The sequence below is a fragment of the Ambystoma mexicanum genome, chromosome 2q (genome assembly GCF_040938575.1).
Source record: "Ambystoma mexicanum isolate Mex_15411 chromosome 2q, UKY_AmexF1_1, whole genome shotgun sequence".
NCBI classification, from domain to species: domain Eukaryota; kingdom Metazoa; phylum Chordata; class Amphibia; order Caudata; family Ambystomatidae; genus Ambystoma; species Ambystoma mexicanum.
Window position 1 is genome coordinate 678,972,072 of NC_090924.1, and position 144,179 is coordinate 679,116,250.

Consider the following 144,179-nt stretch of genomic DNA (forward strand, 5'->3'; position numbering starts at 1 on the left):
ACTACCCTCTGTTTGCTTATACATTGCTTTTGCCTTACAGTGGTCTGGGGTTCTTCCGGTGTTCCCGGTTCCTGACTGACGGCTACAATACCTGTGGCCTCAAAGACTGCACAGGCAGTAGCTTGTTCTTGCCTGTGCGGTACTTGGGGACGGAGGTGCAATAAATCTGCACGACCATCAAGATCAGGACAAAATCAGTAATCTTCAATCTAACTTGACATTGACCACCTTGTTTTTTCTCCCTTGCAGCCTGGTTTTGTGGCAGTGTGTTCTCCTTGCTCTTTTATGTGATCTGCTCCTCTGGCTGTTCTATTCCAAAGTCAGAGGGGTGTATCATAGAAAGAGTTCCCTCGAGTGAGGAGGCCTAGGTTTAGGAATAACCCAGACTCTTCAATCAAATCAGTGCAACCAGGGAGCCATCACTCACCCATCGACTACTTCGGAGAGCCTGGTTCGGTGAGTAACAGAATCAGAAGCCATGGAAGCATCTGAAACTCTGGCCACATTGATGCAGATGGTCACTGACCTCCGGGCAGACATGTCCGCTGCTCATGATGCTCTACGCCACAGGATTGATGCACTACAGGATCTGGCCCAGTCCCGTGCTCAGGGGGGAGAGACGTCTGGGGCTGCTGCTACTGGCTCTGGTTATCTTCTACCAAGACAAGAGCCCACACCAGTCCTTATGTCCAACCAGTTCCCATTGGACCCCCGAACGGTTCACTGGAGACCCCAAACAGTATCGTACTTTTATAAACCAATGCAAACTGCACTTCCTCTGTCACCCTTCCTCCTTTCCGAACTCTACCACAAAGGCAGCCTTTGTTCTGTCTTATTTGGGGGGTACCGTTGCGGCCTGGGCTAATCCCCTACTGGAAACCAACAGTTATTTATTATATGACTGCGATGCCTTGATCAAAGCCATGAACAGGGTCTTTGATACCCGTTTCAAGACCCAGGCAACAGACCTGGAGTTCCTGAACCTCCGTCAGGGGAGTACGCCCTTGTTGACCTACCTGGCCAGGTTTAATCAACTGGCCGCTGAGACAGACTGGCCTGAAGAGAAGAAGGCAGCGGTCTTCTACAAAGGTCTCTCCGAAGACCTTAAGGAAACGTTGGCCACCGCCCCAGTGGTCCCTACAGCGTTCAATGAATTGCTAAATTTCGTCCTGCAAATCGACGCCCACCGTACTGAGAGGAGGGGTAAGAGGAAACCTGTGACACCTGTCACCACTGTGCATGAGCCGGCAGCGACTTCTCTCCCAACGCCAGTACCCATGCAGGTGGGGACCGTCCGTGGTCCTTTGACGCCTGCCCAAAGAGAACATCGCCGTTTGCATAACCATTGCATGTATTGTGGGTCCTCGGAACATCTCCTCCAGGAGTGCCCCAATAAAACAGCACGAAAGGCAAGAAATGCCAAAACCCGGCATTAGAATGAGTCCCAATGCCGGGAATGTCTCTCATGGACTGTTCCCTCTGTTCCCTTCACTCTTCCAGTGGTCTTTTCCGTGTCCTCCACAAGTTCCTTTGCAGCCCTGGCTGTTATCGACCCAGGAGCCACTGGGAATTATATGGACCTCCAGTATGCGCTCTCCTCTGGCATCCCTGTAGTTGCTAAACCCAATCCGGAGGCAGTGAACGCCATGGACGGCACTGCCTTGGTGTCAGGGCTGGTAACCCAGCAAACCACACAGATTCACATGCGCACGGAGGGTGGTCATGCAGAGGTTATCTCCTTTGACCTCATCACCACCCCCCAGATTATGGTTATCCTGGGTCTCCCATGGCTACAGTTCCATAACCCTGCTATAGACTAAGGATCACGATCAGTCCAGTTCCCTTTGCCTGTGTGTAATGACAGGTGTTTTCAGTCCCATGGTGTTACCCACAGAACCCTTTGTCGGGACATGACCACCACAATGTCTCTCATTGGTTCAGTTTCAACCACACCGGTTTCCAACATCCCTGCTGAGTACTCTGCATTCCTAGACTTATTCGACAAAGGCAAAGCAGAATCATTGCCCCTGCATCAGCCTTACGATTGCCCGATTGACTTGGTTCCAGATTCTAAGATCCCTGCTGGTAGAGTGTATTCTCTCACCCTGAAGGTTGATCAGGTCCTCAAGGAATACATTGACAAGGCTCTTGCCATGGGATTCATTCGACCATCTAAATCACCTGCAGCCTCACCTCTCTTTTCCTTACCGAAGAACGAAGAAGGAGGGTGACCTCAGGCACTGTAGGGACTATCGGGCCCTGAACGCCATAACCATAAAAAATCAGTACCCGTTGTTACTCATTTCGGTCCTTCTGGATCATCTGGGCACCTCAGTCGTCTTTACTAAGTTGGACCTTCGGGCACTTACAACTTGGTCCGCATAAGGGAGGGAGATGAATGGAAAACCGCCTTCAAGACCCGCTATGGGTTAAATGAGTATCTCGTCATGCCCTTCAGCCTTTGCATTGCACCTTCAACTTTCCAATCATTCATGAATGATGTATTCAATGATGTACTGGACCAATTCGTGGTCGTCTAACTAGACGACATCTTGATATATTCCTCCTCTCATGAACAACACGTCAACCATGTTCGCTCTGTTCTCCAGAGATTAAGGGACCATAATCTGTATGTAAAAGCTGAGGAGTGTGTCTTTAACGCCACAGAGGTGGAATTCCTGTGGTATAACCTGACTGATCATGGTATCAGAATGAGCTGCTCCAAAGTTAAAGCAGTGCTCAAATTGCATGTGCCCACTAGGATCAAGGCCCTCCAATCATTTCTGGTGTTCTCGAATTTCTACCATCGCTTCATTCACTCATTTTCTCTCATTGCTGCTCCATTGACGGTCCTGACTAGTGCCAAGAAATCATTCTGTTGGAATCCTGAGGCACAGAATGCCTTTGAGTAGCTGAAAGCTGCCTTCTCCACGGTACCGGTCCTGCAGCATGCCAATCCAGAACTGCCTTTCTTTGTGGGGGCAGATGCATCTAGTATAGCGATTGGGCCTATCCTTTCCCAGCCGTGTCCTGACTCCGGCGAAGTGCATTTTATAGCTTTCAATTCCCAGAAACGTGCCCCTTATGAACAGAACTTTACCGTTACTGAAGAGAACTTCTGGCCATCAAGGATGCCTTTACGAAATGGAGGCATCACCTGTTAGGACTTGTCATCCGAATACTGTCTATTCAGACCATCGCAGCCTTCTGGCTTTAAAGTCCATGAAGTGTCTCACAGCCCGGCAAGCTCGCTGGCACCTCCTTTTTTTTCTCAGTTTGATTTCTTGATTACCTACTGCACAGCCCATCTGCACACCTGTGCGGATGCTCTCTCCCGTCTGCACCCTGGGTCCCCTGCTGGTGGTGGGATGTACCTTTGCTTCTGCCCAGTCGAGTTGTTTGTGGCTGTACTCCTCAACCTTAATTGCGGTCGCTTATACGAGATTGCATATCCACCCATCCGGAGGCGATCCTGAGCTTAAACGTGGACATCGTTCAGGAGCTTCCATAAATTCAAGGGAGACTGTACATACCTCCCAGCAAGGCCCGGCGTTGCGCCTTTCATTGGTCTCATGATTATCTCATTGCTTCTCACCCAGGCCGGCAGAAGACTCTGGAGTTGCTAAGCCGCTGGTCCTGGTGGCCTTCTATGTCCCACAATGTCATTGATCATCTCTCCTCATGTGCAGTCTGTGCCCAGTGTAAAACCACACAAACCAAACTCTTGGGTCTTCTGCAACCGCTCCCCGTGCCACACAAGCCCTGGTTCATGATTCCCATGGATTTCATAGTTGAATTGCCACCGGTGCAGGGTTTCAACACAATCTGGGTGGTGGTGGATTACAAAGGCGTTGCTAGGGGGGCCTAAAGGGGATATAGCCCCTTGTCTTTTGGTTGTAGCCCCAGATAGATGAGCTACAACCAAAAGGCTGGCTAGCCCCCAGTCCGGACAGTTCCAACATCAGTGTAGCCCTGTGTCTTTTCCAGACCTAGCAACGCCCATGGTGGATTACCACTCCAAAATGGCCTTGTTTGTTCTTTTTGCTGGTATTCCTTCAGCACCCATCTTGGCTAGTCTTTTCCTTAGAAACATTTTCATGTATTTTGGACTACCATCAGTCATTGTTATTGTCACGCGCGTTCCATCCTGGCGCTTATGGAATGCCTGGAAGTTTCACTGCCATTAAGTTACTCCTGCACGCTGTCCACGTTGCTCTCTGCAATGTTCTAGTCTTTCTTTCGCCTTGGCCGTCTTTCCCCTTCTTAACCACTCCCTTTTCTATCCACACTTTTGCTTTACACGCTTAGTTTATGCTACTCTTACCTCTCGGGCTTTGTTCCTCCTCTTTTGTCATTTCCTTCTGTCTTTCGGTCCTGTATTTCTGCCTTGTTTTACTTACGCCGCTCCAGCCCTTTCTGCGGGTCCTGCCCTGTTCATCTGGGCAGTTTCGGTTGTCTTTCCTTCTTGGTCTTACTCTCCACTCTGTCCTCCTCTTGTATTCATTGCCCCCTTTTTGTGCCTTTGCTTTCTATTTTGCCGGTATTTTTTTTCCTCTTTTATTTCTTGTCCCTTGGGCTTGCCAGTTACTCCTTATGGCTTTGTTTCTCTTTCCTGTTTATTTTCTTTCCTCAGCGCTTCTTACCGCTCCGTCTTGCCTTTCCACAGAGCTTTTCTTTCGCTCCGGGATCGCTGCAGACATCCTCTGTGGCATCTCTCCTGTGCTGCCTGCCCCGTTTGTTTACGAGGCGTCTTGGATCCTCCTCTGCTTACAGACTGCTGTGCAACCTGCCCCAGCTGTTAACGGGGGTCCGCAATCTTCATTACTTACTTTTGGCATCCTATCTTCCTCAGATTTGACATACCTTCCGCCCTTCTCTACAACTATACAAAGTGAACTCATCTGACCTGTTCTCAAACCATTTATCAACACTTGTGAGGACTTCTACAAGGAACATACTCAAGAGGTTTAGGTTTTTTCTGCCGCAGGCTTTTTCCTCTTCTATGGCGTCCTCGGGAGGGGGGTCCTTTGCTTGCCTTCTTTGGTAAGGCGGCATAGTGGCTTCCACCCATGGGAGCTGTACCTCTTCCCGAAAAAGCAGATCGACCAGAGGAAGAAGGGCAAGAAGCACCTTTCATCATCTGAAGACACAGGTGAGGAGGAGGGGGACCTAGAATTAAGCGACGACCAGGAGGAATCCACCAGTTTTGACAGTTATGGACCGGGGCACCCAGTTTACCTCACGCTTTTGGAAGGCCCTGACTTTGACTTTTGCCATCGATGACAGATACTCCACCGCTCACCACCCGCAGATGGATGGTCAGACCGAGAGAGCCAATGCTACACTAGAGCAATACCTACAATGTTTGTGTCTACAATACCAAGATACCTGGTTATCGGTGGTTCAACATTCTGAATTTGCATATAATAATTCAGTACACTCGGCAACTGGCGTCTTGCCAACATTCTGAATTTGCATATAATAATTCAGTACACTCGGCAACCGGCGTCTTGCCCTTCTTTGCTCTGTACGCTCAGCACCCTTGTTATCTGCCTCTGGATCCTACGCTGCCCGCTGATAACCCGGCTGCTCACGCTGCATTCGTGGACATCCATGCACACCTTGTTCGGGCACAAGAAATGGCCAAACACTTTGTGGATGCCCACCGAGCACCAGCACCTGAATACAAGGTGGGGATGCATGTCTGGCTCTCCACCTAGAACCTAGCTATTCTGGGTAAAAAAGCACTCATCCCTCCCTATGTAGGGCTATACAAGATCTCCTCACTCATTAATCCTGTGGCGGTGCTCTTGTCCCTTCCTGCCAACTGGCGCTTGCATCCCGTTTTTTCACTTGTCATTGCTAAAGAGCTGCCACCCTGATACACGCTTTCCTGCCTGTCCTGTTCCTATCATGGTGGAGGACGAGGAGGAGTAGGAGATGGCAGCTATTCTGGATTACCGTTCACGCAACGGTCACCCATTCTACTTTGTGAACTGTCAGGGGTACGACCCTGAGGACAGGACCTGTGAACCTCTTGCTAACATCCATGCCCCAGTTCTCCTGCGCAAATTCCATGCCTCGAGGGGGTGCCGCTGCCTTTGGGGGTGGATACTGTTACGGTTCCACATTACCATGCTTTTGTATGCACTTCATTACCTTACAGGCCAAAATCTGCCTCAAATTGGACCCAGCGCTTGGCTGCCCCGTTCCTTCGTTGTTGGAGATTACCATGGAAACGAGCTGCGGCAAAAGTCTGTGTTAGGAAACCCGTTGCCATGGCGGTCGCACAGACTGAGTCATGTCATCATATTAGCCGGTTGCTGCCGCAGGCTACATAAAAGATCTGCAACTCCGGCGTTCGCTACTTCTGATTGCAGCTACTTCACTCTCCCGGTGTTACTAGCATTTGGTGTTCTTGCATTCCTAACCAACCTCTGCCTGTTATTTGGACTTCCTCTGTCTGCCGAATGGTACTGTTCTGCTCCGCTGTTTCAGACCACTGCACATTACATGGATTCCCATTGCCTCTGGTCCTCGTACCTGTATTGCTCTGCTGTTGCCAACCACTGCCCGTTAAAAGAACTCTGATTCAGTGTGGATCTTGTCAGGGTCTGCTTCGCCTACTACTTACAGCCACAAACTGCCTGCTGTCACGCCAGCATCTTTCCCAGGACTTCTTGCAGACAACTACCATACATTGTTGGATTCCTTGTGCCTGTTGGAATTAGTGCACATTAGAGACGCTCTGCAGCGACCCTCCTATGCACCATCCCGGAACTAGTGCATCCCTTGGGGCGGCCGTGCTCAGAAACTCTTACTAACTTCCCTTGTTATTGTGTTATCCTTTTCGTTGTGTTTCTCATTTGGATTACCTCCTGCTACAGTTCCTCTATAACTGCTCTCACTATCCAACTTCAACCGGTAACAAAGCTAAATTCATCTATGAACCACACTGAAGTAAACCATTTGTATTAGTCAGGTAATACAGACTTTACTGTTTTCTAGGACTCTAGGAATAGGGTTCTTACTTCCACGCCTCCTGGCCTGTTATGGAACAATCTACAGAGCTGTGACAGGTGATTGACTATTACATAGATTAAATCAGTAATCTTCAATCTAACTTGACATTGACCGCCTTGCTTTTTCTTCCTTGCAGCCTGGTTTTGTGGCTGTGTATTCTCCTCGCTCTTTTATGTGTACTGCTCCTCTGGCTATTTTATTCCTAAATCAGAGGGGTGTATCATAGAAAAGAGTTCCCTCGAGTGAGGAGGCCTGGGTTTAGGAATAACCCAGGCTCTTCAATCGAATCGGTGCAACCAGGGATCCATCACTCACCCATCGACTACTTTGGAGAACCTGGTACGGTGAGTAACAGAATCAGAAGCCATGGAAGCATCTGACTGAAACTCTGGCCACATTGATGCAGATGGTCACTGACCTCCGGACAGACATGTCCGCTGCTCATGATGCTCTATGTCACAGGACTGATGTCCTACAGGATCTGGCCCAGTCCCGTGCTCAGTGGGGTGAGATGTCTGCGGCCACTGCCACTGGCTCTGGTTATCCTCTACCAAGACAAGACCCAACACCAGTCCTTATGTCCACCCAGTTCCCTTTGGCTCCCCGAACAGTTCACTGGAGACCCCAAACAGTATTGTGCTTTTATAAACAAATGCAAACTGCACTTCCTCTGTCGCCCTTCCTCCTTTCCGAACTCTACCACGAAAGGCAGCCTTTGTTCTGTCTTATTTGTGGGGTACCGATGTGGCCTCGGCTAATCCTCTACTGGAAACCAACAGTTATGTATTATATGACTGCAATGCCTTGATCACAGTGTTAGGGATTTCAATCAGGCGACACACACCTTGGTCTCCGACCTGTATGTAGCGCACAACTGAAATGCTTATTTTTTTATATTAGGTTCAATATTGAGATGGTACACCACTCATATCACACTCCCTTTTCAAATATGGGCCTCATTACACGGATGACGGTAGGTATTTAACGTTACCGGTAATGGAATACCGGTAACGTTAAATGCCAGTGCAGATTATGACCCGGCTCACCGCCATTAGCGGCACCACTAATAACGGTCAGTCCGCGTATGCGCGACCCGCCAACTCGTAAATAACTACATGCCGCTAATAGCACACCATCACAAGGCTAGTGCACACGGCAATAGCGCCATGGTAAATACCCCAAAACCCCTTACCGGCATGGCGGCAATACCGCCATCACGAACCACCCGTTAAAAGAACTAAGCAGTGTCAACACCTGCCACAGGTGGAGGCAATGGAGACTGTGGCTGCTCAAAGAAGCACACCACACCCCTTCCCACACCCTTTCCCACACCAAGATGGTTCCAATACTGGCAGCATTACATGGCCTGGAGGACCTGATTGCAGCGCTGCTGCTACAACAACAGGCTGCACAGAGGAGAGGCAGGAGGAGGAGGAGGGCCAGACAGGCACAGCAAGCACCACCACGCCACCTAATCATACCACAGAGGCACCCACCAATTCCCCAGATCAGAGCCAGTCCATTTAACCTAACACCTGAGCAGATACACACCCTGTACCGTCTGGACCGGGACACCATCACCAGCATCGTGGACATGATACACAACGACATTGTGAGCCTCATAGATATCCGAACTGCCATCCCCCCTCTACTCAAGGTGGTGACAGTGCTCCACTTCCTGGCCACAGGAACCTACCAGCATACAGTGGGGCAGATGCATGGTACTCCCAACCAGTATTTTCACGCATACTGAACCAGGTACTCAATGCCCTCCTGAAGCATGCACCCGAACACATATCCATGCCACGGACTGCCCAGGAGATTGCAAACACCAAAGTTGACTTCTATTCACTGGCAGGCATCCCAAGTTGTATTGGGGCCATCGACTGTACACATGTGGAATTGGTCGTCCCACATCACAATGAAGTAGTCTACCGAAATAGGAAGCAATTCCCCTCCAACAATGTCCAAATGGTATGCGACGCAAACAAGATAATCACACATTGCTGTGCCCGATTTCCAGGATCTACCCATGATTCCATGGTCCTGCGGAACTCAACTATCCCCCGCTACATGGAGCGACAAATGGGACAACGTTCGTGGCTACTTGGTGAGTTCCATGCTAAGCACATGGCAGTGTGATTGGGGAGGGATAGATAGATACTCCAACTGGGTGTGCATTGGGAAGGGGGTAGATAGATACTCCAAATGGGTGTGCATTGGGGGGGTAGATAGATACTCCAACTGGGTGTGCATTGAGGGGGTAGATAGATACTCCAACTGGGTGTGCATTGGGGGGGTAGATAGATACTCCAACTGGGTGTGCATTGGGGGGGTAGATAGATACTCCAACTGGGTATAGCCTGTAGTCCGTCGCCCAAATGCACGTACAGATGTATGCTAATGGGCATCTGTGAGGGCAGCAACGTACTTGGGATGAACGGACATGCAAGTATATGCCACACGACACAGCTGACAACCCAAATCTGGTGACATCAAACATCAATCCTCATCCACATTGCACGACACTCCACGCCACGAAATACACAAATGTCATCCATGCCGCCAACATAGTCATGCAGCATTCCTACAGCACAACATCAACAATGCATTGTGCCCTTGGATGCATGCAAAGGTATACCCCCTAGCTATGGCAATGCACCACAAACCCATGGCACCACTGAAGCGTTGCCTCTCAGCATGGCAACAGCAATGTCGGAAGGACAGTACACCACCAGTGTGATACCAAATGTGCCTGCCCACAGGGACACCAATGACCTGGCCTCACCCAGGACATGGCAGTCACTGTTGGAGGCATCAATGGGGCATGTCTACTTGCATGCTTGTGCTCACCTCTGCACAAAGCAGTCACACAGACCATATTCATTGATGCAGTTGAATGTGTACATGAATCAAAATGATAGGCCAAAGTATGTGACATGAACAGGCCACACATGTGTCAAAAAGTAACAGGAACCCATTCCTCCCCCCATGTAGGTGATGCCGGCTATCCCCTGAAGAGGTGGCTCCTCACACCTGTACGGAACCCACAGAACAGGCACGAAGAAGAATACAATCATGCACATACCCGTACCCGCCTCGTCATCGAGCAGACTTTTGGACTTCTGAAGTCACGGTTTAGGTGCATTAGCAGGTTTGGTGGCGCCCTCCTGTATGGCCATGAGAAGGTTGCAAAGATCACCACGGCATGTGTGATGCTGCACAATATGTGTACGAGACGGAATGTGCCACTGCCCCCTGACGTTGAAATGGAGGAACCTGATGAGGATGATGACGGGGATGAGGATGGAGGTGAAGGGGATGCAGGTCATGCAAGAGGGGATGGGCAGGAGGGACGTCCTGTGAGACAGCATTTGATCAACCAAATATTCTGAGTAACATGTAGTCATACTGTCACCTGTATATGGCTGGTGATACACTGGTGTCTGTTTGTTAGCTCACAATGGACCTTGGCGTCAATAAATTGATCATACACAATGAAGGAGTCAAGGCCTGTGTTTTGCTCAAACAACAGTGTATTAATGCACAGAAAAAGAAAAATGTGCAAGTCTCCAACCATCCCGCCACCCTTACCCCCCCCACAACTGTCCCATCACACCCTTCCCCCCAACCCCACAACTGTCCCATCACACCCTTACCCCCACCCCCCACAACTGTCCCATCACACCCTTCCCCCCCACAACCGTCCCATCACACCCTTCACCCCACCCCCCACAACTGTCCCATCACACCCTTCCCCCCACCCCCCACAACTGTCCCTCATGAGTCTCCAACAATGTATGTGTCCAGGCATGCACAGAGGTCAATGGACATTCACGCCCTATTGTTCATTGCCAGGGCCAGCATTTGGGGGCTGGCTGGAGATGCGCCTGGTGGTGCGTGTAGAGCGTCTGATTGGGCTTGTCTGCCGCGAACTGGTGGTCGAAGAGGTGGCAGACTGTCCTGGTGGAAATTGGCGCTCCATAGCATCTGCGATGCGTGTTAGCACCTCCCAGACGCGTATCAGCTCCCCACACAGCCTGCCTGTGCACGACTCCATTCCCTCCCTGGAGTGCCTGGATGTCTCCCCGAGGTCAGCCCTGAGACGGGCAACCTCCTCCACATGTTTACCTACAAGGTCTGTGAGAGCCTGCTGGCGCTGGATGACGCTGGCCAGGTCAGGGGAAGTGGCGGCCTGTGGTGGTGTGTCTGCTGCGCATCCTGATGCTGGCTGGTGTGCAGATGCCGCCTCTGGGGAGCTACTGAAGGCCTCCATGGACTCGTGAACGGTGACGTGCGAGCAAGGTGTGTGTAGGGGTGATTGCTCGGGGGTTACAGCAGGGCTTGCGGTGTGCATAGGCAGATCGAGTTCTGTGGGCTCATCCACGTCGGACAATGGGGCAATGGCTGCTGCCTCCCCTGCCGAACTGGCAGCAGCTGAGGGTGGACCCTCGGTGGCGGTGATTTGGGGGGGGGAGTGGACCTCCAGAGGCGGGGCAGTAGGATTTTGCGTGGCACTGGCAGTGGCACGCAGGAGTTGTTTTGGACGCTGCAATAGGGGCCTTGGCCTTTTTCCACCTGAGGTTGTTGGTGCGTCCTCGCTGGGCTGAGGCCTTTTCTTCTTTTGCACAGGGGGTGCCTGGGATGCTCCCTCGCTGTCTGTATGCGACCCTGTCGGGGACAAGAAGGGGGATGTCATTGGTTATGGTCGCATGTACTCAATGCAGGCTACATCATGAATTCATTTGGGGCCGTTTGAACTTCATTGTGGAGGAAGCAGGTGAGGTGTCATTTCAGTGCCTCATCCATGCAGTGTTGTGTGTGGCACTTGGCTCTGTTGATGTATGCATGTGTGTGTGTTGGGGTCTGGCGCTGACATGCGCAGGGTGGGATGCATGTGTGGATGCCGGGCCATCCATGCAGTGATCCAGGGCTGCCATTTGTGGGGACTTGTACATTCACATTGCATGCTTGCATCAGTGCACTTACCTCCATCAGAAGTGTCTGGCACGCCGTGCTCCATCCTCCCGACTCCCTCATAACATTCTACCCCAATGAGGTTTGCACATGTCTCCTCCCACTCCTTCAGCTTGATCGGTGACCCTGATCCTCCAGCGGTGGCAGTCTTGTGGTTCTCGGCCAGGATCATCCTGACCCGGAGTCTCAGGTCGTCCCATCGTTTTCTGCACTCGCGTACAGTGCGCGTGCTGGTGCCTACAGCACTCACTTTTGTTGCCACTTCAGCCCAGATTGCTTTCTTCTTTAGGAGGGTCTCCCGCCGCATGCCATTTGCGAAGACCACTTCTGCATTGTCCGCTAAGGTTTGAGTCAGCATCACTAACTCCTCAGTGGAGAACTTCTCCTTTCGCTGGTGGTCTGTTGTTTTTTTTAGTGCCTTGGGCATGGTAACAGTGTATCAATGGGTCTCAGGCAGCAAGGTAACACGAACAGGTCCAGGGGCAGTGGATGGCAATGGATTGTGTTTTTAAAGATGGCAGCCGTGCTCTTTCCCGTTCCTGTGCGATGATGCTATTTTCGGTTCTGGTATTTAACGGTCACCGCTATTAGCGGTGGCCGCTATTTGCACGATGCGTCAAGGCGGAGTTGCTATCTGCACTGTCGTGGAAGGCGGTAAGTGACTTTTGGGGGAGATTAGCGGCAAGGCTTGAGGGGCATTACCGGCATGGCGCAAAGCTTGTGTCCGTGTACTCGTAATGGTACGCTATTAGCGCACTCCTACGAGGGCGGACACGTTAAGGGCACCATGCCGGTAATTTGCGGATTTTACCGCACAAAGTGTAATGAGGCCCAATGTTTATTTATTTATTTATTTGGAAATTCAAAAGAAATCATACACTTTTTAATATGGAGCAGCACTTACCAATGGGGTGATAATAACAATGAGAATGTGAGCAATATACAGGGTTTAACTTACTATTGCAACATATACACCCTGCAGCAGAGTAGGAACACTTTTGGTTTAGATAAGATAGCACTTATGCTAGAATTTCCCCCTGCAATGTTCCCCCAACCCACACATAATGAATTCTGAGTGAATAAACAGAATCAGCAGGTCAGCAGGTAATCAGGAATGATAAGTAGGAAACAGAATTCAAATCTGACTTTCCCTCCCCAAATAAGAAAAAACCCAGATTTTCAACCCTTTGCATTGTTGTATAATGACACTCGGAAATTGACAAATAAATAATGAATGTGTGTGAAAAACCTTTAAGCAAATATAATTCCTCACTAAAGCCACAATGCAATTACACTAACAATCACAAAGCATGGATAACCAATAACACAGTTCGAAAAATGAATGGAAGATTTCAAACAGCTTACAATCAAAATGGCACGTTGGAAACTTTGCAAATATTTCCATTTTATGTATAAATTTACTAAAATGGTTTGTTTGAAAAACGGGGGAAATATTGTAATGCGGTTTTTGTGTTGGGGTGTAGCTATAGATCACAGGTACACTATGGAAGTGAAAGTAAGTCTCTCGCTGGTAATTTGAATGAGTTATCCAAGATCTAAGAAGGTGTACTTTGACTAAATGAAGTCACGAAAAAGGAAAGAAATCAGTTAGGACAAGAATAATTTTACTCTACACTAGAGTATTCAGGCTAGGCCCCCAAAGAGGGACACAGTAAGCTCTAGGGTTGATTCGCGAGTTCAACCCCCTTGCCTCAGCGCCCAACGTCCGATCACTCGAAATAGGATAAATAGCTTAGGATTTCACAAGACAAAATTACTAAAGAGATGGCGCTAGCACTAGAAATCAAGGGCAAGGTTGCAAGAATTATTGTGACAGTTCGAACAAGGTATCAGGATAAGGATAGGGTGACTTAGAGAGTGGGATGAGGACAAACACAAGATAGGCTATGGTTTTAGATGGGGTGGCAATTGATGCTCACAGTCCACTTTTTAGTTTTTGGATTTTTGACAGTCAACGGTTCTGATCACTACACGACCCAGCACCTGGCAAACAGCTGTGCAGTTCTGGTTACCGGGTAGCACTTCTGAACTGGCAATTCTGGTTACTGGATAATATAGGTCATCAGGGTAGCAGGATTTCAGCAGCATGCAGTGAGTGGCAGCAAGCCAAGCTGGATCAGGATGCCAAAGGTACCACAGTTTTCTCCTTGTCAATGGGAGATTTAATTTTTTTTTTTATATTGGAGGCCTTTCTGGGAATGGGATCAGCACTACTTAGGCTTTGCAGTGGGCCCTGGAGAAGGATAAGCAATGCTTGGCCTTATAGTTGGAGTCTGGATCAGGAAGATGACGGGTACAGGAACGCAGCGCAGGAAATCAGGAAGAGTGTGTCTGGAGTCTTGTCAGGGACCCTTATTTATAGTGCATAATGACATAATTAAAGTATAGGCTGGATTGGGCAGGGGTGCTAGTCTCCGCCTTGCTCTCAACTGGTTGGATTTCCAAGGGAATTATGTCATATTTATGAGGTGAGTTTTACAATGTCCAAAAACTCCCACATTTTCTTTAGTTAAAATACGATTTTGACAAAACAGACATTTATACAATTGCAATCTCTTAGTAAATTATATACACAGGTTACATATTATGTGCAGCACATATCAGTCCAATCCTCAAGTTTTGGAACCTTGTTTCGTCCTTCTGATACATTTTGGTTATTTTTAGCATTAAAGATTCGGCATAAAATTCCCTAACTTGGCGATTCCAAAATGGCGGCTGGTGAAGGAGGACCCGACTGACCGTCTCTCCTCTCAGGGCTGTGACAATAAGCCCATCAACACAGCATATCGGGCGAATCTGAGTTAATCACACCGCAGCTGGCTGGCATATCGTTAACGCCTGAGAGAACGAAGCTTGATGTGCCAGCGGAACTCGGAACCGTAAGGGGGAACCAGACGAGCAGTGGGCTCGCATCGAGGACAGTGTCTGCCTGGGGGAGAGGCCGTTGCAGCGGGTGGCTGAACAGCAGAGTAGAGAGAACGGCTTGGGCAGAGGTGGGACCCCTGGACGGAAACCGGAGGTGCTCGTTGGCGGACTTCCCCCCCGGTGACGGTGGAGCGCCGTTGAGGATGGGCAGGTGCAACTACACCCCCTGAAAGGTTTGCCTAGGGGCCCGGTAGGAGCCGCCGTGAGACCCTGCGGACCTCGACCAACACTGAGGCAGAGTGGGGACGCTGAGACACAGCAGTGGAGCAGCTCATCGGGCTGACCGCCCCTCAGCGGTTTACCCGGGAATGACACGAAAGATCGGTGTGTACCGCCTGGGGACCCGCAACCCCTGGACATCACAGAGACTGTGTGGGGGCACGCTGAGTCGGGCAGCCCCAGGGGGCGAACATCCGTGGAGGACACCATACCAGGGGCGGGGATCCCCAGGCGCAGTCAGCATCGCCAATAAAGACGCGCCCGGGGGACCGGCATCACGGAGGCCAAATTACAGCTCGAACTGGGGATGAAGCACCACACAGTACACTAGCTAGCGGCGAACTGACGACCATCTGCTACGGTGGCCACAGTCAATGGCGAACATTATAAACAAAAGCACCATTCCACAGTAACCAGCCTATGCACCCCCAGGGGACAACTGCGGCTTTGGGCCTGGCCAACCCGCCACGCAGTAGGTGAGAAAGAGCGCATTCAACAAGTCCTAGTGGAGGGAGGATGGCCATAAACACGGCATACTGACTGGCGGCCTCACACCAGTGCCCCATACGAAGTGCAACGCCGAGGACCCCCTCCCTTGCTTATTGATACGGCAGCACTCAATACCTATCATGTAAAAGCGCTGTCTCCGCAGGGCAAATAAACTAGAACTTGAAGACAGAGCAGAAACAGCCCAGTGACTGTTAAGGACAGGTTTTCCCACTGCATAAGCGGCGCCACGCAAGAGCTCCCCGGATGACAATCAGGAACTCTCTTTGGATTCCCTGCGCTGTCCCATAGATCCCTCCAAGACTTAGCCCCATCAGGTCTAGCAAGGTGCATTAATGTCTAAAACACGGGCAAGGTCCACAACACAATCCTCCCCGCAGAGAAATCAGGGAAGGAACCTAAGGCAACTCTGGTGGGCACAAGACGGCCTTATATCCAAGCTGGAAGATTTTCCCCCACTCAGTTCCAGCCCAACACAGGGAAGGATGGAGGGAAGCGTGATGAGCAAGGAGGACATGCAAACTTGCTTTAAAGAACTCCAGTCACAACTACTTAGTTCAGTTCAAGAACAATTTAAAATTCTGAGGGGTGAAATGGTGCAATCAATCCAGGAAATCCGGTAGGATGTAATCAAATTGGGGGAGAGGACACATACTGTGAAAAGAAAGCTCCAGCAAATGGAGGAGGACTCCTTAAAATCTGAAGAAACGTTAGACAGGGTAGCCCAGACAACTATGTACCTTGAACAACAATACGAGGACCTAGAAAACAGGTCAAGGAGATCTAATGTGAGAATCAAAAATCTGTCCGAACCCATAGGTGAGGCAGACCTAAAGGCGATGGTTACGCAACTGTTCATCGAGATCCTGACCGAAGAGGTGGAACCGAGGGTAGGGATTGACTGAATCCATAGAGTGGGACCCAAGAGAGCAGCTGAACCAGGAACGAGACCCAGGGATGTGCTGGTAGCTGTAACCTGCTATGAGCAGAAGGAACAGATACTTAGAAAAGCCGGACAGGCCCCCCCCCCCGATAAGCGTGAATGGCCAGGAAGTGCAACTATACCAGGACTTGGCTCAGTCCACCCTTCTCAAGAGATGGAATATGGGCCCAGTAGTTCGTCACTTGTCTTCAGCCCATGTGAAATATAAATGGACTTTTCCGTTTGGCCTCATGTTCACGTGGGAGGGGGTCCAACATAGGATCACTTCTTGTGAGGAAGGCGAAGAGATACTGGGAATATCGAGTGGAGGAGAAGTCACCCAACCGAGATCCCAGAGGAGGTTCAAGGGGCCGAACCAGCAGGATGGGTGGACGACGGTCCACAAGAAAGGAAGGGATAAGAGGACCTAATGGGCCATGGGGCGCGCCAGGCTATCCTCAAACTCAGAATATGTAAATGAACACTGCTGCAAATGTCAACCGGAGAACAAGGAAGCGGACGATTTGCCCTATCGACCATCCTCAGGCCTGAGAGAGGAAGTGGAAGGAATCAAATGGAATCTCCAGTGGGGTTTAGGACCCGCCACGATGGATTAATGACGTGAAGAGTTTTAAGGGGCGGGAACTGAGGGGGTATACAAGTGTGGGACAGTGGGACGGCTCACTGGCAGGACACTGAGTGCATCAAAAAGAACAGGAAGGTCACAAAGAGCTCACCCATCAATCGTTCGATGGATACAACAAATAGGATCCTGGTGACGGTGCTGTCACAGAATGTTAGGGGCATGAACACTCCCATGAAAAGGGCTAAACTGGACAGGCAAGCCTGGAAGCAGAAAGCAGACATCCTACTGTACCAGGAAACACACATAAAGAGAAGCGAGAAAACTCGTTTTAGGATAAAGGGGCGAAAAATGTCTTCCAGTCAAATGCGGAGGGAAAGAGGGCGGGGGTCCTGGTGGCCATAAGGGACACACTGAATGCACAGATTCGCGTCCATAGAACCAAAAAGGAAGGGAGATATGTCTTCCTGAACATTACAGTGGAGGGGAGACGGGTTACCCTGGCACCTGTCTACGCCCCAAATGTGGGCCAAGAATCATTCCTACAGAACATGTTGGGAGTGCTTGAGAACTTTGCGACAGGAGATATTATATTGGGAGAGATCTGAATCTTGCTTGGAACCCCACCTGGGATAGAACGGGCAGAACTAGCGACGTATCGAAAGCCCCCTCGGAGGTATTGCAGAAAGAATTTGAGTCCCTCTCCCTGCATGACACCCGGCGAGCAAAGAATGGGGAAAGGCAGGGCTTTATGCACTACTCTCATGTACATAATGTGTTATTGAGAATAGACTATATATGGGTCTCCACGGACCTCCTAGAGACAGTCAGGGAGGTGGAGACAGGCCCCATTATCCTCTCGGATTGTGCCCCAATTACACTGTCCATAGCACTCAAAACCAGGGGGGCGGGGAGTATGGACCTGGCGATTCCCCTCAGAACTGTTACAAGATCCAGTGCTGGTTGAGGAAATCCAAGGAAAAATTGATATGTACTTTAATGAAAACTACACGGGGGCGACCCCGCAAGACACTGTTTGGGATGCCTTCAAGGCGGTTCTGCGGGGAGAACTAATAGCCTTAAAGTCTAAGAGAGATAAACAATTGGCGCAATGGGAATGAAACCTCAAGGTTCAATTATGAGACGCACAGAAAGAGGCAGCGGCTAACCCTATTATACCCCTGCCACAACTGTCAGAGGAAGCCCGAGAAGCATTAGATCAAGATATTACACTGGAGGAAGAGCTACAGGCCATCAAACAACTCCCCAAGAACAAGGCACTGGGCCCGGATGGGTACACTGAGGCATTCTACAAGAAATTCCAAAACACACTGGCCCCCAGACTCACGGCGCTGTTTAACACTTTCAAATCCCTGGGAAACATCACGCCGTCAATGAATGAGGCAAAGCTAGTGTCATGATCTCTGCTTCCAAAAGATCAGGACTTGCCCGACTCCCTTGGAAGCAGACCCATAACCCCGGTTCCGAGTGCCAGCCAGTCCCAATTGGGACCTTTTGGACCCTGTCCTGGCGCCATTGGCACCAGGCTCATAAAGATGCCCAGTCCCAGCGCTGGAAGCGCCGAGCTCATAATGCTTGGGTGGACTTTCCTGCAGCAGACCATGCTGCTTACTTACCTGCCAGTTGAACCTCTGATCCTCTTCTGTTTGGGACTACTTTTCCTGTTGGGTGGGGCAGGAGCCACTCCCTAGGTTCAGAACACTGGAACTCTTCTGGAAAGCAGGAACTCTTTTCTTAGGCGTGGCTGTGGAAGGAGACACCTAAGCACTACAGGAGGCTATTTAAACCACACCCGATGGATGAATCTTGCTTTGCGTTATTCTGCATTCTCTGCAGCAGAACGCTCATCGTGTCTTCTGCTTCTGATCCTGGGCCTAAGGGAACAAAGGCTTACCATCCTGGAATCCAGTCTTCAGCAGCACCTGTAAAGACAAAGAAAGAACAGGTTAGCACTCCGGTCTCCAGTGGCAGCGCATCTCTTACCTGGTCCATCGGCTGTCACCAACGCCTCGCGCTGCATTCCGGCATCTGAAAGACAAAAGCTTACCAGCTCTTCGCACGCTCCGGAGGTCTTCGGCGCTGCATCCCGCATCTGAAAGACAAAAGAAGGTGCGTTTAAAGACATTGGGCAACTTTATTACTCACGTGCCATTACTCCTTCCACGCCGAATCCAGTGGGTATTCCAGCACCCTTCAGCTTCTCTAAAGCTCCGAACTTGTACCTGCAAGATAAAAGGGACAGTTAGTGCGCATCGTGAAGCAGGCTACAAGCGCTTACTTACGTGCTTCCAGGCGCTTCTATTCCTCACGCGGGTTCGATCCTCAACTCTCATCAGCCCGCCATCCGCCATCGCCGGAACCCTGCAAAACAAGAGATATCATTACAAAAGACTTTTAAGACATTTGAAGTGCCCAGAACTTACCGTTCGTGCAGTTAACGACGGACAGCAGTCCTCTGAGGTCAAGAGGCCTGCACCCTTATCCAGTGAAGAAACTGGTTACGGCACCCTGCCCCGAGGCAGATGGAGAGCTCGGCGTTCACTTACCTAAGGTGAGGGTGTTAACCTTTGGGGTTCTACAGGAGAAGAGAAAGGGAAGAGGAGAGAGGCACCCAATAACCCCAGTTCATTAATCCCATATTTTCTATCTGCAGACATCTTACTCTTCGAGTCAGACATACAGTGCACAGAGGTCCAGCCCAAAGAGCCAACCGTGTGTTACACATCACCTTTGAAGATACGGCATTCACCCAGTCAAGACCGGCGCCTCTGCGGGAATCAGGTGAGCGTTACAGAACGCAAAGCCCATCGCAAAACTCCCACCCAGGCGCTATGGAAACCTCGGATACCGACCAGCTAGCCCAGTTACTTGGGGAACTAAGAGCAGAAGTGCATGCAGCCCGTTAGGAAACGAATGCTCTAAGAAGGGAACTGATTATTTCCAAGGAGCGAACAGACGATCTCGCTAGACAATTGCTACAGTCACAAGCCGGACAAACTCCGTTACCCGCATCAGGGGCAAATCTTCCTTCAACATCCTCTACGAACCCAGTGCAGATCAACCTACCTGGGAATGTACCTCTGGCTCCGCCCGAACGATTTTCTGGTGACCCAAAGAGGTTTGCAGTATTTATTAATCAGTGCCGGTTGCACTTCTTATGCCGGCCAGCAGCCTTTCCAACTGATCAAGCTAAGGTAGCTTTCGTGCTTTCGTACCTTAGTGGCAATGCGGCAGACTGGTCGATCCCTCTAGTTAATCAAGATGATCCGGTTCTCCATGATTTTCGAGCTTTTCAGCTCAGTATGGAAAAACTGTTTGCAAGACCTTCACAGGGGCAGGCCTTGGATAATGAGCTCCTTTCATTGCGACAGGGTAATCAAGACCTTCTGGCTTATATTGCGTCTTTCAACAGACTGATAGTGGAAACTCGATGGCCTGAGGACAAAAGGATTACGCTGTTTTATAGAGGTCTACGTGGAGAGCTCAAAGATGTGTTAGCCCAAGTAGTGAATCCCCCGCAAGACTGTTCGGACTATATTGACTTAGTCGTTCAAATTGACCACAGACTGCAGAACAGGAAGGCCGATCGTTCCAAGTTTGATGCTCGAGTATTTTCCAAACCACCAACTCCTACCAAAGGAGTAGACTCCGGGGAACCCATGCAAATAGGGGGCCTGAAAGGACCACTAACACAAAAGGAGCGGGAAAGGAGAAAACAGCTGCAATTATGCCTCTATTGCGGAAACTCGGGGCACTTTCTTCGAGACTGTCCGGTGAAACCAGCCAAGAAGGCAGTAGGAGCTGCAGTTACCAGGGTCACAAACTCTGAGCAGGGAAACGACCTCGCCCGACAAGAATAGAGGTCCTCTTGCCGAGCGTTAAAACCAGTTCCGTGACCTCGCATTTCGTGATACCTATGGTCCTCATTAGCCCTGAACATCCGGATCGATTACATGCGATTGAAGCTTACGTCGACAGCGGTGCCATCGGCAATTATGTGGATCATGAAATGGTTTTGAGGATGAATCTGACTCTTTGTCCAAAGGCTGTAAAGGACGTCATTACTACGGTGGATGGTACGGAGATAGCCTCCGGACCAGTAACGCATACCACCCAAGAAGTGACGCTAGTAAGTCAAGATGGACACCATGAGAAGATCGTGTTCGATGTGATCAAGGCCCCCCAGTTCCAGATTATTCTAGGAATTCCTTGGTTAGAGAAGCACAATCCTCAGATCGATTGGCGAGCAAGAACTGTTCAGTTTCCAGAATGTGTCTCTACTTGTCACCCTCGACCTGGTGTTGCACTGGCAGCAATTTCCTCGGAGGCTCCTCAGTTACCTCCTGAATACCTAGAATTCCAAGATGTTTTCCGGAAGGATCAGGCTAACTCTCTACCTCCTCATAGGTCTTATGACTGCCAGATAGACCTGATACCTGGATCTACTCCTCCTTGTAGTAGAATTTATGCCCTCACCGAGCCTGAGAATCTTCACCTCCGACAATACCTGGATCAATACCTAGCGAATGGGTTTATTCGTCCTTCCAAGTCCCCTGCTTCCTCAGCTTTGTTCTTCGTTCCAAAAAAAGAAGGGGACCTTAGAACTTGTATAGATTATCGCGCCCTGAACCAGATCACCGTTAAGAATAGATATCCGTTACCTTTGATCCCTGAACTCCTGGACCAAGTCAGAAAAGCATGCATATATACAAAGCTGGATCTTAGAGGAGCCTACCACTTGGTACGAGTAAAAGAGGGCGATGAATGGAAGACGGCCTTCCGCACCAAGTATGGGCTATTTGAATATCAGGTCATGCCCTTCGGACTTTGCAATGCCCCGGCCGCCTTTCAATATTTTATGAGCGATGTCCTCAGAGAGCTCATAGATGTGTGTGTTGTTGTTTACATTGACGACATCCTCGTTTATTCTTCATCGGAAACTGAACATCGGAAACACGTGAAAATGGTCCTCGAGAGATTGCGTCAACACAAACTTTTCGCTAAGTTGGAAAAATGTGTTTTCAACGTGACTGAAGTTGAATTCTTGGGATTCATATTATCACCGAGCGGAGTGCGTATGGATTCAAAGAAGGTCGATGCAATTCTCAAATGGCCATCGCCATCCTTCGTAAAAGGTGTTCAAAGCATGTTAGGCTTCGCTAACTTTTACCGCAGGTTTATCCCCGAATTCTCTCGAATAGTCCAGCCCATCACCTCCTTGTTAAAGAAAAACAAACGTTTTGAATGGTCTACCGAGGCGGAACAAGCTTTCCAGAATTTGAAGACTAGATTTATCTCTGCACCGATCTTAAAACATCCTCGCCCAGAACTCCCCTACATCATTGAAACTGATGCTTCGAGCCTTGCCATGGGGGCAGTTCTATCACAAAAGGACCCAGTAACCAATCAGTTGCATCCGGTGGCATTTTGGTCCCGCAAATTCTCGCCTCCTGAAACCAATTACACTATTACTGATAAGGAACTTCTAGCTATCAAGTCCGCCTTTAAGGCTTGGCGGCATTATCTTCTGGGGGCCCGACACACCGTTACTGTGATTACAGATCACCGAAACCTGCAATATTTGAAAACCGCAAAAGCTCAATCCTCTAGGCAACTCCGTTGGGCACTATTCTTTGCCGAGTTTGACTTCATAATTACCTATCGACCTGGTACAAAAAACAGTAAAGCTGATGCCCTTTCTCGGATGGGAGTGGAAGAACATTTGATCAATCCTAAACCTGTACCTATCTTTCCCGAACAAAGAATTCTAGGTGTAATTGCCACACAATCCATAGAGGAAGTTAAGGATAAAGCCAGGCTACTGGTAACTCCAGCAGACATACAGAATTGGCATCTGCAGGGAAAGGACTTTACGGTGAAGGACAACCTATTATATTTCCAAGAACTGTTATACCTGCCCAGCACAGATTTACAGAAAAAGGTAATCTCTTGTTATCACGATTCTTTAATGGAAGGACATCCCGGTATGACCAAGACCTCGGAAAAGATCAAGCGCTACTTCTGGTGGCCGTCTTGGAAAAAAGATATCAGAGACTTTATAAAGTCCTGTGGAGTATGCGCCCAAAACAAGAGTCAAAAGGAAAAACCAGCCGGCCTCTTACGCGCTATTGACATCCCGCCTCGCCCTTGGCATACGCTTTCTATGGACTTCATCACCGATCTACCTCCATGCTCCGGATACAATACGATCCTAGTAATCGTGGACCTATTCTCCAAGATGGCGCATTTCATTCCACTCAAAGGCTTACCAACAGCAGCAACTCTGGCCCGAGAATTTCTCGAAAACATCGTCCGACTGCACGGTTTTCCTTCAGTTCTAATTTCGGATCGAGGTAGTCAATTTATTTCTCATTTTTGGCGAAGTTGATGTCGGTCGGCTCAAATTGATGTGAGACTTTCGACCAGCCACCACCCTCAAACCGACGGACAAACCGAGAGGACCAATCAAACTCTGGAACAGTATTTGCGCTGCATGCTACAACAAACTGAAAAAACTTGGAAAGATATCCTTTGGATAGCCGAATATGCCTACAATAACTCTGTCCACTCGGGAACTGGGAAGACCCCGTTTTTTCTTTTATACGGAAGTCACCCTCGAACCTCGGAGTTGGATCCACTCCAAGATCTTGGAACACCAGCAGTAGACCACCTGCATTCTACAATCACCCAAGCCTTTAAGGAAGCCGTTTCTCACCTTCAAAGGGCTAAAGAACAATACAAGAAAGGAGCAGACCAACATCGGAAGGAAGCCCCCCAATATCAAGTAGGAGATCAAGTCTGGTTATCCACCAAATATCTACCTCTAAAAGGACCACGCACATTCAACCCAAGATACCTTGGTCCCTATTCCATCACTACCATAGTAAATCCAGTAGCGGTCAAGTTGGACTTGCCCCCTCACATGAAGATACATCCGGTCTTCCACGTCTCTCTATTAAAACCCGTGCAACCTCAAACCCGACTAACTACATCTCCAAAACCTATTCTAGTTGATGGAGAACTCGAGTTTGAAGTCAAAAGGATCCTGGATTCCAAGATCTCCAAATCTAAACTATTTTACCTGATTGACTGGAAAGGCTACGGTCCCCAAGAAAGATCCTGGGAACCTGCAGAATATGTCCACGCGCCTCATCTAATCAAAAGATTTCATCGAACATTTCCTAACAAGCCCAAACCCCCGGAGAAGCCCGGTTTGGGAGGGGCCTTAAGGGGGGGTGCTGTCATGATCTCTGCTTCCAAAAGATCAGGACTTGCCCGACTCCCTTGGAAGCAGACCCATAACCCCGGTTCCGAGTGCCAGCCAGTCCCAATTGGGACCTTTTGGACCCTGTCCTGGCGCCAGTGGCACCAGGCTCATAAAGATGCCCAGTCCCAGCGCTGGAAGCGCCGGGCTCATAATGCTTGGGTAGACTTATCTGCAGCAGACCATGCTGCTTACTTACCTGCCAGTTGAACCTCTGATCCTCTTCTGTTTGGGACTACTTTTCCTGTTGGGTGGGGCAGGAGCCACTCCCTAGGTTCAGAACACTGGAACTCTTCTGGAAAGCAGGAACTCTTTTCTTAGGCGTGGCTGTGGAAGGAGACACCTAAGCACTACAGGAGGCTATTTAAACCACACCCGATGGATGAATCTTGCTTTGCGTTATTCTGCATTCTCTGCAGCAGAACGCTCATCGTGTCTTCTGCTTCTGATCCTGGGCCTAAGGGAACAAAGGCTTACCATCCTGGAATCCAGTCTTCAGCAGCACCTGTAAAGACAAAGAAAGAACAGGTTAGCACTCCGGTCTTCAGTGGCAGCGCATCTCTTACCTGGTCCATCGGCTGTCACCAACGCCTCGCGCTGCATTCCGGCATCTGAAAGACAAAAGCTTACCAGCTCTTCGCACGCTCCGGAGGTCTTCGGCGCTGCATCCCGCATCTGAAAGACAAAAGAAGGTGCGTTTAAAGACATTGGGCAACTTTATTACTCACGTGCCATTACTCCTTCCACGCCGAATCCAGTGGGTATTCCAGCACCCTTCAGCTTCTCTAAAGCTCCGAACTTGTACCTGCAAGATAAAAGGGACAGTTAGTGCGCATCGTGAAGCAGGCTACAAGCGCTTACTTACGTGCTTCCAGGCGCTTCTATTCCTCACGCGGGTTCGATCCTCAACTCTCATCAGCCCGCCATCCGCCATCGCCGGAACCCTGCAAAACAAGAGATATCATTACAAAAGACTTTTAAGACATTTGAAGTGCCCAGAACTTACCGTTCGTGCAGTTAACGACGGAGAGCAGTCCTCTGAGGTCAAGAGGCCTGCACCCTTATCCAGTGAAGAAACTGGTTACGGCACCCTGCCCCGAGGCAGATGGAGAGCTCGGCGTTCACTTACCTAAGGTGAGGGTGTTAACCTTTGGGGTTCTACAGGAGAAGAGAAAGGGAAGAGGAGAGAGGCACCCAATAACCCCAGTTCATTAATCCCATATTTTCTATCTGCAGACATCTTACTCTTCGAGTCAGACATACAGTGCACAGAGGTCCAGCCCAAAGAGCCAACCGTGTGTTACACATCACCTTTGAAGATACGGCATTCACCCAGTCAAGACCGGCGCCTCTGCGGGAATCAGGTGAGCGTTACAGCTAGTGCTCTTTCTGAAGCCAGACAAAGACCCCACCCTCTCAGACTCTTATAGTCCAATTGCTCTGGTAAACCTGGATGCAAAGCTCTTGTCATGATTCCTGCCCCTCATGTCCCCAGCCCTCCAAGATGTCAGGCTGGAGCCAGACCACGATCACCTACATGGCCCTCAAGGGCCTCTCCATTCCTCCAAAGACCCACCTGGAGTCAGACTTGGCGCTTGTGGCACCAGACTCACTCACTCCCATAGGATAACATTGGGGATTGGACTTGTAGTGCATTGATGGGGACAAGATGGATGCCCCCACATATTTCGGTAGCCAGAACTGCATGTGCAGTCTAGTCTTTTGGGTGTGGTTCAGCCCAGAGGCACCTGGGATACCCAGAGACTATTTAAGCCACACCCAGGCTGAGAAACACGCTTTGCGTTTTCTGCACCTGCAGCATGACACTCACCGTGTTCGGATCGGTCTCGAGTAGGCGTGCATCTTTCTTCTGCGCTCAGCTCCTGCAAGAACAAGAACACCGTTAGGAACAGCATTACCATGCGGCGCTTCTGCCCTTCAGTCATTGCTCCTTCTGTTCTGCGGGCATCTTCGGCGGTGTCATTCCCATCCCGGCACGCCGCTTCCTAAGGAAAAGGGAAAAGAACAGAAAAAAGGCATTAGTAAGCATTCTGCAAATCTTTGCTTATTTTTAAATACTGTACGAGCTTCAAACGCTTACCTGAATCCCAGCCGCCCTGGGGGAACTCTGTCTCCGGAACTTCTCATCCATCTGAAAGAGGGAAAAGACACTGCAGGTTAGCGTGGAAACATCTAGAGGCGCCGCATACCGCGGTTACCCACCGCATTTGTTCTTCATAACCGGCATCCACGCTGAAAACGTCACGGCACCTAAAAGACACAGAAAAAGAACTCAGTTCAATGCAAATACGAAAGGGGTGCATCGCGCATCACGCTCTCACTCACCTTCAGCGCTACTCATCTCAGCAGCACGCTGCCATCCCCGGACGTCGGCCGTCATCTAAGGAAGGAAAGGAACGAAGTTAGAGAACTGTTCAAAAGACTCATTATACTTACCTGTCGGACTCTTGCCAGTGAAGCAACTAGGCAGCAATGAGCCTGCATCAATCAACGCGCCCCTGCACTGAAGGCAGGACGGAGAGTACACTATCCAAGAAAACAAGGTGAGCTGTGGATCAAAAGGAAGGGTTGGACCCCGGAAAAGAAGGGGTTCAAGCACACAGAGACAATGGGGAGTTAAACTCACCCAATCTTGTGTTTCACGTCCAGTCTCCAGTCGAATAGCCTCTAGGGAAGGGTTTGAGGTCGTAAGAGGTCAGAACAGGCTGAGTGACGTCCCCGTGGATACCAGGTGAGCGTTACAGAACGCAAAGCCTCACATCAAAATCCACCTGGGTATCATGGAAACGTCAGAAACTGACCAGTTAGCCCACATGTTGGGGCAGCTATGTTCCGAAGTTGAGGAGAGAGCTGATAGTAGCCAAAGAACGCACTGATGATTTAAGCAGGCAACTTCTCCAGTCACAAGCAGGGCATGCACCATTGCCGGGAAGCGTGCCCTCGATGCCAGCGCCATCACCCAATCCCGTTCAGATAACCCTTCCTGGGGCAGTTCCCTTAGCCCCGCCCGAACGATTTACGGGGGATCCCAAGAGGTTTGCAACGTTCATGAACCAGTGCCGGCTGCACTTCCTTTGTAGGCCAGGGGCCTTTCCGAATGACCAATCACGGGTCGCTTTTGTGCTACCCTACTTGAGTGGTAGCGCCACGGACTGGTCTGAACCCTTTGTGGCCCAAGACGATCCATTGCTGCATGACTTCAGGGGCTTTCAGCAGGAGATGGAAAAGCTGTTCGTCCATCGTACTCATGGGCAGACATCAGACAACGAACTTCTGTCCCTACGCCAAGGGAATCAAGACCTTTTAACATACATAGCCACGTTCAATAGACTCGTAGTTGAAGCAGAATGGCCAGTGGAGAAGAGAACCAAGTTATTTCATTGGGGATTGCAGGGGGAGCTCAAGGATGTTCTCGCACAAGTAGTGAACCCCCCGAAAGACTGCTCAGAATTCATTGACCTTGTTGTTCAACTGGATCATAGGTTGCAGGACCGAAGAGCAGATCGAACCAGACCGGACCCTCGCCCTATGTATGTGCGTTCAAAGGACAATACTGCCCGAACAACGGAAGGTTCAGGAGAACCAATGCAAATCGGGGGGGTCAGATCCCCCTTGACTAAAGCGGAAAGGGATAAAAGGAGACAGCAGCAGTTATGTCTGTACTGCGGAAGGTCAGGCCATTTCCTTAAAGAGTGCCCTGTGAAGCCACCGAGGAGAACGGTAGGGGCCACGGACAAGGAAGATACCATAAAGGAATCGGAAAACTCCCCAGCCCGGCAGGTGTAGGGGTCCACTTGTCGAGCGAAGAAAGTGAAGTACAGACCTCCCATTTTGCACTATCTGTGGTCTTGATCAATCACCAAAAACCCTCTCGGATGCACGCAGTAAGAGCGTACATAGACAGTGGAGCCGCTGGGAATTACATCGACCAGGATCTTGCGGCAAAGATGGGGCTTCCGTTATGCCTTAAATCAACCATTGACACCGTTACCACAGTCGACGTCACGGAAATAGCTTCTGGTCCAGTATCCCAATGCACTGCAGCTTTAACCCTTCTGTGCCAGGATGGACACCAAGAATCTATCGTTTTCGACCTCATTAAGGCACCAGAGTTCCGGTTGATTTTGGGAATGCCATGATTGGTAGCTCACAATCCTCGAATTGATTGCTGAGCAAAAGAATTGGCCTTTCCCGAGACTTGCGCCCACACATTTTATCGCCAAGAGAAACAACCAATAGACACCAGAACCTCCACGCTTGCGACTGTGGCAATTGGCACCCTACCAAGTGAATACCAGGACTTTCAAGATTTCTTTCAGAAAGAACAGGCTAATACCCTGCCACCGCATAGACCATACGATTGCCAAATCGACCTGATACCCGGCGCACAAATCCCTTGTGGATGAATTTACGCACTCACGGAACCCGAAAACCAGCACCTGAAGGCCTATCTTGACCAACGGGTTCATCCGTCCCTCGAAGTCTCCAGCAGCCAGTCCTCTATTCTTTGTACCAAAAAAGGAGGGGGACTTGAGAACGTGCATCGACTATCGCGCACTTATCCAGATTACCATAAAAAATCGCTACCCCCTGCCACTGATCCCTGAATTGCTTGATCAAGTCAAAGATGCCCAAATCTACACAAAACTAGACCTGAGGGGGGCATATCACCTTGTTCGCGTAAAACAGGGGGACGAATGGAAAACCGCTTTTCACACCAAATACGGCTTGTACGAATATCAGGTAATGCCCTTCGGCCGTTGCAACGCGCCTGCTGCATTTCAATACTTCATGAACGATGTCCTACGGGAATTGATTGATGTCTGTGCTCTAGTGTACATCGACGATATCCTAGTATATTCCGCATCAAAGCAGGACCACGTTAAACACGTCCAATCCGTATTGGAGAAACTCTGTCAACACCAGCTCTACACCAAGCTCGAAAAGTGCTCATTCCACATCTCCGAGGTGGAATTCCTGGGGTTTATTCTCAGCCCGAATGGAATCCGAATGGATGTACACAAGGTAGATGCTATCCTGAACTGGCCATCCCCAAATTCATTCAAGGGGGTTCAAAGTATGCTGGGTTTTGCAAACTTCTACCGCCGGTTCATCCCAGGATTTTCGCAAATCGTGCATCCCATCACTAGTAAGGAAAAGCAACAAAAAGTTCCAGTGGACAACAGAAGCCGAGGAGGCTTTCCAGGAACTCAAAGCAAGATTCACATCTGCCCCAATCTTACGCCACCCTCGCCCTGATCTCCCATATCTCGTGGAAACGGACGCCTCAAGCATGGCTATGGGAGCCGTCCTCTCACAAAAGGACCCCAAAATGGGCCAGTTACACCCTGTTGCCTTCTGGTCGTGTAAATTCACACCCCCTGAACTCAATTACGCTATCACAGACAAAGAACTCCTGGCCATTAAGTCAGCCTTTAAGGCATGGCGGCACTACCTCTTGGGCGCCAGTGTCAGCAGAGTCCACTGATAGGGCATCAATATCCCCGCTTCCCTCCTCCACCTCCTCAACTGTTGAATCAGAGTCTTCTTCGATAAGGCTGATAGTTCGGTGTACTCTGTAGTCCTTTTCTTTTTTTCTTTGTTGTGTATGTCTCCCACAAGAAGAAGCCACAGTGAGAGCAATAGAAACGCCCTGACCGTGACCCCCTCCCAGGAGGGACGGGAAAGGTGGAAAAATAGCCAAGTGTAGGCAAAAAATCCCGGTGATTCAAAAAGGCAGGTGGGTATCCTGATGGAGGTTGGACTCGCAGATATCAGCAATGGGATGCGGAGAAGGTATAACAGAAAAAAAAGAACAGTAGGGAAATACAAGAGCTCCTACTCCAGGTAAGCGGATAACTGCAGGCAAACAAGACGGAAAAACAAAAGAAAAAGAAAGGTTATAAAGAGAGAGAGAAAAGGGGCGTTCCGGGAAACAGGACCCGAGTGGACGAGGAGGGGAAAGAAGAAAGAGAGAGGAAAATCTCAGCGGAGCAGAATAACAGCGTATAGCAAACCGCGGTAGCAGAGGAAAACACAGCTGACCGTGAAGGGTTGCAATGCACAGAACAGAGTATAGGACGTAGCTAAGTAACACTACGTTCATTTGAACGGAAAAAGACTGGACCGCTAAGTGGACGTAGCGCGGAAAATGTGACAGGAATTAGGAAGTGTGTAATCGGAATCGGGGCCACAGACGCCAGGTAGGAATGCGCCACATGACAGTATGCCCCCCTCCAAGACACAGACCCCCCGGTTTACCAGGATGTAATCGGTGAAACTTTCTGAGAAGGATCGGGGCATGGATATGTAAACGGAGTTCCCAAGAGACCTCAGTATGGGAAAAACCTTTCCAATGTACCAGGTATTCCAGGCGTCCTTTGCGGTACCTAGAATCCAACAACTGGGAAACCTCGTATTCAGATGAATCGGGGGAGTGAGAAAGAATAAGGAAGGGTCAAGCCTTGTGAGACTGTTCGGCGCTCTTAATAAGTGAAGCATGAAACACTGGGTGAATCAGCCCTTAATGCATTTTAGGTGGAATGCCACTGGATTGATTTTCTCAGTGATAGGATAGGGAACGATGAACCGAGGGGACAGTTTAGATGGTCGAGACCATCTTGGGAGGTATTTAGTGGATAACCACACTTTAGAGCCTACCTTCCAATCAGGTACCACCTGCCGGTGTCGGTCGGCCTGTCTCTTATAGACTTGCAGACTATCTTTCAGGTTTAACTTTGCTTTTTCTTGAGTATCTTTTATCCTGGACAGTGTTTCTGCCACCGCCGGAAGGGTAGGTTGAAAGGGAGAGAGAGGAATGATGGCTCGAAGATGAAAACCATATGAACAGTAGAAGAGAGACATCCCACTTGCTGAATGACTGGCGTTGTTGTATGCGAATTCCGCCGTTGGCAACAGGTTCTCCCAGTTATCTTGTTCCAGGTTCGTGTAGCTGCGTAAGTACTGCTCCAGGGTGGCATTCAAGCGTTCTGTCTGGCCATTTGTGTGGGGATGATATCCAGACGATAAAGCACGCTGGATGTTAAGGGCAGCACAAAGTGATTTCCAAAATTTAGAGACGTATTGACTCCCCCGGTCAGATATGATTTTGTCTGGAAGACCATGGAGTCTAAAAACGTCTTTAATGAAAACCAATGCCATGCCGTCAGCAGTCGGGAGACCTGGGAGTGGAGAAAAATGGGCCATCTTGGTGAGAGAATCAATAGTCACCATTATACATGTGTGTCCCTGTGAGGGTGGTAAGTCCACAATGAAATCTGTGGATATATGACTCCACGGGCGATCAGGGATGGTGTCTTGTTGCAACAATCCAATGGGCCTTTTAGTACTGTTTTTGCTCTGACAACAAACTCTGCAGGTCCTTACGTACCGTTTGACATCCTCAGGCAAACCCTGCCAATAGAAGTCTCTTCTTATCAAGTCCAGGGTACTGGCTTGCCCTCTATGACCTGCTGTCTTGTGATCATGGCACCAAGACAAGATGTTTTTCTGGAGAGTTTTGGATGGAACCCATATTTTTTTACCTTTGAAAAACAGGCCATCCCATTCAGTCATGCCATGAGGCTCTGGTTGAGAGGAAGCGGCTTCTCTGTTCTGCTGAAAAAATTAGGTGATGGTAGCCACTATTCGATTCCTTGGGAACAGTTTTTCAGGGTAGGAAGAGGCTGTCTGGGAGGTAAGGGTCTTTCTGGATAGAGCATCGGCCAAGGTATTCTGACTTCCTGTGATGTAGGTAATACGGAAATCGTATCGTGAGAAAAAATTTGCCCATCTTGCTTGCCTGGAATTTATGCAATCCATAGACTGTAATACTTGTACATTTTTGTTATCAGTTCGAATTATGAAGGGGTGGCAACTCCCCTGTAGCAGATGTCTCCAAACTTCGCAAGCCTTTTTCATGGCTAAGAGTTCTCTTTCGATGATGGAATAGTTCCGCTGACTTGTTGTAAGGGTTTTGGACAGATTGGCTATCAGATGTTCTGTGTTGTCATATTCTTGTAGTAAAACTGCTCCTATAGCCGCAGCTGAAGCATCGGTCTCGAGGATAAAAGGTTTCCTTTGATCTGGCTGGCGTAGGATGGGAGCACTACAGAAACTTTTCTTCAAGAGTTGAAAGCTATCTCGAGCCTGAGGGCTCCAGGCAAAAGGCACTGATGACTTCTTTAGTAAACTGGTGATGGGTAGGACAATGTTGGAAAACCCTTGTACAAATCGCCTAGAAAAATTTGCCAAGCCCAGGAATCACTGTACTTCCTTGACAGATGAAGGAGCTGGCCATTGGAGAATGGCATCGACCTTCTTTTGGTCCATTTGAATCCCTTGAGATGAGAGAATAAATCCCAAGTAGGGTACAGAAGAAGCTCAGAAGACACACTTTTCCCGTTTGACCAATAGCTGATGTCTTTTGAGTCGCTCCAGTACTTCTTTGAGATATATTAGATGTTCTGGCATGGTCTGAGAAAAAACCAGTATATCATCAAGGTAAACGACAACAGACACAAATAACAAATCTGAGAAGATACGGTCGATAAACCTTTGAAAAATGGCGGGTGCGTTCACAAGTCCAAAGGGCATCACGTAGTATTCGTATAGGCCAAAAGGTGTTCTGAACGCAGTTTTCCATTCATCACCGGAACGTACTCGGAGTAAATGATAAGCGTTACACAAATCCAGCTTTGAGAAAACCATTGCCCCTTGTACGGTTTCCAAGATGTCTGGGATGAGCGGCATGGGGTACCTATCCTTAAGAGTTACTTTATTAAGTCCCCTGTAATCAATGCATGGCCGGAGGTCTTTGGAATCCCGTTTGGGGATAAAAAACAAAAGAGCACCTGCCGGGGACTTTGAAGGTCTAATGAGACGGTTACACGTGTTATCATCCAACTATTTCCGTAGTACTTCCTTTTCTGTTTTTGATAATGCAAACATCCTGCCAAAGGGTACTAGAACATTGGGAGCCAAGTCAATGGCACAGTTCTCAGGTCTGTGGGGAGGTAACGCCATGGGAGCAGCTTCTGCAAATACTGATTGATATTCCTCCAAGACTTTGTCAAGAGAGTGTACTCCATTGGTTGCGTGAAGAGTGGTGGGATGGATCTTGACCTCCTGGTAAGGTGTGTCTTGGAAACAATGGGTTTGGCAATAATTGGAATTGAAATGCAAACAGTTTGACTTCCAGTCTACGTTGGGATTGTGTTGACGCAACCAGGAGATACCTAAAATCAGAGGAAAATGAGCCGCCCTGATAATGTCGAATGTGATGACTTCTGAATGCTGAAAAATGGTGAGTGGCAGAGGTTCAGTTGTCTGTACAATGAGCCCAGAACTCAAAGGCGTGCCATCCACTCCCTCTACCTTTTGGCCATGTCTGCGATCAATACGTTTTGCTCCAACTTTGTCCACCCAGAGTGTATCAGCAAAGTTTCCTGCAGCACCACAATCCAAAAGTGCCAAGGTCTCCACTTGATTACCATGAATGGTAACCTTTACTGTTATTACCATAAGACGCGAGTCTTCTGAGGGATCTGAAGAATCAATTGACATAGTCACATAGGGACTGGAAGATTGCCCTCGATAACCCGTCCCTTTTAGGTACGAGGGTTTGCGTTTTCTGCCGGTTTATGACGCAGTTCTGTACAATTATGTACTGAATGACGATCCGAAGCACAATAAGCACATAGGCCTTGTTCCCTTCTCCTTTTCCTTTCTTCAGGGGTCAGGGACCGACGAGTAGCTCCGATTTGCATGGGTTCATCTTGATGTTTGAGTGTAGCTGAAGGAGGTGAGGAGGTTCTTGTAAAGGAGGGGCGTGTCTTGCGTCTCTCCTGCCGCCTTTCTTGCATCCTGAATTCCATCTGAAGCGCAGCAGTCATCAGGTCTTGTAGTGAGGTAGGACGGGGAAAATAAGCCAATTCGTCTTTAAGTTCCTCTCTGAGGCCTCGGCGGAACAATATGAATTGAGATTGCTCCGACCAACCGGTCTCCATTGCCAGTCTTTTGAAGGAGGAAATGTATGACAACACATCGGCTTGGCCATGGCGAATGTCCATCAGGTCTTCCCCGGATGCCATAGATACTTCGAGTTACTCGAAAGTGCGTTTTATTAGATCCACAAAGGTATCGAAATTTTGGAGAACTGGGTCGGTTCCGGTAACAAGAGGGGTGGCCCAAGCAAGGGCATTCCCTGTCATATTAGATATTAGAAACCCGACTTTGGCATGATCGGATGCATAGGTGCAAGTTCTAAATGAAAAATACACCCTGCAAGCATCAAGGAATTCTTTTAGGGTCTTAGGAGACCCATCGTACTTCCCAGAGGACAAAGACATTGGAGGTAGATCTGTTGTGGGTGGTTCGCGTGCCGCCACCATTTGTTTCAAAAGATTATTCTCTGCTTTCATGTTTTGCATTTTGAGAGAAAGACTTTGAACGGCAGTTATTAACTCCTACACTTGCTCAGGAGTAGCCATCCCTGAGGTTTGGTGGCGTTGCAAACTGTCAGCAGACTTCACTGATAGGGCGTCAATATCCCTGCTTCCCTCCTCCACCTCCTCACCTGTTGAATCAGAGTCTTCTTCGATAGGGCTGAGAGTTCAGTGTGCTCTGTAGTCCTTTTCTTTTTTTCTTTGTTGTGTATGTCTCCCACAAGAAGAAGCCACAGTGAGAGCGATAGAAATGCCCTGACCGTGACTCCCTCCCAGGAGGGACCGGAAAGGGGAAAAAAAGCCAAGTGTAGGCAAAAAAAAAAAACAGTGAATCATAAAGGCAAGTGGGTATCCTGATGGATATTGGACTCGCAGATATCAACAATGGGATGCGGAGAAGGTATAACAGAAAAACAGGAAGAGTAGGGAAATACAAGAGCTCCTTCTCCAGGTAAGCGGATAACTGCAGGCAAACAAGACGGAAAAACAAAAAAAAAAGAAAGGTTATAAAGAGAGAGAGAAATGGGGGGTTCCGGGAAACGGCACCCGAGTGGACGAGGAGGGGAAAGAAGAAAGAGAGAGGAAAAGCTCAGCGGAGCAGAATAACAGCGTATAGCAAACCGCGGTAGCAAAGGAAAACACAGCTGACCGTGAAGGGTTGCAACGCACAGAATAGAGGATAGGGCGTAGCTAAGTAACGCTACATTCACTTGAGCGGAAAAAGACTGGACCGCTAAGCGGACGTAGCGTGGAAAACGTGACAGGAATTAGGAAGTGTGTAATCGGAATCGGGCCACGGACGCCAGGTAGGAATGCGCCGCATGACAGCCAGACACACAATCACCGTAATAACTGACCACCGGAACCTCCAGTACCTAAAAACGGCAAAGGCCAAATCCTCACGACAACTACGTTGGGCTCTTTTTTTTGCTGAATATGACTACGTGATTACATTTCGACCAGGGGTGAAAAATGGGAAGGCCGATGCCCTTTCCCGTATGGGGGTGGAAGAGCAAAGGTATCAGACCCCTGACCCAATAGCAATCATCCCGAGTGACAAGCTCCTAAGAATCACAGCAACCATAACTCAGAAAGAATTACATGAAGAAATCCAAAACCTGATGAGTCCGGAGCAATTACAAGCGTGGAGTGCACAAGGAGAACATTACATGATAAAAGATCAGTTGCCGTACTTCAGGAATCGTTTATTCTTGCCAAACCAAGAACTACGAGAACAAGTCATGTCCGGTTATCATGATTCCTTGATCGAGGGCCACCCCGGAATCGTTAACACCCTAGCCAAGGTAAAACAAAATTATTGGTGGCCCACATGGCGTAAAGACATTATCCAATTCATCCTATCTTGTGGAGTGTGTGCTCAAAACAAGTCATCCAAGCAGAAACCGGCTGGGGTATTACAAGCATTGGAAATCCCACCAGCACCCTGGCACACGTTGTGCCTCGATTTTATTACTGACTTACCAACCAGTCAAGGGTTTAACACTATTCTTGTTGTCGTGGACCTATTTTCAAAAATGGCACATTTCATTCCTCTTAAGGGGCTCCCAAATGCTTCCACTCTGGCAAAGGCATTTCTTGAAGGCATCGTACGGCTCCATGGGTTTCCTTCAGTTTTGGTCCCAGACCAAGGTACTCAATTCGTATCTAACTTCTGGAGAAAATGCTGCTCTATGGCCCAGATCGACATCCGGCTATCTACCAGTCCCATCCCCAAACGGATGGTCAAACTGAGAGGACAAATCAGACGCTCGAGCAGTATCTTCGTTGCATGTTACACCAAGCTGAAGGAAGCTGGTTCGACCTATTATGGATAGCTGAATATGCTTAGAATAATTCCCTACACACCAGCACTGGGCAGACACCCTTTTATACCATGTATGGCAGGCACCCACGTACTTCTGAGTTGGATGTTCCTACAACCCTGGAAATGCCAGCAGTCAAAACCTTGCAGACAACCATTTCTGAAACCTTTAAAAGGGCAGCTGAACACCTACTTCAAGCTAAGAATCGTCAAAAGAAGTTTGCTGATCAACACCGAGCAAAGGCCCCCAACTACCAAGTGGGAGACAAAGTCTGGCTGGCGTCTAAACACGTGTCCATTAAAGGAGCCCGAACTTTCCGTCCAAGATACCTGGGTCCATTCACCGTCACCTCCATGATAAATCCTGTGGCGGTCAGACTAGCTTTGCCGTCAAACATGCAAATTCATCCTGTGTTCCACATGTCTCTCCTTAAACCTGTTCAACCTGGGAAACCCGGGTAGCAACGCCACTGCAGCCAGTAGTAGGCGCCGGGGAGCCAGAATTCGAAGTCAAGGACATACTATATTCAAAGTAAGTCAGATCCAAATTATACTACTTAGTAGACTGGAAGGGGTATGGTCCACAAGACAGGACATGGGAGCCTTGTGAGTGTCAGAACACCAACTTCCCCTCCAAGTTCCCGCTTACCAGGCGGACTTTCGAGAGTCAGAATAGCTAGGAACAGCAGCAATCGCTTCCATTCCTTTGAAGGTTTGATTCAAAGGCATTGGAGGTTGCCATGGCGACGTTGGCCGCGAGTACGTCTGCAGTCACGTGTTGCTCCGGTTTCCCGGTCACGTGACTCTCGCGTTGTGGCCACGCATATTTAAGTCCGCCCCGTTTGCCGTTTCTGTGCTTCTGATTGTTTTCCTCGGAATTCTACAGTGGCGCTTGTTATTTGGATCTTGTCCTTTTCTCGACCCCTTGCTTGTCTATTGGAATAGCTCTTGTCTTGCCCAAGGTACTTCTGATCTTGCTACTTCTCGACCTCTTGCCTGTCCATTGGATTCCTCTTGTCTTGCCCACGGTACTGCTTCGACCCGGACTTCTTTTGACTTCGATTCATGTCTCTTGCGTCATTTTGTCTGCTTACCTGGTTTTGAACCGGAACACTTGGATTGTTCTACTTACGTCTCTCAGAAGAAGGATCTCTCACCTTAGGCGTACGCGTGCCGGCGGGAATAGGAAATAAGTGCTGGACTAGAGACTGTCTTTAGCACTTTTGGGACCTCGCTGAACTTCCTAGGCGTACTCGTGCCGGCGGGAATAGGGTTGCACCGGACTCAAGAAACCTTCAGCATCTGTGAGACTGTGTTCTTCTCGGACCTTCCTTTTGGAGCCGTTTGAATCATATTCATCACATCTTCCTCGTTGCAGTCCTTCATACGGATATACACGTAAGAATTTTCATTTAGTGTTCATCTTTCAGTTATTGGCTCTTATGCTTTTCTTTTCCTTATGTACGTTCTTGTATCATTACAGAAACTGTTTAGTTCCATTCTATTGTCGTTTTCCTGTCGGATATGTACTGCATCTTATCCTACTGACGACCAGTGAGCTATCAGTGTGTCCTGTACAAATTGCCACATATCTGGAAGAAACTTGCAGTCACCCAGAGTTCCAGAGTGTCCTGTTCCTTCTTCAAACATCTTTCAACCAATTGAGCGCTCAGACTGTTTTTATGCACAACTGAGTGTTACATTGGGGGGAAGAATATATTACTGCACTACGGGTTCAACAGCTCCTCTTCGATCACCAGGCGCATTATCCTGTTAAGGTTCACTGATCTGACAGAATCAGAAGCCTTAAAATGGACACAGTCACTGATCCTTTGGCTACTTTGGTTCAATTAGTGGCTGATTTACGTGCTGACATGCAAACTGCCCATGATGCTACCCATCGCCGTATCGATGATATTCAAGCGGGATTAAGGGTTAGCACCGTTGAACCTCCATCAATCTCAGTGGCTTCCGGGTCTGGTACGGCCGGTGCTCAGGCCAGGGCAGACCCGGTTCCGGTAGTTATGGCTGCACAGTTTCCGTTGGCTCCTCCTGAACGTTTTTTGGGTGATCCAAAAGCCTTTAGAACGTTTAGCAATCAATGCAGACTACATTTTCTTTGTAGACCAACATCGTTTCCCGATTCAACCACGAAGGCCGCTTTTATATTGTCTAATCTAGGGGGTACTGCCGCAGTCTGGGCTAATCCTCTCTTAGAGCAAGGAAGTCATTTGTTATTTGACTGTGACGCTCTCATAGAGGCGCTTACGAGAGTTTTTGACACCCGATACAAATCTCAGGCCACTGATTTGGAGTTATTACATTTACAGCAAGGCGATTCTTCTCTATTGACGTATCTGGCTAAGTTTAACCAATTGGTTGCTGAAACCAACTGGCCAGACGAAAAGAAGGCAGCCTTGTTTTATAAGGGTTTGTCAGACTCCCTCAAGGATGTCATTGCTACGGTACCTGTGGTCCCTGTCTCCTTTCCTGACTTTTTGGATCTAGTTCTTCAGATCGATGCCCGTAAAGCAGAAAGGAAGGGGGAGAAGAGGATTTTACCCCCGGTCCCTGTCAGCCTGACGAGTTCGATTTCAGGTAATGGGGAACCCATGCAAATAGGGGCGATAAGAGGACCACTGTCTAGCGAAGAAAGAGAGAAGCGCAAAAGGAACAATTTATGCTTTTATTGTGGTTCGTCTGGTCATTTCTTGAGTTTATGTCCCAAGAAACCCGCGAAGTCGGGAAACTCCAAAGCCCGACAATAGAGGGAGCCCCTATGTCGAGCATTGATCTTCCGGGCTCCAAAGTTTCAGTTCCTTTCACCATTCGGGTCATTCTTTCATCTCCGGACGGCGAAACCTGGTCCTCTGAAGCGGTTTTGGATTCTGGGGCTACTGGAAACTATGTTGATCTCCAGTATGTGAAAGACTGGAACATTCCACTGATACCAAAGGAACAACCTGAAGTGGTCAACGCAGTTGATGGTACCACACTGCTCTCAGGGTTGGTAACGGAGTCTACAGTGCCCCTGAACTTACTTATAGACGGCTGTCATAGCGAAGTCATTTCATTTGATGTCATCACTGCACCCCAATTTCGACTAATTCTGGGTCTACCATGGCTTAGGGTCCATAATCCCTTGGTGGATTGGGTTACTGGATCTGTCTCGTTTACCTCGACTTATTGTTCAGGACATTGTGGCCCATTGACCCAAGTGAAAAACAACCCATGTCAAGCCTTATTGGAATCTGTTTCGATGGTGGGTGGTATTGTCAATACTATTTTACCCCCGGAATACAAGGCTTTCGCAGATGTTTTTGACAAGGGTGAGGCAGAAAAGTTACAGCCTCATCGCATTTATGATTGTCCCATAGATCTAAAGGAGGGAGCTAGAATCCCCTCTGGGAGGATATACTCTCTTACTTTGAAGGAGGATGCAGTATTAAAGGAATATTTGGACAAGGCTTTGGCTTCTGGGTTCATTCGCACCTCTCGTTCTCCTGCTGCATCTCCCCTGTTCTTTGTTCCGAAAAAAGAGGGGGACCTGAGACCATGTATAGATTATCGGGACCTGAACGCAGTCACGATACGGAATCAGTACCCCATACCACTGATTTCGGTACTTTTGGACCAGCTAGGCTCTTCAGTAATATACACCAAACTGGACCTCAGAGGTGCGTATAATCTGGTGAGGATAAGAGAGGGAGATGAATGGAAAACGGCATTCAAAACCAGATACGGCCTCTTTCAATATTTGGTCATGCCATTCGGGCTATGTAATGCCCCTGCCATGTTTCAACATTTTATCAATGACGTTTTTCAGGACATGATTGATCGGTTCGTGATCGTCTATTTAGACGATATCTTGATCTATTCACCTTCTCTTGAACTACACATTCAACATGTCACTGAAGTACTACAACGTTTGCGTAAAAATAAACTATACGCAAAACTAGAGAAGTGCATTTTCCATACTACTTCAGTTGAATTCCTGGGTTATGACATCACTAACCAGGGTGTTCAAATGAGCCAAACCAAGGTCAAGGCAGTACTGGAATGGCCAGTCCCAGGCACACTAAAAGCTTTGCAGTCCTTTTTGGGGTTTGCAAACTTTTATCGGCAATTTATCAGGCACTTCTCTAGCATTGTGGCTCCGCTTACTGCTTTAACAAGTAATAAGCATCCGTTTCAATGGAATCCCGAGGCACAAAAATCATTTGAGACTCTCAAAAAGGCCTTTACTTCAGCTCCGGTACTTCAGCATCCTGACGTCAAACAACCGTTTGTTGTAGAGGCTGATGCGTCAGATGTGGCAGTAGGGGCAGTCCTCTCCCAGTTATGTCCCGACACAGGGGTCCTCCATCCTGTTGCTTATCATTCATGTAAGCTTACTCCATATGAGGTAAACTACACCATCACTGAACGTGAATTGTTGTCTGTCCGGGAGGCTTTTACTGTTTGGAGGCATCATCTCTTGGGAGCAGAGACCCCAATTCAAGTATTCACGGATCACAGAAATCTACTGGCCCTTCAGTCATTAAAATGCACTACAGCACGCCATGCACGTTGGCATGAGTTCTTCTCTATGTACAACTTCGTACTGACCTACCGTCCCGGGACGTTACACTCCAAGGCAGACGCCTTATCAAGACTTTATGAAGACCCGGTACCTCGGCCACAGGAAGGTCGACTACTTTTGCCCAACCAGGTTTTTTGTGGCTGCACATTGCAACCATCTTTGAAAACTGCCATTCAGCAGTGGGTCTCAGAAAGACATCCTGAGTTGGAAGATCTTAACCTGGACGTCGTTCAATCCTTACCCTACGTTCAAGGTAAAATTTATATACCAGACTCTCATACCCGCAGAATTGCCATGTCTTGGTGTCATGACTCCATGTTGGCTGCACACCCCGGTCCTCGTAAGACGTTGGAGTTACTCAAACGTTGGTGCTGGTGGCCTTGTATGTCAAAAGACATTGCGTTATACATTGCAAACTGCGCAGTTTGCGCTCAGTGTAAAACCGCCCCGGCCAAACCAATGGGTCTTCTACAACCCCTGCCAGTACCTGCTAAACCCTGGGTTATGCTTTCTATGGACTTCGTAGTGGAACTACCTTCGATTGGTGGATTTGACACTATCTGGGTAGTAGTTGACAGTTTTACAAAGTTGGCCCTTTTTGTGCCTTGTCGGGGTCTTCCATCCGCTACTATCCTGGCAGACCTGTTTTTACGTAATGTCTTCCGGTTCTTTGGTCTTCCGGAGATCATAATATCTGACAGGGGTGCCCAATTCACCTCTCGTTTTTGGAAACATCTTACACAGTCTATGGGCATTGACGACAGATATTCTACGGCCTACCATCCACAAACCGATGGCCAAACCGAGCGACTCAATGCTACCATGGAACAGTACTTGAGATGCCTTATTCTACAACATCAAGAAACCTGGCTCTCCGTACTGCCCATGGCAGAGTTCGCTTACAATAATTCTGCGCATTCTTCTACGGGGGCCTCTCCATTCTATGCCATGTATGGACAACACCCTCGCTCTCTGCCCTTGGATCTATTTACATCCTCGGATTGTCCGGCGGTCCAATCTTGTCTTAGGGACCTGACATCATTACGTAAGAGCGTCATGGAACACTTGACACATGCGCAAGAACAGGCAAAAAAGTATGCCGATCGCCATCGCCAGCCAGCACCGCAGTACACTGCAGGGATGCGTGTTTGGCTCTCTACCAAGAATCTTAGTATTCCAGGTCGCAAGACCCTGTTACCTCGCTTTGTGGGTCCTTATGTTGTCAAGGAGGTAATAAGTCCCCTTGTGGTCAAATTGGAACTGCCCCCTGCTTGGAAGATACATCCCGTGTTCCACGTGTCTTTGGTCAAGCCGTGTTCTGAGCAGGTGAGGCTACCTGCACGTCCCCCCCCCTGTTGGTGCAAGGGGTGGAGGAATATGAGGTTAATGCTATATTGGATACCAAGCTGTCTCGTGGTGTACGTTTGTTTTTGGTGGATTGGAAGGGGTACGGTCCGGAGGATCGCACCTGGGAACCTGAGTCCAACATCCATGCCCCCATGCTGTTATCCCGGTTTCTAGCATCTCGAGGTCTGGGGGGACCTTTGGGGGAGGATACTGTCAGAACACCAACTTCTCCTGCAAGTTCCCACTTACCAGGCGGACTTTCGAGAGTCAGAATAGCTAGGAACAGCAGCAATCGCTTCCATTCCTTTGAAGGTTTGATTCAAAGGCATTGGAGGTTGCCATGGCGACGTTGGCCGCGAGTACGTCTGCAGTCACGTGTTGCTCCGGTTTCCCGGTCACGTGACTCTCGCGTTGTGGCCACGCATATTTAAGTCCGCCCCGTTTGCCGTTTCGGTGCTTCTGATTGTTTTCCTCGGAATTCTACAGTGGCGCTTGTTATTTGGATCTTGTCCTTTTCTCGACCCCTTGCCTGTCTATTGGAATAGCTCTTGTCTTGCCCAAGGTACTTCTGATCTTGCTACTTCTCGACCTCTTGCCTGTCCATTGGATTCCTCTTGTCTTGCCCACGGTACTGCTTCGACCCGGACATGTTTTGACTTCGATTCATGTCTCTTGCGTCATTTTGTCTGCTTACCTGGTTTTGAACCGGAACACTTGGATTGTTCTACTTACGTCTCTCAGAAGAAGGATCTCTCACCTTAGGCGTACGCGTGCCGGCGGGAATAGGAAATAAGTGCTGGACTAGAGACTGCCTTTAGCACTTTTGGGACCTCGCTGAACTTCCTAGGCGTACTCGTGCCGGCGGGAATAGGGTTGCACCGGACTCAAGAAACCTTCAGCATCTGTGAGACTGTGTTCTTCTCGGACCTTCCTTTTGGAGCCGTTTGAATCATATTCATCACATCTTCCTCGTTGCAGTCCTTCATACGGATATACACGTAAGAATTTTCATTTAGTGTTCATCTTTCAGTTATTGGCTCTTATGCTTTTCTTTTCCTTATGTACGTTCTTGTATCATTACAGAAACTGTTTAGTTCCATTCTATTGTCGTTTTCCTGTCGGATATGTACTGCATCTTATCCTACTGACGACCAGTGAGCTATCAGTGTGTCCTGTACAAATTGCCACATATCTGGAAGAAACTTGCAGTCACCCAGAGTTCCAGAGTGTCCTGTTCCTTCTTCAAACATCTTTCAACCAATTGAGCGCTCAGACTGTTTTTATGCACAACTGAGTGTTACATTGGTGGGAAGAATATGTTACTGCACTACGGGTTCAACAGCTCCTCTTCGATCACCAGGCGCTTTATCCTGTTAAGGTTCACTGATCTGACAGTGAGTACATCCATGCACCTCGCTTGCTTAGACAATTTCATCAAAACCATCCAACCAAACCAGGACCAGACATAAGAGCCACCTTGAGAGGGGCCTTGGGGGGGGAGTGCTGTCATGATTCCTGCCCCTCATGTCCCCAGCCCTCAAAGATGTCAGGCTGGAACCAGGTCACGATCACCTACATGGCCCTCAAGGGCTTCTCCATCCCTCCAAAGACCCACTTGGAGTCAGACTTGGCGCTTGTGGCACCAGACTCACTCACTCCCATAGGATAACATTGGGGATTGGACTTGTAGTGCATTGATGGGGACAAGATGGATGCCCCCACATATTTCGGTAGCCAGAACTGCATGTGCGGTCTAGTCTTTTGGGTGTGGTTCAGCCCAGAGGCACCTGGGATACCCAGAGACTATTTAAGCCACACCCAGGCTGAGAAACACGCTTTGCGTTTTCTGCACCTGCAGCGTGACACTCACCGTGTTCGGATCGGTCTCCAGTAGGCCTGCATCTTTCTTCTGTGCTCATCTCCTGCAAGAACAAGAACACCGTTAGGAAAAGCCTACCTTGCGGCGCTTCTGCCCATCAATCATCGCTCCTTCTGTTCTGCGGGCATCTTCGGCGGTGTCATTCCCATCCCGGCACGCCGCTTCCTAAGGAAAAGGGAAAAGAACAGAAAAAAGGCATTAGTAAGCATTCTGCAAATCTTCGCTTATTTTTAAATACTGTACGAGCTTCAAACGCTTACCTGAATCCCAGCCGCCCTGGGGGAACTCTGTCTCCGGAACTTCTCATCCATCTGAAAGAGGGAAAAGACACTCCAGGTTAGCGTGGAAACATCTAGAGGCGTTGCATACCGCGGTTACCCACCGCATTTGTTCTTCATAACCGGCATCCACGCTGAAAACGTCACGGCACCTAAAAGACACAGAAAAAGAACTCAGTTCACTGCAAATCCGAAAGGGGTGCATCGCGCATCACGCTCTCACTCACCTTCAGCGCTACTCATTTTAGCAGCACGCTGCCATCCCCGGACGCCGGCCATCATCTAAGGAAGGAAAGGAACGAAGTTAGAGAACTGTTCCAAAGACTCATTATACTTACCTGTCGGACTCTTGCCAGTGAAGCAACTAGGCAGCAATGAGCCCGCATCAATCAACACGCCCCTGATCTGAAGGCAGGACGGAGAGCACACTATCCAAGAAAACAAGGTGAGCTGTGGATCAAAGGGAAGGGTTGGAACCCGGAAAAGAAGGGGTTCAAGCACACAGAGACAATGGGGAGTTAAACTCTACCAATCTTGTGTTTCATGTCCAGTCTCCAGTCGAATAGCCTCTAGGGAAGGGTTTCAGGTCGTAAGAGGTCAGAACAGGCTGAGTGACGTCCCCGTGGATACCAGGTGACCGTTACAGAATACAAAGCCTCACATCAAAATCCACCTGGGTGTCATGGAAACGTCAGAAACTGACCAGTTAGCCCACATGTTGGGGCCGCTACGTTCCGAAATTGAGGAGAGAGCTGATAGTAGCCAAAGAACGCACTGATGATTTAAGCCGGCAACTTCTCCAGTCACAAGCAGGGCATGCACCATTGCCGGGAAGCGTGCCCTCGATGCCAGCGCCATCAGCCAATCCCGTTCAGATAACCCTTCCTGGGGCAGTTCCCTTAGCCCCGCCCGAACGATTTACGGGGGATCCCAAGAGGTTTGCAACGTTCATGAACCAGTGCCGCCTGCACTTCCTTTGTAGGCCAGGGGCCTTTCCGAATGACCAATCACGGGTCGCTTTTGTGCTACCCTACCTGAGTGGTAGCGCCACGGACTGGTCGGTACCCTTTGTGGTGCAAGACAATCCTTTGCTGCATGACTTCAGGGGCTTTCAGCAGGAGATGGAAAAGCTGTTCGTCCGTCGTACTCATAGGCAGACATTAGACAACGAACTTCTGTCCCTACGCCAAGGGAATCAAGACGTATTAACATACATAGCCACGTTCAATAGACTCGTAGTTGAAGCAGAATGGCCAGTGGAGAAGAGAACCAAGTTATTTAATTGGGGGTTGCGGGGGGAGCTCAAGGATGTTCTCGCACAAGTAGTGAACCCCCCCGAAAGACTGCTCAGAATTCATTGACCTTGTTGTTCAACTGGATCATAGGTTGCAGGACCGAAGAGCAGATCGAACCAGACCGGACCCTCGCCCTATGCATGTGCGTTCAAAGGACAATACTGCCTGAACAACGAAGGTTCAGGAGAACCAATGCAAATCGGGGGGGTCAGATCCCCCTTGACTAAAGCGGAAAGGGATAAAAGGAGACAGCAGCAGTTATGTCTGTACTGCGGAAGGTCAGGTAATTTCCTTAAAGAGTGCCCTGTGAAGCCACCTTGGAGGACCGTAGGGGCCACGGACAAGGAAGATACCATCAAGGAATCGGAAAACTCCCCAGCCCGGCAGGTGTAGGGGTCCACTTGTCGAGCGAAGAAAGTGAACTACAGACCTCCCATTTTGCACTATCTGTGGTCTTGATCAATCACCAAAAACCATCTCGGATGCACGCAGTAAGAGCGTACATAGACAGTGGAGCCGCTGGGAATTACATCGACCAGGATCTTGCGGCAAAGATGGGGCTTCCGTTATGCCTTAAATCAACCACTGACACCGTTACCACAGTCGACGTCACGGAAATAGCTTCTGGCCCAGTATCCCAATGCACTGCAGCTTTAACCCTTCTGTGCCAGGATGGACACCAAGAATCTATCGTTTTCGACCTCATTAAGGCACAAGAGTTCCGGTTGATTTTGGGAATGCCATGATTGGTAGCTCACAATCCTCGAATCGATTGCTGAGCAAAAGAATTGGCCTTTCCCGAGACTTGCGCCCACACATGTTATCGCCAAGAGAAACAACCAATAGACACCAGAACCTCCACGCTTGCGACTGTGGCAATTGGCACCCTACCAAGTGAATACCAGGACTTTCAAGATGTCTTTCAGAAAGAACAGGCTAATACCCTGCCACCGCATAGACCATACGATTGCCAAATCGACCTGATACCCGGCACACAAATTCCTTGTGGGCGAATTTACGCACTCACGGAACCCAAAAACCAGCACCTGAAGGCCTATCTTGACCAATACCTGGCCAACAGGTTCATCTGTCCCTCGAAGTCTCCAGCAGCCAGTCCTCTATTCTTCGTACCAAAAAAGGAGGGGGACTTGAGAATGTGAATCGACTATCGCGCACTGAACCAGATTACCGTAAAAAATCGCTTCCCCCTGCCACTGATCCCTGAATTGCTTGATCAAGTCAAAGATGCCCAAATCTACACAAAACTAGACCTGAGGGGGGCATATCACCTTGTTCGCGTAAAACAGGGGGATGAATGGAAAACCGCTTTTCACACCAAATACGGCTTGTACGAATATCAGGTAATGCCCTTCAGCCTTTGCAACGCGCCTGCTGCATTTCAATACTTCATGAACAATGTCCTACGGGAATTGATTGATGTCTGTGCTCTAGTGTACATCGACGATATCCTAGTATATTCCGCATCAAAGCAGGACCACGTTAAACACGTCCGATCCGTATTGGAGAAACTCCGTCAACACCAGCTCTACGCCAAGCTCGAAAAGTGCTCATTCCACATCCCCGAGGTGGAATTCCTGGGGTTTATTCTCAGCCCGAATGGAATCCGAATGGATGTACACAAGGTAGATGCTATCCTGAACTGGCCATCCTCAAATTCATTCAAGGGGGTTCAAAGTATGCTTGGTTTTGCAAACTTCTACTGCCGGTTCATCCCAGGATTTTCGCAAATCGTGCATCCCATCACGTCATTAGTAAGGAAAAGCAACAAAAAGTTCCAGTGGACAACAGAAGCCGAGGAGGCTTTCCAGGAACTCAAAGCAAGATTCACATCTGCCCCAATCTTACGCCACTCTCGCCCTGATCTCCCATACCTGGTGGAAACGGACGCCTCAAGCATGGCTATGGGAGCCGTCCTCTCACAAAAGGATCCCAAAACGGGCCAGTTACACCCTGTTGCCTTCTGGTCGTGTAAATTCACGCCCCCTGAACTCAATTACGCTATCACAGACAAAGAACTCCTGGCCATTAAGTCAGCCTTTAAGGCATGGCGGCACTACCTCCTGGGCGCCAGTGTCAGCAGACTCCATTGATAGGGCGTCAATATCCCCGCTTCCCTCCTCCACCTCCTCTTCCTCCTCTTCTTCATAGGGCTGAGAGTTCGGTGAACTCTGTAGTCCTTTTCTTTTTTTCTTTGTTGTGTATGTCTCCCACAAGAAGAAGCCACAGTGAGAGCGATAGAAAGGCCCTGACCGTGACCCCCTCCCAGGAGGGATGGGAAAGGTGGAAAAATAGCCAAGTGTAGGCCAAAAATCCCCGGTGATTCACAAAGGCAGGTGGGTATCCTGATGGAGGTTGGACTCGCAGATATCAGCAATGGGATGCGGAGAAGGTATAACAGAAAAAAAGGAAGAGTAGGGAAATACAAGAGGTCCTACTCCAGGTAAGCGGATAACTGCAGGCAAACAAGACGGAAAAACAAAAGAAAAAGAAAAGTTATAAAGAGAGAGAGAAAAGGGGTGTTCTGGGAAACAGGACCCGAGTGGACAAGGAGGGGAAAGAAGAAAGAGAGAGGAAAAGCTCAGCGGAGCAGAATAACAGCGTACAGAAAACCGCGGTAGCAGAGGAAAACACAGCTGACCGTGAAGGGTTGCAACGCACAGAACAGAGTATAGGGCGCAGCTAAGTAACGCTTCGTTCACTTGAGCGTAAAAGACTGGACCGCTAAGTGGACGTAGCGTGGAAAATGTGACAGGAATTAGAAAGTGTGTTATCGGTATCGGGGCCACAGACGCCAGGTAGAAACCAATGCGCCGCCTGACAGTATGCCCCCCTCCAAGACACAGACCACCCGGTTTACCAGGATGTAATCGGTGAAACTTTCTGAGAAGGATCGGGGCATGGATATGTAAACGGGGTTCCCAAGAAACCTCAGTATGGGAAAAACCTTTCCAATGTACCAGGTATTCCAGGCGTCCTTTGCGGTACCTAGAATCCAACAACTGGGAAACCTCGTATTCAGATGAATCGGGGGAGTGAGAAAGAATAAGGAAGGGTCAAGCCTTGTGAGACTGTTCGGCGCTCTTAAGAAGTGAAGCATGAAACACTGGGTGAATCCGCCTTAATGCATGTGGCAATTTTAGGTGGAATGCCACTGGATTGATTTTCTCAGTGATTGGATAGGGAACGATGAACCGAGGGGACAGTTTAGAAGGGCGAGACCATCTTGGGAGGTATTTAGTGGATAACCACACTTTAGAGCCTACCTTCCAATCAGGTACCACCTGCCGGTGTCGGTCGGCCTGTCTCTTATAGAGTTGAAGACTGTCTTTCAGGTTTAACTTTGCTTTTTCTTGAGTATATTTTATCCTGGACAGTGTTTCTGCCACCGCCGGAAGGGTAGGTTGAAAGGGAGAGAGAGGAATGATGGCTCGAAGATGAAAACCATATGAACAGTAGAAGAGAGACATCCCACTTGCTGAATGACTGGCGTTGTTGTATGAGAATTCCGCCGTTGGCAACAGGTTCACCCAGTTATCTTGTTCCAGGTTCGTGTAGCTGCGTAAGAACTGCTCCAGGGTGGCATTCAAGCGTTCCGTCTGGCCATTTGTGTGGGGATGATATCCAGACGATAAAGCACGCTGGATGTTAAGGGCAGCGCAAAGTGATTTCCAAAATTTAGAGACGTATTGACTCCCCGGTCAGATATGATTTTGTCTGGAAGACCATGGAGTCTAAAAACGTCTTTAATGAAAACCAATGCCATGCCGTCAGCAGTCGGGAGACCTGGGAGTGGAGAAAAATGGGCCATCTTGGTGAGAGAATCAATAGTCACCATTACACATGTGTGTCCCTGTGAGGGTGGTAAATCCACAATGAAATCTGTGGATATATGACTCCACGGGCGATCAGGGATGGTGTCTTGTTGCAACAATCCAATGGGCCTTTTAGTACTGTTTTTGCTCTGACAACAAACTCTGCAGGTCCTTACGTACCGTTTGACATCCTCAGGCAAACCCTGCCAATAGAAGGCTCTTCTTATCAAGTCCAGGGTACTGGCTTGCCCTCTATGACCTGCTGTCTTGTGATCATGGCACCAAGACAAGATGTTTTTCTGGAGAGTTTTGGATGGAACCCATATTTTTTGACCTTTGAAAAACAGGCCATCCCGTTCAGTCATGCCATGAGGCTCTGGTTGAGAGGAGGCGGCTTCTCTGATCTGCTGAAAAAATGAGGTGATGGTAGCCACTATTCGATTCCTTGGGAACAGTTTTTCAGGGTAGGAAGAGGCTGTCTGGGAGGTAAGTGTCTTTCTGGATAGAGCATCGGCCAAGGTATTCTGACTTCCGGGGATGTAGGTAATACGGAAATCGTATTGTGAGAAACAATTTGCCCATCTTGCATGCCTGGAAGTTATGCAATCCAAAGACTGTAATACTTGTACATTTTTGCGATCAGTTTGATTTATGAAGGGGTGGCAACTCCCGTGTAGCAGATGTCTCCAAACTTTGCAAGCCTTTTTCATGGCTAAGAGTTCTCTTTCGATGACGGAGTAGTTCCGCTGACTTGTTGTAAGGGTTTTGGACAGATTGGCTATCGGATGTTCTGTGTTGTCATATTCTTGTAGTAAAACCGCTCCTATGGCCACAGCTGAAGCATCGGTCTTGAGGATAAAAGGTTTCCTTTGATCTGGCTGGCGTAGGATGGGAGCACTACAGAAACTTTTCTTCAAGAGTTGAAAGCTATCTCGAGCCTGAGGGCTCCAGGCAAAAGGCACTGATGACTTCTTTAGTAAACTGGTGATGGGTAGGACAATGTTGGAAAACCCTGGTACAAATCGCCTATAAAAATTTGCCAAGCCCAGGAATCACTGTACTTCCTTGACAGATGAAGGAGCTGGCCATTGGAGAATGGCATCGACCTTCTTTTGGTCCATTTGAATCCCTTGAGATGAGAGAATAAATCCCAAGTAGCGTACAGAAGAAGCTCCGAAGACACACTTTTCCCGTTTGACCAATAGTTGATGACTTTTGAGTCGCTCCAGTACTTCTTTAAGATATATTAGATGTTCTGGCATGGTCTGAGAAAAAAACAGTATATCGTCAAGGTAAACGACAACAGACACAAATAACAAATCTGAGAAGATACGGTCGATAAACCTTTGAAAAATGGCGGGTGCGTTCACAAGTCCGAAGGGCATCACGTAGTATTCGTATAGGCCAAAAGGTGTTCTGAACGGAGTTTTCCATTCATCACCGGAACGTACTCTGAGTGAATGATAAGCGTTAAGCAAATCCAGCTTTGAGAAAACCGTTGCCCCTTGTACGGTTTCCAAGATGTCTGGGATGAGCAGCATGGGGTACCTATCCTTAAGAGTTACTTTATTAAGTCCCCTGTAATCAATGCATGGCTGGAGGTCTTTGGAATCCCGTTTGGGGATAAAAAACAAAGGAGCACCTGCCAGGGACTTTGAAGGTCTAATGAGACCGTTACACGGGTTATCATCCAAGTATTTCCGTGGTACTTCCTTTTCTGTTTTTGATAATGCAAACATCCTGCCAAAGGCTACTAGAGCATTGGGAGCCAGGTCAATGGCGCAGTCCTCAGGTCTGTGGGGAGGTAACACCATGGGAGCAGCTTCTGCAAATACTGATTGATATTCCTCCAAGACTTTGTCAAGAGAGTGTACTCCAATGGTCGCGTGAAGAGTGGTGGGATGGATCTTGACCTCCTGGTAAGGTGTGTCTTGGAAACAATGGGTTTGGCAATAATTGGAATTGAAATGCAAACAGTTTGACTTCCAGTCCACGTTGGGATTGTGTTGACGCAACCAGGAGATACCTAAGATCAGAGGAAAATGAGCCGCCCTGATAATGTCGATTGTGATGACTTCTGAATGCTGAAAAATGGTGAGTGGCAGAGGTTCAGTTGTCTGTACAATGAGCCCACAATTCAAAGGCGTGCCATCCACTCCCTCTACCTTTTGGCCGTGTCTGCGATCAATACGTTTTGCTCCAACTTTGTCCACCCAGAGTGTATCAGCAAAGTTTCCTGCAGCACCACAATCCAAAAGTGCCAAGGTCTCCACTTGATTACCATGAATGGTAACCTTTACTGTTATTACCATAAGACGCAAGTCTTCTGAGGGATCTTAAAAATCAATTGACATAGTCACATAGGGACTGGAAGATTGCCCTCGATAACCCGTCCCTTTTAGGCACGAGGGTTCGCGTTTTCTGCCGGTTTATGAGGCAGTTCTGTACAATTATGTACTGAATGACGATCCGAAGCACAATAAGCACATAGGCCTTGTTCCCTTCTCCTTTTCCTTTCTTCAGGGGTCAGGGACCGACGAGTAGCTCCGATTTGCATGGGTTCGTCATGATGTTTGAGTGTAGCTGAAGGAGGTGAGGAGGTTCTTGTAAAGGAGGGGCGTGTCTTGCGTCTCTCCTGCCGCCTTTCTTGCATCCTGAATTCCATCTGAAGCACAGCAGTCATCAGGTCTTGTAGTGAGGTAGGACGGGGAAAATAAGGCAATTCGTCTTTAAGTTCCTCTCTGAGGCCTCGGCGGAACAATATGAATTGAGATTGCTCCGACCAACCGGTCTCCATTGCCAGTCTTTTGAAGGAGGAAATGTATGACAACACATCGGCTTGGCCCTGGCGAATGTCCATCACTTCTTCCCCAGATGCCATAGATACTTCGGGTTTCTCGAAAGTGCGTTTTATTAGATCCACAAATGTATCGAAATTTTGGAGAACTGGGTCGGTTCCTGTAACAAGAGGGGTGGCCCAAGCAAGGGCATTCCCTGTCATATTAGATATTAGAAACCCGACTTTGGCATGATCGGATGCATAGGTGCAAGTTCTAAATGAAAAATACACCCTGCAAGCATCAAGGAATTCTTTTAGGGTCTTAGGAGACCCATCGTACTTCCCAGAGGACAAAGACATTGGAGGTAGATCTGTTGTGGGTGGTTCGCGTGCCGCCACTATTTGTTTCAAAAGATTATTCTCTGCTTCCATGTTTTGCATTTTGAGAGAAAGACTTTGAACGGCAGTTATTAACTCCTGCACTTGCTCAGGAGTAACCATCCCTGAGGTTTGGTGGCGTTGCAAACTGTCAGCAGACTCCACTGATAGGGCGTCAATATCCCGCTTCCCTCCTCCACCTCCTCACCTGTTGAATCAGAGTCTTCTTCGATAGGGCTGAGAGTTTGGTGTGCTCTGTAGTCCTTTTCTTTTTTTCTTTGTTGTGTATGTCTCCCACAAGAAGAAGCCACAGTGAGAGCGATAGAAACGCCCTGACCGTGACCCCCTCCCAGGAGGGATCGGAAAGGGGAAAAAAAGCCAAGTGTAGGCAAAAAAAAACCTGGTGAATCATAAAGGCAGGTGGGTATCCTGATGGAGGTTGGACTCGCAGATATCAGCAATGGGATGCGGAGAAGGTATAACAGAAAAACAGGAAGAGTAGGGAAATACAAGAGCTCCTACTCCAGGTAAGCGGATAACTGCAGGCAAACAAGACGGAAAAACGAAAAAAAAAGAAAGTTTATAAAGAGAGAGAGAAAAGGGGGGTTCCGGGAAACAGCACCCGAGTGGACGAGGAGGGGAAAGAAGAAAGAGAGAGGAAAAGCTCAGCGGAGCAGAATAACAGCGTATGGCAAACCGCGGTAGCAAAGGAAAACACAGCTGACCGTGAAGGGTTGCAACGCACAGAACAGAGGATAGGGCGTAGCTAAGTAACGCTACGTTCACTTGAGCGGAAAAAGACTGGACCGCTAATTGGACGTAGCGCGGAAAATGTGACAGGAATTAGGAAGTGTGTAATCAGAATCGGGCCACAGACGACCAAGTAGGAATGTGCCGCATGACAGCCAGACACACAATCACCGTAATAACTGACCACCGGAGCCTCCAGTACCTAAAAACGGCAAAGGCCCAATCCTCACGAAAACTACGTTGGGCTCTTTTTTTTGCTGAATATGACTACGTGATTACATTTCGAACAGGGGTGAAAAACGGGAAGGCCAATGCCCTTTCCCGTATGGGGGTGGAAGAGCCAGGGTATCAGACCCCTGACCCAATAGCAATCATCCCGAGTGACAAGCTCCTAAGAATCACAGCAACCATAACTCAGAAAGAATTACATGAAGAAATCCAAAACCTGATGAGTGCGGAGCGATTACAAGCGTGGAGTGCACAAGGAGAACATTACATGATAAAAGATCAGTTGCCCTACTTCAGGAATCGTTTATTCTTGCCAAACCAAGAACTACGAGAACAAGTCATGTCCGGTTATCATGATTCCTTGATCGAGGGCCACCCCGGAATCGTTAACACCCTAGCCAAGGTAAAACCAAATTATTGGTGGCCCCCATGGCGTAAAGACATTATCCAATTCATCCTATCTTGTGGTGTGTGTGCTCAAAACAAGTCATCCAAGCAGAAACCGGCTGGGCTATTACAAGCATTGGAAATCCCACCAGCACCCTGGCACACGTTGTGCCTCTATTTTATTACTGACTTACCAACCAGTCAAGGGTTTAACACTATTCTTGTGGTCGTGGACCTATTTTAAAAATGGCACATTTCATTCCTCTTAAGGGACTCCCAAATGCTTCCACTCTGGCAAAGGTATTTCTTGAAGGCATCGTACGGCTCCATGGGTTTCCTTCAGTTTTGGTCTCAGACCAAGGTACTCAATTCGTATCTAACTTCTGGAGAAAATGCTGCTCTATGGCCCAGATCGACATCCGGCTATCTACCAGTCACCATCCCCAAACGGATGGTCAAACTGAGAGGACAAATCAGACGCTCGAGCAGTATCTTCGTTGCATGTTACACCAAGCTGAAGGAAGCTGGTTCGACCTATTATGGATAGCTGAATATGCTTATAATAATTCCCTACACACCAGCACTGGGCAGACACCCTTTTATACCATGTATGGCAGGCACCCACGCACTTCTGAGTTGGATGTTCCTACAACCCTGGAAATGCCAGCAGTCAAAACCTTGCACACAACCATTTCTGAAACCTTTAAAAGGGCAGCTGAACACCTACTTCAAGCTAAGAATCGCCAAAAGAAGTTTGCTGATCAACACCGAGCAAAGGCCCCCAACTACCAAGTGGGAGACAAAGTTTGGCGGGCGTCTAAACACGTGTTCATTAAAGGAGCCCGAACTTTCTGTCCAAGATACCTGGGTCCATTCACCGTCACCTCCATGATAAATCCTGTGGCGGTCAGACTAGCTTTGCCGTCAAACATGCAAATTCATCCTGTGTTCCACGTGTCTCTCCTTAAACCTGTTCAACCTGGGACCCGGGTAGCAACGCCACTGCAGCCAGTAGTAGTCGCCGGGGAGCCAGAATTCGAAGTCAAGGACATCCTAGATTCAAAGTACGTCAGATCCAAATTATACTACTTAGTAGACTGGAAGGGGTATGGTCCACAAGACAGGACATGGGAGCCTTGTGAGTACATCCATGCACCTCGCTTGCTTAGACGATTTCATCAAAACCATCCAACCAAACCAGGACCAGACAGAAGAGCCACCTTGAGAGGAGCCTTGGGGGGGGGGTGCTGTCATGATTCCTGCCCCTCATGTCCCCAGCCCTCCAAGATGTCAGGCTGGAGCTAGGCCACGATCACCTACATTACCCTCAAGGGCTTCTCCATCCCTCCAAAGACCCACTTGGAGTCAGACTTGGCACTTGTGGCACCAGACTCACTCACTCCCATAGGATAACATTGGGGATTAGACTTGTAGTGCATTGATGGGGACAAGATGGATGCCCCCACATATTTCGGTTCCCAGAACTGCATGTGCTGTCTAGTCTTTTGGGTGTGGTTCAGCCCAGAGGCACCTGGGATACCCAGAGACTATTTAAGCCACACCCAGGCTGAGAAACATGCTTTGTGTGTTCTGCACCTGCAGCGTGACACTCACTGTGTTCGGATCGGTCTCCAGTAGGCCTGCATCTTTCTTCTGCGGTCATCTCCTGCAAGAACAAGAACACCGTTAGGAAAAGCCGTACCTTGCGGCGCTTCTGCCCATCAATCATCGCTCCTTCTGTTCTGCGGGCATCTTCGGCGGTGTCATTCCCATCCCGGCACGCCGCTTCCTAAGGAAAAGGCAGAAGAATAGAAAAAAGGCATTAGTAAGCATTCTGCAAATCTTCACTTATTTTTAAATACTGTACGAGCTTCAAACGCTTACCTCAATCCCAGCCGCTCTGGGGGAACTCTGTCTCTGGTACTTCTCATCTATCTGCAAGAAGGAAAAGACACTCCAGGTTAGCGTGGAAACATCTAGAGTCGCTGCATACCGCGCTTACCCACAGCATTTGTTCTTCATAACCGGCATCCACGCTGAAATCGTTGCGGCACCTAGAAGACACAGAAAAAGAACTCAGTTCGATTCAAATACGAAAGGGGTGCATCGCGCATCTCGCTCTCATTCACCTTCAGTGCTACTCATCTCAGCAGCACGCCGCCATCCCCGACGCCGGCCATCATCTAAGGAAGGAAAGGAACGAAGTTAGAGAACTGTTCAAAAGACTCATTATACTTACCTGTCGGACTCTTGCCAGTGAAGTAACTAGGCAGCAACAAGCCCGCATCGATCAACGCGCCCCTGTGCTGAAGGCAGGACGGAGAGCACACTATCCAAGAAAACAGGGTGAGCTGTGGATCAAAGGGAAGGGTTGGACCCCAGGGAATAAGGGGCTGAAGCACACAGAGACAATAGGGAGTTAAACTCTACCAATCCTGTGTTTCAGGCCCAGTCTCCAGTCGAATAGCCTCCAGGGAAGGGTTCGAGGTCGTAAGAGGTCAGAACAGGCTGAGTAACGTCCCCGTGGATACCAGGTGAGCGTTACAGCTCTTTACCAAAGTCCTAGCTAACAGGTTGACTGTACACTTGTCCTCTTTGGTGGATGGGGACCAGGCAGGCTTTGTCCCCACAAGACAAACTGCGGACAATACTAGGAGAGTGTGCCACATAATAGAAAAGGCAGAGTGCACGAAAACCAAGGCAATATTAGTAGTGCTGGATGCTGAAAAAGCGTTTGACCAAGTCGAATGGTCACAGCTCTTTCACACAATGGCACATATGGGCTTTGGAGACTCCTACATGAGGATGATAAAGTCGAATTATAATAGTCCCACCTTAAGAATTGCTGTCAATAGCTTTCTGTCCAAAGCTGTTGTGCAGACGAGAGGTACCAAGCAGGGGTGCCCACTGTCCCCTCTTCTGTATGCCCTGTTCCTAGAACCCCTCCTAGCGAGGATACAACAACTGCATCTAATAAAGTGGATGCAGATGGGGGGCTGGAACACAAAACCATGGCCTTCGCCGATGACTTGTTGTTAGCCCTAACGGAGCCCGCCATATCACTACTACGCTCATGAGCCAATTGGAGGCATTCGGAGCCATCTCTGGCCTCAAAATAAACAAAAGCAAGTTGGAGGTACTGAATTTAACAGCTGACATGACCATAGCAAATCTGGTTCAGAAACAAGGGATGAAGCTGGCACAGAACAGTATAACCTGTCTCGGAATTAAAATCAACCCCAAGATAACACAACTATATACAGCAAATTTTCCGAAATTACTCACCCACCTGCAAAAACTATTGACAAGATGGACACCTCTATCAACCTCGTGGCGGGGGCGAATCTCAGTGGTTAAATTGACGATTCTCCCTAAAGTCTTGTACTATTTCCAGGCCCTCCCAATTAGGCTCCCCTGGTCATTCTTTCGACGATTAAACAAGATGACATCTGCATACGTGTGGCAACACAAAAAACCAAGGGTAGCAATGGCCACGATGACAGCGGCAGTGAACAAATGGGGGTAGGCATTTCCACATTTCAAGTGGTATTATGAAGCGGCGCAACTGCGGGTGATCAGGGAATGGGTGGCTGACTCCCCACAATCCAAATGGACATTGCAGGACATAGCTCTCGAATCTCTAATGGTCCCACAAAAAGTACAGACATGGGAATACCAGAATAAGCTAGATAATGAGCGCTTCTCTCAATGCATGGGACTCGGCAGTAAGGAGGAGAAACTTGATGACACACCCATCCCCGTTCACACCGCTCTTCCACAATCCCGACTTCCCACCGGGGATGGACCCGAAGGCTTTCATGTTCTGGAGGCAGGCAGGCTACACTAAGATCGGCGACATCTACAAAGCCCAGTCACTTAGGTCATTCAAAGACTGTGTTCAAGAACTGGGAGTGGCAAGGACGGAGAGGTACCGATATGGCCAACAGAGCCATTGGCTATCCACCCCGATCAATGAAGAGGCGGGTACAAGAGACCTCATGAAATTCGAGACCTACATGATAACAGATCCAGGTACGCACAAATTGATATCCAATCTGTACGCACACCTGAATTCGCAAGGGGAAGAGGTCGGGTGGATATACATGAAGAGGTGGGAGGCGACACTAGGGATTGAAATTCCGCGATCTCACTGGGAGGAGGTATGGCGAAACGTCACTAAACTGACAAGATCCATTCACCTGAGGGAAATGTGGCAAAAAGTACTGCTGCAATGGCATCTAACGCCAAAGAGACTAAAAATAATGTACCCCAATACGGATGGACTGCGTTGGCGAGGATGTCGCCAGGAAGGAGATTGGAAACATATCTAGAGGACATGCCCAAACATTACAATCTTCTGGAACGATGTCAAGGATCAAGCCGGGAAAATGGTCCAAGGGTCTGAAAATCTTGGGGACAGAATATGGCTGGTGGGCATATGGGATCCCAAACAAAAAACACATACTAAGCGACAGCGGAAAGTGATCATGGTTCTGGTGATAGCAGCATGGTTAGTGATAGCCCAATGTTGGAAGCAACTGACGCCCCCAACACAACTCCAGTGGCTTAGAAAGGTATGGCATTTCGTAACCATGGAGTGGATGTCCTGCAAACTACAGGGAGCCACCAAGAACTTGCAGTGGGACTGGGGCCCGGTTCTCCAATATTTGCAGAGTGACTATGTGCCCCCATAACATTCGTATCCTGAATATGTTCTAAAACTGTAGTCCTGTGCTGATTACTAATGACTGATAGCTGTGTTATAGCCGTCTCGAGCCCCAGGGGCTTAAGGGGGAGGGGGAGGCAGTAGGGGGAGAGGGGTATGTTCTGAAATTGACATATGTTGTACCTTAAACCCAATGAAAAGATAAATAAAAAAAATAATAATAATTCTGTAACTTTATACACAGATGCTCATTCTCCCAAGGGATGTATGTAGAAAAATGTATGTTTGCAACATTGACACTTTTCTGTTTATCCTCAATATTTTGCCCTTTCTGTCCCAAATGTGTCAGTGAGTGATATCATGTCTCTAAAGAAAGCATCCAAAAAAATCACTTTTAAACTGCAACATTTTTACAATTTTTCAAAGTCTTGCTGCAGAGATAGGAGTCTTTAAAGTGTATTCCTGAAATACTCTTTGTGAACAAATGGCAGTTCCTTTGTCCCTGTCATCATTTGTTTTTCTTTAACTTAAACTGCTGCCAACTGTCATTTCCTTCAGAGCATGGTGGGGGTTTCTCCCTTGAGTGAAGTTATATTTCCCCTTCACACCTCAGGCTTCCTTCCCTGGGAGCTTCATTGCCCGGATCCCAGCAGAGACGAAAGTCTGTTCAACCCCGTAATTATCAGGGGGCTGTCAATATCTGCCGAGAGAGAGCCCTCCTTTTGATGCCACCCCTCCAAGGCGTAAACCTGATTTTCAACTTGCAGCTCCAGCCACCATAGTTTTAATCTTTAATTTCTGATCTTAGATCCAGAATTAAAGCAAGCCGGTTGCATAAAATAACCCATGTTATATAGGGGGTCATTACAAGTAGGGCAGTAAGGCATACCGGGCACCGGTAAGGAGACCGGTCCCGGTAATCCCCTACCGCCCTATTCCGAGGTCCTTTGGAGGGAACCGTAAGGAACGTGTGGTCTGAACACACGTCCCTTACGGGTCCCGCTAAGGGACCAGGGCGCTAATAACGGGCTTGCAAGTCGCGAGCCCGTTATTAGCGCCCTCCCCATTCCCATTGAGCCCTACAGGGGCTCAAGTGGGAATGGGGAATGGCATGTTCAATGGGGATTTACCGGTCCCGCCAGGATCCGACTACACCGGTAAGTCCCCATTGAACTACACCGGTGCTGGACCCATTATTGGTGGCAGACATGGCGCAAATAGCGTCATGACTACCACCAATCTCGGAATGAGACCCATAGTCTCCTTATCAACAAACTCCCTGATGTGGCTAAGGACTGGCATGCTTTCATTCACCAGTGTGCAGTTCCAAAACACAGGCATTTGTTTTTCTTTCATTTGCAAAAGCCCATTTTTTTTACATGTGGCGCAGCTGGCCTTTCCTTCTTGAATACAACTTTTCATCTCCAGCGGTTTGACACACTGTCTTGCAGCTATAGTTATTCTCTGGCAGGCTGGAGTTGGTCTGCAGCACAGATACATTGACACAGATATGGCTCAGCTATTTAGAGTCTCTCTCTGAACAGCTGTGTTTTGGATACTTTTGCAAAGAAAATGAACGCGTTTCCCATGTAATTAAAAGTAAAGTTCCTGGTTGATTTTTTTTAGAATTTGTTTGCCTGGGCTTGTCAATTCAGAATCATGCCTGGTTTTTCTGAGGCACAGTGAAACACACAGGGCTTGATAGGGCTTATTAATCACAGTGGCTTTAATGAACAAGGGGGATTGGCCCCAAAACCGCATTTTTTTTAAAGGTGAAAAAGGGTTTCTTTTCAATGGATATTTTGGCTTTTGCAGCAAGCAACGCTGTTTTTTCCACTTTCTTCCTTTTATTTATGTCAGAACACACTGGCAATCGCCTTCACTGTGCCCCCTTTGTTCCATCCTGCCCGATGTGGGCTTGGCAGGATGGTGCAGCCCTTTTTGTTGTTGTTGCAAAATGCAGTTTTGTGCCATGGCGCTCACAGGAGCTAGCGCAACCCTTTTGTGGTTGTTTCTGTGCAATTGCAGCTTAGTGATGTGGGGCAATGCCGCTGAGTGGGTAAATATATCCCACACCCCCCCGACTTCTCCACGGCTTCCAAGACGAGGGAGAGTCGGGCAAGTGGGATTTCTCCATGGGCCCTAACAGGATCAGGCAGGTATGAGTCTTTCTTCCATCAGAGAACGGTGCATCCTGCTACTCTTGTTGTCTCTGGTCGGAACATGGAACGACACCTCCTGCTTTTCCTTGGATCTTCCTTTGATAGTATGGAGCGACACTCCCGGATCTCCTTTGGTTTCTCCCTTCCAGGTTGTCGGGGAGGTCCTCCTTGGTCTTTAGACAGGCGCAACCAGTACGAATCTATGAAAGAGAACACAAACCGGTTACAACAACTTCCCACTAACTGCCCTCAAATTGGGTTGACAGCAGTGGGATACGCAGGCATTTAATAATAACAATTGATAATGAAGAAAATACTCCCTGTTACATGATCGTATGTATAAATCCTATCGGCTCCCTTCTGGTTCTTCTTTTCCTTATTCTCATGTTTCCAATGTCTCCTCTGTTTGATTCTCTCTGGGCTCCTCAATTTGTTGCAAAGTGTGCCTATGGTGACAACTGTTTAGCTGATTAATATGGACCCATTTCTCTTCTGTCAATTTGCCTTTGGGGATGTAGATTCTGTAGGCGACAGGTGAGATTTTGTCAACAATTTCAAAAGGTCCTCACCAGCTAAGATAAAATGTGTGCTCTTTGCTCTGGTTCCTCTGGAAATTGTACAAGTAGACCCTGTCTCCTACTTGTTAATTCTTTTTGGTTGTTTTTATATCATACTGAGTCTTTATCCCCTCTGCAGATCTTTCTAGATTCCACTGAGCATATGCAAAAGCATGTTGAAAGTGTTTTCTTAGGTTCTCAACATACTCACGAGTTGTGGAGGCGTTAATCAGTGTCTGCTCCTGTGTTCTGTAGAGCCGATGCTGAGGTAGTACCATCCTTCATCCAGTCATCAGCTCAAATGGAGACATCTTAGTTGCAGAAGAGGGTGTAGATCTGATGGCTATCAGGACAAGCGGTAATCGGATGTTCCAACTTGGCCCAGAGTCTGCCACAAACCTTTTTAGAATGCTCACAATGGTTTATTGTACCTCTTAACTCCACCACTAAAGGACTGGTGGTATGCAATGTGAAGTTTCTGTTTACCCCAAGTATCTCCCATATCTTTGTCATCACTTCGCTGGTGAAGTGACTACCTCGGTCTGACTCAATCCTTTGGGGTAGGCCAAAACACGAGAATATGTGATTGATGATCAGGGCAGCTGCTGTTTCTGCCTTGCAATTTGGGGCCGGGAGACATTCCACCCATTTGGTAAACAAGCATGTTATGGTTAACATGTACTTGTTCCCCCTAGTGGAGCGAATCACAGGCCCGATGAAATCTACTTGTAAATCTGACCAAGGCAGTGTCATCCCCCTCTTCTGGAGGGGAGCTCGGTGCTTGAGTGAAGTTGGCTGAAATTGTGCACACACAATACACCCCCTCAAGTATTGGTCGAGGTCCTGCCCCATGTGTGGCCAGTATGCAACCTCTTGCAAGATTTCTAAAGTAGTGTGAAACCCTCGATGACTGGCTGTGGCCATATCATGGATGTGACTTAGCATCAGGCTTCGGAAGGAGGTAGGGATAACCGACTGGTCACAGCCAGATATGGATCTCCTTAGCAACAAACCGTCCTGGATTCGGAAATGTTTTGGACATTTCATCAAAACTCTGTGGTCCTCTTTCCCAATGTAATCGGTATCCATCAGGGGAAAGTTTTCAGGGTCCTAAATGTGTGGATAAAACTTACCAATAATCGGATCCCCTTATTGTGCCGTGATTAAATCAGCAACTGGGGTCTCCATACTCCACTGGGTAGTTGAGAGTTCATTGTGAGCATTTGTCTGGGACCTAGGGATAGCAGTGACCTGGATTTCCCCCAACAGGAACTCTATCTCGAGGAGCTCACCCTGGATGGCTCTGGTTTTGGCCAACTGATCAGCTAGGTCGTTTACAGTTTTGTCTGGCCCCTCTATTCTGGATTGACCCTTGATCTTCTTCCAATAGACGGTCATCCCACTAGAGGTGACAAGATCATCAATATTTTGGATGTGTTTGCCGGTTTATTATTAGCACATAGCATGCCTCTGGTTTTCCAATTAACCAGGTGCTCCATGAACCCGTTCTGGACATAATCTGAATCAGTGATTGTGACCAGTTTGTGAAGTTGGTGTTGGACGGCAGGGAGGATGGCCTGATGAACTGCCATCAACTCTGCCACCTGACTACTACGAGGACCGATTTTATACCCAGCGGAGGGTTCCAGGGCATCATTCACTCAGGCATTCCCAACGCCAGCCACCAGTTCCTTTTCCCCGTTGTTGTCAACATGATCGGAGCACCCGTCCACATAAACCAATGGTCTTCAAACTTTTTTGGCCTGGGCCCCCCTGAGCGAAATTTGGGCAGGCCGGGCCCCCCAAAAATGCGAAATGGACAGTATGTATTGCGCAACATCACCTGCTCCCATCACAGTTGCTGGGCTCCCTCATCCCACTCCTACCCAGTCCCTGGGCTCTCCCCACGCCATCACACACCCTGGCTCTCCCCACCCTGCTCCCACTACTATCCCATGGTTCCCGCCCATCCTGCTCCCACCACAGTCCCTGGGCTCCCCCATCCCGTTCCCAACACAGTTGGAGGGCCAGTGGTGGCTGGTGAATTTTTTAAGTGGAGGGGCATAACTATTTCCCCCAAAAATGCCATGGTGACCGAGTGCAGTGAGGGAGCCCGAACCAATCAAGGAGGGGTTTGAGGGGAGGTTTCCCCCCGTGATTTAAAAAGAAAATGGGTTAAAATGCTTCATTGTAGCGCATACTTAAATAAAAAATTGCTAAATAGCCAAACAGTTTGCAATTGGTACTGGGGGGCCCAGGGAGCAGGCATGACATTTTTTACTGGACATCTATGATAGATGTCCAGTAAAAAGATACCATCCCTGTCCCCTGGGCCCCACTGGGCCTAACACAGTCAACATGATTATGTGTGTATGCAAGGTGCTGGGGTGCCAAGGGGGGGGGAGCATGGTATTTTTGACTGGACATCTATGAGAGAAATCCAGAAAAAAAATACAATCCCTGTCCCCTGGGCTCCACAGCGCCTCAGAAGGAGTCCTGATTTTGGCAGGTGGGTAGGGGGATTGTGCAACAAAGGCATTTACGCATTTTTAAAATGTCTTTGTTGTACAACCCTCCTTCCCCACTCTATACACCACTTGCCAAATCAGCTCAACAGACCAAAACAAACTAACACACACACACACACACACACATTCATACAGCAATCACTATCATTCACACGAGCATCCATCACCATACACTCACTCATAACACAAGAATATATACGCATCCATACACATTTTTAAATGAAAGAAAAAATTAACATAAACGTACCTTCTGCATTGGCCTGCGTGTGGGTGCTGAAACGCCCTGCTCCAGGCTGCTCTGTCCATATGTGTGAGGAGGCGCAGGAGCTCTCCCTCGCACATACAGACATGGAGTGCCCCAGCCAACATTTGCAATGAGCTATGCAATGCTGGCAAAGCAAAACGCATGAGCCTTGCATGGCTCAGTGAGCATGTGCGGCTGGGGAACTGAACTGTCAAAGGGAAATAATGTTTCCCTTTGACAGTTCAGCCAGTACAGGAGCACGAAAATGCAAAATGCTAGTGTGGGGTAGACAAAAGGGGCCACCTTTTTGGCCAATGTGGCCCAGTTTGATGAGTCACTTCACTATGCAGTCAGTAATTTTGGCCATTGCTGCTGAATACATATTCTTTAAATATCACAATTTACTTACATTTTAACATTTTAACACAAAGCACCCCCTTGGGTACTATTGAAATAGTCTGTGACTAAAGGAATGAATATCCATTTACAACGGTGGGCCACTTTTTCATTGGTGCCTGAAACGGTTTCATGCTTCAGCCTGACCATGTGAGCCGCCCCTGTCCATTTCTTCTAATCTAATAAAGAAATGTTTTTTTATTTTTTTTTTTTTTTTACATTTCATGCTGGGCTCTCAGGGCCCCCCAGGGATGCACCTGCGGCCCCCTGCAGGGGCACGCCCCACAGTTTGAATACCGCTGACATAAACTGTGTGCATTCCCTCGCACTTGTCTTCTTCATAGACTTTGTGCGGGGAATTCAAGTACGCCTCCAGGTTGTCCTGGATTTTAAGACTTTCGTCCTCGAGACAGTTTTCTCTGGTACTATCATGCAAGCCAGCCAGACCTTGCATGAGGGGACTCTTCTTGATTTGGCCATATCTGACCTCTAGAGGAAAGCCTTGCATTGACAGAATCCAGGAAGTAATTCTGGAATTATTCACATTTCCGGCACGGATTCTGTCACTTTGGAGATATTGCAACAGCTGGTGTGGAGTCTCCACTATGATGTGTTCCCCCTGGATGAACGGGTGGTAATTTTTCAATGCCGATAACCGTTGCCTGGAGCACCTTCTCACAATCGTTAAATTTGTCCTCCACAGAGGATAAAGTCTTGCTTGCATAGGAGATTACTTTATTGAGCTTGTCATGCTTTTGATATAATACTACTGTCAAGCATGTATTCAAGAACCCTGTCTCCAAGAAGAACTCCTTGTTTTTTACAGGGTAAGCTAGACAAAGCACTTGTGAGAAGTTGCTTTACTGCCTTGGCTTGTTCTGGACCCCACTCCCACTTGACCCCCCCCCTTCAACAGATGGATCAGGGGTCTTGTGATCTCTGCGTAATCATCAATGAACTTCCTACTGTAATTAGTCAGTCCAAGGAGGCTTCTTAGCTCACGCAGAGTTGTGGGGTCTTTAAGTTTTAGGAGTGCTTCCACTTTCTTCTCCAGGGGACAGAGACCCTCAGGAGTTATCTCATGCCCCAAGAAGTTGACACGGGTCCTGCACCACTGTGCCTTTTGGAAGGAGAGATTTGCTCTGGCAACCCTCAACTGTGTCAGAACATAACAGATTTCCTCTATGTCTTCCGCCACAGTTGAGCTTTTTATCAGGACATCATCCACATAGGCCAGGTTACCCCTTTCACCCAAGTCGGGCATGGCCTTGTGCAAGAAGATGTTGAATTTGTTGCCGGAGTTCATTTATCCGAAGGGAGTCCAGATCCAGGTGTGCTGCTGCCCCCCGAAGGTAAAGGCCAGCTTGTATTGGTCCTCCCTACTGACAGGCATGGTCCAGTACCCATTGGTCAGGTCAATGGCAGTGTATGCCTTTGACCCCTGGATCTGGGCCAGCCCCATGTCAATGTAGGGGAGAGGCCATAGGGACATATGGACCCCGTTTGTTTAGCTCCCTAAGGTCAGCACAGAGTCTCCACTGGCCGTTCAGTTTTAGGATCCCCAGCAGGGGATTATTAAAGGTGCTGTGGACTGGACGAATTATCCCCCGGGACTCAAGGTTTTTGATTATTTCCATCAGGGACTCCATGGATGTGAGAGGCAAGCGGTATTGCTTCACAAACACTGGAGTCATTCCAGGGTCCGTGGGAATTGTTGTTGTATGGATTTCGGTGCGATCACAGTCATACGAGTCCACTGCAGAGATCTTGAAAATCTAACGAAAACTTGTTTCAACTTTTTCTTTTGCTCTGGAGTCTCACAGGCATCAGCTAGGTTGCCTCGCTCTTCAACCGTTTGCCTGAAGCCTGGAAAGACTTCTGGTTTTGCTATCTCAGCGGCCTCCTCCAGCTGGGTGGAGAGGTCCCTGGTGAGAGTATTGACCTAGACAGAGGGTTTCAGATAGGCGAGACTGTCATTGTGGACCTGGAAGATCACCTCATCCTGCCTGATCACAGGTCACCTCTTCCTCATCGTAAAGACAGGAAGAGAACACCAGGAAATTCCCCCCTTGCCAGGTGAAGATCCTATCTGGTGGTAAGTCATTGTCACTATCACTGTCAAAACAGTCATTGGGGATTGGTCATATCATTTCATTACCTAGATCCATGGAAAAATGTCGGTCATCAACCGCCATTCCAATAATGGTGCCTGCGCCCAGAGCGATACTCCTAAGGTCGCTGTTATCCAACAATATTAGAATGGTGTTGTGTTCTTCATTGACTAATGGTGTAGGGTTTGGCCGCAACCCCTGCTGTTGGAGATGGGCATTGAGGTGTACATATGCATCCGGATTTGGCAGTTTCTGTCCTCTTTTAAGTTTTAATTTGAGTGGGAATAGTCGTGTCCATCCTGGGATGGTGACCTCCTCTCCAATTTGAACTTCAACATCATACGTGTTACACTTCGGGCTTCCCTGCAGGCTTCCTTGCAGAATACGACTCCTTTACAAGCTCCTCTGCGGAGCAGATACAGGTTGCCATGGCGCCTGCACAAACTACGACGGAGTCCGTGTCAGCTGACACGTTCTGTACGTGGAAGACGTACGGCAAGACACGCCCCCATACAGCTTTAAAACCACCGTCTTTCAAGGGGCTCGTTGCTGCTAATCAGCGTTACAAGCTACAGCGGTTACGTCCGTTTACTCCTTCGTGTTTCCTCTGCACGAATTCCTAATCTGTTTACCTGGTTCTGACCCTTGCCTGGCTTCTGGATTGGCTTTCTACTGACCGCTACATTTCTGACCCGGACTTCTCCTGTTTTGGCTTGCCTCCTCCTTTAATCCTGTCGTGCTCACCCTAGCTTTTGACACGGAACGTTATTGGATTATTCTTCCTGCTTCCTGCTGCCTCTTGCGGTACCTCATCCCAGCTAGCTGTTACCAGACGCGGAACGACTTTGCCCTCCTCGAAGGTGACTTGCTATCAACCACCTGGAACTCTTCCATGCCTTATCTGGATGCGTGTGTGCACAGGTACCTATTTGTAGTTGGCAATACCATCTCTGCTATTGAATTCATTTCCCTACTGCCTTGATTGGATATTTTCCTTTTGCTGGATTTTGGGACATTGAGTGATCTACCCTGTCTTGTGAACTTGTCTTCAAGTGAATATAAATGCTTTGCTAATTCTGCACCAACCCGGCACTAGTGCGACCCTCGTGCCGCTCGGCTTTATTGCCCTATACTAACTTTCCTGTTTGTTGTTTTCTCCTATCATTGTCTCCTGTTTCCCGGACTATTATCCATCCTCAAAATACCTATATTTCAGGTTGGTTGTCATTGGTTCAATACTTTAGGAAGTCTCTTTAGAATTCTTTCCACTCACTGTGGTTATTCATATTTTGTAGATTCACCCCGGGGAAGCTCCACTCCAATACTTACCTAAGTATTTTCTGTATTATACTGCTGTTCTGATTGCTTGGTTTATTCTCAACACTGTATAATATCTTTGTATTCTTTTGCAGCATTGGTATTGGCGGTGTGTGTTCTCCCCACTCTTTTATTCAATTGACACCTCTGTCTGTCCCAATCGAAACAGCAGAGAGGTACATTGTAGAAAAGAGCCCCTCTTTGAGGAAGCCTGAGTCTTGTACTCAGGGGAGCTGGGATAGAAGGCTGAATATTGATTCTTGTACAACCATCATCTGCAAGGTCACTCATCCACGTCTTGGGCCTACTTCGGAGTGGTGGTTAACAGAATTAGCAGCCACGAACAATGTCCACAGAGGCCAGTGATGCTTTCAATCAAATCGTCCAAATGGTCACGGATCTACGAACCGACTTGACCAATGCACAAGAGGCACTCTGTAACGCTCACCTGATTCCCGCAGAGGCGCCGGTCTTGACTGGGTGAATGCCGTATCTTCAAAGGTGATGTGTAACACACGGTTGGCTCTTTGGGCTGGACCTCTGTGCACTGTATGTCTGACTCGAAGAGTAAGATGTCTGCAGATAGAAAATATGGGATTAATGAACTGGGTTTATTGGGTGCCTCTCTCCTCTTCCCTTTCTCTTCTCCTGTAGAACCCCAAAGGTTAACGCCCTCACCTTAGGTAAGTGAACGCCGAGCTCTCAATCTGCCTCGGGGCAGGGTGCCGTAACCAGTTTCTTCACTGGATAAGGGTGCAGGCCTCTTGACCTCAGAGGACTGCTGTCCGTCGTTAACTGCACGAACGGTAAGTTCTGGGCACTTCAAATGTCTTAAAAGTCTTTTGTAATGATATCTCTTGTTTTGCAGGGTTCCGGCGATGGCGGATGGCGGGCTGATGAGAGTTGAGGATCGAACCCGCGTGAGGAATAGAAGCGCCTGGAAGCACGTAAGTAAGCGCTTGTAGCCTGCTCCACGATGCGCACTAACTGTCCCTTTTATCTTGCAGGTACAAGTTCGTAGCTTTAGAGAAGCTGAAGGGTGCTGGAATACCCACTGGATTCGGCGTGGGAAGGAGTAATGGCACGTGAGTAATAAAGCGCTGGGACTGGGCATCTTTATGAGCCTGGTACCTCTGGCACCAGGACAGGGTCCAAAAGGTCCCAATTGGGACTGGCTGGCACTCGGAACCGGGGTTATGGGTCTGCTTCCAAGGGAGTCGGGCAAGTCCTGATCTTTTGGAAGCAGAGATCATGACACACTGTGCCAACGTATGGACGCCATTCAGGCCTTGGTTACCACTCCAGCGCCACAGATGGCCGGTGCTGGTGCTGCGGCTTCAGGATTAGGGTTTCCGCCTCCACAGCAGGAATCAAACCCTATCATGCTTACAACCCAGTTTCCTCTAGCTCCTCCTGAACGCTTCCCGGATGATCCTAAACAATACCGAACCTTCATCAATCAATGCAAACTTCATTTTTTGTGCTGTCCCGCTTCATTCCCTACTTCTACGACTAAAGCGGCTTTTGTTTTGTCACATTTAGGAGGCACTGCAGCCGTGTGGGCTAACCCATTGTTAGAATCCAACAGTCATGTTCTCTACAATTTTGATGCCCTTCTTGCTATGATTAGTAATGTGTTTGATACACGTTATACTACTCAAGCTACTGACCTGGAACTCTTAAAGCATCGGCAAGGGAACAACTCCCTATTGGTTTATTTGGCCCATTTCAATCAGCTGGCAGCAGAAACAGATTGGCCCAAAGAGAAGAAAACTGCAGTCTTCTATCAAGGCCTCTCAGATGAGTTAAAGGACATCTTCTCCACTGTTCCGGTAGTCCCCACGGCATTTGGGGAACTGCTAGATCTAGTCCTTCAGATTGATGCCCGTAAATCCGAAAGTTGTGGTGAAAAGAAACCTGCTTTGTTCAGCACGATTCCAGCGGAGACATCGTCCTCTTCACTTCCTGCGCCAGAACCTATGCAGATTGGTTTGGTTAGGGGTCCACTCACCCCTGCTCAACGACAATACCGTAGATCGTACAATCTCTGCACGTATTGTGTCGCCTTTGACCATTTACTGCCCGAATGTCTCAAAAAACCCCAAAAGAACGGCGGGAAACGCCTAATCCCGACAGTAGATGGAGTCCCTACGTCGGGAAGTTCAACTTTGGACTCCACAGTACAGAACCCAAGCCATCTAGTCCACCTTCCTGTTACATTTTCCTTGAGTCATGGTGGTTCATTCCATACAACAGCAGTAATTGATTCAGGAGCAACTGGCAATTATGTTGACCAATGCTTTGCCTCTATGTCAGGGATACCACTGATTCGCAAAGCTATACGTGAAACAGTGAATGCAGTGGACGGTTCGATCCTTGTATCCGGAATGGTAACTCACCAGAAGGTTCCATTACACATGAGTACCGACGAAGGCCATACTGAAGAGATATCATTCGATATCATCAAAGCGCCGGCCTACAGGGTCATTCTGGGTATCCCATGGCTGAAGCTCCATAACCCTGCTATCGATTGGTCGACGTCTCAGATCCAGCTCCCTTCCAACATATGCAATACCCGATGCACTACATTGCTTGAAATTAGCTAGGATAGTCATGTCAGGGCACTGGTATCTCCTACTATGCATATTGGAGCCGTTTCTAACAACGCTGTTTCTATTGTACTTTCTCAATATGCAGACTATGCGGATGCATTCGACAAAGGAATGGCAGAGACTCTATCCCCACATAGGGTCTATGATTGTCCAATAGACCTAATACCGGGGGTAAAGATACCATCCGGCAGGGTGTATTCGCTCACTCTCAAAGAAGACAAAGTACTTAAAGAGTACATAGACAAGGCTTTGGCCATGGGATTTATTCGTCCATCCAAATCACCAATTGCATCCCTGCTTTTTTTTGTTCCTAAGAAGGAAGGGGACTTATGTCCCTGTATTGACTATCGTGCATTGAATGCAGCTACCATAAAGAACCTCCCCCTGATCTCTGTTCTCCTCGATCAGTTTGGATCCTCCAAAGTATTTACCAAGCTCGATCTCAGAGCAGCTTACAATTTGGTCCGTATGAGAAGGGGGGACGAATGGAAGACCGCTTTTAAAACACGTTACGGTCTATTTGAATACCTGGTAATGCCCTTTGGGCTATGTAATGCCCCGGCCACCTTTCAGGCATTCATGAACGATTTGTTCTATGACATCGTTGACCAGTTTGTTGTAGTCTACCTGGATGACATTTTGATCTATTCACAAAACCAGGAAGACCACGAACTACATGTCAAAACAGTGCTCCAACGTCTGAGGGATCACCAACTGTTTGTAAAAGCCGAAAAGTGCATATTTCATGCCTCAGAGGTGGAATTCTTGGAGTATGACCTTACTAGCAACGGGGTGCGCATGAGCCAGTCCAAAATTAGCGCGATCCCGGAATGGCCTGTGCCCAATTCAGTCAAATCTTTGCATTCATTTCTGGGATTCGCAGATTTCTATAGACGCTTTATCAACGGCTTTTCTGAAATCTCTGCACCTCTTACCTCCCTAACAAGTGCCAAGGTGCCATTTGTATGGTCTTCTGAAGCTCAGAAGGCTTTTGATCAGCTAAAAGCCGCCTTCACTTCCGCCCCTGTCCTCAAACATCCTGATCCCGATCTTCCATTCTTTGTGGAGGCTGACGTCTCGGGCTATGCTCTTGGTGCTGTGTTGTCACAAACCTGTCCTCACTCGGGTGAGATTCATCCCGTTGCCTACTTCTCTCGTAAATTGACACCTTACGAAAGGAACTACTCCATTATGGAACGCGACCTCCTAGCCATCAAAGACGCATTCTTGGAATGGAGACATCACCTCCTGGGGGCCAAACACCTTGTAACGGTATACTCGGATCACCGTAGTCTGTTAGCCTTCAAATCCATGAAATGTCTTACGGCTAGACAGGCGCGGTGGCATTTATTCTTTTCACAATACCAATTTGTTATCACATACCGTCCTGCTAAAGCTCAAGTCTCGGCTGACACTCTCTGCCACCTCCATGCGGGTGGCCAGTCCCAACTGGTCGAAGCACTTCCTCTTCTACCGAACAAAGTTGTTTTTCGGCTGTTCGGTTCAGCCCTCTTTACGTTCGATCATCCTTGATTGGGTCTCAACCCATCCAAAGGAAAACGCTGATTTCAACCTAGAAGTAATTCAGGGTATGCCATTTATCCAAGGGCGCGTCTATGCGCCATCAGGTCAAGCTAGAACCTTAGCTCTCCAGTGGTCCCACGATTCTTTGGTTGCAGCACACCCAGGAAGTCGAAAAACTCTTGAGGCCTTACGCGTTGGGCCTGGTGGCCTTCCATGGCTCGCGATGTAAAGGACTACATTTTGACCTGTGCCATATGCACCCAATGTAAGACCTCTAGAGCCAAACCAGTAGGCTTATTACAACCTCTGCCTGTTCTGTACAAACCTTGGCAGATGGTGTCAATGGATTTCATTGTGGAACTACCCGACGTCCAGGGTCACGACACCATTTGGATGATTGTGGATTATTTCACAAAATAAGCACTGTTCATACCTTGTTCCGGCTTGCCTTCGGCTCCGGAATTGGCGAGACTGTTCATGACGAATGTGTTTCGTTTCTTTGGCTTACCCTTGATCATTGTTTCCGATAGTGGTACACAATTTACTTCACGGTTTTGGAAGGCTCTTATGGCTTCCCTGGGCATCGAGGACAGATATTCCTCGGCATACCATCCTCAGACGGATGGGCAGACTGGGAGGACCAACGCTACTATCAAACAGTTCCTATGATGTTTATGTCTTCAGTTCCAACAGTTCTGGTTTACTTCCCTGCTTTACGCGGAGTTTGCATGTAACAATTCTATGCATACGTCAACTGGGGTTTCTCCCTTCTGTGCCCTGTATGGTGGTCATCCTAGGGCACTCCCACTCGATCCGGTACTGCCGGCTGTCAACCCAGCTGCATGAGACTGCGTGAGAGATCTCGAAAAGATGAATCGGGACTTAGGCTGTCATTTGCTCCATGCTCAAGACCATGCCAAAAAATATGCCGATGTGCATCGATCCCCGGCACCAGTCTATCGGAGCGGCATGAAGGTGTGGTTGTCGTCCCGTAACTTACGGATTGCCGGCAAACGTTCGCTTTTGCCTAAATATGTGGGACCCTATGCCATTACTGATGTTATAAATCCTGTGGCGGTCAAGCTCTCCCTGCTGCCTTCATCACGCATACACCCAGTTTTTCACATCTCCCTGATCAAGCCATTCATCCAGGGGACTCACCTGCCTACACATCCTTTGCCGATCTTGGTGGATGGCGAGGAGGAGTACGAGGTTTCGCGCATTCTGGACTGCAGGGTGTCTAGGGGTGCGTTGTTCTGCCATTGATGTGGAGGGTACACCTGAATTTGAAGTGCAGGAGATTTGTGATTCAGGTATCCGACAGGGGGTGCTGCAGTTTTTGGTGGACTGGAAGAGTTATCCCGCCTACGATCACACTTGGGAGCCTCGGGGTAACGTGCATGCACCCCGTCTGGTTCGTGAATTCTTTCTCCTGCATCCTTGGAAGCCCGGGGCCCTTGGCCTTTCTGGGAGGGGGCATAGTGTTAGGGCACCCACCTGTCAGAGGAGACCGGGGGGATCCGCACGTCGGGTCCAGTCCTGGAGACTCCATCCCCATTTTCATTGGTGGGGTCCGCGCTCGTTGGTGTCTTTCGTTGCTGGGGGCAACGCGGTTGCTGGCTCGTGCTTGCACACTCAGCCGCATCCCGTCCTTTGCGCATGCGCCTTGGACAGCGGTGCTTCAACTTGCGTGTCAAGCCTCGCTTTTGCGCTGGCTCGCCAGCGCTGATTGGCTGGGGCGCGTTTCGTTCCAGGCCTCGGTTCCCCACTGGCTTCCTTATCTAGCGGTCATGTCGGGAATTAGTCACGTCTCAACGCGGCTTGGTTCCTGACCCTCTGCTTTGCTCCTGGCCTTGTTCCTGCTTGCTTATGCTCTAGTGCCTGTTCCTTGCCCCTTGGTTCCTTCCTGGACTGGCCCTTTCCTGTCTTCCTGGTTCTTGGTCCCTGGTTTCCCTGGATCCTCCCTCCTTGGCTCCCTCCTTCTCTGTCCTGGGTGCCTACTAATTTTTCGCTTGGCTCCCGGTCCTCTTGTTTTTTGGTACCATCTACTCTGCCTAGGGTCTCCCCCCTTCCTCCTGGTTTCTGGGCCCTTCCCTGGTCTTGGGGTTTTTGTCATTGCCCTGATAGGAGATCCTCTGCCAGGCCTTGTCTGCATTCTGCCTCCAGCCTGGGTACCTGCTCTTCGTGGACATCTACCACTTCTCCACATCTCAGCATACAGCTACATACATCTACCAGCTCATCATTCCAGTTGGACATGGCCTTCCCTGTCAGTGCTTGCACTGCTCTGGCATCACGTTAAAACACAGGGAAGAGCCCATTCGTGGCATCAGGAGCCGACTCCCCTTCAACCTTGTGTATTTAGGATGGAAGTGGGGCTGGTTCTTTGCGCTACCTTTCATCAGATTGTTGCAGCACCATCAACCTACTAGACAGACTGGCTTCACCTCAACGTGCAACCCCTGGAAGCTCAGGTACGCAGCGTCCCCGGGACACACATCTTAACAGAATGTCCATTTTACATACTCAATACAGTTTTGGTTGTCTTTCATATGAAAAGTGTCCATCATCTGCTCATAGAGCTCCAGGTGTTCCCAAACAGTATATTTTAAATTTTTGTGGTAGGGGTTTATGACACTCCTAAGGGCCTTAATCTGCCTACTGGGGTCCTTGGTCATAACTCACTTGAGTTTATTTGGCTTCTTTGGCTTACTCACTCGAGTCCACTTGCTCTCAGACTCCGAGGCTCTACTGGTTGAGGTCCCCTCATGATCATCTAGGCCCTCCCGGATTCTGTGAGCTTGAGAGGGGCTCACAGAATGGTGGGGCCTAGTTTCTCCACACCTGTGGGGCACAGGAGAGTAGTCTTCTGACTCCTCCCTACTCCCAGGGTTGACCGAGTATTCCCCCCACTGCCCTAATAGTTCTTCAGGATGCTCTTTTTGGGCCTCATTTCATCAGGTTTTTCATTAAATTGGACCAACTGGTCCCTTGGAAAGTAATGTTTCGGTGGATCAAAGTCCCTGACCCTCCCCTCATAGGAGACTCCCTTGTCAGAGACATCAGCCTGAATGTTTGGGTATCTATAGACGCCCGTCCCGCAATTTCTGGGGAGCGCTGATCTGTTATTTCCATAATGCATGGTCTCTTGAATTCTGCCGGCCTCATGGTTTCTGACTCATGTGAACTGGTAGACATGAAGCTAGCAGTGTTCAAAGTATTAAATGGGTTGGAGTTCCTTAGCATAGAGTTCCTTATACTATGATCAGGGATTACCCTATCCCTCTCTTCCTGTTCGGGGTTCCTCCACTTAAGATTAAATCTAGCACCCTCTTTCTCCAACCCTGCTAGTTTCTCCTTTTCAGCCCCTGCTTCTAGATAAGAAGCAAAGATCTGAGCTTTTTGTTCAGCTATCAAGGCTTTACTGGCCTCTATGACCCTCTCTTGCACTGCCACTTGTTTGTTGAGCCCATCATTCTTTTCACACTGAGCCTCATTGTCTCTCTGCGCTTCCTGCATGGTCTGAGAATACTGAGACACTTTCTGCTGCAGGAGACTCACCTCCTGAGTTTTAGCATCTTTGGTCTGGGTGTTCTCTTCCAGAGCACCTTCTACCCATCTGGCGTACTCCAGTGGATCTCCATACTCTGTTTTCAGTTCATTGAGTTTCTGGAGGGCTAATTTACTCCCCTGTAACTCTATTTTCAATGTGCTTACTTCCTGGCCTAGGGCGTCTCTCTCCTGATTGAGGGTGCCTCTCTATTCAGCCAGGTCATCCCTTTGTTTCCTGATGATATTACATTTCTGGTGCTCTTCATCAAATTCTGTTTGAGAGTGGAGGTCTCTCAAAATTAACTTATTATTTTCCTCTTTCAGTTTCTCGACCTGGTCTTGCAACATGCTTATTTGTCCTGATCAAGCCATATCATAGGTTAATTGTTGAGTCAGCTTCTGTTGACTCTCTTCTAGAGAGTCAACCTTTTCCTGACACTCTATTTTGAAGGCGTCCAGTTGGGCCTCTTGGTCTGCATTCTTTTGCTGTTGGAGAGCAAAATCTTTCTTTCATTGTATGATGTATTTTCCAGATTCTACCACCAACTCTTGGCTCTTTTGTAATGCTTGTTCCGCTAAACTTAAATCAATCTGGATTTCATTTAATAGTTCAGATTGATTCTGCGTTTCATTTCATTTTCCTCCTCCTTTTCCTGCATCACTCCCGTGTGGAGATACAGGTAGACCGTGATTCTGGCAATTTTGATTTGCTCCTCTTTCATTTTTGGGGTCATATATAACTTGCTCGGAGCTTGGTGTAATAGGCCACCATCCTGCCATGTATCCAGGTTCATGGTGGTGACATGTTAGGTTATTTCTTGTAGCCAGACTTTTTCATCCTGTTCTGGCCACTCACCTCTGACAAATAACTTGTGCAGAAGGTGCTCCCTAGCCATATTAATCTCTACTACGGTCATTTTGGACATGTTCTTTCTTTCTTTCTTTCTTTCTTTCTTTCTTTCTTTCTTTCTTTCTTTCTTTCTTTCTTTCTTTCTTTATTTATTTATGTACGGGTAAACTGTATTCTATTGCTTTTTCTGTCTATTTTGGGGTTGACTTAGTTTTTATTTTAGACACAGGCCTGGTACTTAGAGTATTTGTTTTGGGGAGATGCTTGTACAGTGTAACCCAGTATTCCCACCGCACAAAGTATTACTACCTTGCAGGTTAGTCTGCTGTGTTATACTCTCATGGGTGGCAGCCAAACTCAATCCCGGACTCGAGCCCCCAAATTTGTTAATGATTTCAATCAGGCGACACACACCTTGGTCTCGGCCCTGTATGCAGCTTACCACTGAAATGCTTATTTTTTTATATTAGATTCAATATTGAGATGGTACTCCACTCATATCACACTCCCTTTTCAAATACCCCGGGTCACAATGGACCATGAACCAGGCTGGTTGGTAAAATACAATGTTTATTTATTTATTTGAAAATTCAAAAGAAATAATACACTTTTTAATATGGGGTAGTACTCACCAATGGGGTGATAATAGCAATGAGAATGTGAGCAATGCACAGGGTTTAACTTACTATTGGATCATATACACAGCGCAGCAGAGGAGGAACACTTTTGCTTTAGATAAAATAGCACTTAAGCTAGAATTTTCCCCGGCAATGTTCCCCCGACCTACAAATAATCAATTCTGAGTGGATAAACAGAATCAGCAGGTAGTCAGGAATGACAAGTAGGAAAAATAATTCAAATTTGACTTTCCCTCCCCAAATAAGAAAAATAGAACAGATTTTAAACCCCTTGCATTGTTGTAAAATGACACTCGGAAATGGACAAATAAATAGTGAATGTGTGTGAAAAACCTTGAAGCAAATATAATTCCTCACTAAAGACACAATGCAATTACACTAACAATCACAAAGCATGGATTACCAATAACATACAGTCCAAAAATGAATGGAAGATTTCAAACAGTTTACAATCAAAATGACACGTTGGAAACGTTGCAAATATTTCAGTTTTCCGTGCCAATTTACTAAAACGGTTTCTTTGAAAAACGGGTGAAATATTGCAATGTGGTTTTTGTGTTGGGGTGGAGCTATAGATCACAGGTACACTATGGGCCTCATCACATGTATGGAGGTAGCCATGCCGCTTTTAGCGGCATGGCTACCCCCATACCGGGTATCGGGTCCTGGTTCCCTGAATGGGGAAATACTGGGCCATTCTGACCTTGGAGGGCCCGGTGTTTCCCCATTCAAGGAACCTGGACCTAGTACATCTCCATTCCCATTTGAGCCCACATAGGGCTCAATGGGAATGGTGAGGATGCTTGCGGGTTCCGCTCAGGACGCCTGGTTTTACCAGGCGCCCTGAGCGGGTCCCGCGAGCAGACCTCGTAATGAGGCGCTAGGGGGTTAACGGCACCGGCAGCTCTACCGGTACCATTAACCCCCCTACCGCCTGCATTGTAATAAGGCCCAATGGAAGTGAAAGTAAGTCTCTAGCTGGTAATTTGAATGAGTTATGCAAGATCTAAGAAGGTGCACTTTGAGTAAATGAAGGCGCGAAAAAGGAAAGAAATCAGTTGTGACAAGAATCATTTTACTCTATTTTTTATTTTTATTTATTTGCATTTGTTAAGCGCACTTGCAGCCCATGAGGCATCGAGGCACTGTTACAGAGGATACACAGATTTAAGATTACATTCGGGTGCAGGAGGCTCTTAGTTACAGGTTAGCAGGCATATAGGCAGAAACAGGTTGAAGTCATACAAAGAGTCTGGTTTTGATAGCCTTGCGAAAGGCTAGGTGTGACTCGATGAGTCTGAGGTGAGGTGGCAGGGCATTCCAGTGCGTGGCTGCTAGGGTGGGGAAACTGGAGCCACCAGCACGCACTTTCCGCGAGGTAGGCCTGACAATGGTGTTGGCGTAGAAAGATCTAAGCGGTCTTGTGGCGTAGTGCCTGGTGATTCTGTTCGTCAGGTAGGGGGGGGCAAGCTCGTGAATGCATTTATGGGTGATGGCAAGAGTTTTAAAGACAATTCTTTCTTTAACAGGGAGCCAGTGCACTTGCCTTCTGATTTCGGAGATGTGGTCTCTCCTTGCGGTGCCGGTGGCTGCCCTTAGAGCATTGTTTTGGGCTAGCTGAAGTTTGGCGATGTTTTTGTTGGAAGTCCCGACGAGCAGGGCGTTACAGTAGTCAAGTCTTGATCCGATGATGGCCCTGGCAATCGTGAGGCTGCTTTGACGGGCCAGGAAAGGCCTGGTTGCGTTGATGACTTTGGTGTAGTAGGCTGAGGAGGCGGCGATGGCATTGACCTGTCTATCCATCGACAGGTCGGAGTCAAGGTAGACTCCGAGTGTCTTAACATGGTTAGAGACTTTAATTGGAATATTATCAATGGTGAAAGAGGTGTACTGTTCTCCGAGATTGCCGATGGTGAAAGGTGAGCCAATAAGGAGGAGTTCGGTTTTTTCACCATTGAGGCAAAGCCAATTCTCCGCCATCCAGGATTGGATGGTAGAGTAGATAGAGGAGAGGGTGTTAGAGTCCGCTAGGTAGTCGCCTGTGAGTGGGATGAGTACCTGCGTATCGTCCGCATAATTGGTGTATGAGATACCCAGGGAGTCCAAGATGCTGAACAGTGGCCTCGTGAAGAGGTTGTAGAGAGTAGGAGCGATACAGGAGCCCTGGGGGACACCGCAGGTGAGGAGGCTGGGGGTGGCAGCAGCAACTTCAGAAAAGACTTTCATGGCCCTTTCTTTGAGAAAGGAGGTGATCCATTGGCAGGCTTTAGGGGAGAAGTTGGCTTGTGTGGCTAGGTGGTGACACAGGGTATTGTGGTCGACCAGATCGAACGCAGCAGAGAGGTCAAGGAGCAGTAGAAGGGCCGGTTTGCCTGCGTCTCTGAGATCGTCCATTTGGTTTTTCAGGTCTAGGAGGGCCGTTTCAGTGCCATGGCGAGGGCAGAAGCCAGATTGTCGTAGACCGAGGAGGCAGTTGTCCTCTAGGAACTTCTGGACTTGCAGGTAAACTGCTTTGTCCAAGATTTTGAGAAGGAACGGTACAGTCGTAATGGGCCTGTAGTTCCCCGGGATGGTTGGGTCAAGAGAAGGTTTCTTGAGAAGCGGGCGAACCCAAGCTTCCTTAAGTCCTGGTGGAACATGGCCTGATTGGAAGGATGAGTTGATAAAGGCTGTGAGGAAGGGGGCTAGGCTGGGTGCGGAATCCTTGATGAGGCTGGCGGGGCATGCATCCCCTTTACAGTTGGAGGGTTTAATGGAGTTGAGCAGGGTGATGACCTCTTGCTCTGTGATATTTTTAAATTCGAACAGCGGGGCGGACGTGGTCTTGGTGGGTGGTTTAGCATGCATGTTCACTATAATCTCGGAGAGGGCTTTTTGGTGGCCACGAATTTTACTTTGGAGAGTGTTGAGCTTCTCAAGCATGGCAGATTGAATGTTGTTACACCATTTGTCATCTTTGATGATAGAGGAGGGGGGGGCAGATGGTTTTTCGAGTTCCCTGAAGATGGTGAAAAGTTCCTTGGAGCCTGACTTAGCGTCAGCAATCCTGGTGTTAAAGGAGGCAGCCTTTGCTCGAGTGATGTTGGTCTTATATAGTTTGGAAATGGCTTTGAATTTTTGTTTAGTGGCTTCAGACGGGTTTGCTTTCCATGTGGAGAGAGCAACCCTCTTCTGTGCACGTTGATCAAGGAGTTCTTTGGAGAACCAGGAGTTGGCATGTTTGGCTTTTTTGGCTTTTTTGAGAGGTAGGGGGGCAATGGCATCCACAGCTGATGTGATGATATCCTTAAAGGTGTTAGCTAAGGTATCGGGGTTGTTCGAAGAGGGGGTTTGAAGGGCTGGGTTAAGGAGGTAGGGTGCCAGGTTTTCGGCTGTGAGAAGGCGTGAACTTCTGGAGTAGGTGTCGGGGCAGGGTGGTGGCGGGGAGAAGGCAGCTTTGTTAATTCCGAGGTTGAATTGGATGTAGTGGTGGTCGGACCAAGGAATAGGGTTGTTGTCCTTGATGAGAAGGGTGCAGTTGTGATGGCTGACCCAGTCAAGGGTGCGTCCTTTGATGTGTGTAGGCTGGGAGATGGAGTGCGTGAAGCCTAGGTTGGAGAGTGCCTTCTTGAGGTGTTTTGCAGGGGAGTCCTTGGGGTCGTTCAACCCTAAGTTAAGGTCACCGAGGAGTAGGACCTGTGAGGTCTTTTTGATGTTATGAGAGAGTGCAGAGATGAGTGTGTCGTGGAAGTCGGTGCACGGTCCTGGGGGTCTGTAGACAATGTGCATGGATATGGTGCAGTTGGCTGATAAGTTAATTTTTAGAGGGAGGTAGTCGCTATTGCTGTCAAGGATGCCTTCTACTTCTCTGATGGAGAGGGTGTCTTTGGCGATGAGGGCAACGCCTCCACCTCTCTGAGAGGTGCGGTCTTTCCTGTAGATGGAGTAACCAGGTGGGATGGCCAGTGATAGGGCAGGGCCCGAACTTTCATTGAGCCAGGTTTCAGTGAGGATGAGGAGGTCTAGTTCGTCTTTTATGAGCATGTCATTGATGTCGAGGGCGTGGGCTGGTACAGAGCGGGCATTGAGCAGGGCGCACAAGAGCGTGCGGCTGGGGGGAGGCAGGGGGAGTGGGAGGCTGGTAGCTGAAGGAGGATCAAAGGAGCTAGGTGGGGTGGTCAGGGGGGAGTCAGCGGTAAGATTAGGGGGCACAAAGGTGTCATTGGGCAGCACACAATCAAGGGGGGTACCAGCAGTGGGTTCAGAAAACATATGAACATCATTAGGCCGCAAACAGTCAATGGAGGCACCAGCAGTGGGTTCAGAAAACATATGAACATCATTAGGCCGCAAACAGTCAATGGAGGCACCAGCAGTGGGACCAGAAAACATATGAACATCATTAGGCCGCAAACAGTCAATGGAGGCACCAGCAGTGGGTTCAGAGGACATATGAACATCATTAGGCCGCACACAGTCAATGGAGGCACCAGCAGTGGGACCAGAAGACATATGAACATCATTAGGCCGCACACAGTCAATGGAGGCACCAGCAGTGGGACCAGAAAACATATGAACATCATTAGGCCGCAAACAGTCAATGGAGGCACCAGCAGTGGGTTCAGAGGACATATGAACATCATTAGGCCGCAAACAGTCAATGGAGGCACCAGCAGTGGGACCAGAAAACATATGAACATCATTAGGCCGCAAACAGTCAATGGAGGCACCAGCAGTGGGTTCAGAGGACATATGAACATCATTAGGCCGCACACAGTCAATGGAGGCACCAGCAGTGGGACCAGAAAACATATGAACATCATTAGGCCGCACACAGTCAATGGAGGCACCAGCAGTGGGACCAGAAAACATATGAACATCATTAGGCCGCAAACAGTCAATGGAGGCACCAGCAGTGGGTTCAGAGGACATATGAACATCATTAGGCCGCAAACAGTCAATGGAGGCACCAGCAGTGGGTTCAGAAAACAAATGAACATCATTGGGCCGTACACACACCAGAGTGGCAGAGTGGGCGATAGCGGTAATTGCATTGGGGCCCAGGGGCGGAGGTAGGGATAGAGAGTTAGTGTTAATGGAGGGGTAGTGATTGTACGTACAGGCCTTGAAGACTTGTTGCGTCGTGGCGGGAGACTGCGAGGTGACCCTGTGGCCCAGGGTGCATTTGGTGGCAACGCTCAAGAGTACTGGCAGCTGGCTTCTTGTGGCCAACCTGGCGTTGCGGTAGCCGATGGTAGGAGTATAGCTGTTGAGGTTGGTAAGCAGGGTGCGGGAGCGTAGGCGCGCATTCCTACTGTTGTGCAGCGGAGGGCATGCGGGTAAAGCGTGAGACAAGGGGGCAGAGGGGATGTTGGCCTTACCTTGGCTTGGATTGGCAGAGTTTTTGTGCGCCATCAGCGACGTCGAGCAGCGGAGAGCTGCAGAGAGCGGCGTTGGCCTTTACTCTAGATTAGAGTATTCAGGCTGGGCCACCAAAGAGGGGCACAGTAAGTTCTTGAGTTGATTCATGAGTTCAACCCTCTCGCCTCAGCGCCCACCAGGGCGGAACCAGTCCGATCACTCGAAATAGAAATAGGATAAATAGCTTAGGATTTCGCAAGACAAAATTACTAAAGAGATGGCGCTAGCACTAGAAATCAAGGGCAAGGTTGCAAGAATGATTGTGACAGTTCGAACAAGGTATCAGGATAAGGATAGGGTGACTTAGAGAGTGGGATGAGGACAAAGACAAGATAGGCTATGGGTTTAGATGGGGTGGCAATTGATACTCACAGTCCACTTTTTAGTTTTTGGATTTTGGACAGTCAACGGTTCTGATCACTACACGGCCCAGCGCCTGGAAAACAGCTGGGCAGTTCTCGTTACCGGTTAGCACTTCTGGACTGGCAATTCTGGTCACTGGATAATATAGGTCATCAAGGTAGCAGGATTTCAGCAGCATGCAGTGAGTGGCAGCAAGCCAAGCTGGATCAGGATGCCAAAGGTACCACAGTTTTCTCCTTGTCAATGGGAGATTTAGTGTTTTTTTAATATATTGGAGGCCTTGCTGGGAATGGGATCAGCACTACTTAGGCTTTGCAGTGGGCCCTGGAGTAGGATCAGCAATACTTGGCTGTCATGACCGCAGCCTCCAAGGAGTCAGGTTTAGCCCAACTGCCTCGGAAGCTGGGTCACAACTTCATTTCCAGCACCCATCGGCTCCCATAGGGGCCTTATGGACCTTGTCCTGGCGCCAGTGGCGCCAGGCTCATAAGGGGACTCAGTCCCGGCACAGGACGTGCCGGGCTCATGATGTAAGGAATGGTGCTTGGGTGGACCTACCTACTGCAGACCATGCTGCTCACTCACCTGCAGGATGAAATCCTCATCCATCCATGGCTGGAACTACTTTACCTCTGGGTGTGGCCAGCACCACGCCCTGGGACTGGATACTGGAACTATTCTGGAAGCTGGGACTTCTTACCTGGGCTAGGCTGCTGTGGAAGGAGACACCTAAGCACTCCAGTAAGCTATTTAAACCATGCCCGATCAGAGCAACGTGCTTCGCGTTATTCTGCAATAGCAGCAGGACGCTCACCGTGTCAGCTCCAGAGAATCTTCAACTTCTGCAGCTGGGGAAGAGAAATCCGCAATCTTACCTTCCGAAATACCATCTTCGTCTTCAGCAGCATCTGAAAAGGGAAAAGAACACCAGGTTAGCACGAGATAAAAACCAGCGCAGCACTTACCCAGTCAATCGGTGCATCTCAAACCACGGGCTGCAGCTTTCCATTTTTTCCGGCACCCTGTGGACGCAAAGACATTGGTTAGTAAACCTCTGTGAAACTTTCCTTACCTGCGCTGCATTCTTCTCGCCTCCGCCGACGCTGCTACTCGCATCTGCAAAACAAAAGGACATCATTAAGAAATACAAAACTCAATCTATACGCACGTGTTTTGGGCAGCGCTCATCTTTCTCACTCCTCGGTGCATTCCTCGACCTCCATTTTTCTACCCAGCTGCTTCTGCGACCTGAAAAAGGAACAGAGACATTAAGAAGTGCTTTTAACTTCGAATTGACATTTTCTACTTACTTGCCTGCAATACCTTCGCCATTCCATCGCTCTCCGGACCTTCATATTCAAGCAACCGCCGTTCGTGCTGCTAACAACGGCCTAGCTCCAAATCTTCATCCTCTGCAACCAAGAGGCTGGACAATTAACCAGTGAAGTAACTGGCTTCGGCGCCCCTGCACAGACGCAGGATGGAGAGCTCCGCTTTCACCTACATAAGGTGAGCACATTTAGCCTACGAACTACTTGGGAGTACCAGGAAGGGGAGGCAGCTTATCCAGTCAGGCTTATATATCCATATTAACCCCTTGCTCTCATAATTGCAGACACCTCACCCTTCAGATCAAGATCTCCGTGAGGAAAGGGCCTTTCCAGGGTGGCATTCGAGGCCTGCGCGTGACCCTAGAAGACTCTGAGAACCCCCAGCCCAGACCTGCGCCTCCGAGGGATTCAGGTGAGCGTTACAGAACGCGAAGCCTACTGCAATTTTCCCACCCAGGCGCAATGGAAACCTCGGACACAGATCATCTGGCTCAATTGCTTGGGGAACTAAGGGCAGAAGTACACGCATCTCGCCAAGAAACAAACGCCTTACGAAGGGAGTTGATCATTGCCAAGGAACGGACGGATGATCTGGCCAGACAGTTGCTACAGGCTCAAGCGGGACAGACGCCACTGCCTCCCTATGGAGGGGGCGGCACTCCTACAACCTCAAGTAATCCGGTGCAAATTAATCTGCCAGGGAATGTGCCTTTGGCCCCGCCCGAACGTTTTTCCGGTGATCCAAAGCGATATGCAGTATTCATCAATCAATGCCGCTTGCACTTTCTGTGTAGACCCGCCGCATTCCCAACGGACCAAGCCAAGGTAGCGTTTGTACTTTCCTATCTTAGCGGTAGTGCTGCAGATTGGTCCATTCCTCTCGTGACACAGGATGACCCGCTCCTCTATAACTTTCAAGACTTTCAGACCAGTATGGAAAAGTTGTTCGCAAGACATTCACAGGGGCAGGCCTTGGACAATGAACTCCTGTCACTCAGACAAGGTAATCAGGATCTCCTGGCTTACATAGCGTCCTTTAATAGACTGGTGGTTGAGACCAGGTGGCCTGAAGATAAGAGAATCACGCTCTTCTACAGAGGTCTACGTGGGGAACTTAAAGACGTTTTAGCACAGGTGGTTAATCCGCCGCAAGACTGTTCAGATTATATCGACCTAGTAGTCCAATTAGATCATCGGCTACAGAACAGGAAGACCGATCGATCCAGATTTGAAACCCGGGTACTTTCAAGACCTCAGAGCTCCGCTAAAGCGAATGACTCCGTGGAACCAATGCAAATAGGAGTAGTAAAAGGACCATTAACTCAGAAAGAACGGGAAAGAAGAAGGCAATTACAGCTGTGCCTATACTGTGGGAATTCTGGACATTTCCTTCGTGATTGCTCAGTGAAACCGGTCAAGAAGACCGTAGGAGTTTCTGATAAAAATGCTGAGAAATAGGAATCGGGAAACAACCTCGCCCGACAAGCGTAGAGGTCCGCTTGCCGAGCGTTAAAACCAGTTCCTTGACCTCGCATTTGGTAATGCCTATGGTCCTCATAAGTCCCAATAGACCAGATCGCATGCATGCTATCAAAGTATACATTGATAGCGGAGCAATCGGTAATTATGTGGACCAAGACTTGGCTATCAGGATGGATCTTCCCCTACGTCCCAAGATGGTAAAGGACGTAATCACTACAGTGGATGGTACTGAAATAGCTTCCGGACCAGTTTCTCATACCACCATGGAGGTAACGTTGTTATGTCAAGACGGACATCGGGAGAAGATCGTGTTTGATGTAATCAAGGCCCCGCAGTTTCAGGTGATTCTGGGAATACCTTGGTTGGAAAAGCACAATCCTCAGATAGACTGGCGAGCCAAGGTAATCCGGTTTCCAGAATGCGCTTCAACCTGTTATCCTCAGCCCGAAATCAAGCTAGCAGCCATCACTTCCGAAGTCCCCCGATTACCTCTGGAGTACCAAGAGTTCAGCGACGTCTTTCAGAAAGATCAAGCCAACACCCTGCCTCCGCATCGGTCATACGACTGCCAGATAGACCTAATACCTGGGTCCACCCCTCCGTGCAGTAAAATATATGCCCTCACTGAACCAGAAAACCTCCATCTCAGGCAATACTTGGACCAGTACTTGGCTAACGGATTCATCCGCCCCTCGAAATCCCCGGCTTCCTCAGCTTTGTTCTTCGTCCCGAAAAAGGAAGGTGACCTAAGAACTTGTATCGATTATCGCGCCCTGAACCAGATTACAGTCAAAAACTGATACCCGTTGCCCTTGATTCCTGAATTATTGGACCAGGTAAAAGGCGCCTGCATGTACACAAAGTTAGACCTCAGAGGAGCTTACCATTTGGTACGCATTAAGGAGGGCGACGAATGGAAGACGGCCTTTCGCACTAAATATGGATTATTTGAGTATCAAGTAATGCCCTTCGGACTATGTAACGCACCGGCCGCTTTCCAGTTTTTCATGAATGATGTCCTCAGAGAACTTATTGATGTGTGCGTAGTCGTTTATATTGACGACATCCTGGTATACTCAGCCTCAGAAACTGATCATCGTAGACACGTCACAGCGGTTTTACAGAGACTTCGCCAACACCGCTTGTTTGCTAAACTGGAGAAGTGCACCTTTCACGCAAAGGAAGTGGAATTTTTAGGGTTCATCTTGTCACCCAACGGAGTTCACATGGACTCAAGAAAAGTGGATGCTATCACCAAATGGCCTTCCCCAACTTCCGTGAAAGGTGTACAGAGCATGCTGGGCTTCGCTAATTTTTACCGAAGGTTCATTCCTGAATTCTCTCGGGTAGTCCAACCTATCACTGCTCTTCTGAAAAAGAATAAAACATTCGAGTGGACTCCAGAAGCCGAACAAGCCTTCCAAGAATTAAAAGCCAAATTTATCTCTGCTCCAGTCTTAAGGCATCCCCGTCCAGAACTTCCCTACATCGTCGAGACAGACGCTTCCAGTCTTGCAATGGGGGCGGTGCTGTCACAAAGAGACCCCGAAACGCACCAGTTACACCCTGTAGCCTTTTGGTCTCGCAAATTTTCGGCTCCTGAGATCAACTACACAATTACGGACAAAGAACTCTTGGCAATTAAGTCCGCCTTTAAGGCCTGGCGGCATTATCTTTTGGGAGCCCGGCACACAGTAACTGTAATCACGGATCACCGTAACCTCCAGTACCTGAAGTCAGCTAAAGCTCAATCTTCGAGGCAACTACGCTGGGCTCTATTCTTCGCAGAATTCGATTTTGTAATCACATATCGACCAGGCGTCAGGAACGGAAAAGCAGACGCCCTTTCCCGGATAGGTGTAGATGAACTTACAGCTAATCCGGAGCCGGTGCCAATAATTCCTGAACAAAAGATACTAGGAGCAATCAACACACTATCTCTCGAAGAGATTAAAGCAAGGGTCAATCAACTCATAACTCCCGAAGATTCATCGAATTGGCAATTGAAAGGAAAGGATTTTACAATAGAACCTATTGTATTTCCAAGGAAGACTATTCTTACCCTGCGTTGACTTACAAAAACAGGTCATCACCTGCTACCATGATTCTCTAATGGAAGGACATCCTGGAGTTGCCAAAACCTCAGAGAAAATTAAAAGGCATTTTTGGTGGCCATCTTGGAGGAAAGATGTTAAAAAGTGTGTGGCTTCTTGTGGTATCTGCGCACAAAACAAGAGTCAGAAGGAAAAACCAGCAGGATTACTACGTCCAATAGACATTCCACCAGGCCCTTGGCACACGCTCTCGATGGATTTTATCACGGATTTACCCCCTTGCTCCGGATACAACACAATTCTAGTGATCGTGGACCTTTTTTTTCAAAAATGGCTCATTTTATCCCACTGAAGGGTTTACCTACAGCTTCCATTCTAGCCCGAGAATTTCTTGAAAACATTGTCCGGTTGCACGGTTTCCCTTCAGTACTAATCTCTGACCGAGGGAGCCAATTTATTTCCCATTTTTGGCGGAGTTGTTGTCGTTTAGCACAAATAGATGTACGACTTTCCACCAGCCATCACCCTCAAACCGACGGGCAGACTGCGAGAACTAACCAAACTTTAGAACAATATCTGCGCTGCATGTTGCATCAATCCGAGGGTACTTGGAAGGATGTCCTTTGGATTGCTGAATACGCTTACAATAATTCAATCCATTCTGGGACGGGAAAAACCCCTTTTTTCCTGCTGTATGGAAGTCATCCTCGAACCTCAAATCTGGACCCACCTCAAGGTCTCGGAACACCTGCTGTTGACCATCTGCATTCGACGATAACTCAAGCATTTAAAGAAGCCACAGCTCATCTTCAACGAGCTAAAGAATCATACAAAAAAGGAGCAGACCAACATCGAAAAGAGGCTCCTCAATATCAAAAAGGAGATCAAGTCAGGCTGTCCACTAAACATTTATCTTTAAAAGGGCCACGCACCTTCAACCCAAGATATTTAGGACCCTACTCGATCACGCCCGTGATTAACCCAGTGGCTGTCAAACTAGAATTACCTACTCGAATGAAGATACATCCTGTCTTCCATGTTTCTCTCCTGAAACCTGTGCAACCCGGAACCTGTTTGACTAAACCTCCTGAGCCAATCCAAGTTGACAGAGAATCCGAATTTGAAATTCGAGACATCTTGGACTCCAAAATTTCCAAATCAAAACTATACTACTTGATTGATTGGAAGGGATATGGACCCCAGGAGAGATCTTGGGAACCCTCAGAATATGTACATGCACCTCGTCTAGTCCGAAAATTTCATCGGGCTTTTCCCAACAAGCCAAAACCTCCGGAAAAGACAAGCTTGGGAGGGGCCTTGAGGGGGGGTGCTGTCATGACCGCAGCCTCCAAGGAGTCAGGTTTAGCCCAACTGCCTCGGAAGCTGGGTCACAACTTCATTTCCAGGCACCCATCGGCTCCCATAGGGGCCTTATGGACCTTGTCCTGGCGCCAGTGGCGCCAGGCTCATAAGGGGACTCAGTATCGGCACAGGACGTGCCGGGCTCATGATGTAAGGAATGGTGCTTGGGTGGACCTACCTACTGCAGACCATGCTGCTCACTCACCTGCAGGATGAAATCCTCATCCATCCATGGCTGGAACTACTTTACCTCTGTGTGTGGCCAGCACCACTCCCTGGGACTGGATACTGGAACTATTCTGGAAGCTGGGACTTCTTACCTGGGCGAGGCTGCTGTGGAAGGAGACACCTAAGCACTCCAGTAAGCTATTTAAACCACGCCCGATCAAAGCAACGTGCTTCGCGTTATTCTGCAATAGCAGCAGGACGCTCACCGTGTCAGCTCCAGAGAATCTTCAACTTCTGCATCTGGGGAAGAGAAATCCGCAATCTTACCTTCCGAAATACCATCTTCGTCTTCAGCAGCATCTGAAAAGGGAAAAGAACACCAGGTTAGCACGAGATAAAAACCAGCGCAGCACTTACCCAGTCCATCGGTGCATCTCAAGCCACGGGCTGCAGCTTTCCATTTTTTCCGGCACCCTGTGGACGCAAAGACATTGGTTAGTAAACCTCTGTGAAACTTTCCTTACCTGCGCTGCATTCTTCTCGCCTCCGCCGACGCTGCTACTCGCATCTGCAAAACAAAAGGACATCATTAAGAAATACAAAACTCAATCTATAAGCACGTGTTTTGGGCAGCGCTCATCTTTCTCACTCCTCGGTGCATTCCTCGACCTCCATTTTTCTACCCAGCTGCTTCTGCGACCTGAAAAAGGAACAGAGACATTAAGAAGTGCTTTTAACTTCGAATTGACATTTTCTACTTACTTGCCTGCAATACCTTCGCCATTCCATCGCTCTCCGGACTTTCATATTCAAGCAACCGCCGTTCGTGCTGCTAACAATGACCTAGCTCCAAATCTTCATCCTCTGCAAACAAGAGGCTGGACAATTAACCAGTGAAGTAACTGGCTTCGGCGCCCCTGCACAGACGCAGGATGGAGAGCTCCACTTTCACCTACATAAGGTGAGCACATTTAGCCTACGAACTACTTGGGAGTACCAGGAAGGGGAGGCAGCTTATCCAGTCAGGCTTATATATCCATATTAACCCCTTGCTCTCATAATTGCAGACACCTCACCCTTCAGATCAAGATCTCCGTGAGGAAAGGGCCTTTCCAGGGTGGCATTTGAGGCCTGCGCGTGACCCTAGAAGACTCCGAGAACCCCCAGCCAAGACCTGCGCCTCCGAGGGATTCAGGTGAGCGTTACATTGGCCTTGTAGTTGGAGTCTGGATCAGGAAGATGACGGTACAGGAACGCAGCTCAGGAAATCAGGAAGAGTGTGTCTGGAGTCTTGTCAGGGACCCTTATTTATAGTGCATAATGACATCATCAAAGTATAGACTGGGCAGGGTTGACTATGCACGCCCCTAAACTACTTGGATTGGGCAGGGGTGCTAGTCTCCACCTTGCTCTCAACTGGTTGGCTTTCCAAGGGAATTATGTCAGATTTATGAGGTGGGTTGTACAATGTCCAAAAACTCCCACATTTTCTTTACTTAAAATCCGATTTTGCCAAAAACCGACATTTATACAATTGCAATTTCTTAGTAAATGTCTTAGTATAATGTCTCTAAAGAAAGCACACAAAAAAATCACGTTTAAACTGCGACATTTTTACAATTTTTCAAAGTCTTGCTGCAGAGATAGCAGTCTTTAAAGTTTATTCCCGAAATAGTCTTTGTGAACCAATGGCAGTTGCTTTGTCCTTGACATCATTTTTTTTTCTTTACCTTCAACTGCTGCCAACTATCATTTCCTTTAGAGCATGGTGGGGGTTTCTCCCTTGAGGGAAGTTATATTGCCCCTTCACACCTCAGGCTTCCTTCCTTGGGAGCTTCATTGTCTGGGTTCCAGCAGAGACAAAAGTGTATTCAGCCCGGTAATTATCAGGGGGCTGTCAGTAGCTGCTGAGAGAGAGCCCTCCTTTTGGTGCCACCCCTCCAAGCTGAAAACCTGTTTTTCAACTTCCAGCTCCAGCCACCATAGTTTTAATCTTTAATTTCCGATCTTAGATCCAGAATTAAAGCAAGTCGGTTGCATAAAATAACCCATGTTATATAGTCTGCCCATCAACAAACCCCTTCATATTGCCAAGGAAAGGCAGGCTTGCATTCACCAGTGTGCTGTTCCAAAACACAGGCATTTGTTTTTCTTTAATTTGCAAAAGCCAATTTTTATACATGTGGTGCAGCTGGCCTTTCCTTCTTGAATACAACTTTTCATCTCCAGCAGCTTGACACACTGTCTTGTAGCTATAGTTATTTTCCTGAAGGCTGGAGTTGATCTGCAGCACAGATACATTAACACAGATATGGCTCAGCTAGTTATAGTCTCTCTCTGAACAGCTGAGTTTTCGATACTTTTGCAAAGAAAATGAACGTGTTTCCCGTGTAAGTAAAAGCAAAGCTCCTGGTTGATTTTCTTTAGCGATGGTTTGCTTCGGCTTGTCAATTCAGAATCATGCCTGGTTTTTCTGAGGCACAGTGAAACACACAGGGCTTAGTAGGGCGTATTAATCACAGTGGCTTTAATGAACAAGGGAGATTAGCGCCAAAACCACATTTTGAAAAAGGGTGTCTTTTCAATGGATATTTTGGCTTTTGCAGCAAGTAACGCTGCTTTTTCCACTTTCTTCCTTTTATTTATGTCGGAACACACAGGCAATCTCCTTCAATGTGCCCCCTTTGTTCCATCCTGCCCGATGTGGGCTTGGTAGGATGGTGCAGCCCTTTTTGTTGTTGTTGCAAAACGCAGTTTTGATCCATGGCGCTCAGAGGAGCCAGCGCAACCCTTTTGTGGTTGTTTCTGTGCAATTGCAGCTTAGTGATATGGGCAATGCTGCTGAAGTGGGTCAATATATCCCACAACAGCCATAAACAGGGTCTTTAGATACCCGTTACAAGACCAAGGCAATAGACCTGGAGTTCCTGAACTTCCGTCAGGAGAGTACCCCCTTGTTGACCTACCTTGCCAGGTTTAATTAACTGGCCGCTGAGATGGACTGGGATGGGCTGGCCTGAAAAAAAGAAGGCAGCGGTCTTCTACAAAGATCTCTCCGAAGACCTTAAGGACACATTTGCCACCGTTCCTGTGGTCCCCACGGCGTTCAATGAATTTGGTCCTGCAAATCAACACCCACTGTAGTGAGAGGAGGGTTAAGAGGAAACCTGTGACACCTGTCACCATTGTGCATGAGCCGGCAGCGACTTCCCTCCCAATGCCAGAACCCATGCAGGTGGGGGCCGTCCCTGGTCCTTTGACACCTGCCCAAAGAGAACATCGCTGTTCACATAAGCATTGCATGTACTGTGGGTCCTCGGAACATCCCCTCCACGAGTACCTCAAAAAACAGCACGAAAGGTGGAAAACGCCAAAACCCGGCATTAGAAGGATTCCCTATGCCAGGAATGTCTCCAATGGACTCCCACCAGACCATTCGCTCTGTTCCCTTCACTCTTCCAGTGGTCTTTTCCGTGTCCTCCATGAGTTCTTTTGCATCCCTGGCTGTTATCAACTCAGGAGCCACTGGGAATTATATGGACCTCCAGTAAGTGCTCTCCTCTGGCATGCCTGTAGTTGCTAAACCCAATCCGGAGGCAGTGAACGCTGTGCACGGCACTGCCTTGGTGTTAGGGCTGGTAACCCAGCAAACCACACAGATCCACATGCGCACGGAGGGTGGACATGCAGAGGTTATCTCCTTTGACCTCATTACCACCCCCCAGTTTAAGGTCATTCTGGGTCTCCGGTGGCTACAGTTCCATAACTCTGCTATAGACTGGGGATCGCAATCAGTCCAGTTCCCTTCGCCTGTGTGCAACGACAGGTGTTTTCAGTCCCATGGTGTTACCCACAGAACCCTGTATCATTAGTTCAGTTTCAACCATACCGGTTTCCAACGTCCCAGCTGAGTACTCTGCATTCCCAGATGTATTCAACAAGGGCAAAGCAGAAACATTACCCCTGCATCGGCCGTACGATTGCCCTGTTGACTTGTTTCCAGATTCCAAGATCCCTGCTGGCAGAGTGTATTCTCTCACCCTGAAGGAAGATCAGGTCCTCAAGGAATACATTGACAAGGCTCTTGGCATGAGATTCATTCGACCATCTAAATCACCTGCAGCCTCACCTCTCTTTTCCTTACCGAAGAACGAAGAAGGAGGGTGACCTCAGGCACTGTATGGACTATCGGGCCCTGAACGCCATAACCATCAAATATCAGTACCCGTTATTACTCATTTCAGTCCTTCTGGATCAGCTGGGCACCTCAGTCGTCTTTACTAAGTTGGACCTTTGGGCACTTACAACTTGGTCCGCATAAGGGAGGGGGATGAATGGAAAACCGCCTTCAAGACCCGTTATGGGTTATATGAGTATCTCATCATGCCCTTCGGCCTGTGCATCGCCCCTGCAAACTTAAAATTGTTCATGAATGATGTATTCCATGATGTACTGAACCAATACGTGGTTTTCTACCTAGACGAGATCTTGATATATTCCTCCTTTCATGAACAACACGTCAACCATGTTCGCTCTGTTCTCCAGAGATTAAGAGACCATAATCTTTAAGTAAAAGCTGAGAAGTGTGTCTTTACTGCCACAGAGGTGGAATTCCTGTGGTATGACCTGAATGACCCGTGGCCACTACGATCAAGGCTCTCCAATCATTTCTGGGGTTCTCAAATTTCTACCGTTGCTTCATTCACTAATTTTCTCTCCTTGCGGCTACATTGCCGGTCCTGACTAGTGCCAGGAAATCATTCTGTTGGAATCCTGAGGCACAGAATGCCTTTGAGATGCTGAAAGCTGCCTTCTCCATGGCACCGGCCCTGCAGCATGCCAATACAGAACTGCCTTTCTTTGTGGAGGCAGATGCATCTAGTATAGCGGTTGGGGCTGTCCTTTCCAAGTGGTGTCCTGACACTGGCGAAGTGCATCCGATAGCTTTCTATTCCCAGAAACTTGCCCCTTATGAACAGAACTATACCGTTACTTATAGAGAACTGCTGGCCATCAAAGATGCCTTCAAGGAATGCAGGCATCACCTATTAGGGATTGTCATCCGAATACTGTCTATTCAGACCATCGGAGCCTTCTGGATTTTAAGTCCATGAAGTGTCTCACGGCCCGGCAAGCTCGCTAGCACCTTTTTTTTCTCTGTTTGATTTCTTGATTACCTACTGCCCAGCTCATCTACACGCCTGTGCGGATGCCCTCTCCCGTCTGCACCCTGGGTCCCGTGCTGGCGGTGGGGACGTACCCTTGCTTCTGCCCAGTCGAGTTGCTTGTGGCTGTACTCCTCAACCTTCATTGCGGTCGCTTATACGAGATTGGACATCCACCCATCCGGAGGAGATCCTGAGCTTAAACCTGGACATCGTTCAGGGGCTCCTGTATATTCAAGGGAGACTGTACATACCTCTCAGCGAGGCCCATGGTCGCGCCCTTCATTGGTCTCATGATTATCTCATTGTTGCTCATCCAGGATGGCAGAAGACTCTGGAGTTGTTACGCCACTGGTCCTGGTGGCCTTCTATGTCCTGCAATGTCATTGATCATCTCTCCTCCCGGGCATTCTGTGCCCAGTGTAAAACCACATGAACCAAATCCATGGGTCTTCTGCAACCACTCCCCATGCCACACAAACCCTGGTTCATGATTTCCATGGATTTCATAGTTGAATTGCCACTGGTGCGGGGTTTCAACATGATCTGGGTGGTGGTGGATTACTACCAAAATGGCCTTGTTTGTTCCTTGTGCTGGTCTTCCTTCAGCACCCATAGTGGCTAGTCTTTTTCTCAGAAACGTTCTTAGGTATTTTGGACTACCATCAGTCATTGTTATGGACCAGGGCACCCAGTTTACCTCTCGCTTTTGGAAGGCCCTGATTTGACTTTTGCCATCCATGACAGATACTCCACTGCTCACCACCCGCAGACGGACAGTCAGATCGAGAGAGCCAATGCTACACTAGAGCAATACCTAAGATGTTTGTGGCTACAATACCAAGATACCTGGTCATCGATGGTTCAACATGTTGAATTTGCATACAATAATTCAATACACTCGGCAACTAGCGTCTTGCCCTTCTTTGCTCTGTACGGTCAGCTCCCTCATACTCTGCCTCTGGACCCTACGCTGCCTGCCGAAAACCCGGCTGCTCATGCCTGCATTCGTGACTTGGATAAACTGTGCATGGACATCCATGCACACCTCGTTCAGGCACAAGAAAGGGCCAAACGCTTTGTGGATGCCCACCGAACGGCAGCACTTGAGTACAAGGTGGGGATGCGTGTCTGGCTCTCCACCCAGAACCTTACTATTCTGGATAAAAGAGCACTCATCCCTCACTATGTAGGGCCATACAAGATCTCCTCACTAGTCCTGTGGTGGTGCGCTTGTCCCTTCCTGCCAACTGGCGTGTGCCATGGTGGCGGCGTCAACTGAGTCATGTGATCAGGTCAGCTGGTTGCTGTCTGCAGCGTCCGCCCACTATGGCCACATAAAAGATCTGCAACTCTGGCGTTCACTGCTTCCGATTGCAGCTACTTCACTTTCCCTGTGTTACTAGCATTCAGTATTCTTGCATTCCTACCCGACCTCTGCCTGTTATATGGACTTCCTCTGTCTACCGATTGGTTCTGTTCTGCTCCACTGTTGCCAACCACTGCCTGTTACACGAACTCTGTGACAGTGTGGATCTTGTCAAGGTCCGCTTCGCCTACTACTTACAGCCACGAACTGCCTCCTGTTACGCCAGCATCGTCCTGAGGACTTCTTGCAGACAACTACCGTCCGTTGTTGGATTCCTTGCGCCTGTTGGACTTAGTGTACATTAGAGACACTCTGCAGCTATCCTCCTGTGCACCATCCCAGAACTAGTGCATCCCTCATGCTGCCCGGGCTCAGAAACACTTACTAACTTCCCTTGTTATTGTGTTATCCTTTTCATTGTGTTGCTCATTTGGATTACCTCCTGCTACAGTTCCTCTATAACTGCTCTCCCTATCCAACTTAACCCAGTAAGAAAGCTAAATTCATCTACGAACTACACTGAAGTAAACCATTTGTTTTAGTCAGGTAATACAGGAATAGAGTTCTTACTTCCACGCCTGTTATGGAACACACTACGTATTCAATCTAACTTGACATTGACCACCTTGGTTTTTCTCCCCTGCAGCCTAGTTTCGTGGCGGTGTGTTCTCCCCGCTCTTTTATGTGATCTGCTCCTCTGGCTGTTCTATTCCTAAGTCAGAGGAGTGTATCATAAATAAGAGTTCCATTGGCGGAGGAGGCCTAGATTTAGGAATAACCCAGGCTCTTCAATCAAATTGGTGCAACCAGGGATCCATCAGTCACCCATCGACTCCTTCGGAGAGCCTGGTTCGGTCAGTAACGGGGGTCGGACCGTGTAAGGAACATATGGCAGCGGCCCTTCGCACAGTAATGGAGGAGCTGGATCTAGTGGAGTTATGGAAAGAAGCACATAGGGAATAGACGGGGTTCTCATACTACTCAGGGGCACATGGATCATACTCCCGATTAGATTATTTACTGACGGGGAGGGAAAGTTGTCACCAATTTGAAGGGCCGGAATACCTGGGGTGCACTCTCTCAGACCATTCCACCATAGTGGCGAAGTTGTTGGGAAGAGGCAGGGGACCCCCGCAAAGGTTGTGGCGTATCCAGAGAACAGCCCTGAGAGATGTCGCCTTCAAGAACGAGCTACAAGGTGGGATTGAAAGTTACTTTGAGTTTAACACAGGGTCAGTGACAACAGTAGGGATGCTCTGGGAGGCCTTTAAGGTGAATATAAGAGGGATATGCATCTCTACGACAGTAGGAATGAGGAAGAGGCTGCAGGTAGGGGTACGGCAGGCAGAAGAACAGGTACAGGTGGCGGAATTGGACAGGGAAGCGGCAAGAGGAGGACAGGTCAGAGACAGACTGGCCCAGGTATTATCGTCATATAATAATACCCTGACGGACCTGGCAAACTTTGAAAGCAGTAGGCGGGATATAAGACTGCATGGGGAACGAGATAAGGTGGGAAAACCTTTGGCCTGGCTAATAAACAGGGAGAGCCCACATTGTATTATAACCCAAATTAGGACAAGTACGGGAGATATAGTAGGTACCCAGGACCAGATCAACAAGACTTTAACGTAATTTTACAGGGAGTTGTACATGAGTGAAGGGACATATGTGGAGGAAGACGCAGATGAATTGCTTGGTACGGTTCAATTAAAAAGGTTAGCGGCAGATTGCAGGGAAGAATTAGATGGCCCGATAGATGAGGGAGATATCCGATGGGTAGTGTGCTCAATGAAGAAGGGCATGGCGACTGGTAGCGATGAGCTCCCCATAGAAATTTACTCTGAATACATAAACTCCTAGCCCCATGGCTCAAAAAGGTGTACGGCTAAGCTTTTGAATGTGGCAGCCTCCCGGACTCAATGAAGGAGGCCATTATAACATTCCTATTAAAGGAAGGGAAGGACCCCCTGGATTGTGTGTCGTATCGCCCCATCTCCCTGTTGAATATCGACGGGAAGATTCCAGGAAAAGTCCTGGCCAACAGGGTGGCGAAAGTAGCCTTGGAGCTGGTACATCCAGATCAATGCGGGTTTATCAGAGGGAGAAACATGACAGGAAACATCAGTCGCCGCCATCATGTGATGGACCTAATTAAAACCCAAAAGGGGGAAATGGCGATAGCCTCCTTTGACGCCATGAAGGTGGTTGATTCACCTGAGTGGAATTGGCTATTCCCGGTACTGGGGAAGTTTGGGTTCGGTAAGAACAGCTGTAAGTGGCTTGGTCTACTTTATAATAAACCAGTAGCGGTGGTGACAGAGGGGTTGGAATTGGGTAGAGGGACAAGGAAGGGATGTGCGCTCTCTCTGATCCTATTTTCACTGGTTCTGGAACCGTTAGCGGGGTTCTTGCGACAAGAGATAGAGGAAGCAGGGATTGTAGTGGAAGGGGTGAGACACGTAGTGTTGCTGTACGCAGATGATCTATTGTTGCATGTGAATAATCCGCAGGATAATCTCCCAATGCTGCTGGAGGTGTTGAGGAATTTTTGGCATCTATCAGGTTTTCGAATAAAAAGGGAAAAGTCCCTGCTATTCCCTCTGGGAGGACTGCGTGGTACTAAGAAGGGAGTCCTGCCGGACGGGGGGATACAATGGGAGACAGAGGGGGTCATTCCGAGGTTGGAGGTAAGTAACTGTCTTTACCGGCATGGAGCAAATAGCGTGTCCGTGTAGGTAGGAGCCCGCTAATAGAGGGTCATTACGACATCGCGGGCACGGTCACCGTAAATAAGAGGAACCGGAAGTAGCGTCATCGCACAGGAACGGAAAAGAGCACGGCGGCCATTTTTAAAAACACAATCCATTGCCACCCTCAGCAGCTAGGACCTTTTGGATACTGCTGTGTGTGAGATCCTAAATACTACAACACCACAATGCCCAAGGCTGTGAAGAAGGGCGCCTCCCGCCAGCGCAAGGAGCGCTTTAATGAAGATGAGCTGACCATGCTCGCAGAGACCCTAGAAGAACATGCCGATGTTGTGTTTGCCCAGAGCATGAAGAGGGAGGCCAAAATATGCAAGAATGAGATCTGGGTGCTTGTGGTGCAAAAAGTAAGAGCGGTCGGTAACACCCCCCGCACTATCAAGGACTGCAGGAAGCGGTGCAGCGACTTGCGGTTGCGAGTCTGCAACATACTCTCTGCCAACAGGAGCCAGGCAATGTCAACTGGCGGAGGAGCAAGCTCCCCCATAAAGCTGTCCTGGAGGGAGTACATATGTGCTAGCCTGATTGGTATGGAGTCAATAGAAGGTGTTGGAGAAATGGAGTGTGGCGCCACGTCATCGGCGGACAGCGGTGAGTGTACTAAGAAAGCACTGTAATGCAGAGTCTGGTGATAGTCCACCAATATGTCTGACTAAAGAGGCAAGCCATGGCCCAATACACACACATTCCCTGCAAAGTTGTCGTACGCAGCACAGACACATGCAGATGCCTGCAGCAAGGCAATGCCATACCGTACACAAACCACACTAAGATGTCAATGGGCCTCATTCCGACCCTGGCGTTAACCAAGGCGCTATTAGCCCCTTGGTTGACGCCGTTATCACTCCGACTCCGCCATGGTGAATGGCGGAATTACCGCCCCATTCCAAGGTTGGCAGGGTCGGTAATTCCCCATTCACCATGGGCCCTTCCCCATTCCCATTTTTGCCCCATAGGGCTCAATGGGAATGGGGAAGGTGCTAATTACGGCACCGTAAATTACGGTGCCGTAATTAGCTCCAAGGTCCCTTTGCGGGTTGGTTTTTTAACGCCTGCAAAAAGCAGGTGTTAAGTTCCAACCCACAAAGGGAACTCGGAATAGGGCGGTAAGGGTTTAACGGCACCGGTCTCGTTACCGGTGACCATTAACCCTTACCGCCCGACTCGGAATGAGGCCCAATGGCATGAGTCACACTGCATACAGGCGCCAAAAAATATGCATGTCACATACCATACGTCTGCCCCAACATGAGTGACCACTGACGGATGCCTGCATTACCCACCCATGTAGCAAGCAACGTGATCGTCCAAACTCAACTGCCTATTACCCTCTAATGTGTAGATGAGCAATAATACAAATGTATGCATGATGCTTCTCAAACCATCACTCATGCCAAACCTCTCTTTGAACCCCACAGGCTCAGACCATGACAGCGAGGCGAGGGACTCACCCGCACAGCCAACCACACCCCGGAAGAGGGCCGAGGATGAGGCCAACAGGCCTTCCACCTCAAAAGCCCAACCCAAGGCCCGTCATGCACCGCCAAGGAAACCGCCTACAGATGCCATGGCACTGGTGCCGCCAAGGGCAGTCGAGGCAGAAGCCACAACCCCTGTCCCACTGCCACAGGACACAGCTGATGCTCCACACTCAGCAGAGTCCAGCTCAGTCGGGGAGGTGGCAGCCACAGCACCCCTGGCTCAGGAGGAGGCGCAGGAAGAGGTGTGGGTGCCTGTGGAGGACGAATCCTCAGAACAGCCCTGCACACCAAGTCCAGCACCATCCCCCCAGATCACATCTTTGGAGTCTGACCACGCCACCACCCCGGAGCAGTCTGGGGGGGGAGTATGACCAAGGGGCCATGAGTCCCATAGTGGAGCCCATCCAAGTCCAACATGACACCCAAGCACCCTCCTCCTCCACAGGTGTACCGGTGGGGCCGCAGCATCATGAGGAGCTGACTGCCCTTGTGCGTCAGTTTGTGAATGGCAATGCCCAGGCAAGGCAGGAGTGGCGTGAAAACACTGCCTCTCTGGGCAAGATATTTGCAGACAATACAAGCCGACTGTGTGAGGAGGTATCCGCCCTGCGGCAGGTCCTCAGCCGCATCGCTGATGCCGTGGAGGCAGAACGTCTGGCACCCCAGATGGAGCAGGCGGCCACACCATCGTCCTCCAGCTCAACCCAGACCAGCCCACTCCGCAGGTCGTCACACACCCTGCGCTGGCCGGACATGCCGCCACCAGGTCCAGGGGGTGCTAAAAAGTAGACTGGCCAGCCTGATGAAGGCATTAGACACTTGTTGGGACATGTGTGGGGGAGTTGTGGGGGGAGGCGGAGGGGGGTGAGGGTGTGTGGGGAAGTTATGGGGGGAGGTGGAGGGGGGTGAGGGTGTGTGGGGGAGTTGTGGGGGGAGGGGGGATGGTGGTAGAGGGTTAGTGCACTTTCGTTTTCATTGCAAATTTCAATACACCCGTTGTGTTAAAAGAAAGACTTGAGTGGACATTCATCATTGCGCATGTGTCATTTATTCATATACAGTGCATAGTGTACATGTACCCCCACACCCAGTGCCCTCTGTTTAACTATCATGTCACCCTCTGCAGCCATGTGTGTCAGAAATATTGTGCAATCACTGACTGACGCACAACACGTCCCTCCTGTGCATCTGCACCGCAATGATGTGCAGCCACTTTTTCTTCATCCCCTTCATCATCACCAGGTGGTTGCAGTTCAATGTCAGGTGGCAGGGGCACGTTGTGTCGGATACACATGTTGTGCAGCATGACACATGCCATGATGATCTTGGCCACCTTCTCATGCCTGTAGAGGAGTGCCCACCCGATCGGCTAGGGCAGCGAAACCGTGCCTTCAACAGGCCAAAGGTCTGCTCAATGACCACACGGGTGTGGGATTGATTGTAGTCCTCCTCGTGCCTGTTCTGTGGGTTTCAGACAGGGATGAGGAGCCACGGCATCAGGGGATAGCCACTGTCACCTGCATGGGAGGCAAACAAAGGTATATGTCAGTCGATTGATGATGGACAGCTGTACTAGTCACACATGCCGGCAGATTATCGTTGATCACATGCACATGTCCCTGGTTGTATGCACGCCATTTTTAGGCCCTCAGTGTGTCCTGTGCCATGAAATAATGGTGTGGGTTGCATCTTCAAGGTGATACATGGTGTGCTCTGCCGTCTTGTCGTTCATGCATTGTGTACGCATACAGCTGTGTTCGTGTCAATTTAGTGATGTGTTGTGTTCTGTAGAATTTTCTGACTGGGAGCGTTGGCAGTAGGTTCTGCAATATTAGGCATTCAGCGCTGATTTTTCCCATGGTGACATGCAGCATTCCTGTGGTTGTGGCGGCCCTATGAAAGACAGTGGATTCCCTTGGTGGTTCAGTCCCATGCTTTCCCATGGATGCTTGTCCTGTGTGGTGATTCGCGGGATACAGCAACATAGTGCATACACACTGCATGTTGCTGGATGGTGTTATGGAGGGTGAGGTCCGCTGATGAGTGGTGCACGTGTTGTGGGATGTGGGGTGGTTTACTGTTTGTCATGTTGTGATAGTTGTCGACCTTACTTCATTCCTATGGGATTTGGGTGTCATGTTCTGTTTGGGATGCTTTGGGGCACAGTGTTTAGCGATGTGCACATCGTGCTGTCACATAAACATTGACACCATAGTGGTGTGTGCATCGCTTCCCCCATTTCACTGCCATGTGCCTGTCATGCAACTTACCAAGCAGCCAGGCACCTCGTACAGCATGTCGCTCCGAGCAGTGTGCTAGCGTGGAGTTCCGCAGGACTATTGAGTCATGAGTTGATCCGGGATATTGGGCACAACAATGTGTGATGATCTTGCTGGCGTCGCATACCATCTGCACTTTGATGGAGGGGTATTGCTTGCGTTACAACCCCTCCATGGCATGCGGGACCACCAACTCCACGTGGGTACAGTTGAGGGCACCTATACAATTTGGCATGCTTGCCAGTGCATGGAAGCCAGCTTTTGTTTCAAAAATCTCCTGGGGAGTCCGTGGTAGAGATATGTAGTTCCTTGTGTGCTTGAGGAGGGCATCCAGCACTTGGTTCAGAATGCGAGAAAATAAGGGTTGTGATATGCCCTGCATGTGCCCCACTGTGTGCTGGTAGGTGTCTGTGGCAAGGAAGTGGAGCACAGACACTACCTTCAGTAGAGGGGGGATGGCGGTGCGTATTTCAATGAGGCTGACTATGTCGTCGTGTATCATGTCCACGATGGTGATGATGGTGTCCCAGGCCAGACGTTGCAGGGTGTGGATTTGCTCAGGGGTTAGGTTGATAGGACTGGCTCTGATGCGAGGGATTGGGGGCTGCCTGCGTGGGGAATGCAGGGCCTGTCTCACCCTCCTTCTCCTGCTGCGTCTCCTCTGTGGTGCCTGCTGTTCCTGTTGTTGTTGTTGCTCGTGTTGCGATGCAAGCATGTCCTCCAGCTCCAGTATTGCTACTACTATTGGAATCATCTTGGTGTGGGAAGGGGTGTGGTGTGTGGGTGTGTGGGTGTGCTCCTTTTGTACTGGCCCAGACTCCTTTGCCTCCACCTGTGCTGATAGTGTGCGCCTGTGGCAGTTGGGAACACTGCACATAGCGTTTAACGGTTGGTTCTCGATGGCGGTATTTACGGCATGCCAGTATCCACTAGTTGTGCCTTCTTGATGCCGGCATTTGCTTGTCCGCCTGACTTGTGATTTACTCCCTTTAGCGGCATGCCGCTATTGCCGGTATGATGGGTCGCATGCCTGCGGCCATGCCGCTATTAGAGGCACTGTTATTTACGGTACCGCTATTAGCGGTGAGTTTGGTCGGAATTGCCCGGAGCGGTATGCGATGCCGGTAATCCTTTACCAGCTTCGTTTTTCCATTACCTCGAACCTTGGAATAACCCCCAGAGTCATTTAGATACTTGGGCATACAGATATTTCATGACATGGAAGAAACCTTCGAACATAATACAGGCAGGGCACTATCCAAAATAGGATATTCAATACAGTTTTGAAAGGATTGACCCTGATGGGGAGGGTGGTGCTTTGTAAAATAATGATACTCCTGAGATTGCTCTGTTTTTTTTTTACCAGTATAGCATATGTAGCCAAAAAGATTTTCTTTAAAATGTTGGATGGTAGAATTGGGGAGCTACTGTGGAACATTGGAAGGGGGAGGGTATCTCTGTCAATGCTACGGACACCAAGGTTGGAAGGCGAGCTGGGTCTGCCGGACTGCGAGAAGTATTTCATAGCGGCCCAATTGCAAATGGTACTTGAGTGGGGGCAACCAAATGGGGAAGTCCTGAAAGGTCTGGTGGGAAATTTAACGTCTCACCGACACAGGTTTGAATTATTATGGACTCCAGTGGGGAACAAAGGGACGACAATTGTATTTGAGGCAGTCAGAGAGGTATGGAGAAAATATGTTCAAAAAAGGAAATATGAGGGGCTATACGGTGGGAGTGGCAGGCTATTGGAAGGGCGGGGGTGCAGAGACTCTGAGAGAAGGGTTGCTGTGTGGTGGGGACCTGTTTGAGGGAGGGACGATACTGACGTTCGCAGAATGGTGCGTGAAGTATGAGCTCTCGAAGGGATTCTTTCTGACATATGGGAGAGTAGTTAAGAGGTTAGCGGAGTTATGGGAGGGAATACCAGTGCAACCAAAGGCAAGCCCGCTTTTACAGGTAATACTGGAGCAAGCGGTGGGAAGGCGAGGATATCGCGCATTTACAAGGCTTTACAGGAGGAGGAACCCCAAGGGGAAATTAAGGTAAAGGGAAAATGGGAGACAGATGTTTATTTATTTATATAGCTGACACATTACTTAGGTTACACATTAGGTTACACAATACAAGTAGTCGAGACAATACATGAAATTGTTGACAGTGCATCACAGAGAAGTACAGACGTGCAGGATAGCAAGCAGATTTAGTACATTATGATGCTTTCTGTTCGAGGAGCCCCAATTTAACATTTTGCCTAAAGCAGAAGTAGGAGGGTTCTGCTCTTAAGGCAAGGAGCAAGGCGTTCCATAATTTTGCCACAAGAACAGGGAAGCTGCTATGTAAAGACTTGAGGGGGGTATCTCTACTCCTGCTCTCTATTTGGCAGAGTAGAGGCACAGAGTACCCCAACCAAGATTCTCTATTCGGTAAACGTGGATGAGCAATCCAGGCTTAAGCTCTCAGGAGGTGATGCAGGCTGGCTCTTAAGTACAGTGTAGTCCCGAAGCAACCACAAAGGAATGTCCACACACTATGTTAGTGAAAACACAGTTCTTTACATAAATAGGCTCAAGTTATATACACAATCACAATAACACACTTTGTGCTCAAGTTAATCTAAAATGGTAAATATTTACAGTATCTATGTGGTACCACCTTTACTCTTTGCTTCCACTAAAATGCATCAACTGTACTCAGTTCAAATGTCATACAAATCAGTTAATAAAGTGAACCAACAACAGACATAGGAGGAAAGCAGGTTGGTTAAAACAATAGGTAGAATACTGGACCCCTACCACTAGGCACAGTTCTGTGTGAGGATCCCCCCACCTGGGAAATCTGTAAATAAAGATATAATACAAGCCCAGTCCATATATTGTTTATATGAATATTGGTTCCCTTTAAAAAGGTTCTACTGCCCCAACGTACCCAGAATGGTAGGTTTCTTCGATGGGCCGTCGACAGACCCTTCTTGAGTGTCTCCCTTTAAGGCTGGATCCACAGATCGTCGATAGTCCTTGAAGAAGGTGAACCTTGGCATCGAGAGTCATCGATGAAATGGTTCGATGGTGTCGAGGCAGCAGCTTCGGTCCTGGCGGTGCTCGTCGACGATCGGTCATGGACGTCCTGCGAAGGCGAGGAGTGTGGTGCACCTCGACGACGATAGTTAGTTGCCGCAAAGAGTCACTGAAGAACTTTGCCCCAGCAAGGGCGTTAGTTCATCAGCGTCTTTGTGGTCTTTGGGTGGCGGGAAACCCACCGGCAGATTCTCCTCGGCGCATCGGTGGCCTCAACTTTCTCCAGCGGGACAAAGCGGTCGGCGGTGCTGGCGAGACAGTCCTTGGATTCAAATGTCTTAGGCAATAGAGTGTTTCGGCTCCGGTCATCGGCAGCACAGTGTCAAGCTGCCCCCGCTTCTGGGCAACACGGCTTCAACAGGCCTCCAGCGGTTACAGCGGTCCTCCGAACCCTGGGCGACGATGGTGGATGACGGAATATCCGGGTGCTTTACTTCGGATTCCACTGCGGTCCCCGTCTCCGGTCGACAGTCTTTCGAAGGCTGGCTTCCAGGGCGCTTCAACAAAGGTTTAGCGGTCTGCACGACGTTCCCTCGTAGCTCGGGGAGAGGTCCCCTGGCCAAATCCTCTCTCGGATCAGTCCTCGACAAACTCGACAGTTTTCGGATCGGGTCAAAGCAAATGCAGCAGCAAGTCTTCTTCCAGCTGGGCTTCAAGGATAAGCATCAAGTATGAACTTCAGCTTCTGAACGATTTCCATCAGTGAGAGGTCCCCAGATATACTGTTTGGTCTCTCATTAACTCTGCTGGGTCACACTCAGTCAACCAATCATTCAGAAGGGCATTCCTGCAGGCAGGCAGCCAATCAGGCTCACAGTGCATTCAGGTCACTCTCCTCCCTTCAGACACTCACAACAAGGAATGTGTATTGGGACAAGTACCTAGCCATTCAGCACTCCACACTGCATTCATACCAGTTTTGGGCAGGGCTGTCTCATTCATTGTGTTACATACCAGAAACCAGACACCCATAACATGAAGTGCATATTGGTCACACACTCCATTCACCCAGGTCCCACCCCAAGGGCATACCCACACAATGCAGTCACTTGGAAGGCTGCAGCCAGTCTGGCCTGGACTTCCCCACAATGCCATATATGGAACTTCTACCCAACAGCCAGTCAGGGGGAAGGGACCGAGTCAGGGCTTCCCAGGACCTTTGAAAAACAAGGTAACAGGAAATAGAAAGCAAGGGGCAATAGGGGCCATCTTTTCTGCTATCAGGAATCAACTGATTCCAATGGCTAGGGGCACAGGGTTGTACCCCCACCCATGGGTACCATTAGGGTATCCCAAGTGTCTGTACACCAAAACAAAAAGAGGAAGAGCTGCACTGCCAGGAGTCCCCATGGACTCCTGTGCAGAAAACAATACAGCACACACGTAAAAAAGACTACAGGACAAGGACCGGGAGGCCCTGTCCCTCCAATGTATTTCCAGCATCACAGTCGCTGCCCCCCCCAGACTGAGGTTAGGGTGGTCTAATCTTCCATAAGATTGACACCCTCATCCAGACGGTCAACATACCTTCTGGAAAGGCCATCTGCATTATCATGACTCTTCCCTGGTCTATGCTCAATGGTGAAGTCTAGCTCTTGCAGGCTAATGGGCCACCTGAGCAGTTTTGGGTTTTCATCCATCATCTGCACAAGCCACTTCAGGGACTTATGGTCTGTTTGGACCTTGAAGGTAGACCCCGTAAGGTGGGGCCTAAAACACCTAAGGCTCCAAACTATTTTGAAACGTTCCTTTTCAACAGTAGCCCACCTAAGTTCTCTACTTAGGTGTGAATGTTAGCATGGACCACATTGGATGTAGTTGGGAATGTTATCGGGTGCCACATTGGGATGGAGTTGTGGATACAGGCCTGCGTCGCATATAGATGGATTTGTGAATATTAGCAAGTGCATTAAATGCATTGTGATGCCTGGACCTCTCACCCACTTGGCAGGACCCTGAAGTCTGGATGTGGCCTCAGTCTTGTCCCTAGTATGTTGAGGACCACCTATTTTGGAGCCTGGACCTTTCTCCCACTGGGCAGGTCTCTTGTATCTGAGGGTAGTCTCCCTCCTTGCATGCTGTATCATGAGACGTAGTCTATTGTGAAACCCAGACCTCTTCACGACTTTGAGGGTTACTCAGATTTAGGTGTGGCATACTCATTTGTCCATTGTATGCTGATACGGAGCATACTGTGGGACCCAGGCCTTTCCGCACCATGCATGATTTTCGAAATCTAGGAATTTAGCTATACTGTGAAGATTAGCTTGAAACATATAACCGACTAACCAAAAAACTCAAACTTTCTGCATACTTAATTCACTCAATTCACACAACCATCTCTCGCACAGCAACCCACACGCACTTCACCACACTGCAACAACAAATAAGCCGCACTACCAGCACACGAGGACTGACATCGATCCGATACTCGCACCAAAGCTCAGCGCACATTGTATACCGAGATGAAGCTGCCAACGGAACACCATTCCTCTTACTATCCTACTCCCTCTTCACCTTACTAACCCATCCCACCTTCTCGTTTACAGATCCACAAGAGCGCATGGGGACCAACTCTGTTGGTGACGGTGCGCGGTACAAATACCTTTAACATTTAACATTTAACCCTTGAGTTGTCTACTGATGAATATGATCGGATGTACCCTACCTTTGTCATCTAACTGGGACAAGACAGCTCCAATTCCAGTGTCGCAGGCATCCGTCTGGACAATAAAGTGTTTGCTGTAATCAGGCGCACACAACACAGGTGCTCTACACAGACTTTCTTTCAAGCCAACAAAGTCCTTGTGACAGTCTTCGGTCCAATTAACCTTCCCCGGTTGCTTGGGCAAAGTCAGAGCTGTCAGAGGGGCAGCTACGGTTCCATAGAACCGCCATGAAGTTGCGGTAATACCCAGTGAAGTCCAAAACGGCTCTCACCTGGGTTTGAGTAGTGGGAGTCTCCCACTCATGTACATCCTGTACTTTACTGGGGAGAGGTTGGATTTGACCCCCTCCCACCTCATGACCAAGATACGTGACTTTCCCCTGAGCTATCTGACACTTGGTGGCCTTGATAGTGAGGTTAGCCCTTTTCAAGGCCTGCAACACCTTATCCAGGTGAGTCAAATGCTCTTTCAGGTGGAATTGTAGACAGCAATGTCGTCTAATTAGGCCGCACAAAAGGCCTCCAGCCCACTGAGCGTATGATTGACTAATCTCTGGAAGGTGGCAGGTGAATTTTTCAATCCAAAAGGCAAGACTTTAAACTGGTAGAGCCCATCAGGTGTTGAGAATGCAGTATTTCCTTGGCATGGTGCGTCAGAGCTATTTGCCAATAGCCTGAGGTAAGGTCAAAGGTGCTCACAAATGTGGCAGCACCTATGGTGTCCACGTGCTCATCAGCTTTGGACAATGGGTGCGCGTCAGTTTTGGTGACGGCATTGACCCCTCTGTAGTCCACACATAACAGCCAATCCTTGGTACCTGCCTGGGAACTTGCCTTGGGAACAAGGACCAGGGACTGGTTGAGGGTTCAATAACACCCAGATCCAGCATCTTGGCGACCTCAGACTGCATGTGGTTCTTCACAGTGTCTGATATCCTGTAGCATCTGCTTTTGACAAGTACGCTGTCACCAGTGTCAATTTGGTGCCTGCACCATGTAGTGAGGCCTGGTGTCAGCGAGAACAGAGGGGCATACTGCCGGAGCAAAGCCCTGCAGGCCCTCTGCTGCTCTGGTGTCAGATCTGGAGAGAGATGCACTCCTTCCACTGAGCCATCCTGAGGGTTGCTATGCAGCAAATTAGGAAGGGGCTCACTCTCATCCTCTTCTTGCTCTGAAGCTAGCAAGAGACATGAGATTTCCGCTCACCTATGGAAAGGCTTCAGTCTGTTGACGTGGAATACCTGAGGGGTTACCCCAGGGACTCTCATGTCAACCAGATAATTGACTTTGCCCATCTTGGAGATAATCCTGAATGGTCCAGTCCACTTATCTGCCAAAGCTCAAAGCTTGGTATGCTCCATCACAAGGATCTCCTGACCTGGAGTCCAATCCACTTGTGATGCTTTAAGGTCATGCCAGTACTTGTTCAATTCCTGGCTTGCCTTAAGGTTTGCTGTCGCCTGGCCCATCATCTGTGTCATCCTCCGTCTGAGGCCTAACACATAGTCCCCCACTTGCTTGACAGGACCGGGAGGGGTGGCTTCTAAAGCTTCTCTGATCAAGGCAAGGGGCCCCCTCACGGGATGTCCAAAGAGTAACTCAAAGGGGTTGAAACTAACACCCTCTTGAGGTACCTCTATGTAAGCAAACAGCAGGCATGGCAGGAGGAGATCCCATTTCCTCCTTAGGGGCTCTTCCAAAGCACCCAGCATGCCTTTGAGAGTTTTGGTAAATCTCTCAACCGGACCATTGGTCTTGGGGTGGTAAGAGGTTACCCTGCCCTCTTGTCACATTGTTTTCATGTAACTCGACATGAAGTTGGATCCTCTGTCAGAGACAACATCCTCAGGGAATCCAACCCTGGTAAAAATGCCCAGGAGAGCCCTGGCAACCACCTTGGCAGTAACAGTCCGAAGGGGTATAGCCTCAGGGTACCTGGTGGAATGATCTACCAAGACCAGGATGTACCGATGTCCACCTGAAGTGGGAGGTACAAGGGGACTGACAATGTCGATGCCCACCCTCTCAAATGGTGTGCCAACCACTGGCAATGGCTGCAGTGGGGCAATGACACCGCCTCCAGTCTTGCCAGATAACTGACAAGTTGGGCAGGTCTTGCAGTAGGACTCCACTTCTACTCCCATCCGGGGCCAGTAGAAATGGGCAGAGAGCCTTTGCTTTGTCTTCTTGGTCCCAAGATGACCAGCCAATGGCACCTCATGCGCCAACTGCAGTAGGAAGGGCCGGTAAACCTGGGGTTCCACCAACCTCTTGAGGGTACCAGGTTCAGGCTTAGTGGGCTCACTAACAAGAAGCTCACTCTCCCAATATATCCAGAATGACCTAGGCACTTCTCCCTGTGCCTGGGCCAGGGCATGATTCCTCAGCCCCTCGAAAGCGTGGCACTCTCTCTGACCCTTACAGAAGTCTCCCCTAGAGGGCCCTCCTTCAGCCAGCAGGCATTGAAGGTCGGGGTGGTCCTCTAGGTTGAGCACCTCTCCCCCAGGAGTGTCTCCTGCCTCTTCTTCCTCGGGAGTTGAGTTTGGGCTCACCACTGGACCCAGCCCATCCAGAGCATAAATCCCAGTGGGTGCTGCTGAAGCAGCACCCAGAGAAGGAGTCCCCTTCGCAGAGGTGGCCTTCTTACTCTTCCGTCTTCTTGCCTTGGGTTTCCCCGTAAACTGGCGTACCGGACTCACAGGTGGACCCGGTGTGACCTTTGATCGGGTGACTGCCGCAGCAGCCATGGGTAGACCATCCGTGATCATCCCCTTTTCCACCAAATCATTGCCTAACAAAATGCTAGGAGGTACATTGTCCTGAACCAGGACAGGAAGTTTTGCTGTCTTGTCTTCAATTATACTGTTGACTAAGGCTACAGGCGATAATTTGGGAGGCCCACCAGCTAACCTGGTGGTTCTCAGAGGAGCAACTAAATACTCCTCTGGCTTAAGCAGGGTCCTGTCCACCACTGTCATGCTTGACCCAGTATCTCTCAAGCCAGTAGAAGGCTGGCCATTCAGGAGGACACTTCTCAAAAACCTACGGGTGTTCTGATGGATTGTCATCAGTACTTCTGCGTACTGGTGCCAGGCCCCAAGGGATACTAGGGAAATCTCTACAAGAGCACCGAATGTGATCCCTGTTGAGGAGGAGAGGACAGTGGCCTCCACCTCAGGCATGGGGTAAGGGTAGGTCAGGCTGACAGCCTGGACTCCAAGTGCCTTACTTTTACACTTGGGGTCACCCTTCTTGTGGTCCAGAGCCCCACAGTCCCAACAAGTGCCAGGAATGCAGGGTACAGTACTGGAACCATTGGGAGCCTGCTTTGTAGAAGGTGGACCACTACTCTCACTCCCACCCACATAGGACTTATCCCCACTAGATGTATGGGTTTTAGGAGAGGAAGGTTTTGGTTCACCCGATTAAAACTTTTTATAGAGGTCCCCTTTTCTACGTCCTTGTCCTTCCCACTGGAGTCCTTAGGGAACACCCGGTGGGAGACCCACTTCTCAGCCAGCCTGGCCAGCTTAAAGGGATCTAAAATGTTCTGGTCAGCAGCATACTGACACAGCTCTGGTGAACAGGCTTCATAAAAATGCTCAAAAAACAAAAGGTGGGACAATTCAACAAACGTTTTCACCTTATAATCATCAATCTACCCCATCATGTTCATATGTGCAGCACTCACCCAGTCAACCAAAGACACATTCTCTCTTTTCTTAAAGTCCCTGAACCTTTTAGGTATTGTGTAGGTGTCTTGCCAAACTTGGCAATCAAAGCAGACTTCATGCACTCATACTGACCCCTTTCTTCCACACTCAGTTTCAGAATACCGTCATATCCAGTCTGAGGCACTCTGCTTAACAAACACTTAGCCCAATCTCTTCTATCAACATCATGGATTCCAAAAGCCATCTCAAATGCTTCAATCCATTGGAGGATATCAGAACTCTCCGCATACACACCAACCAAATCTTTCATAAACTTAGTGGCTGGGGACCTGCCACTCTCAACTGGTTTCGCTGACGTCTCCACTCTAGCTCTCTCCAGCTGACTTTTCTGGTGCTCAGTGTCCCTATCTTTGAGTATCACTTGTTGCGCCAACTCCTCTTTCTTCAATTCATCTTCTGTTGCCAACTTTTTATATTGAAAGGCTAACTGTTCCTGTTGTATCTCCAATTTTAAAAGTTCAATTTTCAGGGCTTCCCCATCAAGAGCAGTGCTGGGGTTTTGTATCAGAGGCAGTAGGAATGGTGGTGTTCCCAGAATCAGATTCAATAACAGGCCCAGGGGCCGGGTCCTCATCGGTTGCGTCCCCTCCTACAAGAGCTTCACGATCAGTCTGGTAGTCCACAAGGGCAGCTATTAGCTCAGCCTTAGACTTATCCCCAAAGTCTAACTCCGGCAGCTATTAGCTCAGCCTTAGGCTTATCCTCAAAGTCTAACTCCCTGGCTTCACAGGCACTCTGGAGAGCCTCTAAGCTTATCCTAGTCAATTCTCCATTTGCAATAGATTCCGTTGCTTGTAATGTAGTTATTTAGTACACAACTAAGCTTCAAATTCACAAGAGTTTTTAAGTTGCAAGGTTACACACTGATTCTTAAAACCATTAGCATCCCACTGCTGCCACCAGTGTAAAGACTGGAAGGGGCAGTGGGGGAGGCATCTGTACTCCTGCTCTCTATTTGGTAGATCAGAGGCGCAGAGCACCCCAGCCAAGATTCTCTATTTGGTAAACGTGGACGAGCAATCCAGGCTTAAGCTCTCAGGAGGTGATGCAGACTGGTTCTTAAGAACAGTGTAGTCCCCAAGCACCCACAAAGGAATGTCTATGCACTATGTTAGTGAAAACACAGTTCTTTAAATAAATAGGCTCAAGTTATGTACACAATCACAGTAACACACTTTGTGATCAAGTTAATCTAAAATGGTAAATATATACAGTTTCTATGTGGTACCACATTTACTCTTTGATTCCATTAAAATGCCAGAAGACTGAAAACTAAACATCATATCCTGGAACACCAGATGATTTACTCATTTATATGAGGACTCTTTAAACTGGACAGATGGCAGCACTATCATATGCCTACAAGAAACTTGGATGTCTTGTTGCCCGATATCAGAGGACTTTGAACTGGCTATGAATCCCGCCATAGTGAGAAAAAAGGGACGTCCTTCCGCAGGCCTGTTGACATTCATTAGGAAAAACTCTGGGTGGAAAATTGTGAAATCAACCAACCATTCAGCTTTCATTCAACATACAGTGATTGAATCCAAATGCGGCGCAACCAACAAAATCAAGCGACTAAATCTAATCAATGTCTATTGCCACCACGCCCTAGCAGGTACAATTAAGTTTATAAACCTGGTGGGGGAAATAATCGATGACATCAATAGTACTTATGAAGATGCATATGTTATTCTTTGCAGTGATTTTAACCTAGACTGTAGAAAAGTGGAGAACTGCAGTATTGGTGCGAATAATATCCGGCAAAGAATGGTCGCTAGAAGGTGTGCTGCGATGGACGAAAGAAACTTAATTATGGCAAACGGCAATACCAAGGGTGACATCCCGGCACAAATAACTTGGAGCAATAAGATACAGGGCCTCATTACACAGATGGCGGAGAACCATGGCGCTATTAGCGCCATGGTTCATGCCGGTAAAATACCGGCACCGCCTTGGCGGAAAGGGGAATTACCGCCCCATTCCAAGGTTGGCGGGGCGGTAATTCCCCCTTCCACCATTGCCCTTCCCCATTCCCATTTTTGCCCCATAGGGCATAATGGGAATGGGGAAGGCGCTAATTACGGTACCGCAAATTGCGGTACCGTAATTAGCTCCCTGGGTCCCTTGCGGGTTGGTTTTTAACGCCTGCAAAAAGCAGGCGTTAAATTCCCCAACCCGCAAAGGGACCACGTAGTAAGGCGGTAAGGATTTACTGGTACCGGAAAAATACCGGTACCGGTAAACCCTTACCGTCTACCGTGTAATGAGGCCCACAGTCTTCAATTATTGACTACATTTATGTATCAGGAAATCTAAACGACCAAATTGTCTCCTTGAAAATATGGATGTCACCCTGGAGCGACCACAGCCAACTTAAGTTATCACTTTTGTGCTCAGAAAGAACAAAGATGGACAAATTGTCACAAGGTGTTGTTGTAGAATGTAACCAGATTTGGTTGAAAATCAAGCCAAATGAGGTAAAACCATTGGTTGATACATATATAAAACATGCAAGAGGCCCTATGGAAAATAAAGTGGAGTATTCTTACCTGCTGACACAGTTCACGAATCAAGCCCAAGGCTTAAGAAAGGGTGCCTTCAAAGTACTGCACCAATATGATAAAGAACCTGTAAAGAGAAGACAACAACTGCGGTTTATAGTGAAAATTTCGAAACCAATAATGTCGAAAGTCATTTTTTCGAGAAAAAAAATGTCGAATAAAACAATGTCGAATTTTGTTTTTAATGCATTTTTTTCGAAATGGGGGGTTCCCCCCAAATCCCCTTTTTTAAATGTTTTTTTGTTTTACCCATTTTTTTTTATCCCGAACCCCAAAATCAATATATATTTAAAAAAAACAGAATTCAACATTTTTGTTTCGACATTATTTTTTCAAAAAAATTGTGATTCGACATTATTTTTTCGAAAAAATGACCGACCACCAACAACTGCGCAGAGAGCTTAGACAACATGCCAGCCTAGCGAGTGAGCTAAAACATCTAGCAAAGAAAGCGAGCAAACAAAAGTATAAAAACTGGCTGATTTCTCACAAGGCGATTCTTTATCAACAGGATGCAGAAAAAATGATGGTCAGTCTGGACAATAAAAAATCACAGGAATTTTGGAAACTCATAAACCATAATATCTTTCCAAGTTTTTTCAGTTTGTTGCAGCATGCAGCGTAAATACTGTTCCAGAGTTTGATTGGTCCTCTCGGTTTGTCCGTCGGTCTGAGGGTGGTGACTGGTCGATAGTCTCACATCAATTTGAGCCGACCGATAGCAACTTCGCCAAAAATGAGAAATAAATTGACTACCTCGATCCGAAATTAGAACCGAAGGAAAACCGTGCAGTCGGACGATGTTTTCGAGAAATTCTCGGGCCAGAGTTGCTGCTGTTGGCAAGTCTTTGAGTGGAATGAAATGCGCCATCTTGGAGAATAAGTCCACGATTACTAGAATCGTATTGTATCCGGAGCATGGAGGTAGATCAGTGATGAAGTCCATAGAAAGCGTATGCCAAGGGCAAGGTGGGATGTCAATAGGGCGTAAGAGGCCTGCTGGTCTTTCCTTTTGACTCTTGTTTTGGGCGCATACTCCACAGGACATTATAAAGTCTCTGACATCTTTTTTCCAAGACGGCCACCAGAAGTAGCGCTTGATCTTTTCTGAGGTCTTGGCCATACCGGGATGTCCTTCCATTAAAGAATCGTGATAACAAGAGATTACTTTTTTCTGTAAATCTGTGCTGGGCAGGTATAATCGTTCTTGGAAATACAATAAGTTGTCCTTTACTGCAAAGTCCTTTCCCTGCAGATGCCAATTCTGTATGTCTGCTGGAGTTACAAGTTGCCTGGCTTTATCCTTAACTTCCTCTATGGATTGTGTGGCGATTACACCCAGAATTCTTTGTTCGGGAATGATTGGTACAGGTTTAGGGTTGATCAAGTGTTCTTCCACTCCCATCCGAGAAAGGGCATCAGCTTTACCGTTTTTTGTACCAGGTCGATAGGTAATTATGAAGTCAAACTCGGCAAAGAATAATGCCCAACGGAGTTGTCTAGAGGATTGGGCTTTTGCGGTTTTCAAATATTGCAGGTTTCGGTGATCCGTAATCACAGTAACGGTGTGTCGGGCCCCCAGCAGATAATGCCGCCAAGCCTTAAAGGCAGACTTGATAGCCAGAAGTTCCTTGTCAGTAATCGTGTAATTGATTTCAGAAGGCGAGAATTTGCGGGACCAAAATGCCAAGGGATGCAACTGATTGGTTACCGGGTCCTTTTGTGATAGAACTGCCCCCATGGCAAGGCTTGAAGCATCAGTTTCCACGATGTAGGGGAGTTCGGGGCGAGGGTGTTTTAAGATTGGTGCAGAGATAAATTTAGTCTTCAAATCCTGGAAAGCTTGTTCCGCCTCGGTAGACCATTCAAAATGTTTGTTTTTCTTTAACAAGGCAGTGATGGGCTGGACTATTCGAGAAAATTCGTGGATAAACCTGCGGTAAAAGTTAGCGAAGCCTAACATGCTTTGCACACCTTTTACGGAGGATGGTGATGGCCATTTGAGAACTGCATCGACCTTCTTTGAATCCATACGCACTCCGCTAGGTGATAATATGAATCCCAAGAATTCAACTTCAGTCACGTTGAAAACACATTTTTCCAACTTAGCGAAAAGTTTGTGTTGACGCAATCTTTCGAGGACCATTTTCACGTGTTTCCGATGTTCAGATTCCGGTGAAGAATAAACGAGGATGTCGTTAATGTAAACAAGAACACACACATCTATGAGCTCTCTGAGGACATCGTTCATAAAATATTGAAAGGCGGCCGGGGCATTGCAAAGTCCGAAGGGCATGACCTGATATTCAAATAGCCCATATTTGGTGCGGAAGGCCGTCTTCCATTCATCGCCCTCTTTTACTCGTACCAAGTGGTAGGCTCCTCTAAGATCCAGCTTTGTATATATGCATGCTTTTCTGACTTGGTCCAGGAGTTCAGGGATCAAAGGTAACGGATATCTATTCTTGACGGTGATCTGGTTCAGGGAGCGATAATCTATACAAGTTCTAAGGTCTCCTTCTTTTTTTGGAACGAAGAACAAAGCTGAAGAAGCAGGGGACTTGGAAGGACGAATAAACCCATTTGCCAGGTATTGATCCAGGTATTGTCGAAGGTGAAGGTTCTCAGGCTCGGTGAAGGCATAAATTCTACTACAAGGAGGAGTAGATCCAGGTATCAGGTCTATCTGGCAGTCATAAGACCTATGAGGAGGTAGAGAGTTAGCCTGATCCTTCCGGAAAACATCTTGGTATTCTTGGTATTCGGGAGGTAACTGGGGAGTCTCTGAAGAAATTGCTGCCAGTGCAACACCAGGTGGAGGGTGACAAGTAGAGACACATTCTGGAAACTGGACCGTTCTTGCTCGCCAATCGATCAGAGGATTGTGTTTCTCTAACCAAGGTATTCCTAGAATAATCTGAAACTGAGGAGCCTTGATCACATCGAACACGATCTTCTCATGGTGTCCATCTTGACTTACTAGCGTCACTTCTTGAGTGGTATGCGTTACTGGTCCGGAGGCTATCTCTGTTCCATCCACCGTAGTCATGACGTCCTTTACAGCCTTGAGACAAAGAGTTAGATTCATCCTCAAAACCATTTCATGATCCACATTATTGCCGATGGCACCGCTGTCGACGTAAGCTTCAATTGCATGTAATCGATCCGGATTATCAGGGCTAATGAGGACCATAGGTATCACGAAATGCAAGGTCACGGAACTGGTTTTCACGCTCGGCAAGAGGACCTCTATTCTTGTCGGGCGAGGTCGTTTCCCTGCTCAGAGTTTGTAACTTTGGTAACTGCAGCTCCTACTGCCTTCTTGGCAGGTTTCACCGGACAGTCTCGAAGAAAGTGCCCTGAGTTTCCGCAATAGAGGCATAATTGCAACTGTTTTCTCCTTTCCCGCTCCTTTTGTGTTAGAGGACCTTTCAGGCCCCCTATTTGCATGGGTTCCCCGGAGTCTACTCCTTTGGAAGGAGTTGGCGGTTTGGAAAATACTCGAGCATCAAACATGGAACGATCGGCCTTCCTGTTCTGCAGTCTGTGATCTATTTGAACGACTAAGTCTATATAGTCCGAACAATCTTGTGGGGGATTCACTACTTGGGCTAACACATCTTTGAGCTCTCCACGTAGACCTCTATAAAACAGTGTAATCCTTTTGTCCTCAGGCCATTAAGTTTCCACTATCAGTCTGTTGAAAGACGCAATATAAGCCAAAAGGTCTTGATTACCTTGTCGCAACGAAAGAAGCTCATTGTCCAAGGCCTGCCCCTGTGAATGTCTTGCGAACAGTTTTTCCATACTGAGCTGAAAAGCTTGAAAATCATGGAGGACCGGATCATCTTGATTTACTAGAGGGATCGACCAGTCTGCCGCATTGCCACTAAGGTACGAAAGCACGAAAGCTACTTTAGCTTGATCAGTTGGAAAGGCTGCTGGCCGGCATAAGAAATGCAACTGGCACTGATTGATAAATACTGCAAACCTCTTTGGGTCACCAGAAAATCGTTCGGGCGGAGCCAGAGGTACATTCCCAGGTAGGTTGATCTGCACTGGATTCATAGAGGATGTAGAAGGAAGATTTCCCCCAGATACGGGTAACGGGTTCTGTCCGGCTTGTGACTGTAGCAATTGTCTAGCGAGATCATCTGTTCGCTCCTTGGAAATAATCAGTTCCCTTCTTAGAGCGTTCGTTTCCTGACGGGCTGCATGCACTTCTGCCCTTAGTTCCCCAAGTAACTGGGCTAGCTGGTCGGTATCCGAGGTTTCCATAGCGCCTGGACGGGAGTTTTGCGGTAGGCTTTGCGTTCTGTAACGCTCACCTGATTCCCGTAGAGGCGCAGGTCTTGACTGGGCGTATACCGTATCTTCAAAGGTGATGTGTAACACACGGCTGGCTCTTTGGGCTGGACCTCTGTGCACTGTATGTCTGACTTGAAGGGTAAGATGTCTGCAGATAGAAAATATGGGATTAATGAACTGGGTTATTGAATGTCTCTCTCTTCTTCCCTTTCTCTTCTCCTGTAGAACCCCAAAGGTTAACGCTCTCACCTTAGGTAAGTGAACGCCGTGCTCTCCATCTGCCTCGGGGCAGGGTGCTGTAACCAGTTTCTTCACTGGATAAGGGGAGCAGGCCTCTTGACTTCAGAGGACTGCTGTCCGTCGTTTACTGCACGAACGGTAAGTTTCGAGTAATTCTAATGTCTTTAAAAGTCTTTAGTAATGATGTCTCTTGTTTTGCAGGGTTCCGGCGATGGCGGATGACGGGCTGAAGTGAGTTGAAGATGGAGCCCGTGTGATGAATAGAAGCACCTGGAAGCACGTAAGTAAGCGCTTGTTGCCTGCTTCACGATGCGCTCTAACTGTCTTTTTATTTTGCAGGTACAAGTTCGGAGCGGCTGCAGGGTGCCGGAATACCCACTGGGTTAGATGTCGAAAGGAGTAATGGCACGTGAGTATTAAAGTTCCCCAATGTCTTTAAACGCACCTTGTTTTGTCTTTCAGATGCGGGATGCAGCGCCGAAGGCCTCCGGAGCGTGCGAAGAGTTGGTAAGCTTTTGTCTTTCAGATGCCGGAATGCAGTGCGAAGACCTCCGGAGCGCACGAAGAGTAGGTAAGCCTTTGTCTTTCAGATGCCGGAATGCAGCGCGAGGCGTTGGTGACAGCCGATGGACCAGGTAAGTGAAGCGCTGTCACTGAAGACCGTAATGCTAACCTGTTCTTTCTTGTCTTTATAGGTGTTGCTGAAGACTGGATTCAGGATGGTAAGCCTTTTTCCTTAGGCCCAGGATCAGATGCAGAAGACACGATGAGCGTTCTGCTGCAGAGGATGCAGAATAACGCAAAGCAAGATTCATCCATCGGGTGTGGTTTAAATAGCCTCCTGTAGTGCTTAGGTGTCTCCTTCCACAGCCACGCCTAGGTAAGAAAAGAGTTCCTGCTTTCCAGAAGAGTTCCAGTGTTCTGAACCTAGGGAGTGGCTCCTGCCCCACCCAACAGGAAAAGTAGTTCCAAACAGAAGAGGATCAGAGGCTCAACTGGCAGGCAAGTAAGCAGCATGGTCTGCTGCAGGTAAGTCCACCCAAGCATTATGAGCCTGGCGCTTCCAGCGCTGGGACTGGGCATATTTATGAGCCTGGTGCCACTGGCGCCAGGACTGGGTCCAAAAGGTCCCAATTGGGACTGGTTGGCACTCGGAACCTGGGTTATGGATCTGATTCCAAGGGAGTTGGGAAAACCCTGACCTTTTGGAAGCAGAGATCATGACAAGCACTGGGGCACAGAGTACCCCAGCCAAGAGTCTCTATTTGGTAAACGTGGATGAGCAATCCAGGCTTAAGCTCTCAGGAGGTGATGCAGGCTGGTTCTTAAGTACAGTGTAGTCCACAAGCACCCACAAAGGAATGTCTACACACTACGTTAGTGAAAACACAGTTCTTTATATGAATAGGCTCAAGTTATGTACACTATCACAGTAGCACACTTTGTGATCAAGTTAATCTAAAATGGTAAATATATACAGTTTCTATGTGGTTCCACCTTTACTCTTTGATTCCATTAAAATGCATCAACTGTACTCAGTGCAAATGTCATACAAATCAGTTAACCCTTTAAGTGCCATGGGTTTTTCCCCCCGTGCCAAGGCCTTTTTTGGTGATTTCGGTATGTCACCATTCAATGCCTTGTAACTTTTTTGTTACTTGAGATATCTCGGCCTGCATGGGGTTCCCTGTTTTCCTTGATGCGGGAAGGTAGGCCATGTGTTGTTGGTGGAGTGTTTTGTGTGTGGCCAGAGCGAAATGTCTGAGAATTGTCTTTATTTCCAGCCAATTTCATAGACATTTCCCTCAGTCCACGCACGAAACACGTTGCCAACAAAAGATGTCATACCTTCCCGCGTTACCACAGGTATCCCGATGAAAACGGTACTTCACATGTGTGGGTGCACCTACCGGGGGGCAAAAGGAAAAGGGTAACCCACTGATAGCCCCAAACGTTTAGGCATAGCACATTGTGTTCGTGTGGGCAAACTACAGATTTGGGCCTAGGGTGTCGAAGCCAGCAGGGAAAATAGGGAACCCCATGCATTTCCCAAAAGAGTACACCCGTGGGAATGCACAGATGTCTGACTTGCGCGAAGTGGCCCAGAATTTATTACCCAGAACCCCAGACAAAGTGAACATTGTGTTTTTTCCCCACTTAATATCATACTTTGTCAGGGATTGTGGCTAATAAAAATTTGCGCAAGGCAGACATCTGTGGATTCCAACGGGTGTCCTCTTTTCGGAAATGCATGGGGTTCCTTGTTTTCCTTGCTGGCTTCGACACCCTAGGCCCAAATCTGTAGGTTGTCCACATGAACAAAATGTGCTGTGCCGACGAGGCTTGGGGTTAGCAGTGGGTTACCCTTTTCCTTTTGCACCCAAGGTAGGTACACCCCCACATGTGTGGTACCGTTTTCATCGGGACACGTGTGGGGACGCGGGAAGGTAGGCCATGTGTTGTTGGCGGTGTGTTTCGGTGGGTGGCCAGAGCAAAAGGAAAAGGATAGCCCACTGGTAACCCAAAGCCTTTCGGCACAGCACATTTTGTTTGTGTGGGCAACCTACAGATTTGGGCTTAGGGTGTTGAGCCAGCAAGGAAAATCTGGAACCCCATGCATTTCTGAAAATAAGACACACGTGGGAATCCAAAGATGTCTGACTTGCGCAAATCTCCCCAGAATGTATTACCCACAAGCCCCGCCAAAGACTCACAAGGGAGAAGGGTGCCCAAGGCCAGAGATATTACCGCCGACTTTGCTGGAGCTCTGGCTGGCCTGCGTTACAGCTTCTCCCCACCAGGGAGTCCCGGCATTGTGCCAATACCTCCCTGAAGGGAAAAGCTGTAATGCCGCCCAGCCGCAAGTCCAGGACGGTTGGAGATGATGTCCCCGGCTTTGGACATCCATGCACCAAGTGGGTGTTCCGTCGCCTAAGCACAGGGGCAGCTCCAGGGATCCCCAGTAGGATCCCCATTCCTCCCCGGAGGTGACACCTATAACGTAGCACAGCCAGAGCTGCAGCCTGGGCTTGCAGATGGACAACCCACATGGGAGGCATCCGCTCCCAGGGAAACACCAATGTTCTGCTGGCATGGGGGGAATTTGTGGCCTGCCCCTGCAATTGTGTCCCAGCCCACCAAAATATCTGCCCAGACGGCCCATTCCCACCCACACTACCAACAATCCAGCCCCAGTCTCACCCACCCCACTTACAGTGGGCCCAAACCATAGAATAATAAAAAACAGTACTCACATAACGTTGCAGCTGCTCGCGTAGAAAAAGCTGTAAACAAAACAAAAAACATGTGTTACCTACGGTCACACCAGCATAAACAAATCAATACTTTACAAGAATGCCCCCCCTTGCAAGCCATCCCTGGTGGTCTACTGAACCTCACCCCCCCCCCCAGTGAAGACCCATTTGCCCCTTCCTACGGGCAGATATCTGCCCCCAGGGAGGGCTGCATGAGGTGCAAAGCCATTTGGGGTGGGGGGAGAAGCCCACCCCAAAACGTCAGACAGGCCCCCGATGGATGGGGAAGTAGGGTTTGGGCACCCTGGCGTCAGATTGGCACACCAATGTGCCCCTCTGCACCAACACAAGTTTGGTAAACAAAGAAAAAAATTGAAAATGGCAGGCTGCACTGCCGGGGTATTTTGTAATGTGACGGGGGTGCACCTCTCCACCCCCACCCCAATTGGAGGGGTGGCGCATCTCATGTAGCCCTCCCTGGGGCAGATAAGGGGGGGCAGTTCTCCACTCCTCCCTGGGCTCAGGTGTCCCTTCCTAGGAGCAGATATCTGGCCCCAGGGAGGGCTGCATGACATGGCCCCCACTCCATTGTGGGTGGGGGAAGGGGGTCACCACCCCATCCCATTAGAAAATTCCCTGTCGGTTTGGGGTGCCCCACAGCCCCCCCTAAAATGCGGTCCACCATTTTCACTTTTTTCTTTTGGTAACCCAACTCCCCTTGGCGCAGAGGGGCACATTGGTGTGCCAATCTGGCTCCAGGGTGCCCAAACCTTACTGCCCCACCCACTGGGGGGCCTGCCTCACAATTATTGGTGGCCCTCCCCCCCACCCCAAACGGAGGGGGGGTGTAACTCACGCCTCCGCCTATCGCTTAAATTCCCTGAGCCATAGCTTGTATTGGGGGCCCCCTGGGGACTTCCATGCCATCGCTATAGCTCTCTTAGCTAGGATGCATGCCATTTCCATACATTTTACAACATGTTTGAACTTGCTCAATCTAGGATAGGCCCCCAGGTGGCATTCTTTTAGGGACCAATCGTACCTGGTCATACCGGCGCTCTTGCAGGCTTGCTCGATCTTAGCCCAAAAACACTGCACTTTCACACATACCCAAAACATGTGCAACATATCCGCCTCCCCCATGGCAAACCAAGGGCACTTTGGTTGAGCGTGCTTGCTGAATCCCGCCACCCTTTGAGGGGTCATATAAGTATGGTATAGGACATTTAGCTGAATAAGCCTAAATCTGGAATTCCTAGAGACCTCCTTGGGGTGCGCTAACACTCTTTCCCATTCCATTTCAGTATAACTCATTCCCGAGTCTGTCTCCCATTTCTCATTAAGAGGCCGATTCATGGAATAATTAGCGCGGCGCAAGTGGGCAAAAACGTGCGAATCGCAGTGGAATAGCGAAAATCGCAGTGCAAGTGCGAAAATCGCACGAAAAGCAGCGCACGTCGATTCATGGAAGGCCGTGCGCGACAAAACCAGCGGATGTGCGATAAAAAAGTGCGCGGCGCACGTTGGCGCACAGGCCATGTAACAGCGTGCGCCAGGTCACAGCGAAAATCGCACAGGCCACAGCGAAATTCGCACATAGCGCGGCGCACGCAACAAAAGTAGGCGGAACACGGGCGTAACACTCGGAATGGGGAACAACTTGCCAAAACGTGGGCGTCACGGGGGAAGTACAGGGCACAAGTGCGCGGAACGCCCACACGCTCGCCTACAACACATATTCATGGAATAGAATAGGGGAAAAAAGCGCACGCTCAAACCAGCGCACAGGCACAAACACGACCGCCACAAGAAAGCAGGCGGTAGCGTCTCTGCGGCTGTAAGAAATGTGCGCCAAAAGGTGCGCCAACAAATAGCACCTATATACTGCCATGATGAATGTCCCATACTGTGGCCCTCCAGGAAAAATGACGTGCAAAGGGGTACCCACAAACACGGACACCCGCTGACAAAAAATACGTGCGCGTGTATACCGGGGTGCGCGGGAAGTCTCACACGCGATTTCAGCAGGGTACGTGCATCACAGGGGTTCGCGTGAAGTTATTCACGCGATCGGGCCTGGGGGAGCGGGCTACGTGTATTTCAGGGGTTCGCGTGAAGTTTCTCACGCGATCGGGCCTGGGGGAGCGTGCTAAGTGTATTTCAGGGGTTCGCGTGAAGTTTCACACGCGATCGGGTCTGGGGGAGCGGGCTACGTGTATTACAGGGGTTCGCGTGAAGTTCCTCACGCGATCGGGCCTGGGGTAGCGTGAAGTTCCTCACGCGATCGGGCCTGGGGGAGCGGGCTACGTGAATTCCAGGGGTGCGGGGGAAGTTCCACACGCGAATAGCCTGGGCGCGTGTATTTCAGGGGTGCGCGGGGAGTTCCACACGCAAATAGCCTGGGCGCGTGTATTTCAGGGGTGCGCGGGAAGTTCCACACGCGAATAGCCTGGGCGCGTGTATTTGAGGGGTGCGCGGGAAGTTCCACACGCGAATAGCCTGGGCGCGTGTATTTCAGTGGTGCGCGGGAAGTTCCACACGCGAATAGCCTGGGCGCGTGTATTTCAGGGGTGCGCGGGGAGTTCCACACACGAATAGCCTGGGCGCGTGTATTTCAGGGGTGCGCGGGAAGTTCCACACGCGAATAGCCTGGGCGCGTGTATTTCAGGGGTGCGCGGGGAGTTCCACACGCGAATAACCTGGGCGCGTGTATTTCAGGGGTGCGCGGGAAGTTCCACACGCGAATAGCCTGGGCGCGTGTATTTCAGGGGTGCGCGGGAAGTTCCACACGCGAATAGCCTGGGCGCGTGTATTTGAGGGGTGCGCGGGAAGTTCCACACGCGAATAGCCTGGGCGCGTGTATTTGAGGGGTGCGCGGGGAGTTCCACACGCGAATAGCCTGGGCGCGTGTATTTCAGGGGTGCGCGGGGAGTTCCACACGCGAATAGCCTGGGCGCGTGTATTTCAGGGGTGCGCGGGAAGTTCCACACGCGAATAGCCTGGGCGCGTGTATTTCAGGGGTGCGCGGGAAGTTCCACACGCGAATAGCCTGGGCGCGTGTATTTCAGGGGTGCGCGGGAAGTTCCACACGCGAATAGCCTGGGCGCGTGTATTTCAGGGGTGCGCGGGAAGTTTTACACGCGAATAGCCTGGGCGCGTGTATTTCAGGGGTGCGCGGGAAGTTCCACACGCGAATAGCCTGGGCGCGTGTATTTCAGGGGTGCGCGGGAAGTTCCACACGCGAATAGCCTGGGCGCGTGTATTTGAGGGGTGCGCGGGAAGTTCCACACGCGAATAGCCTGGGCGCGTGTATTTCAGGGGTGCGCGGGAAGTTTTACACACGATTTCTGCACGGTACGTGTATTTCAGGGGTGCCGGGGAGTCCCACATGTGATTTGACAGTGTGGGTCCTCCCAGGTGTACCCTGTACACCCTCCACGGCCCCTGCAGGCAGCCCACACCACAGGGGACTACCCTGCATCCCTGGTCATGTCCCGCAGGCAGCCCACCCAACATGGGCATGCCCCCCCAGCAAAGGCACATGTCTCCTTGAACTAATGAACACCAACTCATGTCCCCTTGCACCCCCACCCCCCAGCACTGTGGGGCACCTGCCAGCAGGCCCCCACCCATGTCTCCCACCACCCCCACCCCCCAGCCACCAGGGGCACCCTCCACCAGGCCCCCACCCATGTCTCCCACCACCCCCACCCCCCAGCCACCAGGGGCACCCTCCACCAGGCCCCCACTCATGTCTCCCACCACCCCCACACCCCAGCAGTGCAGGGGCACCCTCCACCAGGCCCCCACTCATGTCTCCCACCACCCCCAGCCACCAGGGGCACCCTCCACCAGGCCCCCACTCATGTCTCCCACCACCCCCACCCCCCAGCCACCAGGGGCACCCTCCACCAGGCCCCCACTCATGTCTCCCACCACCCCCACACCCCAGCCACCAGGGGCACCCTCCACCAGGCCCCCACTCATGTCTCCCACCACCCCCACACCCCAGCAGTGCAGGGGCACCCTCCACCAGGCCCCCACTCATGTCTCCCACCACCCCCACACCCCAGCAGTGCAGGGGCAGCCTCCACCAGGCCCCCACTCATGTCACCCACCACCCCCACCCCCCAGCCACCAGGGGCACCCTCCACCAGGCCCCCACTCATGTCTCCCACCACCCCCACACCCCAGCAGTGCAGGGTCACCCTCCACCAGGCCCCCACTCATGTCTCCCACCACCCCCACACCCCAGCAGTGCAGGGGCAGCCTCCACCAGGCACCCACACATGTCCCCCTGCCCCCAGGTCCTGACGATACTCAATCATGGCAGTAATGGGCAGCATACCCAGCACAAACACCCAGGCAAGGATTGCATCCACCCACATAGTGAATGCAATTACATGATACAACCCCAATGGCAAGTCTGTAAATGAACACATGTCCGTCACACACACATACACAATGGGTGCAAGTCAATGTCAAAACCCATATCATGACATGTATGAAACCAATGAGAAAATACCACAAGTGAAAGTTAAAAAGAACATGTATTAAAGATGAAAAATAAGTAAAAAAATCAAACATACAACAATGGGGATAACAAAATAAATGGTCCATGTCCGAGAACAAATGTAAAAATAAAAAAAACAAAGTAATCCAAAAACAAATGTTGTCCAAAGCAAAATCATGTGGAAGTAAAATAATGAAAAACCATTTCCTCATGGTGAACACAATAATTAAATAAAAAAATGTTTCTTCAAAAAGCAAACTATATACACGAAAATTCCAGGGTCCATGAGCCCAACACCATAAATGAAACCTACTACTACCTAATGAAAATAATATATACAAAAAAGTGGCCATTGTCCGAGCGGTCCAAAAAAACAAAAATTAATAAAGGAAACCTAACACTAACTAACTAAATAACTATATACAAAGGCAGCGGGCAAGTCCTGCGGCTCACTCGGTGATGTTGCTGGGCAGGGCATCATCGAACTCCATGTCGATGTCCTGGAGGCGGGACTCTGTCCTGGCCCCGAGGTCTCGCAGGGATAACCCCATGTCCAGCTCAAACTCCCTGCGAGCTTCCTCGAGGCACTCAGCCCGCCTCAACGCCCGACGCATGGAGAACTCCGCCCTGACCATGGTGAGCCGCTCCTCTTCCGCCCGCTGCCACTCGGCACCTATCCGCTGGACCAACTGCTCCCACACGGAAGACACCACCATCCCAGGGTTGCCCTGCCCTCTGGCCGATGCCTGCCCCACTGATCTTGATGGCCCCGAGCCATGATGCCTCCCACGTCGAGCCCGCTGCTGCCTCCGACGCCACTGCCTCTGCCAGCACGACGGCATCCAGGCTGATGGAAACCACCGACGCCGTCGTGCACGTGCCCTGCCTGATGATGCTGTCACATCTTCCATCTGCTGGGGTCCAGTTGCTGTGTTGTCCACCCCTGCTGGACCTCCGACTCCCAACTGTGGCAGGGATGGGATCCCCACCGAGCTGGCTGCATTGGTCGGGGCAGGTCCACAGGGGGCCCTGGTGGCATCTGGGCTGGAAGACGGCAAGGAGAACGACTGGTGGATAGCCTGCACAGAGGAGGAGAGGGCCGCCACATTGGCCAACACATGCAGGAAACCCCCGAACATGGCCGATCCCAATTGGGCCACGTCAGCACGGTGCACTTCGTGATGACATGCGTGCTCCTCCCGGGAAGCACGCACGGCATCACGAATCACAGCCGTGGGCATCGCGACCCCAATCAGGACCTTCTCCGCACGTCCAGGGGTTCCCACGTCCGCAGGTGGAGGGGAGTCAGGTGACATGGACATCCCCTCTACCTGCGGACGGGCCTGGGACGGGGCATCCCTGCTGGTGCATGGTGGTGCACTCACAGGGTCAGGGACAGCGACATGCACAGGCCCCTCCACGGTGACCTGTGCTGCCTCCTGCCCCTGGCCCTGGACTGCACCACTTGCACCAGCAGGGATGCCCCCACCAGGCCCCATGTGTGCCCCAGTGGCGGCCTCCTCCTCCTCTGTGCAAACCACCAACCTGGATGGCTCCTCACCGTCTCCCACCGTAGCAGGCCCCTGTGGGGGCTCACCCACCCCTTCCGCTGCAGCCGTGGGGGCATCCCCGCCGCCTTGCTCCACAGCGCCGTCTTCGCCCTCTTCTTCACTAGCCGCTGCGTAGAGGGAGACAAAGAACACAAGCATCAGGGCACTGTACAATGGTCCCCTAGACAGGAAGCAATAGCAGATGAGCACCACTGTCAAAGTACACTTCCATCATGTCCCTCCACAACACATGGGTCAGTCCAGGCAAAACACACACAGTAACAGGCATGGTGCATGCCATGGACATTTCCATGCATGTCCAATGGACTCTTGAAACATTCAATGATATGTAACTCACATGCATCATGGCTCATGCCTATCACATGCACACACTTCACCTCAGTCACATCCATCTGGCCCCAAACACACCAAACACAGCGGATACAAGGGTAATTTGGCTGCTTCACTGAATCTGTGCATTGTCACACACATGTGTCATGCATCCATGGCATGCACAAGTCACAGACACGCAGGTCAGGCACACAGACATGGCTACCATATATGTACCTGGCATCAGCACCCATCCCTCACCCCCACCCATGTCCAGGTACAGAGACTGGCATGCTCTCATGTTCAAAATCTGCATAGGGCTCCCCATGCGGCATTTGAACACATGCAACAACCATGTGGGTCACACATCACTGGTCGCACATGCATTACCATGATGTCCCTGCACACATACATGCATACATGGCCTATGGCACACATACAGGCAAGTATCATAGAACCAGCACACCGCAACATGCCCTGTCTCACACAGTAATGCTTGGACACTTACCGCTCAACTCCAGACGGGCCTCCCTCTCAAGGATCTGGGCGTGGAGCACTGGGCGTACGCGTTCCAGGACCCTCATCTGGATGGAACTCATGCGGCCCCGGCCCCCCTCCACAAGGCGCCGGGCCTTCACAAGGGTCCTGGACCTCAAGTCCTCCCAGCGCTTCTTGATCTTCAGGACGTCGCGGGTTGCCACCCCCTCCGCGTTGATGGCAACCACACAGTCGGCCCAGATCCTCTGCCGTCCTTCCTTGCTGGCGCGGGATGATCCAAAGAGGGCATCATACTGCCCCAGGACATGCTCCACCAGGACACCAACTTCGGTGGCAGTGAAGCTGGTGCCCCTCTGCCCCTCTGGCCTGGGGTTGCCACTGGTGCCAGATGTGGAAGTGCCCGACATGGCAACCCCAGAGGCAGGTGTGGGTGGGCAACTGGGTCCTGGGGCTGGGCTGTGGAGCGATGTAATCCCAGTCGGGAGTCTTCAGTTCCAGCAGGGGTGGACACAGCAACTGGACCCCTGCAGATGGCTGATGTGCAGGCACCAAATGGCAGGGCACGGTGGCAGCAGGCAGGCAGGCAGCAGCAGATGGCACGTGGGAGGCTGCTCGGGGCACTGGGGGGCAGTAACTCGGCCTTCTGGGCAGGAGCGTGGTCTTCCGTGTGTTTTCGCGTGGCCAGCTTGATACGGAGTGATTTGGCACGTGAAAATCCTGCACGTCAGCGTGAAATCCGAGGAAAGGCCCTTAGCGCGTAAGCGCGTCAGCACGCATACGCGATTCTATTGGACCAGAGACCCTCAGCGCGTAAGCGCGTCTGTGACGTGACCCGCACGGGTGTTCCCCACTCAGCACGTGATGACGGGGCACACGTGGAAATACTGCACGTCAGAGTGTCATCGCGTGTAATTGGACAAAAGTGCGCGTACACGCGATTGGCCTATGTACGTGTATTTAATGGGTGCGCGGGCACTTACACACGCAAGTACGTCAGCGAACCTGTATCCCGTGGTGCGTGTGAATTTCCACACGCTATTGGACTGGGAACTGGATTCCAGGGGTGCGCGGGTCACACGCTGTATCCCGTGGTGCGTGTGAATTTCCACACGCTATTGGACTGGGAACTGGATTCCAGGGGTGCGCGGGTCACACGCTGTATCCCATGGTGCGTGTGAATTTCCACACGCTATTGGACTGGGAACTGGATTCCAGGGGTGCGCGGGTCACACGCTCGCCTAGAACACGCGCAAAGCATAAATTTGCGCACTTTAACAATAACAAGCTCAGACGCCAGGATGAACATACCGTTCCTAGCAGCAGTGGCAGTGGGCTACCAAAGGAGGAGGAGGAGGATAGTCAGGGCCAGAATATTCACACCCAGAACCAGCCTTTTCGGGATGCCTGATGACCAGGTGTATGGGAGGTACAGGTTTCCACCACACATTATACTGGACCTGGTGAGTGAGTGGGAGGATGACCTCACATCACCCACCCTGTGCTCCCAAGCACTCAGCCCCCTGGAGAAGGTCCTCAATGTACTGCACTTCTTAGCCACTGGATCATTTCAGCGGACAAGTGCCATAGTGGGTGGGGTGTCACAGGCCACCCAGTCACGCTGCCTACACCAGGTCTTGAACATCATGACTGCACGCCCATCAGTCCGCAGGCACATATACCTGCCCAGAACACCTGCAGAAAGGCATGCTGCCGCCCTGGATTTTTACGGTGTGGCACGATTCCCCAAAGTGCTAGGTGCCATCGACTGCACCCATGTGGCTCTACGTCCCCCCAGGGCATCTGAGCACATCTATAGGAACCGCAAGCACTGGCATTCCATCAACGTGCAGGTAGCATGTAATGCCAAGGGAATCATCACCTCAGTATATGCCAACTATCCCGACTCCACCCACGACAGCTTCATTTACCAAATGTCCACCCTAAGCCGGGACCTAGAAGCTGGGCGGCATGGCGATACATGGCTGCTTGGTGAGTATGTATGCCACTGCACATGCATGCATGTTGGATACTGAGCAAGGTCACAACCCCACCAATGATACCAATCACCACCTCCACAGGGGACAGTGCCTACCCTCTCAGCCCCCACATGATGACGCCAATTCGGAACCCCACCACGCCACCCGAGGTAAGATATAACACAGCCCACATTATGACCCGGGGCATAGTGGAGCGCACATTCGGAGTGCTAAAGTCACGCTTTCGCTCCCTTGACCGTTCTGGCGGGCAGCTGTTATACGCTCCCCCAGTAGTGTGTAGGATCATAGTGGCAGCATGTGTCCTGCACAACGTTGCAACACGCCGGGGCCTGGCCGTGGACATGGTGGTGGCCCCACATCCCCAACCACATGCACAGCCGCTGCGCATGGGAGGGGAAAGGGCACGGGGGGAGGCAGCCCGTAAACAGCTAGTGGCTAATTACTTCACATAGAAATCACACCCCTGTGGAGTGCACACTGCCCTGGCACATTCCATCTGACAATCAATGATGACTCAACCTGACACTGATCCTGAATGTCTGGAGAATGAACCGTGAATACCATATCAGCCTGAGATTGTTCACCTGGAAGTGTCACAATGTGTGCATTCCTACCCACACAGACAACACCAATGCAGTTTTGTGAAGTTACACATTGAAGCAGCTAAAATGAATACCCACTTGCAAAATGCAACAAGAGGACAGTGCCATGTCAGCCAACCCAACCCCAGCACCGCCACACGACACACCGTGCCATGTCATGCTAATTGCAGGTAAACAAAGTAATCCCCACAACATGACATCAGTCTCACTATGTACAGTGTCCCTATTAGAAACCTGCAACACCTGAAATGCTCACAGCAATGCCGGACCAACAACATACTTGAGCACGTACTACCATTAACATGACATCACAAATGTTACATATTAGTAGTCTCACCACCTGGAAATGCCTGCACTCCCACCACTACCAACTGTGCAGTGTTGGCGCCATGTAGAGTTGTAGGTGCACTGCTGCCAACATGGACCCCATCTCCAGACTAGAGGTCCTTGTGTGGACATGAGGAAGGGACCTGCAAATTGGGAGGTAGACACAGAAGAAGAGTTACACATCAATGCAACATGCAGTGTACAACACAACAGCAATATGCACTAGGAATGTATACACAGTATTGACTACAGACTGCCCACACAGCTCATGGGAGTCCAACGTCACTGTGTAATTCACTGTCACTTGGGCACACCCTTTGCAAGCCCATGGAAACGGGAAGCAGGAGGGGTGTGTGTGACTCAAACCCAAGCATCTGAACCAAATACATTACAAGCCTGCATGTGCCCAGCCACAAAGCAGCGTATGCCCACAGGAACCACGGAATCCAACAGATCGTCCCAAAAAAATTGGGAATAAAAGAAATCAAAATAAAAATAAAAATAAGAAACAATCAAAAATGGCCATTGATGGGCCTGGGGGGGTTGGGGAGGCCACCCAGGAGGTCCGAGGACAGGATGCACACCAGAACCCACCTGCGTGGATCCTGGGAAGATAAAACACCTCCATGGGCTCATGGCCCACACGGCTACCCTATTGTGGGAGGATCACTGCTGTCGCTATTATCACCCTGTGCAGCTGCATCCGGAGGTGGTTGCACTATGGGAGGCAGCCCACGCAAGGCCCTAGTCTGCTCCTCCATGGCTGCAAGCATGCGGGTGTGGTAGGTCTGGTTCTGGAGGATGAGTGTGCGGAGGTCCCCATGCAACAACTCACGGGATGCCCGGACCTCCGCCCTCGTTGCCTGCATCTCAGCTGAGAGCGTACGGGTGAGACGCTCCAGCTGCTGTTCTGTCCTTTGGTGTGTTGAAGCCTCAAGCTCAACAAGAGTCGTCCTGAGGTGAAGGAGCTCCTGCCTCAGGGCTTCCCTGTGGCCCTGGGACTCAATGGAGATGGCCTCCTGCAGAGTCGCCAGTGCCGCCCGCTGTCCCTGTTGGACCCCAACATGTCCTCCCTGTGTGACTGGCAGATGGAGTCGGTTGCCTGCTCTAGTCGCTCCATCAGCCTTTCTGGGGGGACAATGGAAGTGGCCACCCTATCCATGGCCTGAGCCATCATCTCGGATGATGCAGCCTGTTGGGTTGCCATACCGTAAATGGATTGCTCCCATGCGGTATTGCCGGGTGGCGTACGGCCACCACGTCGGCGGGCACCACACCTGTCTGGGGCAAGGCGAACTGCGCCTTGCTGTGCCGGCACTGCCTGAGGCTGCAGGACTGCATTCCCCCTCTGATCTGCTGGCCCAGGAACAGGATCAGATGTCGCGGAGTGTGACCCTGCATCCGTAACCACCAAAGGCGTAGCTGCCAACACTGACATCCCCATGGAGGGTTCTGACCCTGGTGCAGGTGGGTGAGACAGAACAGAATCCCTCCCTGGAACACTCACCTGCGACAGCACGTAGGTCTCATCCGAATCAACACCTGAGTACAGCTCGGGGGAGGTGCAGCCAGAGACACCCCTTGAGAGCACGACCTGCAGCACTTGTGGGTTCTCCCCCACCACCACACCACGTCCCTCACTGGTGGTTGGTCGGCCCTCGGACCCCTCCTGGGTCTGCACCATCTCCACAACCCCAAGAGTATCAGGTGCGTCTTCCCCTGCAAAGACATGAAAACAAAGAAATGGAAACAGGCATTAGCACCATGGCACACAATGAGGGCTGAGAAGCAAGAGAACCAGTACTTGATTGACACATGTCCCACATGACTAAAACCCTCCCATGCATGCACCCTCACTGCGTATGAAGTGCAGGCAAATGGCACACACTGATGACACCAAGATGGAAGATGAACACATTTTCTGCATGCTGCCTGGCAGTGGCATCACACATTGGCCTGTGATTGCCAGGTGAAACACAGATGCCATCACACAGATGGCATGTACCATTGCTATTGAGTGAAGATGGAGAGGAGGGCAGCACCTATTCATTCAGTCCAGTTCCCGCATGTAATTGCTTTTCTAATTCTAACAGGTCAGATTTTTCACCTGGAGCTGCCAGTCTGAAATGGTCCAATTGCACAGGGACATGTGTGTACAATTGATATCCAGGTAACAAAGTCACTCCACTTTACCATACCCATGTCAGACATGTGACTAGTGGACAGCGACATGCCTAGTGAAGGTGGTGGAATGCAAACGAACTGACTGAATGAACAGTGAAAAATAAGCAAATATGTTGTGGCAAGGTGACGCTTCAAGGGCAACTGGCGTGCAGTTGGGCTAGATGTCTACTGTTGGCAGAAGGGATACTGCTATGGCCAAATGCAGCTGCGCAGGAAGGATTGCATGAAGCACATGGCTGACCCATACGACTCAGGCGCACACACTCTCACCTGGCACACAAACAGAAGCCCTCACACACACACCATGCACATGGATGACACACACATGCATGTGCACTCACCGGACAATGCCTCGTAATCAGCCAGATCTCCCACGCCTTGGATCTGTTCCTCAGTGACGTAGGTCCCAGCGACTGACTCATGTGGAGTGAGTTCCATGTCTACTACTGGAGACCCACCTCCAGTCACTAGAGTTGCGGCATGACTTGAGGCCAGCTTACTCTTTGCCCTGCGCTTTAGGTCATTCCAGCGCTTATAGCAATCATTGGCTGTGCGCCTCACGATTCCAAGGGCACTTACGATGTCCGCAACGGTCTGCCAGTGTGCCTGGCGTTGTGCAGGTGTGGTCTTGGATCCTGCAACAATGACCATCTCGTTGTCATGTCCGGACACATACTCGACAAGTGCATTCAGTTCGTCATCCGTGAAGCTGGGCTTCCTGGACGGGCCGGACTGTGTAGCCGTGTCTGGGGCATCAGCCTGTGCCGGACGAGCACTCTTCCTCTTCCGCTTGGAAGGTGGTGGTGATCCTGAGTGTCCTGCGCCGCTCTGGACACTAGGGGCAGGAGCCCTGGTGGACTCTGTATCAGGAGTGTGGGATTGCACACTCAGCATGGGAGTTGGTGCAGGCATTGGCTCTAGTGTGATGGTGTCAGGGGGAATGTCAGCAGCATGGACTAGGACCGACACTGTCCTGGCTGGGTGTGTGAGGGCTGGGGTGGATGGAGCCGCAGCTGCCCCTGCAGCCTCTCCGCCCTGCCTCCTTGGTGCAGCAGATGACCTTGCTGCCCCAGATCCACGTGGCATGATGGCATCAATGTGCACCAGCGCACGTGTCGTAGCCCTGCTGACCTGGAAGTCAGCCATGGAGTCAGCCAGGTCTGGTGCCACAATGGGCTGGTCCAACAAGGGCTGAGCATGGATGGTGTCAGCCACATCAGCCTCAATGGGAGGGGGGAGGGGGGGGGGGATTATGGGTGCCCGTGACTGGTCCTCCACACATGGGGGGACAGGCTCACCCTGCAAGTTACGACCACGTCCCCTACCGGATCCACCACGGCCACCACTTGTGGCTCTTCCACCTTTGCCACCCTTACGGAATCCTCGCCTCCCAGCCATGGCACTGATGTTAATGTGCGTATGGGAGTGGATGTAGACTATTGTCCTGGGCAATTGGGGGTCAAAGGGGTTGGGTACCAGATGGTAATTGTACCCTAGTGCTCTAGCAAGGCTGAATGTAACCCCTGGGGAAAGATGACGGGTCACGCAACGCACAGGAGGCCCAAAAAAGGGAGATGACGTGCACGCAACCCCTCCTAGACCACGTGTGCAGAAAGAAAAACCTACACTACGCTGTGGCACCCAGTAACACAAGAATGAACGTATGCGTGTCACACGCAGCCTAGAATGACCTCTGAAGGGGTAGGCTACACACGGGGCAAGCACAGATGTTAGATACGTGCGTGACTCACCGCCTGCCTGGTAAACGAGCGTGTAAAAGGAGCACGTTTGGTTGGCAACACCCCCGCCAAAAGAAGATTTGTACGCTGTCTGAGGAGACAGGACAACAGTAGAAGGGAACACTGTTTGAGGGAACAGGCCCAGGTAAACCAGTAAAAGAGAAAAAAGAGAAAAAGCTGTCAGAGGTAACAGGGAATACGAACTTGAAACGCCGTGAAGTAAATCGCGTGTGAAACGACAAGAAGTACAGAATTCACCCACTCGCTCTCCACGAAAAGCACGTACAAGGAAAACGTGTTCTACACGTACCTTTTATACAGGCCCACACGTCCAGCGTCACTTACGCGGCGTGTACGCGCTAGGGCCATTTCCACCTATTACATGCTTTGTCACTTCTGCGTGTAGGGCCATTTCCACCAATCACACGCTTTGTCACTTCTGCGTGTAGGGCCATTTCCACCAATTACACGCTTTGTCACTTCTGCGTGTAGGGCCATTTCCACCAATCACACGCTTTGTCACTTCTGCATGTAGGGCCATTTCCACCAATCACACGCGATTACACTCTGACGTGCAGTCTTTCCACGTGTGCTCTGTCATCACGTGCTGTGTGGGAAACACCTGTGCGGGTCACGTCACAGACGCGCTTACGCGCTTTGGGCCTTTCCTCAGTTTTCACGCTGACGTGCAGGATTTTCACGTGCTAAATCACTCCGTACCAAGCTTGCCACGCGTACGCACACGGAATACCACGCTCCTGCCCGGAAGGACGAACTACTGCCCCCCAGAGCCCGAGCACGCTCCCACCTGCTGCTGCCTGACTGCCTGCTGCCCTTGCACTGCTGGGGGGTGGGGGTGGTGGGAGACATGGGTGGGGGCCTGGTGGAGGGTGCCCCTGGTGACTGGGGGGGGTGGGGGTGGTGGGAGGCATGAGTGGGGGCCTGGTGGAGGGTGCCCCTGCACTGCTGGGGGGTGGGGGTGGTGGGAGACATGAGTGGGGGCCTGGTGGAGGCTGCCCCTGGTGACTGGGGGGGTGGGGGTGATAGGGGACATGAGTGGGGGCCTGGTGGGGGCTGCCCCTGGTGACTGGGGGGGATGGGGGTGATAGGGGACATGAGTGGGGGCCTGGTGGAGGCTGCCCCTGGTGACTGGGGGGGTGGGGGTGATAGGGGACATGAGTGGGGGCCTGGTGGGGGCTGCCCCTGCACTGCTGGGGGGTGGGGGGTGGTGGGAGACATGGGTGGGGGCCTGGTGGAGGGTGCCCCTGGTGACTGGGGGGGGTGGGGGTGGTGGGAGACATGAGTGGGGGCCTGGTGGAGGCTGCCCCTGCACTGCTGGGGGGTGGGGTGGTGGGAGACATGAGTGGGGGCCTGGTGGAGGGTGCCCCTGGTGACTGGGGGGGTGGGGGTGATAGGGGACATGAGTGGGGGCCTGGTGGGGGCTGCCCCTGGTGACTGGGGGGTGGGGGTGATAGGGGACATGAGTGGGGGCCTGGTGGGGGCTGCCCCTGGTGACTGGGGGGGTGGGGTGGTGTTTTGACATGAGTGGGGGCCTGGTGGAAGGTGCCCCTGGTGACTGGGGGGGTGGGGGTGATAGGGGACATGAGTGGGGGCCTGGTGGGGGCTGCCCCTGGTGACTGGGGGGGTGGGGGTGGTGGGAGACATGAGTGGGGGCCTGGTGGAGGCTGCCCCTGGTGACTGGGGGGGGTGGGGGTGGTGGGAGACATGAGTGGGGGCCTGGTGGAGGGTGCCCCTGGTGACTGGGGGGGTGGGGGTGATAGGGGACATGAGTGGGGGCCTGGTGGGGGCTGCCCCTGCACTGCTGGGGGGTGGGGGTGGTGGGAGACATGGGTGGTGGCCTGGTGGAGGCTGCCCCTGCACTGCTGGGGGGTGGGGGTGGTGGGAGACATGAGTGGGGGCCTGGTGGAGGGTGCCCCTGGTGACTGGGGGGGGTGGGGGTGGTGGGAGACATGAGTGGAGGCCTGGTGGAGGGTGCCCCTGCACTGCTGGGGGGTGGGGGTGGTGGGAGACATGAGTGGGGGCCTGGTGGAGGCTGCCCCTGGTGACTGGGGGGGTGGGGGTGATAGGGGACATGAGTGGGGGCCTGGTGGGGGCTGCCCCTGGTGACTGGGGGGGGTGGGGGTGATAGGGGACATGAGTGGGGGCCTGGTGGAGGCTGCCCCTGGTGACTGGGAAGGTGGGGGTGATAGGGGACATGAGTGGGGGCCTGGTGGGGGCTGCCCCTGCACTGCTGGGGGGTGGGGGTGGTGGGAGACATGGGTGGGGGCCTGGTGGAGGCTGGCCCTGCACTGCTGGGGGGTGGGGGTGGTGGGAGACATGAGTGGGGGCCTGGTGGAGGGTGCCCCTGGTGACTGGGGGGGTGGGGGTGATAGGGGACATGAGTGGGGCCTGGTGGGGGCTGCCCCTGGTGACTGGGGGGGTGGGGGTGATAGGGGACATGAGTGGGGGCCTGGTGGGGGCTGCCCCTGGTGACTGGGGGGGGTGGGGGTGGTGGGAGACATGAGTGGGGGCCTGGTGGAGGCTGCCCCTGGTGACTGGGGGGGGTGGGGGTGGTGGGAGACATGAGTGGGGGCCTGGTGGAGGGTGCCCCTGGTGACTGGGGGGGTGGGGGTGATAGGGGACATGAGTGGGGGCCTGGTGGGGGCTGCCCCTGCACTGCTGGGGGGTGGGGGTGGTGGGAGACATGGGTGGGGGCCTGGTGGAGGCTGCCCCTGGTGACTGGGGGGGTGGGGGTGACAGGGGACATGAGTGGGGGCCTGGTGGAGGCTGCCCCTGGTGACTGGGGGGGTGGGGGTGGTGGGAGACATGAGTGGGGGCCTGGTGGAGGGTGCCCCTGGTGACTGGGGGGGTGGGGGTGATAGGGGACATGAGTGGGGGCCTGGTGGGGGCTGCCCCTGGTGACTGGGGGGGTGGGGGTGATAGGGGACATGAGTGGGGGCCTGGTGGGGGCTGCCCCTGGTGACTGGGGGGGTGGGGGTGATAGGGGACATGAGTGGGGGCCTGGTGGGGGCTGCCCCTGCACTGCTGGGGGGTGGGGGTGGTGGGAGACATGGGTGGGGGCCTGGTGGAGGCTGCCCCTGCACTGCTGGGGGGTAGGGGTGGTGGGAGACATGAGTGGGGGCCTGGTGGAGGGTGCCCCTGGTGACTGGGGGGGTCGGGGTGATAGGGGACATGAGTGGGTGCCTGGTGGAGGCTGCCCCTGCACTGCTGGGGGGTGGGGGTGGTGGGAGACATGAGTGGGGGCCTGGTGGAGGGTGCCCCTGGATGGTGGGGGGTGGGGGTGGTGGGTGACATGAGCAGGTGTGCAGGGTAGTCCCCTGTTTTGTGGGCTGCCTGCAGGGGCCGTAGAGGGTGTACATGGCACACCTGTGAGGACCCACCCAGCCTAATCGCGTGTGTAACTTCCCACGCACCCCTGTAATACACGTACCAAGCCAAATCGCGTGTGAGAATTCCCGCGCACCCCTGAAATACACGTACCCTGCTGAAGTCGCGTGTAAAACTTCCCGCGCACCCCTGAAATGCATGCGCCCAGGCTATTCGCGTGTGGAACTTCCCGCGCACCCCTGAAATACACGCGCCCAGGCTATTCGCGAGTGGTTTTTCCCGCGCACCCCTGAAATACACGCGCCCAGGCTATTCGCGAGTGGGACTTCCCGCGCACCCCTGAAATACACGTAGCACGCTGGGAGACATGAGTGGGGGCCTGGTGGAGGGTGCCCCTGGTGGCGGGGGGTGGTGGGGGTGATAGGGGACATGAGTGTGGGCCTGGTGGAGGATGCCCCTGCACTGCTGGGGGGTGGGGGTGGTGGGTGACATGGGTTGGGGCCTGCTGGCAGGTGCCCCACAGTGCTGGGGGGTGGGGGTGGTGGGAGACATGAGTCCGGCATGAGTGGGGGCCTGGTGGAGGCTGCCCCTGCACTGCTGGGGGGTGGGGGTGGTAGGAGACATGGGTGGGGGCCTGGTGGTGGGTGCCCCTGGTGGCTGGGGGGTGGGGGTGCAGGGGGACATGAGCAGGTGTGCAGGGTAGTCCCCTGTTTTGTGGGCTGCCTGCAGGGGCCGTGGAGGGTGTACAGGGAACACCTGTGAGGACCCACCCAGCCTAATCGCGTGTGATAATTCCCACGCACCCCCGTAATACACGTACCCAGCAAAATGGCGTGTGATTATTCCCACGCACCCCTGTAATTCACGTACCCTGCCAAATCGCGTGTGATAATTCCCGCGTACCCCTGTAATTCACGTTCCCTGGACTATCGCGTGTCGAACTTCCCGCGTACCCCTGTAATACACGTTCCCTGGACAATCGCGTGTTGAACTTCCCGCGTACCCCTGTAATTCACGTTCCCTGGACTATCGCGTGTTGAACTTCCCGCGTACCCCTGTAATACACGTTCCCTGGACTATCGCGTGTTGAACTTCCCGCGTACCCCTGTAATACACGTTCCCTGGACTATCGCGTGTTGAACTTCCCGCGCACCCCTGAAATACACGTACCCTGGCACCCTGGCTAATCGCGTGTATAACTTCACGCGTACCCCTGATATGCACGTTACCCGCTTTGCGTTCCTTGTTTGGCAGCCCTGTAAACTGGTCCAGTGTTAGCGCAGCCCTTTGCGATGATTTAGCGATTTTGATGGCTTTTCCTTGCGCAAGGGCGTTCTTGGGGGCGTTACTGGCGCTGCTGCAGGGTCGCTGCGATACTCTGCGCCACGGCTGGTTTGGGAGCCTAAAATCCATGAATACGCTGTGCGCGGAAATCGGTTTTAGCGCACGTGCCTGGCGCAGACAATCGCACGCGGACACTCTGCGCCAGCCGCTTGCGACACTTTTCTGCGAAATTCTATGAATTACCCTGTAAGTGTTGCACTTCGGGGGTTGGGCCTGTCAATCAGGTGTTTGAATAGCCTGGAAACCGGTTTCCACCCCTTGCACAGGCTGTACATTATGGCCAGCAACGGGTGTACTGCTGGCTCCTCTGGCCATTTCTCCCATCTCCCTTTTGCTACATGTTTGGCTCTCCCATACCACAGAAACTGCCCTTCTGGTAAGCCTTTGTTCACGTGTAGCAAATCAAATTCTGTGAAGACCCCTTCTTAATACAGGTCCCTTCATGTGTGTATACCCCATCTCTCCCAGTACCTTGCTGTCGCTAGGTCCATGCTTCCCCTGCCTACATCCACAACAATTGGGACTTCGGGTGAGTAGGGGTGTTCAAGGCGGTGCAATACTTTGGTCCTATGCCATACCCATCTGCCTAGTGTTCCAATCATGAGGATACTTTCCAAGCAGCCCAGAGGAACCCACAGAATTTCTTTTAACTTTGCCGAGGCAACCAAGTGTTGTAATAGTTCCGCCTCAATGGTCACCTCATCTGAAAGCCAACGGACTACATGACTGAGCTGCGCTGCTAGTTAATATTTTTCTAGGTCTGGCAGTTGTATGCCTCCTTCCTTATAGGGCAGAGTCAGTGTGGACAGTGATAGTTTATGTCGAGTCGTTCCCCATAGAAACTCCCGGAGTAGTGTCTCTATCATGCGGAAAAAGGCTGCTTTGATATAGCAGTGTACATTCTGAAAATGGTATAAGAACCTTGGGAGGATGATCATTTTAGCAATGGATGCTCTGCCCATCATAGCAGCTTGCATCTGTTGCATTCTCTTAATGCCCCCAGCCCCAGCCATAACCTCTCCCCGCACCACCACTTTCAAAGCCTCCCACATTGTGCCCCAGCGTTCCACACTGCCCTGGCTAATTTCAACGAACTCCTGTAGTTTTTTCCGGAGGTCCTGATCTGTTAGCACCTTCGTAGGCATGTGCCATAATGGTATAGGAGGCTTGGGGCCCAGCATTGTCCAAACTACAAGCAGTGGCAAGTGGTCAGAAATCGATCTGCACAGGCATTGTGCCGATTCAATCTGTGGGAGGTGGGCCCTACCCACAAACATATAGTCTATCCTGGTGTACAGGCCGTGTGGTGAGGAGTAGTAAGAGTATCCTCTGTCTGTGGGGTGCAGCTCTCTCCACACATCGGCCAGATCCCGTTGGGTTAAGGTTGTGTTTAATGCCAGAGGGGCAGTGGTCAACCCATTTGGTGGTGGTGCAGATCTGTCCTGATCTAGATCTCTTGCACAATTAAAATCTCCCCCCCCCAGATGAAGAAGACTCCCCTGTGGTGTGTTACTTTAGCGCATATCATGTTAAGGTGCGCAGGGATACTGTGATTGGGAAAGGAAGAGTTGACTATACACACCTTGGTTTGTTCGATAGAACCCCACTGTATCAGATACCTGCCCTCCCTATCCGATTCCACCACCGGCAATCGAAAGGCTACCCCAGGATTTATCCAAGTGAACACTCCCCTTGCATACTTAGAATAAGTCGCTCCATATCCCTGCCCCCCCAGCCCTCCTTAAATTTAGACATAGCCTCTGCCGTGAGATGGGTTTCCTGCAGCAAGCCAATGGATATCTTTTTCCTGCTCAGATAGGATTTGACCCGGTTCCTACGCAGATAAGCGCCCATTCCCCTTACATTCCACAACATTATCTTAATTTCTGCTGCCATGTTCGTGTGTTGTTGTTGCCCACAGCCTCCACCTGACCCATTGCAAACCTTGTGGCTGAGAAGAGCACAGGGTTTACCCTCCTCCCCCATGCCCGACCCCACATGACCTCCCAATCCTGCTCATGCCCTTTCCTCAATCAGCAGCAATTTGCTTGAAGACCTTATAACACCAAGAACAATAAGCAAACCAAACAAACTTGTCCAGCTTCTGCCACGTTCCAGCAGTGCTCGGGCGCCCCTGCACTTTTTAGGCCCATCCGGGTCGCTTAGTGCGAATGTCATTGTGCTGGCAACAGGCCTGCACCTATCGTTTCGTGGGTTAGGTCTCAGAGCTCAGGTCAAGTGGCCAAATGGACCTCCGACCAGTTTGGTTATATGTCAATACTACAACAAACGTCCAGGTGAGTTTAGCCAACCGACCGCTCCCACTGGTAGGTGACTCAGTTTCCCCAGTAGCCTCCCCTTCCCTCAGCCCAGGTCATTCAAGTAACTGCTTCTTCCCCATTAGCCAAGTTGTTGTGCTCCAGCCACATGTTGGCTTCAGCCAGAGTTTCCAGAAACACAGCTCGCCCCTTATGGATCACCTTCAACCTCGATGGGTACATCAGCATGTACTTTAAATTCAGCTGCCTCAGCATAGCTTTTATCAGTATGAAGTAGTTTCTTGAGCGTTGAACTGCACGTGTGTAATCCGGGTAAATGGCTATTTTTGAATTGTCCCTTGTTATTTCTTCGCCTTCCTTGGAGTGCCGTAGTATGATCTCCCTGTCACGAAAGTTTCGGATTTTGGCGATCATTGGGCGAGGATACGACCCTGGTGGCGGTCTCTTCTGTAGGGACCAGTGGGCCCACTCCACTGCTGAACCTTGTGATTGTCGACCTGCACCGACTTCTTGCTGTATCAGTGTCTCCATAAACCCAGTCGGGTCCTGGCCGTCCATTCCTTCCGGGATCCCAGGCAGTCAAACGTTGTTGCGTCTAGCCCACCCTTCAGCATTCTCTGATCTTGCTTCCAGCATTGCCACTCTTTTCTTGAGTTCCTGCACCCTAGCCTTCAAGTCTATCGTAGTCTCAGTTTTCTCCTGTAGCCTAGCTTCCGTGATGGTGCATCTTGGCGCATCAGCTGCATGTCTGTCTTGAC